Consider the following 141042-nt stretch of genomic DNA (forward strand, 5'->3'; position numbering starts at 1 on the left):
TGTACGGTTAATTCTATAGCTCAATATCCAATCCAACCGGAGTCACCACTGTGACCTGTACGGTGCTATTCTGCACATAAATCGGAACTACCTAAAGTAGTATGTACGATAAGAATTGTGTAAGAATACGCTCTAGTGCTTCTCTCATCAACAACTGTATAATAATCTAAGATCACCTATAAGTTGGAACCACCTCTAATGGTCTGTACAACATGTCGGAACCCTCTAATGGTCTGTACGACATGCACCTATTTGGATCCAAGGTGAGCGTGTGGTGCGGGGTGAATAATATAAGCACTAACACCAAGGGTGCAGGTTATGAGCTCTAAACACAATTCACATCATCAATACACCATATGAACAACATAAAACTCACTTGATACTCACCTGTGCGTCCACAACACCATTTCACATATATGCATCAAATACCAATTCATATATTTCATATAATATGCATGCATGGCATTTTAAAACATACTTTCATTTAAATTCAATTTCTGGGAAAAATCAATAGTATATAAGTAAATACAGAAAATACTGCCCATTCACTGGTAAGTCGAAGGGTCGTAACCCCCGTGACGCCCTTGATTACGCTCGTCCTCGGGATAGGTATCACTTATATGCGAAACAACTATAAAAAGTTATTTTAAAGCATACAACCAACAATACGTAATAACTTCTCATACGATGCTCAAATTGGGTATATGAATATACCACAGTGACCTACTCGACGTCACGGACGTCGAGGTATTTTTAGAAAAAAATTTCGATGCTGCACGCACCCCCACGCGCCAGGAGGGGCACAGACCCACGCGCCCCCACGCACGTCATCTTCTTCCTCCAGTCGCCGGACTGGTTTCGCCGGCGCCGGAAAACTGGAGATTTTTCAATCTCCTTGTTCTCCGTCAATTCTCAACCATTTCTTACGCATTTTATATCAAAATGAAGCCCTAAGCATGTAGAATCACGTTATACTACTTTAAGGCTAAAAAACATACGAAATCTCACCGAAGAAAATCCAAGAAAACCAGCCAACTTCGAACCCTACGATCCTGACGTCCAAAACCTTCAAACTAAGTACCCCGAGCTTCCTTGGGACCTCACTAAGCTCCCGTGAGCTTCAAATTCCCTGAGAATCAACATTTCACATGTGCATGAACAGTGACATCAAACTGAGGTTCGGATTTCACGTGATTTCGAGGGTTTCCAGTTCTAAAAATAGTACCATTCAACTCAGGAGGTTGCAAGGATGAAGAAACTCACCTTTTTGACGTCGATCCGTGAAGATTTGAGGGTTTGGTGCCTTGTCCGTACGGTTTCGAGAGGAAGATAGAGAGGAACTGAGAGGGAAGAGAGAGAGAGAGCACGGGGAGGTGCTTGTCCCGTGTGTGTGTGTGTGGTCCACCCAAAACAAACCATACTTTAATTCCCTAACCACACAAATTGTAAACAACTTTTAATCCACTTAAAATTTTCCAAGAATTTAGGAGAGTGTACATTTATTCAAATAACATGTCACATGTACCTTAATAGCCTTTAAGGGCAATTCCGTCATTTCACATCCACGATAAATAAATTTCGGGACGGGCTGTGACAATCTCCCTTCCTTATAGAATTGCGTACTCGAAATTCATACAACACTCAATCCACTAATATTCATAAAATAACCTTGGATACATCTCTCTCATTCGATCTTCCGTCTCCCAAGTAGCTTCTTCCACTGAGTGGTTCATCCACAATACTTTTACCAAGTTCACTGTCTTATTCCTTAGAACCTTATCTTTCCAATCCAAGATAGTCACTGGTTCCTCATCATACGTCAAATCCGGATTAATCTCCAAAGGTTGAAGAGGAATCACATGTGAAAGATCTGAAATATAATGTCGAAGCATCGAGACATGAAACACATTATGCACCTTAGATAACTCCGGGGGCAACTCCAACCTATAAGCAACTTCACCAATCCTTTCAATGATCTCATAAGGTCCTATGTACCTAGGACTTAGCTTGCCTTTCTTTCCGAACCGCACTACACCTCTCCAAGGTGACAATTTCAAAAATACCAAATTACCCACATCATAAACTCGATCAGTAGCATGTCTATCTGCATAACTTTCCCATTTTTTGTGTCATACGTTTGTATTTTTAATTTGCACCCATTTTTTTATATGTGCCAGTTTTCTTTTTAGTTTTAATTTGTAACCATTTAATTTTTTCTGTGCCAATATTTTTATACTTTTCATTCGTAAATTGTACCCATAATTTTTTTAACCTTTTATTTGTACCCATAATTTATTTATAACGTACCCATTTTTCATACAAAAAATGTACAACTTTGTTATATATATGTAAAATTTACCAATTTTTTATGTAAATGTACCAATTTTCTTAATGTAAAATCTATTCATTTTTTCTATTTATAATGTGACTATATTTTATAACTAAATGTACCCTTTTTCAATTTATAATGTACCAATATTTAAAAATAAAAATAAAACATTTAATTTTGATAAAATATAAAATTTGATCAGATTTCACACCAATTCGAGGAAACAAAATTTAAAATCCCTATTTGGTATTCATCTTTGCATGATTTTAGGAAAGATTTAATAATTTTTTTATTAATTTTTTTTTAAGGAAAGTGTTATTCGCACTCCAAAAATCTCATTCTACACTCCTCACAAGTATATTTTTCTTTTCTAATATAAGTTTGGAGTGTAAAATGAGATTTTTGGAGTGCTAATAACAATTCTCTTTTTTAATTAATACAGATATTTAACATTTTGTCCTTCAATAAAAGTATTCAAACTAATAAAGTTCCAAACTTTCGACAAAAAATGTAAATAAAGTTTCAATCTAAGATTTTAGTCAATCAGAGATCGAAATCAAAGTTTCCCTAAAATAAATTTCTTCAACATTTTAGTTTCATTAGCCAACATGAATTATGTAATTATCCGTGTACTATGCAAGGCTCCCTTTGGATATTTGAAAATAAGTATTTTTTTTTATTCGAACGATAGCGTTAGTAAGTTAAATGTTAGATTAACCACCGGAGTTTGAACACACGTCATCATTTAAATGAAAATAAGAATTTGTATTTTACAATAAGGTTAAATTTTCTAAAAATTAAAAAAAAAATATTCGACTGAATGCATTTGTTTATAATTGGATGGTGTACATATGGAATTAGTGAATTTAAATGACTAGCTATATGAATAATTCGAAATCCAGTTGTTTTATCCATATTCCCTCTTATTCAAACCCTAGCATATATTAATATATTAATATGGATTAAGCAAACAAGTTATTAACCTTTTAAATCATTACATTTGAAATCACTCTCCATCCAAATCGGTCGTAATTAAGAATGCTTGTGACTATATATGATATAGTTTATGTAAGATTCACCTGGGAGGCAGAAACTTCTCCTCTTGTACTCTTGTACGTGCACTGCATCTAACCAAACCATTTTTTTATTTTCTGGAACTTCTGCAGTGGTAAGAAAATCCTTTTGGTATTTCAACACTGAAGCAAGGTCAACCCTATGTACGCGTTTGATTATCTATAGTGTTATCGGACTAAGTCAAAGTCGAGCATTATGTTTTTTTTTTTTTCCAGAAAAATTCTGCAGATGATCAGACTTGACTCCAATACTTTAAGAAAAACGACTTCAGTAATCCAAGCTTAATGCATGCATGTATATTCAATTAAACTCAGTAATTAATTTGTTTAAACGATGGTGATACTTTGCGCGTTTGATTGTGGGGAAACTTGACTCCAACTCTTCTAATTCTTATGAACACCAGTCAGTGCTGATGAAATTTAGTCTTGAGCCGAAGTCTTTTTATTTTTTTAAGAAAAACTAATGAAAACGACTTGAACACTTTGAGTTTTAACAATAAGGACAAAATAGAAGGTCAAGTGAATAGTACCAGAATTGACTTTTTAGTGTAAAAATATGATTTTTCGTTGAAATAAACAGTACCAAGAGCTTTTCGTTAAAGTTTTCTTTTTTTCTATCCATAATGTCCTAACCTAATTTTCTAGTCAGTTGGGCTAGGTCAGGAAATGCTTACATGGATCCAGGCTACAAAATCCAGATGACAATTGGGGGCTTTGAGTTTCTTGGCCTAAGGCCATTCCTTGTTTCTTTCCTTAATTTGTTGGGCCATTGATCTTTACCCAAACTTTGATTAGTTAATCAATTTATTGATGAATTGAATAGAAGCGGTGAATAGCTAACTAGTTAGTAACTTAATATGGTGCTAACTAATTTTTGGGCCTGCACCACAAAGTAATTTCATTGATTTGAATCGTTCATTTTTGAGGTCCTTATTCATAAATCATTCTTGCAAAAATTAACTCAAAGCAAAAATCTTTACCCCCTTAACTTAATCATTATCATGAACATTTCATGGTTTATCAACAATATTATGTTCATCTACTTCTAAACTCCCAATTAGCGAACTAAACTTCTTCCGATTTTAGTTAAAGTTTGTAAGGATGATCTTTTAGTTATAACCAAGGTATTAAATATCGGTAATATCGGAAATATCGGTAGTCCGAAAACACGGAAATATCGATGGAAATATCGGTAAAATATCGATATCGATAAAAATTACATGGAAACCACGGAAATTGTAAGAAAAACTTGGAAATTTTAATTGAAACTTTGCAAGATGTTTATTTAGTCAATTATCTATTAGTTTATCACAAAAATTGGAAGGAAATGCATTGCATGATGGATTTAACTGATTTAAATTGATTATATAGCGAGCTGGCAAACATTGTGAGTGTAAAAAATATGTAGTAATTAATGAAAAAAGTTTAAAGACACCACAATCATTATATACAATGAATTAGTACAATATTTTACACTTTATATATTGCATTTTTTTTTCTCTCAGATAACACACACAGACTGACACATAGCCTGGATATTTTGAAAGCAGGTTTGGATTTTTTTTTTCTTCTCTCGGATAACACACACACACCCCACTTCTACACACACACACTTCAAAGTGCACCCCACTTCTACACACACACACGCACAGACACACTGTAACAACCCAACCCCAAATTTTTATATATTTTCGTGGTTCCCCAAATAATTATGAAATTATCGTTTTAGTCCTCTATCTTAACCAAATCTGGACCATTCATCTTGATTTCCAAATTCTCTCAAGCTACCACATGGCAGCACCCTAGCACCCTCACGTATCTCTCTCTCTCCCCACCCCGTGACCTCTTTCTCCTTCTTTCTTCTCTGCACTCACTCTCCCTCTCTCGAAGACCCTCACTCTTTCACCCTTTGACCCACACCCGAGAGCACCCACGCACACCCTTCGTGGTACTCCGTCGACGGCATCGTCATCACCTTTTACACGCCGTCGTCTCTCTCTCTCTCTTTCTCTCTCTCCCGTCGCTGCGCAACTCGACGAAACCCCAAGAACCTCCGGCGAGTTCTTCATGGGTTATGGTTAGGTAAGCCTCGAACCTCTCTTTCCGTGTTGGTTTGTTGCTTGGATGTGATTATTGAGGTTATTCTGTCCTTTTTACCAAGGAATTAGCACGGAATCAGCCCGGGAATAGGCGCACCCATCTCCGGCGAGACCGTGGGTGTCGAGAGGTTTTCCGACCACCACGGGTCGTTTCACGGCAAATGGAAGGTATAAACACACTCCTCTCGTCTCGTGCTTTTGTTTGATACCTAGATCGGGGTCTAGAACCCTTGTTTGTGGTTGGCCGGAGCTGTAGAAGCTCCAGCGTTCTTCTCCGAGTAGCAAGGTTTAAAAAATATCGCGATATTTCCAAAATATCGCGATATTTTACCAAAAACCATTTGGATACCTATTTAAATATCCATTACCTGAAAAACCGATAATATCGGCGATATTTCGTCGATATTATCGATATTTTCTTCTATGGTTATAACCTTAAAAATGGTTGATTCAGATTACGAAAAATATTGTAAAATATGCCTAAACAAATGATTACCTCTGTATTAACTTACTAACCGGTAGGTCAACAACCACTTTAGGACTAGGAGAAAGAATGATAACACATACGTTAGTTAATCCAGTTGCCCATGATAGTGTGAATGTCTTCCTACTCTCAAGTTTGAATCTTGTTTTTTTTTCCTTGTCCATGATAGTGTGAATGTCTTCCTACTCTCAAGTTTGAATCTTGTTTTTTTTTCCTTGTCTTTAACTTACCGATGTACTCACCACACTGGTGAAAGTACTCATCTTCCACCTCTTGTGTACTAAGAAAAGATTACCATGATGTGCAAGACATGAAAGACATTTGAATACTTCATTATGGCCCATTTCTTTCCATTTACTTGTTAATTCTCAATATACATAGAAGTACTTGTACCAATATAAACACATAAAAATGATAATATTGGCATGGACCGTGGACTGTAGGCTTGAGCAATTGCTCTTGCTAGCTTTCCTTTGTATCGACATGTTATAAGCCAACACAGATTGTTTTGTTTTTCTATTTTGATCGTAGCACAACGTTTTAAAGTGAGTAAAATGGATCATGCAATGTCAAGATCAATATCTCTATTCGGCAACAGTATAATTAGAGTAGAAAAAAGAAATACTCAACTTCTTAAGCATTCAATAATTATACTTAGTGTCACAAAAGGAAGCTAAAACAGAAAGGAAATGCTAAAAGACAATCAAACTTGTCAAATTCTTATTAATTATTTGCCCCACCTAATGTGCTCAGAGTAAAAAACCTCCCCAATCAAATTAAATGGACGGCCATTTACTTGCCACCATGTCAAACACTCAAACCATAAGTCTCAACCACACCAACCAACTCAATTAAATTGAGAACCCATTAATCTCCTCCCTTCCCAAAAACAAATAAGTATTATATAACTTGTAACCCTAAACTTGTCTCCCGTGCTGAAAAGGTCCTAAAGCAAATGTAGTTAAAATGGTCATTTTGGTTCCGATTCTTAATCAATCTAATTGTTAAATTGAAATCTTATTTGTTTAAATATTTTGATCGAAATCTTTAGCTTCATTTAAGAGATTTAACTCATGCATTTATGAATTTAATGTCCCACAAATTATGAAATTTAAAAAAATTCAAATAATATTTTAAAATATAATAAATAGTTAAAAAGCAATTTTAGAGTAATATTTTTCTTCACAAAAATTAAAAAAAAAAAAGTAATTTACCCACATAATTATTAACATATTTTAAAAAATAACTATTAATATATTTTAATACATAAAATAAATACATATAATTAGCATGGGTACATTTAGCAAAATAAAAAATGGGTACAAATACAAACAAAAGTTTAAAAAATATGGGCATAAAAATGAATTAATATATGGGTACAAATTAAAGCTGAAAAGAAAATTGGTATGACTTAAAAAATGCTTGCAAAATAAAAATGGGTACAAACTAAATATAAAAATATATGATAAAAAATTTAGCCATAAATATAAATATATAAAATGTAATGTTTCTAACACTAAATGAATATATTTAGAAGAAAAAAATATTTTATTATTGACATAATTAATGACATTTAATAAAATCTAAGGATTTTGATCAAAAATTGAAAATGAATAAGGTTTTAATCAATGGAGTAAGAAAAGTAGGAATGGGCACCTAATTTTTCCTAGTTAAAAGGTTCTCACAATAATTAACAATCAATTCAAAATTAATTGGCAATAGGTGAACAGGTTCAAGTCTTGTTAACATTTAATGCAAGACTTATCTTTTATTTTTCTATATGCTCCTCGTGCCTGTAATAAGGTTGTGCATATGGTGGCATCTTATGTCGTGTGTATGGGGGTAGTCATTCTTGGGATGGTTTTGAACCAGAGTTGTTGTTTAACACTATGACTTTTGATGTAAACATTTCGATTTGTATTTAATTGTAATCCAACCCTTGGCAAAAAAAAAATATATATATATATTCTCAACACATCTCTTCATATGGCGCATCACAATCCAAAGACATAAACAACAATCAATTGTCTCTAAGAATTTAGTGTAGGACGTGTTTACTTACTAAATCAATAAAGTCATAAATTTGAAGGATTCCTATTAAGAAAACATGCAGTCAGAGTTGCCTTATCTCTACTAGAAATCTGATGAACAATTACACCTAAACTACAGGTTATGTTACCTATTGTGTGTTTTAATTGCACGAAACACTAAACTCACCACAAGCATATATGTCTTGAATCAAATCCTATAATTAATTTGAGTTAGAATATGAGTATCCAACCGAGAATAAAAAAAATCAACTAATCTAAAAACAAAATATTGAGTCACTAACATAACATATAAATTATCTATGTGACAAAAGTTTTCAACTTTTTTGGATTGCCTTTAGTATTTTTACAAAGGAAAACTAATGAAAATGACTTAAAAACTTTGAGTTTTAACGATAATGACAAAATAAAGGGTAAAGTAAATAGTACTAGAATTGATTTTAAGTGTAAAAATATGATTTTTCGTTAAAATAAACAGTACCAGAAGATTTTCGTTAAAATTTTATTTTTACAATGATTTGATAAATAAACTCCACATGGTACACTCTAGTTAAGAGAGAGAAAACAAGATAAGCATAAAACACCCCCACACACACACCCTCGTACGTAACTCCAAAAAGTCTGAAGTTCCAACCGACCACTCGTTGTCCGGTAAATGAACAAGACACCAATGCTGGCCTCCAACACCCTAAACTCCCAAATGAAAACAGATTGTCTCTGTATCCCTTCTTGCTCTTTCCTTGTTTTGACCAAAACCTTAACCCCAATAATTATCCCATCTTAGACAAGCCCGTTTAGGCGTTTCTTTTTGTTGTTGATAACGAACATAATGATGAAAAACGTTTCGAAGTCAAAACCCAAGTTTCTGCACTGTTTCCGACCGGTGGACGTGGACATGGTGCTCCAGACCAAAGCTTCCCGGAGGAGACAGGTCCGGACTATTGAATCCAGGGAGGACAAGAAGGCGGCTCCGCTGACGAAAACAATGTCTCTGGACAGAGGGTGTTCTTCTCCGGCAGATTCTGAGAACTCGAATATGCCTCCGCATCCGAACAAAACTTTTTCCAAGGCGGTGAAAGCCGTAGTGTTCGAAACAATCTTGGTCAATGTTCCGAAATTCTCAATCTTTGATGGATTATAGATTTTGGGTTGTTTTTGTTTTTCGATTTTAACCATGGTTTTGTTTTTGGTATTTTGCAGGCTAAGAGAGATCGTGATCGGAAAGTTTGCCGGCAGGACTCGTTCGGATCAAAGCGGTGTTTTTCGTTCAGAAATGAGGCGTCCCTGAATTTGGGAGGCGATGAGTCGGTGAAAGTAATTGAAGAAACAAAGCCAAATTCTGAGATGTCGTTACATTCTCGTTCTTCCAGTTCATCATTATCCGCATTATCTTCTTCGAGTTCGGTTTCGGAATCCGAAAGGTTGTCCAAAACTCTCTCGGACCCGACGAAACAGAGCCTCGGGAATCCTAACAACCCCGCCGCGAAACCGAAGAACACGAAAGTGGGGTCCTACTGTTTCAACTCTGGAACATATTTTCTTCTCATCAGCCTTGCAGTGACGGTATTTTGGGGCAAGGCGATTGCAATCCTTGTCTCATCAATTTGGATCTACTTTTTTCCGTGGCAGAGTTCGAGTACAATCTCGCCGGAATATGTGAGGAGGTGGTCGGAGGCGGAGTGTAAGGATAATAACAAGAGGGTACTTATGGAAGGGTTTATTGATAGGAAGAACCACCACCACCGCCACCAGACAGAGAGGGGGCATTAAGTTTTTGACGTGAAAATTCTCTGTTTCGTGTTTGATGCAGCTTTTGTGGTTGGAAAGGACATCAAGGTTTTAATTGTGTAGGTTCCTTGTGGTACATTGAGGAGAAAACACAGAACATTCTGTATTTACATTTACTTCTATGTTTTGCTTGTTTTCTTGAGACTTGTGAGTTTTATGTGGTTAAGTTATATATATAATGCATGCTAGCCATGCCACAGAAAATTGGAAGCGGTATTCGTGTCGAAGAAAATCTTGGTTGTAACTTGTAACCAGTGATATATAAAAAAATACGAATTTATATTTAGTACGCAATCAATGAATTTCTCTTGCTTTACTTTCACTCCCTCTTGTCGCGTATTTATTGACCGCAATGTAAGAGTGTCTCACCCATTGGATTACATGCTTTGTGAGAGGTGTGCTTATGAGATTTGGCACACCTTATCATGATATGGTCATTTTGGATTTTGATTTAAGGAGTAAAACTTAATAAGAACTAGTGCATAAACTAATAAATATGAGAAATTTTAGTAGGATTTTCTGATATTATGATAGATCTCATATCAGAAATGAACATGGAATCAAAATACATGAAATCTCGTATTTTTTGTGAGAGTTGTCTGATGGGAAATTGAAAACGTGTGTATGTGTTAAATTGTTGGAAATCTTGGTTGTAACAGAAGATATATCAAAAGACATGGACTGTTTTTACTCTGCTTGTATGTCCTTGCTCGTGAGTGTCTCATTCATCATGTAATATATCTCTAGTGATAAGGCATAATCACTCCTAGTTTTTCTTTCAACCTCCCTATAGTGTCACTAGTCATTATTTAATCAAATTTTATAAACATCCAATGCTTGTAAAATTTGGCACACCATATCATGATGTGGTAGTTCTGACAATGTAGATTTTAGTCGTAAAATTTTGGTTGGTGCTATTTACAAACTTATTTTTATTTCCCACGTACCTTTTGTTAATTTTTGTTCTTTAACATTTTTCAATTTATTCGATCCAACTACGTGCCAAAAGTTAAAAAAAATGTATCTGAATAGCACACCTCTAAAATTTTGTAAGAACGTGCACATAAACTGCAATTGATGCTGATGCACATTGCACATCTTTATTTATTTATTTTTTTATTTTTGACATCTTTATTTATTTATTAAAGACAACCTTTTTTCCTCCTAATTTCACCACATTGTTTATTGAGGAAGTTCCAAAGCATCTTAGAAATCAATGCATTATCTGTTTTTGTTCAATGGGCTGGTGCTTTGGGCATATAATGTGCTTAAATGAAGGTTCTACAAGGCACTAAGCATTAGTCGGGTGGCGGGTTGGTTCTTAGCATCTAAGCGAGATTAGGTGGACTAGGTGGGGGCATAGGTGGACTAGGTGGGGTCTTAGATGGACTAGGTGGGGGTTAAGGTAGACTAGGCAGATTTAAGTAAATTTATTATGAGTTGTATAAATAAGTATCTTCTTATAATTCAAAAAGACACAATTTCATTAGGATACATAAACTATAAAATAGAATGCAATTATTGATTATAAAGTATTGGAATATAATGAAAACATGGGAATCAAACATATAATGTGTGTTCATCTAAGTATTTAACAAGTTTCTTATAACTTATTGGGAAAAATAAAATACAAAATGAAAGTTATATACTCTCTATCTAAGAGAAAGTCGCAACCTAGGCGGGTCTGGGCTGACTAGGCGGGGCCTTAAGCGGTTGAGGCAAACCCATAAGAGGTTGAGGCGGCCGTCTAAGCAGGTCTAGGAGCTCTTTCTTAATTTTCAAACGCCTAGGATTAATCAAGACGGTGGTCAGTCGCCTAACGCCTAGGCTACTCTAGGCAAGAATTTTTAGAATAGTGGTTGTGGAGCCAAAAAATATTCCCAAAAATTTTGGAGTTGTTACGCGGATTTTTTGACAAGAAAGACAAGATTACCCTTGTTAGATGGACGAGGCACACCCGAATTCCCACGCACGTGCAACAATCAATAACGACTCAAGATTCCCTCCATCCAAGAAATAGTCAAAGGTGATTATTATAGAATTTATTCAAACCACTCATCATTCCCTCATTGATTTCATTCAATAAGGTAACTCCTAAAATCCCTTATTCAATTTAGAATAATTACCATAGTAATTTCAAAATATTATTTCATATAATATCTTGAATTACTCCACTCAAATTCATTATATATGGTTGGCCACTCCCAACCCTAATGGCCGGCCATCATCCTATAAATATCCCACTTATCCTACTAAAATGTTAAACCATTTGTTACCCACAAACTTCTAAAAATACTATCTTCTCATAATATTAACTTTGGAATCGAAGATTCTTTGGCCAAACTCCCACCCCCTCCTCCTAATTCATCATGGGCATGCATGAGGCTTTAGTCTTAATCGAAGGTGTTATTATTTTACCGGTGCATTTTTATCAAAGAAAAAGACGACTAAAATTTACATGCACAGTGACTTAAACAGACCTAAATTTTATCATTTTTGGCAACATTTCACACGTGGTTACATGTCCTTTTTTGTTACTACTTTCTACAGTTTGTCCCTTGGCTCCAAACCCTTCTGGATTTAAACCACGCCATTGATACTGATCTTATCAATAATATCGAAAGATCTCAAAATTTAAATAGCATTAAAAGGAGGGGTCCAATTCTTTACTAACCTACCAAAATCCATGAAGATGGTTAGATTTAGAAACTTCCTTTGTCATAAGATTACTGAGCCTGTCATAATATTATTCTTCAATATATTAAATGGGTTGTTTGCCACGTGGATTGCAGGTGGTTGAAGTAATTGTTACCTGTGAAGGGTTTCAGAGCATTTTTAAATGAGATGTAAAATTTTAAACATAAATTTATGGCAGTTTGATATCATTTAAGTTTTACTTGCCGCTCGATATGTCAAATTAAATTATTATTTTATTAAATTAAATTATTATACTAATTTTTTTAAAACAATAATAAATTAATAAAATGAATTTAATGATCGATAAATTTTTTTAAGCTGTATTTCGGTATTAAGGGTGATAGCTGTTAATCCATGTCATCCCACATTAGACTTGGTTTTTCGATTGGAAAACGTTGCTGCTGCTTTTTTTAACTGTTATTACTGATTTAGACATTTTGACATCTCGTTTAGAGATATTCTAGTGTTGAAGTAAAATGAAAGATCACTTTTTTATACTTTATGTTTTGATAAGTGATGTATACAACAAATTTAGACATTTCGACGTCTCATTTGGAGATATTCTAATGTTAAAGTAAAATAAAAGATCACCTTTTTACTATACTTTATGTGATAAGTAATGTATACAACAAATTCAACATTCGATCAAATAAATTCATTAACTTTATTTTATCAATAATATGGTTCAAATTCAGTTTTAACGAGAATCGAACTTAAGACCTCTCACTTACTAGTGAAGAGGAATAATTAGACCTTAGTTTAAGTGGCTGATCTAACCGAATTATATAACTTATCAATAGTAGAGAATGAGAGATTCTTAAGCGTCACCAATTGTATAGTTATATGTGCTTAGTTTTTCTCATCAAGCAAATTATATGATAAGATAATACACAGAATTATATACAATTAGTGATATAATCAGATTTTTTTTTAGAATAAGGTAGGTACCATATATGATTTTCTGAGAAGAAGTATTGGTTTTTTCCTTCCTCCTCTTTCTTTAATTAAATCAAATCCAAACAAAAAGGTTTGTCTTTTGCTCTTTTTCTCTACTTTGATTAATAAAAGATCAAGTGGCTAGGCAGGTATTTACTTAAAAGTTTTTCTGTCTTTCAAGGGTAAAAGGAAGATCAGAAAGAAAGGGACAGGGTACTCTGCTTTATCAACTTATTCATTGCAAAAGCTAGAGAAAAAGAAAAGTGTTGGGCCATTCACTTAATAAAAACCCCATAAATCACACATATTCCTTTTTTTTGCATCCAACAATTTTGAAGAGGAATTTTCATGTTATAAGTACACTGTTATGACGATGAGAGTAAGTTTTGGCGAAACATAAAAATTATTTTTTGATGATCGAAAGATCAAGAGTTTGAGTCGTAGAAGCAGAATCTTTGCAAAGTAAGAGTACGACTGCGTACGATAGATATTCCTCCAAACCCCCACCTGATCCTCACAAAACGAAGAATCTTGTTGACTTGGGGCCACTCACAGGTATACCTTTATGATGATGTTCTATATTATTAATATATGTAGGGCAAAACTAACATATGTTCGTTTATTATTAGCACGAAATATCACTGTATTAATATAACTGTAACATACAAATCATTCTCAAACTTAATTGGCCATTAAGGCACTGCAACTCTGCCTTCTGGCAGTTTCTTAACACCCATACAAGTCACAAGGAATGACTGGATCTAAGTACAGACCATAAAAAGAGGGCACCAACGACAATAATGATGATACAAAAAGGTACCCAACTCTTCGTTTCGCAGCCTTGGAATTTCACATGTTTCCTGATATTAGTTAAAGGTTTTTGTATCAAAAGCAAGCTATGATGCCGAACTCTCTCTCGTGGGAAGAGATTCTTAGTTATCTTCGGTTTCATATCTCCTTTAATTATTTCGTCATGGGATCAACAAGTTACATGATAAGAAAGATAGATACGAAGAGACATACAACAAAGTACATGATCGAAAAGATAAAAAAGGAGCATCACTAAATCACTTTCACTTTGTTATCAACCAAACTAAGGCACAGAAGTACAGGAGTACATTTCCTTTCCTTTACCCTTTACAGATCTTTATCCATTTACAAATCTTCTTCCCTTTGCAAATCTTCGCTATCCAGGCAAACTCAAATTCACAAAACCAGAAATAGATGGTATTATTCGTATGTAACTATTTATAATGTGCTTTTCGAGAACTGAAGAAGTTGTAATCTGGCTGCCTGTTGGAAACCATGACGTGATCCTTGTAAACGCAGCCTCTACCAAAACGTAATGCATTATCGTCCAACGTTCTGAGCATTTCTTTGAGAATTTCTACACTGTTAGAAGTAGATTCGTTTGAAGAATGTACGGAAGGTGTTTTGGGTTCAAACCAGCATTCACCCTACAAGAAGAATATCCACAATAAGTTTTATATGCAGAATAAAACTGACTCTGTCCAAAACAAGAGTGAGTAGAGAGCCTCATACTAGGACTTGCTCAAAACTCGTGATATCATTATTACAGCATATAGTGTTTCCCGACACTTCCAAACTGTCACGGAGCGAGGTTTTATAATTGCTTCCAACCCTTTCAGTGATTAAGTGTTGCACAGAAAGAGTGATCTTGACTGAAATCAAAAGACAAAGAGTATTGATTTCTTACATGTGCGTTGTACCTTTGCAATCCTAACACAGGGCAGAAGATGCGACTTGCGTACTTATTGGCAGGATCAACTGAAATAGTCCTCCGTACAAAATGTCCAAGTGAATGGTAAGTCAAGAATGTAGCACGTAAGTTCCCTTCTGGAATTCGATATATAGGATACCAGGCCACCGAAAACCTGAAAGCCACATTAACCCAACATTCTTAAACATGCTAAGAATCAGTAGCAAACCACATAAATTGAATAGCAAAGTTGATTCTCACCAAGATGCAGGATGTAAATCGTGCAAATTCAGACAATCTAACTTTGACGGGTCACCAAATATGTGATGATTAGAAGTTCCAACATCAGTTAGCTCCAAAATTCTGCAATCAATTAGAAATCAGGTACATCAAAACTAGTAACCAGTGACATGTATCTCAAAATCAAAATTACTAACATGCAAATACGAGAAGTGAGGAATACTCAGAAGTCCAAAACAAGACATTAAATTAGGAACCAATGTAGTTGAAATAATCATTTGGGGTTCTTTTTGCACTTTCATCATTGTTTCAAACATGGATCAACCATATTGCATCATTGTTCGATTTTTTTCATGGTCCATTTCAATATCTATTTGGAAGTTTCTATCCCTCATTCTCGAGTAAAAAACTAGGTTCCACAGCAATTTAATAATGTGTAAAGAAACCGAACAGCTAGAGAAGTAAACAAATATTGTTAACAATCAATCCAATTTTGATTACTATTTCTAGAAACTTTTCCGCTGCAAGATGAATAGAACAATAAGAAGACGAGAGTGGCAAGAACATACTTATTGTAGAAAGGCAAGATATCCTAGTATAAGAGTGGCAAGAACATACTTATTGTAGAAAGGCTTTCGCTGATATGGCTGCTCAGACTCAAAAAATTCAAATATGAGCTCTGAATCAGGTGAACAATCTAGAGTCAAGGGGACACTTCCATAATGTTTCTCTGTCCCTGCCTGAAGATGGTTGAGCTCAGCCGCTTTTGAAGAATGTGTTGCATTCAATGTTTTGGAACAAGAGTTTTGGGGTTGAAACAATTGAACAGCGGAAAGGTAAGGAACAAAATAGGCATGGAATGGCATTGAACTATTGAGGTTTTTTGAATCATCTGCCTTGACATCCAATCCGTAGTTCCCTGGTTTCTCATACCAGTTCCAAACAGTGCGAAGTGATAAATTCGGTATCTGGTGCTTGCACAGGAAACCATGAGACATCTGATCATCCAAGCAAATAGAACATTTTTTATGTATATATGAAGATGCAATAACAGGAGCAGCACAGTGGATGAATCTTTCAAACTCCGCAAGTGGACATCCCATTGTAAGCTGAACAAGCTCAGATGCTAATTGCATTCTGTAAGAAGCATTTAGACCTTCCACTGCCATTTGTGAGCCAATCAGGAACTCGTCGGTGGCCCTTGGTCTTCTACCATTTGCTTCATAACTGTTACTTTCAATGTTCTGATTCTCTATTTCAGCAGCAGGCTTATAGAATTTTGGGCACTGATAAGACTCTGAAGGCAATTGATGGCTAGATATTGAGGCTGTGCATCTTGTATCAGATGAAGGGAAAGGAATTTGACCTCCTTCCTGATGGTTATCACTCAACTCCTTACTTAAAACTGGTAAGCTAAGGTTTAAAGCATTGCAAGTTCCAGCAGAGCCAATCTCATCATTTCGCCTGGACTCTTTTGTACCAACAGGTTTCCACTGATGAGAACTTGGTCCAGAATTAGCAGCTTTCCTAAACTTTTGATCACTGTGATATCTGAACTGAGAGTATGGCATACTGTCCAAAGAAGCATACGAACACCTACCAAAGTTATGCTCCATGATTGGATTCTTCCCGAGTTTGTATGGTCGAAAACCATGACTGGGAACATGATGAGCATGGTAAAACGTTCTTCTTGCAGTGTCTCTAGTCTGGTAATGGTACATACCAAAAGGAACCTGTGAATACTCTTTTTTCCCATTGAAATTCTCACGCCTATACAAATTAATTGATGTTGCACAATCATTTTCCGCGCCTTGAAATTTACTTGGTTGTGAGACACATCTATGAAAACTCCCATTCAACCTCTGCTGAGAAAAAACCCACTGTGATGATTCATCCCCTACAAATGCTCTTGGCGGAATTCTCCGATGCATAGATGACTGTTCGTGTCCCATCCCCTTAAACCCATAAGCAGCATTGTTGCTAGGCAACAACCCATCTCCAGAAAATGAATCATGCTCAACCCATACCTGATTCTGCGGCGGATGAACATGTTTTACTCCATATCTGTAACCTAGTTCCTTCACCCAATTCTTTCGTGCTTCCCGCTTCATCTTCCAATAGTGACTTAAACATCTGTTTTCCTTTCCATTTTTACCGCAGGCTCTCCCGGTTCCAGTCTCGGTACCTTCAGAAACACCTCCTTTCGAATCTTTAACTTCAACCTCAAGAAAACTACTACTGCTTGCATCATCAAACCCACAATTGCTCATCTTTGAAGAATTACAAGAATCCCGCACACCAACTGACGATAAATCCTGGGTCTGGTCCGAAACCCCATCACAAATATTTCCTTTCTTCTTATTCTTTTTCTTCTTCTTCTTCTTCTTCTTCTTCTTCTCAGAAATCATCCCATCAGGAACGTCCGTACATAAAGGTACAGGATTAGGTTCAAAATTTCCCCCCTTCTGGTCCACCATCATTTCTCTTTCATAATCTTTAGAGGGAAAACACACAAAAAGAAGAAAAGGGTTTACTTCAATTTCAAGAAACTAGCACACAGAAATTCGATCTCAATCGAAGAAACCCAGAAAACCCAAATCTTAATGTTGTCTAATTGTGAAGAAAAATCCAATCTTTTGCAGAAAAAATCACAGAAAGTAAACCGAGAAATGCAACAAGAGCTACGGAATATTGAAGGGAAACTATTTTCTTGTAAATTAAATTGGTATGGAAAAAAGGAAATAAAAGAAAAAAGTTGCAGAGAAAGTACCTGAGAGAGAAAGCAGAGGGCGCGCGACGGGAAGTGGACAAGGAATTTGAAAGGCAAAAATTAGTTGGGTTTTTGGTGGGGGTTTAACGGTTCGTTATGCTTTAAGCGCCGCTTGCTTGCTTCTGTTATGGTGTGATGAGGGTGTACCACTGTTCATTCAGTGAGCCTTTGGATGTTTGCCACGTGGATGGTCATTTTATTATTATTATTTTTTTTCTTTGTTTGAGTAATGAATTCATCTCACAACTTTCTATTTGAGTAATATTAGAAAGATTAAATTTTTTAAACTAAATAATGTGATTGTAGATGATTGAATTATTAATTAAGTATCGATTAACGTGCTTATTTCTTATTAATGACACATCATTTGATTTGCAATTTGATTTAAAATTTGGTCTCCCTATTACTTTTTACATTTACAACCTTGTATTTGTAAGAAAAGGAGGGTAGGGTAGACTTTGGAGTTTAGGGTTGTGAAATATGGGAATTTGGGGGTGATTTGGGACTTATTTTGTGCTAATGAGTGCGATTAAGGTTTCAATTTTTGCTTCAGCATTTAACACATATATTTATGTCAAAAGATGGTGCAGCCTAATTGAGAAGGTAAAAATTTGGGCGGGATACTTGGGTAAGATGGTCAAGGTACCCTCCATTTTCTGTCCACGTCGGCGAGAATGCATGATTTGCACATATCAAAATGCCATTTAACGCTCTTGTTTGGGAGAAGTTATCACATCACTTTTATGGTTCAAGTAAAATTGTTCGAAAAAGAAAAATAAAGTTTTCCAAATTAACAGTCCATCACTTATGCATATAAAGCTTTAATTAATCAAACAGAAACAAAATTTATCTTGATAATTTGGATAATAATCCAATAACATACCTAATCAGAAGCTATCTATTACACACACACACACACACTAATAGACACAATTACTCGAGGATCAAACCAAATGACCACATAGAAAAGGCACATCAAAATGCTCACTGATGCTCTTCGGATCCCTTGGAGATGGTTGAAGATGGGGTGCTCTTGGTCTGAGAGGAAGCAGTCGATGTGTTATTGCTCCGCGGGCGCGAACTCTGGCTCGAGGATGACTCAGTGAAGAAAACTATCTGCTCCTGGTCGTCTCCAAGCAATTGAAGAGCTCTCGGAATTGGTGGCAAGTTGACATCGGAAACTGCCTCGAGGATTTGCACCACCTGCCCCATTGATGGCCTCTGAGCTTCATCATCTTGGACACACCAACATGAAACTCTACAAACCCTAGTGAGCTCTTCTACGTCGGCATTGCCATCGAGACTCGGATCCAATAGGCTCAACACATCGCTTTCTGGAGTACTAATCTGGCTAGCAGCATAAGCTGGGAAGAATCTAACTTTCCCATCTTCAGATTGCTCCGAATTTCTTCTCCCTGAAACGAATTCAAACAGCATCATTCCGTAGCTGTACACATCCGCTTTCACTGTGATCGGCACGCCTGAAATCCACTCTGGCGCAAGATAGCCTCTTGTCCCTCTCATGGTTGTCAGGACCCTGCTAAACTCTCTTCCAACAAGCTTTGCAAGGCCAAAGTCTGCCACTTTCGGACAAAGTTCAGCGTCTAAGAGGATGTTTTCTGGCTTTATGTCACAATGTATGATGCAATCTCTGCACTTCTCGTGAAGATAAGCCAACCCTCTTGCTGTCCCAAGTGCAATTTGGTACCTTGTTTTCCAATCCAAGAGCCCCGGGCCCTTATCATTGAAAAGGTGAGAGTCCAAAGATCCGTTTGGCATGTAATCATACACCAACATCCTTTTAGAACCTTCGGAGCAGAACCCACGAAGGCGGACAAGATTGACATGCTGGATTGTCCCAATTGTGCTCACTTCTGTTCTGAATTGCTTCTCCCCTTGGCTAACACTTTCAAGCTTCTTCACTGCTATGACAGACGAATCGGGCAATGTCCCTTTGAAAACAGAACCAAAACCTCCTCCCCCCAATTTTTCAGAGAAGTTCTTCGTTGCATCTTGCATATCTCTGTACCCGAATGCCACCAACGAACCCTCTACTGCTTTTCCCAATCCTTTCACTCGCTTTCTCCGTCTCAAGATTGCAAACACAATAAGGCCTAAAAGAACTGCTACACCGGCAGTTGAGCCTGCCACAACACCAACAATCAATCCCTTGTTACTTTTCGAACTCTTAAACTCAGATGCTGCAAGTTTGAGGTATAAAGTTCTTCCCTGGTCGTCACTTGACTTTAGTTGTTGCAAATCCAAAAGCTCTCCTTTCCAAAACGAACATCCACTTCTGTTGTAAGCATAAGCAGTGCAAGAGCAGTTTCTAAGGCAGAACGATTCACATTCCGCAAAACTCCCAACCTCCACAGACTGTTCATTTTCAGGCAATGACATGCTAGGAAGTTCAAGAAACTGGTCTGGCTTCCCGTTAGCACTAGTAGCATTTTCACAATAAAGACGAGTTTTTCTCGAACACCCACCAGAGTAGTCCATCAAATCCCAATCTCTCTTCGACTTGGGCTCGAAACCGTTCAAGCAATTACAGGCGAGGTTGCTTTCCTCATTGCAACTTCCGAATGCGCCACACAAATCATAAACTTCGCATTGCTTTCTCGGTTGAGACCAAAACAAATTCCATTGCCTGGAGGTATCCAACCATGTAAGCTGTTGAATCTGCCCCGAAGTATACATCACGAAACGAGATATTCTCTTAGGATCATAAACAGAATAGGTGAAATAACTTTCGGTTTCGTTCGTAAAGTAGCTGAAGTTGTATATATAATTGAGCCTCATTTCCGGAACCAAGCTGAAAATCCTTGATTTTGGATCCCATGATCCACTAGTCCAATACTGTCTAGACCTATTCCACAGTATGAGATACGCATTGCTTCCGTTGGGGTCTAACTCGAGCGAGAAAAGACCCGGTGCAGGATCCTCCGAACTCTTCCATGAAGTAAGAATTTGGGTTTGTTTGGTAACAGTGTTAAACCCAATCCTACCTCCTGGAAGCCATGTGTGAGCTGGATGATCAAAGCTTTGCCATAACGCCTCCGACGTAATATTACCAGACCCCGATCTCAAGACCAGGTTTCCGGTATCCAAAAGACGTGCAGTGGTGGCGGAGGAGGAGGTTAAATTCGTTGACCAAATGGGGGTTTTGGACTCGTTGAAGAGGACTAAATTACCATCTGAAATCCTCAAAACCGAAGAAAATCTGTCGGAAACTGGTTTTTCTCTGTTTGCCACCCAAACTATGGTTCTCTCGGATACCACTTGTTTGGTGTACCACATGCCTATGTAGAAGTTTGAAGAATTACCTGGATTGAAGAAACCGAGCTCGAAAATCCCAGCGGCGGAGACAATGGTTTGGTCGCCGGAGAGAGATTGGTTTGCGGTGATGGAGTCGGCTGCAAGGGAGACATGGGTTTTGAGATAGCAGAAGAAAAGAACTGAAAGCACCAATCTTTGCTTGGTTTTGGCATCCATGGCTGCTCAGAAAAATTTGCAGACAAAGTTGAGAGAGAGATTTCTAAGCCAAATAGCTTTAAATCGTTTCAGTGGCCAAAAGTCATGATCGTGTGGCTAAAAGTCAAAGGTGAGTTTCTTTGGTTTTTTTTTCCACAAATCCCACTGAGGATCCATTTGTTTTTCTGCAAGTAAAGTTTTGTCAGATTTGGAGAAGCTAAGGTCAAGCGGTCAAGCAACCAAACAATGGAGGGATTGGACCACATAAACCATGTTACTATGTGAACAGAGTTTGATCATATGTGTAACTTTGTCAGCCGCAATTGACTTGACTAGGTCTATTCCACAGTATGAACAGAGTTTGACTAGGTCTATTTGTTTTACAAATTTTTCAGAAGATAAAAACTTTATAAGAATATTGAACTATTAATCAACTTATTAAATAATTATCTAGAAGCTACTGTGTGAGAAAAATTATCAAATCAAATATTCGAATGCAAAAATTACTACGGGATGGTTCAATGGTTGTAGCCAAATTTCAGATCCATATTATCTATAGCATATTCTAGGTTCGATTTCTGTTGTTAATGAATTGCACATTAGTGATTAAAAGGAATCTAAAATATCTCTGCGTGTTTTTCTCATTCCTAAATAATGAATTATCCTGATGAAATCATTGGCCGGTCCCTTTTTTAATAAATATTCAAATGCAAAGATTGGTCATAGGTATGTGTCAGACTAGCAAAAATATTAGTGTCAAAAAAATGATGGATTGTTTAGTTGAGAATTTACTCCAATAATGGTCAATTTGTATTACATTTCTTTAATCATATAAATGTTTTGTGAATCACGTTATAAAGAACAAAATTTGTAAAGATGTTAATATTTTGTATGTAAGATAACGATAACACATCAATAAATTTCGCACTTAGCATGTAATATACTACTATAATAAATAATTTATGATTAATATCGTATTATATTCCGTCGTCTAATAAATAACATACGTCGTGGCATAGAAAATAATTAAGGTGGTAATATATAAAATACAAGCACGCTTTACATACGTTTGAACAAATTTTTATACCAACAACAACAATTCATGGGTCATAACCGTTTCCACCATCTAACCAACATAAGATGAACAATTAAGAAATTGGACTGATCGGTCACGAATAAGGTAAAATTCTCAACTAACCTCCTTCAAATATGAAGAAATGAATAACAGTAATTCGTCAGCTGTTGTCCTCATTCTGTAAAAAAAAAAGAGAAATCGAATTGAACCCCACTAATGTTTGTCTGTTATTGTGGTGCGGTGTTGAAAAAGCTACACAAATCACTTTCTTTGATTGATTTTTGTTTCAATGCTAATTTCTGTTGTTGTAACCTTTCTTCCAGGGCAAATATTTTTACATTCAAATTAAAGGTCTCTGTAACTGTGAGGCTGGCGGTTCGGCAGATTCAATCGTCACGGGGTCCACACGGAAGCAATCTCAGCCGTTCAATCCGTTGTCTGTTGTTTGTGTGATAAATGTTCAAACCTACCTCGGTTGGGATGATCATATACTCGAGACGAAAGGTCCAAACATTCAACGAACGGATGATCAGCCTTGCGTATGATTTGGTTGGAAGTTTCCATCTTGACCGCTGGTCTAGTCTTTTTTCTGCGTTAGGCCATCTCCAACCGAATAGTCAAAGGGGTCAGAATGTCGAAAATAACCCGAAAATCGTCTCCAATTGAGAGTTAAGCTAGAGGACTCGTGGGTTCCACGAAATTTGAAAGGGCTAAAGGGCTGGCCCATTCCATCTAGCCCCAGGTTCGCCAAAATTTTTGCTTAAAACTGTCGGATTTCATGTCGAATATAACTGATAGGAATAAGAGCAATAGTGTTGATTATAACCGACACGAATAGTAGGCCAAAAATTTGAATCCAATGGCTAGTTACCGTTGGATTCAATTTCTTTTTTATTTTAATTTTTTTTGGGCCAAATTTTTTTTTAATGAATTTAAATTTTTTTTTTCCTATCAATACCTAAGACATTCCTACACTATTTCTCACATAATTTTCACCATTTTTGAATTTAAGTTGTTGTAGTTTTTAAATTTAAATAATAAATTATGTTTGATCCTTTAACCCTCGGTTGGAGACCGTTTTTTGTGACAGGGCTAAAACGAGCCCTATGACCTTTGGGCCCTCGATTGGAGATGAAGACAAATATAGTCTTGTGATGTTCATTAAAATATTAATATCTTGGAGGGCCAGAGGACTAAAACGAACCCTCTGGCTAGTCATCTGTTGGAGATGGCCTTATGTCCTTGCTGGCTCTGTTGGCAGCTCAACGCCAAGTTTCCCACTTCATTGGGAGATTTTGTCGTGTAATTAGTTGTATATTGGTTCTGTTTTTAATTTCTCGTTTGCACTATTCAAATGAATAGTGTTTGGGTCTGAATTTTATTTTATTTATGGCCATACCATTGCTTTAAAGAATGGTCTTTGTGGGTTTGGGCTCCGGGTGGGGTTTGTTTTGGTTGGCTACAATTGTTTTTGGCGGATGGGGATGGGGTTTAGGCACTGAATCACCGACATAGAGCAGGGCGTGAGCTGCAGATTGTTTAATTCATCAGCAGTTTTTTGTTTTGCCTGGTGGAAAAGTTCAGTCTTGGTGCATCCTCTGACTAATTTAAAAGGAGTATGATTCTCTCTTTTCTTATTCTCATTCTCTTCCATCTCCTCCTCTCACATATTGTTTTTTATCTTATTGTCTTTATAAAAAAATCAATATAAGACGTTGACGTAGTTAAACCATAATCATTCAAATAGGCGGGGAGGAAAGAGAGATTATGAGGGGAGAGAATCCTCTTCCAATTTAAAAATGGTTTCTTGATTGTTTAGTTTGTTGAACAACATCATTTCCTACTTTCTAAAGCTCATTTTCTTTATTTTAGCTCAGACCGACCCACTCCACTCTCTCTGTTTTTGTGATTCTGGGTTCCGTTCTGCCATTTTTGCTTATGAAGAAACCTAATTGCAGGTTTCTTTTCCATTTCCAAGCTTCTGTTATGCTTTGTGCTGCTGTATTTTTTGTTGTTAATGAGGCTCGATTGAAATATGCATCAATTTGATTGAAATATGAATCAACTTGATTGATTATGCTGCTGTATTCTCTCTCTGCATTTTTTTCTTTTTCTCTTTTTAATGAGGCTTTATGCTGCTGTACCAAAATGATGAAATATTCATTTTTAATGATAGTTTTATAATTGTGTATGTTTTACTTCGGGGTTTTAATTTGATCAGTGTGATTTTTTGTGATTAGGATTTAGGACCTTGGTAACTTGGTTGTTAGGAATTTGTGTGTTTACCTCCTGATCAGTATTCAAATTTAATTCATCAAGTCCCTTTCTTAAGAGGGATCTATTTTGATAAGAAACAAGACCTTACAACTGTTGCATTCTTCGGTTTCTTGATTGTAAAGTCTTTGTACCATGTCACATATATATTAATAGATGCTTAGGTAATTGTACGAGAAGTTATGCATGCATTCTTTTGACAATCCTTTCCCAGAACCTGATATGAGTCTAACTCTGCTTTGGTCATAGCTCAACATGGAAACGTTATGGAATATCTTCTTTATAAGCGTTTCTAGGCTCTAGCCTCCTCTTTTTGAGCAGAACAAAGCATGTTCTACTTGAGCTCAAATCAAACAAAGAGAGGGAAAATCAAAATATACCATAAATAAAAAAAAAACTTAATTTATTAAGATGTATGGAGGAAAGGTTTTAGTCATTTAAAATTGGGTTAAATTAACGATGTTATATAGTGATACTAATTTGATGCTTGCGTGCATGGTGATGCGAGAGGTTCATTTTTCCTGTACTGCAGGCACCGTTTGGACCGCAAGGAGCATAAAAATCACATCGACTAACAGGCATGCTCCACCCTGAAAACCATGTACTATGTCATCTGTCCACTTAAGTAGATCAATCCGCCCAGTTGGATTCACCTTAAGCCTCAATTTTATTGAACTACCTGAGACACCATAAGAAACATACTCCTCATCATCGTCAAACTTGTAAGCAACGGTATAAGCGTTTCCATTTGATGATGGATCATTTTCGCCAGAAAAATCAAATCCTCCCTCTTTCTGCTTCGAAATCTTTGTTGCATAAGGTTTAGTACATAACAAAAACATGTGCAGTATAACACTTACCGTGTGCCAACAATCTTGTTGGTATTTGCATTAGTTTGACACTTTGATTCATCCCAAAAATCTTCCTGTCTCTGTTTAAAATAGATATACATTATATCAAAATCAAGGATCTACAGTTTCTGATATGGAAAGGAAGAGTTGAATGTCATAGTCTTATTCTTGAGGTTTACATAATTAATTTTGACGTTCACAAAACGAAATATGAACCTCTATCGACCTCCTGGCAAACTAACAGTGAGTTCATTGTTCGAAAAACTGGCAGGTGTTTGAGGAGAACAACCAACAGCACCGGCACCCCTATGAATTGAGAATGCAGGTTCTTTGGAGGGTGGAAGTGATGTAGCTTCATTGCTCTGCAGCATACGAATTACCGAAGACATTGTTGGTCGATCAGCTGGAGCTTCTTGAACACACAAAAACCCTACATGGATACACCTCAAAGCTTCATCACGCTGGCACGTTTCCCTTAACAATTCATCAATAACCTCGATTCCTCTTCCTTCATTCCATAACTTCCACGCCTAAGGGAAATAACATGTATATAAACTCATCAGTCTGCAAGGCTTAAAAAAAGGAGAGATATAAACTAGGATTTCTAGTACTTACCCATCCAGCTAGTGTGAGCGGATCTTCAAAACGATGAAAAGCAGAATTCCGCTTTCCGCTCACAATCTCTAAGAGTAATACTCCAAAGCTAAACAAATCCAATTTCTCTGAAAAATGGCCATAGAGGGCATATTCAGGCGACATGTAACCGCTACATGAATGGTAGAGAAATCAGCAATAAGGACTGCAAAAGGTTTACAATTATATATGAAGGAAACATTGTAACTTACTATGTCCCAACAACCCTGTTTGTATTTGCCTCAGTTTGATCCATTCCGAAAATTTTTGCCATCCCGAAGTCTGAAATTTTGGGTTTCATTTTTCCATCCAGCAGAACGTTGCTTGCTTTTAGGTCCCTGTGAATGATTTTCAATCTAGAATACTTGTGGATATAAAGTACTCCTTGAGCAACACCTTCTATAATTCGAAAACGTGCACCCCAATCCAGTTTTGTCTTTTCTGATGAATCTGATTGCACAAACCGTAATGAAGAATGATTTTAATGTTGCAAAAAGGTAATAAAATGTGATGCTCTGGAAGTCAACAATATGAAAGAATTAATGGTAGAAGTGATGAGCATATACCAAACAAAAATCTGTCCAAACTTCGATTGGGCATGTATTCGTAGATCAATATCATTTCCTCATCCTCAACACAGCAGCCCAAAAGCCTAACAAGATTGGTATGTTGGAGCTTCGCTATAAGATTTAACTCATTCATGAACTCCTCATGTCCTTGCCCTGACTTCTTTGACAACCTTTTTATGGCTACTTCTTCATTTTCAATCAAAATACCCTGTAGAGGATGAAAAATTCCAGAAGAAAGGAACCCCTAAACTCTAACAATGAAACTTTATTTGGGACATCTATAAGAAATATTCAGAAGAAATGATGAAGAACTAGTAATGTGCTAGCATGTAGTGCACACAGTGGAAGAGTCACCTTATAAACAGGACCAAATCCTCCCACTCCGAGTTTATTAGCTTCAGAGAAGTTGTTTGTAGCAGCTACTATACTCCTTAACCTAAAGAGCGGTAGTTCTGTATTATTTTTTCGACTTGCAGCACCCACATTACCTTTAGTCTCACCATACTTCCTCCTATGCTCCCTGTTAAAAATTATTATCTGTTTGGGTCACTCTTCTCTGTGTGCCTTCACAAGTGTGTGTGTGTGCGCGCGTGCAAGAGAGAGACAAAGAGACAGACAGAGTGGTAGCAGTACCTTCTCTTTCCGGAAGATTTCTTCCATAAGAAGTAGCCAGAAACCATTGTAAGCAATCCTGCTGTTGCTGAGACTAAGGCAATTACAAGGGTCCGCTTATCACTAGGATGCTTATCGGCACGATCCTTACCACCTGCAAAGGAAAGAAAAATATCAGGCCAACCAAATGATTGCTCCAATTACAAGGGACTAAGGGAGGGGTTATAACCGCAACGAACCCTCTACTGCTTTTCCCAATCCTTTCACTCGCTTTCTCCGTCTCAAGATTGCAAACACAATAAGGCCTAAAAGAACTGGTACAAAGGCAGTTGAGCCTGCCACAACGCCAACAATCAATCCCTTGTTACTTTTCCAACTCTTAAACTCAGATGCTGCAAGTTTGATGTATAAAGTTCTTCCCTGGTCGTCACTTGATGCTAGTTGTTGCAAATCCAAAAGCTCTCCTTTCCAAACCGAACATCCACTTCTGTCGTAAGCATAAGCAGTGCAAGAGCAGTTTCTAAGGCAGAACAATTCACATTCCGCAATACTCCCAACCTCCACAGACTGTTTATTTACAGGCAATGACATGCTAGGAAGTTCAAGAAACCGGTCTGGCTTCCCGTTAGCACTAGTAGCATTTTCACAATACAGACGGGTTTTTCTCGAACACCCACCAGAGTAGTCCTTCAAATCCCAATCTCTCTTCAACTTGGGCTCAAAACCGTTCAAGCAATTACAGGCGAGGTTGCTTACCTCATTGCAACTTCCGAATGCGCCACACAAATGATAAACTTCGCATTGCTTTCTCGGTTGAGACCAAAACAAATTCCATTGCCCGGAAGTCTCCAACAATGTATGCTGTCGAATCTGCCCCGAAGTAAACATCACGAAACGAGATATTCTACTAGGATCATAAAGAGAATAGGTGAAATAACTTTCCGTTTCGTTGGTAAAATAGCTGAAGTTGTATATATAATTGAGCCTCATTTCCGGAACCAACCTGAAAGTCTTTGATTTTGCATCCCATGATCCACTAGTCCAATACTGTATAGACCTATTCCACAGTATGAGATACGCATTGCTTCCGTTGGGGTCTAACTCGAGCGAGAAAAGACCCGGTGCAGGATCCTCCGAACTCTTCCATGAAGTAAGAATTTGGGTTTGTTTGGTAACAGCGTTAAACCCAATCCTACCTCCTGGAAGCCATGTGTGAGCTGGATGATCAAAGCTTTGCCATAACGGCTCCGACGTACTATTACCAGACCCCGATATCAAGACGAGGTTTCCGCTATCCAAAAGACGTGCAGTGGTGGCGGAGGAGGAGGTTAAATTCGTTGACCAAATGGGGGTTTTGGACTCGTTGAAGAGGACTAAATTACCATCTGAAATCCTCAAAACCGAAGAAAATCTATCGGAAACTGGTTTTTCTCTGTTTGCCACCCAAACTATGGTTTTCTGACTATCGGATACTACTTGTCCGGAGTACCACATGCCTATGTAGAAGTTTGAAGAATAACCAGGATTGAAGAAACCGAGCTCTAAAATCCCAGCGGCGGAGGCAAGGGTTTGGTAGCCGGAGAGAGATTGGCTTGCGGTGATGGAGTCTACTGCAAGGGAGACATGGGTTTTGAGATAGCAGAAGAAAAGAACTGAAAGCACCAATCTTTGCTTGGTTTTGGCATCCATGGCTGCTCAGAAAAATTTGCACACAAAGTTGAGAGAGAGATTTCTAAGCCAAATAGTTTTAAATCGTTTCAGTGGCCAAATCGTGTGGCTAAAAGTCAAAGGTGAGTTTCTTTGGGTTTTTTTTCCACAAATCCCACTGAGGATCCATTTGTTTTTCGGACTTGGATTGTCAGCCCTCCCATTTCAGTGCCCTCCTCGTGCCCTCATGTTTGTGTGGTCACGGTTAAGCCACGTCAACATTTTATATTACTATTTCTTTTTATTTTATTATTTTTATAAAAATATTTAAATAATTTAATTTTAATTTATTAATATTTAATTAATATTTTTATCCAATTGGACAAAAGAGTAGGTTCCATTCCAAGCCACGTAGCATTTAACAAAAAAATTAATAGACAAACTGACAGAGGTCTGACATTGCAACAAATTCGTAAGATGAGGTATGACATTGTAATTTTTAAAACATGAGGTATGAGATTGTGGTTCGACCTATAGTTGAGGTAGTTTTGTGTAATTTACCCTAAAAGCTATTTTATCCAATTTTTCGTCAATTTAAGTCACTTGACATACCTTAGAGTGTAATACCATCATTCTCTCGCCTATAAGCCCTTAACATTTCATATAGGTTGCGAACCTAACGTCTAATTTACCCTCTAAAGTTAACTTCATACATTATTTCTTTACGAAAAATTGACAATCTACCCTCCAATGTGTATCACATGTCAGTAACGTAACTTAAATTGACGGAAGATTGAATATAGTAGCTTTGTATATAATATTAGGGATGTAATTGGTATATTTTTATAATTTAAGGATTGATTTTTCTGAAAAAAATCATTTAGAGACCTAATTTTTACTCATGTGATAATTGAGAAACTAAATTGACAATTCAACCTATAAATTAAGAATGTTAGAAATTTAGTGTAGAATAAAAATTGAACCAACCAACCCAAACTAAAAATCTTGGTAAATCGAAATGAATTAAAATGGTCTTTATGTGGTTACTTAAAAATATCATTAACGGCAATGGACGTTTGGTCAATGGTTCAATCCTTGACCGAACGAAATCGGGTCTTGTCCACCCATATTTATGAGCATCCTGAGAAACTTGGTTGAAATTTCCTCAAAATTTCAGTTTAGGAAAGTTACCTCATTACAGACTTAATTCAATCTGTTGAGATTTCCTTATTTATTTCAATTCGATATTTCCGTCAATGTCCATATTAATAAAGAGTGATATTATTCTTACCTCAATGTCTTATCTTCTTACCCATCTTTTAATGAATTTTTTAATTATAAATTTGTTCATTTACAAAAAGACTGATAAGGACATTAATTATCTTGTTTTGCTTAATTTAAAAAATAAATAAAAAAACAGGTTAGGCATGGGAAACAATTTGTCTACCTTAAACCCTAACTCATATTTTCATCTCATTTCATTCAGAGAATGTAAAAAAATAGCAATGGACTTAAAAGATGACGCTTATATGGAAGAGGTAGAAGATTATGTTTCCATTGAAAAGGTAGAAGAATAATTTGTGTGTAGGTCATTTGAATTTATCAATCATATTTTTAAATTTTTCGTCGAATTCTTTTGAATTTGGATATCCATTTGAATTTGCAGACCTTAGTGGTTTTCATTAACATATTATTTGTTATACTTTTTAAGAGACAATTTTATAATTTCATATGTACGTATATGTTAAATGTTATTTTGGGAATAATTGTGGGTGGGAAAATAGCATTTTAATTTTTTAACTTTTTAAGGTGTGAGATTATAACGTGGATGAGAAAATAAGACAATGAGATGAGTCTAGTAGCTCTCATAATAAATTGGTTGTGAGAACTTTTTCTGATAAGATTTTCGAATTTTTGAGATTTCTAGGATTTGGAAAAGAAAAGAGGCGCACTAAAACCCTAGCGATTGAAGTCTGTCCTTGGTAGCTCTCTGTGATTCAAATTCCTCATCCAACATAGCTCGTACAGTAAGGTAATTACATCCATGTATGAACCTGTGTTTACTAAAATTTAGTGCTATTCGTATTTCAATCATTAATTTAGGGATTCATTTTCAACGTTTAAGTATTAATCTCAAGGACCAAGAATTCTCAATGAAATTTCCTTGTTTTGAAGCATAATTCTAAATGATTTCGTCGATCCACACATTTTTGTTATTTGGTATTCACTTCTAAGTAATTTCCTAGATCTGCAACTTACCTTGATATTTTTGTTTTTGGTGAGTAGATACAACTTTGTTAAGATGTTGTGTTTGATATACATTTTACTCAAACAAATTTGAATAACTTATCACCACTTATGTCGATATTTATTTATCTCCATAACCATGATAGTTAAGACAAGGGATTTGGATCCTCTCCTGAGCTAATGGAGAAGATCCTCCTGACCAAGTGTTATGGACCGTTGGATTTTCATCAAACGGCTATAATTATTATAACTTTAAAAGGACTCACCTGTTTGTAGCCGTTGGATAAAAATCCAACGGCCCACAACACTTGGTCAGGAGGATCCTCTCCATTAGCTAAGGAGAGGATCCAAATCCGGAAGTTCAATGTTTAATTAATAGGTCTTTTGTAGATTTTTTGTTAGAAAAGGCCCAGTTTCAAAGATTTTTAGCTAGATTTGGGGGTTAGAAAAGAAGGGCACCAAATGAAACAAAATTGGTGATGGAAGGGTGTGGATTGGTGAAGTTTGGTTTGTTTAAGGCGTCAAACAATGGAAAGAACCAATCTTGTTGGTTTGATTTATCATTTAATTATGACTCAAACATTAGTTCAATTCAACTAAACCACTCATAAGCAGGGACGTTTCTGAGATTTTGGGGGCTCTGTGTAGAAATTATATAGGGGCTCTTTTGCTCATGATTACATTATCTCACAAAAGCATACTAAACCAATAAAATGATCATATATTAGTATCATAATTAAAAGAAATTTTGTAACTAAAATGATGTCATCAATCTACAAAATCATTAGTGGACATGTAAAAGAAGTCATGAAACAAAACATAAAGATGAAAAAAAAGTAGAAACTAGAAACACTAATCCAAATTGCAAAAACAATAATTATGGTAATACCTAAATTAAAGGCGGCCTTTAATCTTCAGTAAAAAATTATATTAAGGCCTTAATCTATGTATCTCTCTTCATTCTCTCTACCCAAACAAGAAACAAAATAATCAAATCTAGATTCTAGATTTGATTAATGTAATAATATATTAACCGCCACTTAGTACTACGGCCTAGTGGTATTTTTTCTTATAAGTGAGAGGTCTTAGATTTGATTCTCGCGAAAAGTGAATTCGAATCGTATTATTGCTAGGTCATTGTGAGGCTTAACCTGTCACATCTCGGCCCAGGATGGGCCCCCACCACATCCGGGCCCGCTCCACCACCGTAGCACGATATTGTCCACTTTGGGCCCCGACTACGCCTTCACGGTTTTGTTTTTGGGAACTCACACAAGAACTTCCCAGTGGGTCACCCATCATGGGAGTGATCTCGTGCGCTACTCGCTTAACTTCGGAGTTCCCATGAAACCCGAAGCCAGTGAGCTCCCAAAAAGCCTCGTTTTAGGTAGGGATGAGAATATACATTTAAGGATCACTCCCCTAGACGATGTGGGATGTTACAATCCACCCCCTAGGGGCCCAACGTCCTCGTCGGCACACTTCCAGCCAGGGATTGGCTCTGATACCAAATTGTCACATCCCGGCCCAGGCCCCCACCACATCCCGGCCCGGGCCCCCACCACATCCCGGGCCCCCACCACATCTCGGGCCTGCTCCACCACCGTAGCACGATATTGACCGTTTTGGGCCCCGACTACGCTCTCACGGTTTTGTTTCTGGGAACTCACACGAGAACTTCCCAGTGGGTCACCCATAATGGGAGTGCTATCGCGCGCTACTCGCTTAACTTCGGAGTTCCCATGGAACCCGAAGCCAGAGAGCTCCCAAAAGGCCTCATGCTAGGTAGGGATGAGAATATACATTTAAGGATCACTCCCCTAGGCGATGTGGGATGTTAGATAACCCGCTCGCCCACCCCCATTAGTAAAGATAATATCTTTTGTACCGAAAAAAACATTATCCAAAATATTTTACTATTAATATATTGACATCAAAGTGCATGGGAGATGAGCACAATAACAAATGGTGGCAACAAATAAAGCAAACTGCGCATATCGCAACGAAATCTTTCAAATTATAATTGTTTGTCATAGATACACAGATGATCTATATCCTTATTTTACTAACCGATTCTTTTTATCTAATTTTCAGTACGTAGAGAGTAGACAAGATATGAATATAGACGATAAGAAAGGTGGGGCAATCAGTGAAACAAAGGTGGCCGAGGAGGAGGTTACAGAAAATTCAACACAACCAAAACGCAAAAGCTTCTGGACTGAGTGTGATCAGTGCAGGATACCATTTGAGTATTTCGACAGATATTTCCTTGGTCACCGTTTCAGATGCAACGGCTGCCGAGGAATATTTGTTGCTCTAGAAGTCGATCCGCCATCTACTCAACGTAGCCGTAATACCGGAAAGTGAGTTCGTCGCGGCGGCAGCAGAATTAATTGTTTGGGCTGCTGATATTCAGGAATGCAAGATGCTTCATCGAAACTTAAATTACAATGCGGAGAAACCTTTTGAGCATTTACTCTTGCAGTCAAGGTTAAATAAATTTTCAGCAAGCCTTACATGATGAGGGGATGATAAGACCTGGTTTAAGATTTTAATTTTATTTATGAGACATGATTTAAGATTGAACCAAAAGTGATGAATTGGTTTCTTATTCATTGGTTTACATTATAGTTATACTCAAATATGTTCTTATTGACCTAAAAATAAACCTGTTTACTTATTTTGTCGCACTCCCCAAACTGCCAGACACCAAACCCTAAACGGCTATACCCTTTTGCCTTTGTCTCATTCCCCAAACAAACACCAACCATAAACATCCTTGTTTATTCTAGACCACCACTTCGAAGGTTAGCTTAAAGCCACCAAATTCTCAGAGCCGGTCCTGAAGGGATGTATTCGTGTGACATGCAAATTCCCTGACTAGGACATGAGAGCCTTTCCAGCTATCTCCAGCTTCTAACTGTAATTGACAGGTTTGATAAGAATATGTAGGATAGAAAGGTAAAGGCTGTTCATGTCTTGGTCCTCAAATCAAACACGACTCACATTCACAGCCAAAACTGATCTTGTCAGTTGTCGTACACAGTCCCATGCAGATTTCGAGTCGTTTATCGTGTTATGTAGGAAATTTCTACTTCTAAATTTCACCTCTCTTATACATGCATGCATATGAATTTTGTGCACCTCTTTTTTTAGCTTTTCACACACATTTATTTGTTTTTTAGGTTTCTAATTGAATAAATCAAACGAAAACAACGTACATGATTAAATAAAGGCATGTGAGAGGCTAAGACATATGTCTTTTCATCATTTTTCATAAAAAATAGTTACACAGTAGAATCTCTTAGTCCTATCGATTAAATTATGAAAATCAGGCTTTGTACGTGGCCCTCCTACAAATTCACCAATAAAAAATGAGGTATGCTATCCATACACCATTTTTTACTTCTCTCACACCTCTTATTAATTTTTGCTCTTTGATATTTTTTAATTCATCCGATCCGACGACCGAAAATTAAAAGAGTATGAGAGAAGTAAAAAAGGATTTGTGGATATCACATCCCTAAAAAATAGTCATCCTCTCAAAATGCAATCTCTATTAGCCCTCTTTGACAAAAAAAATTCCTCATTATCCACACAATATTAACACAAATTATCGTTGCAATATTGATAAATTATTGCCACAATATTAAGAGTATTTTCGACAAACGAGCAAGTAGCTATTACACTTTGGAAAGGGATATTTTCCGGATCCTATCCACCAATCCAGGCTTTTGAAATTTAGTCAAATGGCTAAAATTATTATAACTTTTAAAGGGAGCCCCTATTTTTAGCCGTTTGATCAAATTTCAAGGGTCCGAATTGGTGGATTTGGTGGAAGGGGTCTGAAGTGGATCCCTTTCCTTACACTTTGACAGACAGGCTGACTATTTTTGGTTATTGGATATAAAATTTAAAACGTCTATCATGCCTCTTGAGAGATTTTTTTAGTGTGTCTGAAATGCGGAATAGTACATCATGTGTTATTATAAGAGTAGTAAAATATTTATATTAAAAAATAAAATTTCCTTAATAACCGTTAATGTACCATATGTGTTATGAGCACAATTTCCGTTATTTGAGGGCTAATGTCAAAGACTCAAAGCAACGGTTTGTCAAGTTCAATATTTATATTTTCCAATCACCGAAACTATACAATCAATCAATAATATAAACTCACACCAAAGTCTACGCCAAGTACCCGATCGTAATTTCGAACAATGAACCCGCCACCGCCCGTACACATCCAACTCTCCTCCCCGGGCTTTCCGCCAGCCACCACGATCACCCCAACACCTGATGGGACCCACCGGAAGGTCGCGATCGCCGTTGATTTAAGTGAGGAGAGCGCCTTCGCCGTCCGATGGGCCGTCCAGAACTACCTCCGACCCGGGGACACCGTCATCCTCCTCCACGTTCGACCCACCAGCGTCCTCTACGGCGCCGACTGGGGATCCGTTGACCCCAACGACGCCGTCTCCTCCTTCTCTGAGTCGCAGCAGAAATTGGAGGACGACTTCGACGCCTTCACCACTACCAAGGCGGCCGACCTGGCGCAGCCGTTAGTGGAGGCGCAATTTCCGTTCAAAATCCACATAGTGAAGGACCACGACATGAAGGAGCGGCTCTGCTTGGAAGTCGAGAGGCTCCGGCTCAGCGTCGTCATCATGGGCAGCCGCGGCTTCGGCGCCGCCAAGCGAGCCCCCAAGGTCGGCAGGCTCGGCAGCGTCACTGACTACTGTGTTCACCACTGTGTTTGTCCAGTTGTGGTCGTGAGGTATCCTGATGACTCGGACGGGTTGGGCCCTGGCGGCGAACCCGATACCCCGGTGGATCTCCACCCGGTGCCGGAGGAGGATCCGGAGGACTTCAATGAAGGCTCCTCCTCCGACAACGATGATGCGCATGGTAAATTTCGTTTGTCCTCAACTGTAAATTACACTAAATAATCGTAAATTGTAAATTGACCCCTTTTTCTCTTGTCATGTTGCAGAAATCGAATAAATTGAAGGTTGGAGGGCTTACGCAGATTTAAATGGGTTTATGGCTACTCTTGTAATTTCTAGTGTTTTTCACTTTGCATTTTCTCATTGTCAAACCGTGAAAACTAGTGGTGAATTCAATGTGTGTCTCAGTCTGTATAATCACATGCATGTTTGATTTTATAGCTTTACCCTTGTTACGGTAATGGTCATTTACTTTGTTTTTACTCCGACAACCACGGAATCAAACATAAGACTTCGGGTACAAGTGAACACCTTAATCATACACCCGAGCGTCGTTAACCATACGAACTAAATGTCATAATACAGTTGTTAGAATTATTATTATTTTTTTGAAGCATCAAACCACTTGTATTATTCGGCACATAAAAGATCTCTCTAACCATACAGGCAAACGCAAACAGTGATTTCCAGCTATATAGGCAAACACCATTAACTACTTGAGCTACAAACAAGACATCAATGCTTGCAAAAGAAAATTCAACCATTCAATAAAAGGGTGTTCGGAAAGCACACAAAAATATAGAATTTCAAATGTGAGAGAATGCAATCGTAGAAATCCACACACACAAACCAAAAGTTTTGGTCCAAAAAACCAACTACTGCATGAACCGATACAAACTACAAAGCGTGAAATGTAAATCCTCACATAGCTGCCATTGTTCCCTCACTCCGACTCCTGCGCATCGAGAGATCCTGCTTGAGGTTCATAATTCTGCTTCCCAAATCAAGGTAGTGCTGCCGACTATGCGCTGTTGCTTTTGTTCCGCTCGGAGGGAGGTGGCTGTGTCTACCCCGAGACTTTTTCAATGTTGCTACAGATGCACTTGCATGAGCGTGAGTTGATGAAGTCGATGGCTTTTTGGAAGATACACCATGACTAGCCTTCCTCGGAGCCTTGTGATCGGGTCTAAGGGTTCGATCAAACTGGTGGTTACTAATACCTAAGCGAACTGACCGATCTGCAGAATCCTTCAGAGAGCTGGACTTGATTTGCTGCCGGTTGTAGTAAGCCATGTGGGGAAGAAGTCCTTGCAGGTATTTCTTCAATTGGTCATCGCCGACATTCTTCTGAGCTGGGTTTCCTTCCAGACTGATGGCTTGCAAGGAGTTGTAGTTCGCCGCAAGTTGACCAAGACATTTTGCCGTTGAGATTTTGTTGAAGCGCAGATCCAGAACAGTCAGTTTTAGGAGGCGATGAAGACCCTCCACCTCACTGATCTTGTTTCCAGCCAGGTACAATTCCTTTAGAGATGAACAAGAAGCTAGGCCTTCAACATAGACAAAACAGAAAAAAATAAGTTAGGACATGAATTATTCATGATTAATCAACAAGAGAAGCCAGGAAATATTTCAATGTGTATTCGATATATGCAATCTACCATGTCCGATCCTCAAAATCCTGTTGTAGCTCAGGTCCAGTACACGTAGTCTTGTGAGTTCACGCAAACCTTCAATAGTAGAAATACTGTTTTTTGAAAGATTCAGCATATGGAGTCCTCGAGGAAGAGCACCAGCAGTTATCCTTACTGCAGCATGTATGCAAATGGAAAGCTAATTAGAATACAGAATCAATGAATCCCAAGAATAATCACAAACACCATAACACAGAAGCATACAGAAAGGATAATAAATATTTGAATCAAATGGAACAAATGAGTCAGAGAGGAAAACCTATGGAATTTCCTGATAAATTGAGCACCCTGAGATTTACAAAAGCACTAAGGAACGGGATCACTACCAATCCATGATTTGCAAGCTGAGCTGTGGTGGCAGCTGCACTCAAAGAAGATATATATCGCTTAGCAACTTCCATGCCAGGAGTGACCTTACCATCTGCCTTAGCAGTAGTCAAACCGTTTGAGTCATTGGACTCTCTCTTCACCTGATCATTAGATTGGGACAATTCATCCGTTTCTTCCACCGGACTGCTGCTATGCTGAAGATTATTAACCCACTCCTCGATACGCTTATATTTAAAATCCTTGTTTGGCAATTCATCCCAACTTAGAACTGAGGATTCTCCTTGGAGGTTTTTCTCTGTGATTACCTCATCTGCAGCTGGCATTATCCAGTCCTTTGCAAAACTAGAGTAGTTACAGGAATCATAGCCATCATCGATGGAGTTTTCAATATTATCGTTCTCAGCTTTACTTACAACATCATCTCTTTCCTGTTCTTGCTTTACCTGCATTTCAGTCTCATGTACTGAATTCCCTTTCCGCCTCATGCCTAAGACATGCAGGTCCTCGGAAGATCTTGAATGCACTGCTAAACGATTAACAGGAGAACCATCTTCAATAGCTGGAACAGAAGCACTAATGTTTGCAGAAGAACAAGATTTAACAAGCCCTTTTGCAGTACAAGGTGTGAAGTCAGCAGAGTCATCAGCAAACTCTCCAGATGTTGGAGTATCACAGTTTTCATGGCCATCTTTTTCTGATTGTAATGGTTCTCCAATTGAGAAAATTGATTCATTATTGACAATTTCAGAACTTACTTGACCGAGGTCGGAAGCAGGAGTTGTCTGAGATGGTTGAGGTGGGCTTTCTCCTCGGTCCCTACTTCCCTCTGGTACCGCCGATCCATTCCGATCAAGAGAACCATCAGAAGAAACTCCTTGATCAGTCTCGTCCCCAGCGTCATTGTCAGCAGAAGCCCTCCCATCAAGGTATAATTCACTTCCCAGAGACCTACTTTTTATAAGCCGTCCTGCCTGAGTAACCTTCTTGTCATTTTCTTTGATGAAGCTGCTTTCCATATCACCTGCTTTCCAATCAGCCTCAAGAGAAGATACATGCTTCAAACTGCTGTTAATTTGAGAAACTCCTTCTGTCTGTGATGCGTTTACGCTTGATTTTCCAGGCGAATCCTTCAAAGCTTGATTTGGAGAAGAAGCTTGCAATGTTTTATGCATTATTTCGACAGAAGGTTGAAAACTTTTCTGTTTGAAAAAGAAGACTCGGAATCAGAATAAGGAATGAACTATCAAACCAATCTGAATAAATCAGAAGTGCCAATGACCTGATGTGATGATTGTTCTGCTTACCTTAGGTTTGGGGCGATGGACGTTAGCTTGGAAACATGAAAACCTACCCATTGCTGGCAAAATATAAGAGCTAGTGAGCTACATCAACACTCGTGAATTACCTTTGACTACACCGGAAACTATAAACGACAAACTATTGTGCTTATTACTCTCTGGAAGCCTGTATGAACAACCTGACCTTGCTAAGTACAGTGAAAAACTACCATCAAGCTTCCGTTAGGGCAACCACGAATGTCATTAGCCATAATCAAGCGACAAACCCACTGAAACACGGCACAATCTCCAGATGTGTGATGATCTCGATCGCCTTAAAACACAAAGCAAAATCACTCTCTCATTATTACCCCACACCTTTTTAGAGGTGCGAGAGGAAATTGATTTTGCAGTAGCGGCCAGACTGAAATAAAATATCTGTCAAATGGAGAAGAACCCCAACCAGAACATACACCGGAAATGCTGGCCTGATAAAAAGAAAGAAAAAAAATACTGAAACTTAGCACCCCGCGCAGTAATGCACAACATACCATATATAACTCAGTAATTCCAAATAGAGGGGCAGAAAAATACAACTTTCTAAGAATCCATGACAAAAAAACAGATTGAAATCTCCTAATTGCTACTTGAAATGATTACCTCCCATCATTTTCTCTGATACACATTATAGGCTCATTTATGCATAGGATAGGATTAGATGGAATAACTCACAAGATCCAAACTCCAAATTATGTTGAAGTAAGAAAAAATCAAGGTAGCGGTTTCGTTTAGTGGGAATTAGAGGGGATAAGTTATAAGGTGTTGATATCCTACCATTTTGCTAGGATTCGACGGGATGAGTTTCTTTCCTGAGTAATCCATATTCTACCTTCAACTTGAACAGAACTTCTTCATTCTTTTCCTTCAACATGCCTTAAAATCTAATCATATTCAACTCAACATAATTGTTTATGTTAGTGATAAACATCTTTTGTTCCAACATACCCACCAAAAGCAATAAAAAGCTATTGAATATATATCTGTGTGTGTGTAATGTATACATATACATACATATTATGATATTTTCTGAATTCGTTTCCAAAGAAACGGATAAACAATTGCCTAATTCAGATAGCAAGATGGGAAAAGAGAAAAAACCAAACATTGCAGCTGACAAAAACTATTTGTTTCTATTGTTCATGCCCAGAAAGATTAAACTGCATTAAGAAGTCCGAAAACCCGGCAATCAAACACAACCCATTAGAGAAAACAACCCACAAGTCAAAAACAAACAACAAGAACACATTTTTATCATCAAAAAAATCAGAAACCAAGAAAAGGAACGCAAAGAGTATAAATTTCAGAAGCAGAGATCTGACCTCTCCGTAGCCAGATTGTACTGGAAGGCAGCGCTCAACGAGAGGAAGACCCTGCCTTTCTTCTTCCTTCTTCTGCAGCAGCAGCAGAGCCACAAAGTCGCAATTAATTTTTTTTTTTTTTTTTTGTAAGTGTAAATTTATTGGTTTGTATGCATTATTGAGAGCTCCTCTGGCTCTGATTTTATACACCCCAAAAAAAATTATGAAAACAAATTGTTTTTGTTGGTTAATTTCAAGGATTTTGCGTAGAATTTGTGCTTCCGCGTGTTTGTTTGTTAAATAAATGGGAAAATTTTGCGTCCACACACGCAGCGAGGGCGACAGCCGTTGGTGTTTACTCCTCCTTTCATGTGTTTTTAGCATATTATTTTTAAGTTCGAGTATCTATTTGAATTTAATTTTTTAAACTTAAAAATAATTTTTAAATTTTAGATTTTAAAAATTTGTTTGGTATGACTATTTTAAAAAATTGAACTCAAGATTAAATAAAAAATATAGTGTATTCTCTAAAAATACAAAAAGTAAGTTTTTAAAGTTTTTAAACTTAAACTCACTTATTTCTTGTCTTTCCATTCTCCCATCTCACTCCAAATCTCTTTCTCTTTTCTTCTTCCTCTCTCCCCCTTCTCTTTTTTATTTTACTTTTTCCGTCTCTCATCTAATCTGCTCTCTTCATTCTCTTGATTCTTTCTCTCACTCATCTTCCTCTCTATCTCCTCGGATCCTCTCACTTCTTTCTATTTCATCCAATCATTTCTTACTTTATTTCCTCATCTCTCCTCTTTCTCTCGACCCCATTTTTTTGGATCTCTTTGTCCAGTTTAGGTTGTAATATTTAAAATTTTTAAATCACATACTAAACAAGTTTTTGAGTCTTAAAAAAAATTGCTTTCAAGAAAAATTCTTAAAAAATGTTTTGAGAAATTATAAAAAATTTCAAATAGAATACCAAACAAGCCCTTATTTTCTGCAGACGATATTTTATTTAATTTACAAAGAGAAGATTTGTCATAAGAAGAGTATATTGTTATAGTCAACTTAGTTATGACTAGGTATGATAAATTTTTTAATGTTTTCGAAACACAAAGTGATGAATCATATGTCATTATATAAGTGAGGAGAAATTTTATTTTATAAGTGTCATTCCACTTGTATAATAATAATGGTGTATCACTCTATATTCTAACATACTAAAACAAATCTCTCAATTAGCTATGCAGAAAAAATATTATTATTAGCAGTTCAAAAATTTAATTGTGATTGCTTTTATTAAAGTATGTTTTTATTAAGTATGTGGTCCATCAATATTAGAGGGAAAAATTGTTACTGGTACTTTAAAAATTTAACTGCAAATTCCAAACTTTTCATATTTAAAAAAAAAATATGCCAAGTTGGATATCTAAATGAGTTTATTGAAAAGAAAAAAAACGTTACTGCAATATAAAATAGCATCCAAGTTAGACCATCGTTTAACTGGAATTTGATTCCCGTCCTACCTAAATAATAAAAAATTAGTTTGGATATCGCATCATCAAAAAGATATTCTCATATGTTTTTTCTTCGATCACCTATCTCACTTTACATCTTCCAAGCAATTCTCAGTATATGGAACATGATATCTTGTTATTGGTTTCACATTATGAATCGAACCTGAACTTATACTAAACATAACACGTTATTCTAATCTCATAGATATATTATGTGATTATCTTTTGCTTATGTTTTCTAAAGATGATTCTAGCTTTTTCAGAAACATATGTATATTAAATAGATAAAAAAAATTGAGAAATGCGCATGCATTTTTTCGACTTTTCACACATTCTTGTTTAATTTAACTGATGATTTTATTAAAAAATTAACGGCCACAAATAAAAAATGTGTGTAAGAAGTTAAAAACAATGTGCGAAAATCACCTTTCAATGAATAAAGCCACATTGTAATCTCTTATTACATAGAAATAAGTAGATGGAATGGGACATGGAAGGTGATGCTTCCAATTCATTCTTTAATATGAATATATGATATGGTTGTTCTCTCATTTTCGGTAGTTGATCTCGCCGGCCTTAGGTTTATGGTCATTGAATCTTATGTTGCCAGCAGAAATTCAATTGGAATTTGGAATTTTAAACCAAACGGGTGCAATGTGGCAGCTCTTACTTCCGCACAAACAGGTTGGATTAGTGAGGCGGTGGGAGCGGGCGTACAATATATGTGATTCATATACTCATATCTAAATTTTTCTTTGAGTATAGGAGAAATTCTTCAGTGTGCGTGACATCTAAACACTAACACGTGGCATCTATGTTTAATAATGTAATGTCATAAAGAGATAAACTTACCGCATGACAATATGTTATTGAATCAAAATAGGGGTGTGCGAGGGGTGTGCTATCCACACACCTCATTTTACTTCTCACACACCCATTGATAATTTCTGTCCGTTGATCTACTTCAATTCATCCGATCTGACAGCCGAAAATTAAAAAGGTGTGTGAGAAGTAAAATAGGGTGTGTAGATATCACACCCCTCAAAATATTATGTTATTGGTAAACTCATTCTATATATATATATATATATATATATATATATATATATATATATATTTTTTTTTTTTTTTTTTTTTTTTTTTTTTTTTGGTTCAAATATAATCTTCATTGATAAAAGAAATTGTTACAAGAAATAAACTTAAAGAAAATGTGCTAGTAGGCCAAGTGGACAAAGAAGTCCAAGCATAGCACACAATGGCCAATTAGACTCTATATGCTAACACAAGTCGTCTTCGCCACAACCACCATGTACCTCACCAATCTTTTGTTTGGGTTAGCCGATACTCGATCACCACCAACACAACACAAGGGCCATAAAACAAACCGCACATGCAAATAAGTTCCAAATGAAGAACAATCTAATCATTAATCTCACAACAACAAAAATGCACAAATTTTCCTCTAAAAAACTCAGCAAAAGAAATAAGCACTCAACACCAACAACTATATCCACCACTCGAGGGCTAACAAGGGAAAACTTTCAATGCCAACAAAGCAAGAAGACAGGATACCATCAAACCGTTCAAAGAGGCGGCACACAAACCCACACCAGCTGCGAAGCAAATTGGTGCACCTCTACCTAAGTGAGCAACAACTCTCTCTCAAGAAGGTAGCAAACACAGTGGCCAGTATAGACTTCTCAATCAAAAGTAAACATTTAACAAACAATTGGAGGATTTTTGGGTGAAGTAGTGGGAGGGTAGAGGAGAGCTCTTGCGTGATGTACAAAAGAAGTAGATCTACTGCCGACCTCAAGTTAGAACAACAAGCCAACAACTGTGGGTTTACAAAGCTAAGGTTTTTGGAAGGGGTGGAGTTAGAAAAGATGCGATTTTTTAAGATATACTGTGAACACGAAAATTTCCTGAAACGAAAGAAACAAGAACAACGTGCACAAACAAATATTTGTAATTGATGATTTTGGGTTACAATCTCTCTCTATTTTGATCCTCTGATTCGATCTCCGTAAGGTGTTGATTTGTGGATGTTTCGTTGATCCAAAGGCCGTCGAGGCTTGATTTTGGATGAACTGTTGGAAGTTTCTTCAAGGGCCGTGGGCTTGATCTTTGAAGGTGGATTTGAGCGAATCTTCAGGGAGCCGTTGGGGCTTGATCTTGAGGATGAGTGTTTCTTCAAGGGCCGTTGAGGCTTGATCTTGAATAACGGTGATGAGCGGATCTTCAAGGGCTTTTGGGCTTGATCTTGAAGAACAGTGATGAACGGATCTTCAAGGGCTTTTGGGCTTGATCTTGAAGAACGGTGGCTTGTTGATCCAAGGGCCGTCGGGGCTTGATCTTGGATTGGTGGATGATTGTTGATCCAAAGGGCCGTTGGGGCTTAATCTTGGAAGAACGATGAACGAAGAACGAAGAACACTTTCTTCAAGGGCCGTCGGGGCTTGATCTTGAATTGGTGGATGATTGTTGATCCAAAGAGCCGTTTGGGCTTGATCTTAGGATGAACGATGAACGAAGAACGAATAAAGCTTTCTTGATTCTTCGGGAACCTGGATGCTTGAGAGCTTCGGAGTTTCAGAGCTTCAGAGCTTGCTTAATGATTTTGGTTCCTTGAAATGAATGAATTAGCCTTCTATTTATAGAAATTTCCAAGGCCTAATTTTGAATATAATATTCCAGATGAAATAAGTCGTTTCTGCCAGGTGTTGACATGTGTCCTGTTTGATGACTTTTCCAACTTATTTTGATTTTTTGTTTAGACACATGCTACGTGTAAAATTTATGTAATACATGAGCGTTAAAACTTTGATTTATCGGTCAACATTTATTTACCGAAATTTCGATGTCTACATATACGACTAACTCATTCTATACAAGTCATTCTCTTACTCTGCAAAATATCTCCAAAGACCTACAACGCTGTATTTCGACCCCACCCGCTCTTATTCCCATCTAATGAAGTCTTTAGCAAGACTTGGTCCAAGCGTTTGGACTTTGGACCGACTCCAAAATCATAGAGTGAGAAGAACCAAGTATTTTGAACAAAAAACAAACACTAGATATAAAATATTTACTCAGAAAATAATGTCCCTATAAAAAACACATGAGAAATTATCCACAAACCCAAGCAATACAATATATCGAGGCCCACAATAAGCCCAATAAACCGGGCCCAAGTAATAAAGGAAGGTAGCGTTGTTTTAGGCCCATCGTTGTCCTCAACCTCGAGCTCGAGCTCGAGAGAGAGGCTGTCGGCTTTCCGCTATGGCTTCAAAGCTGCTTCCGCTGCGACGCCTCTCGAAGAGGCTTCTCAAACCTCCATCTTCTCCTTCTTCTTCTTCTTCCACCGCCTCCAGGGCGTGCTTGCATATTCTAGAAGCTTCGAAATCTCCACATCTCTCCCAGAACAGCCACGACGGACCTTGTCATTGGATAGCTTCCAGAAGCTTCTGTTCTAGCCCTTTGAATCTCGACGGCGATACTCAAATCCCCACCGCCATCGATTACCAGTAAGTCCCAATTTTCCATCAAAATTTTGTCTTCTGTTTGGTTATTGAGAAACAAGGAAGGAAAGTTTTGATATTTTTCTCTAAGGTGTTGTAGGAAGTATAAATGTTGCTTTAACTAAGTTCAAATATACAAACTTTATGGGGGAAAATGCGCTAAACAGACAATAAGTCGTATATATGTCACGGTTTATCAGCCCTTATGACTGTTAGTGTCCCGCCAGTTCTATTTTTTATTGAAAGATTGTAACCGGTTCTATTTGCGCATATTTTCTGTATTTATTTAAGTTGTTAATCAACTGAGAAACTCCAAGGCTATTGATTTTGTGTTGGAAATGGAGTTTTAGTTGAAATTGTTGTTTGCTTCGAGGCGTAAAAATGAATGTTGCTAATGAGTTGATGTGCATACAGTTCTGTATTGCCGGAGGATGAATTTCACAGGCTAGCAGATTCTACAGTACAAGACCTTCAGGAGAAATTTGAGGTACTTCTTTCGTTCCGTTCCTTTTCATGCCGTGTAATTTGAGTAAAAAACTTGTTACGCATTGTTTTCTTGTTTTGGTTCATAACACATTAAGTATTATCTTTTCATTGATGGTTCTACTTGGACAGGAATATGGAGATTCTGTTCAAGTTGATGACTTTGACATAGACTATGGGGTGAGAATGGCTGATTGCTGTTTGAAATTGATTAAATAATTAGGAAAATAATGATTTTTTGGTAAATAATTGGGTTTGCATTTGGCAGAATGAGGTGCTGACCTTAAAACTTGGGGATCATGGCACCTATGTTTTGAATAAACAAACACCAAACAGACAAATTTGGTTGTCTTCCCCAGTGAGGTATGTTGTCCGCTGTTGCTCTTACTGGTTTCAGGTTTGCTTGTCTGTTTGTGTCTCAACGCTTTTCTGAGTCTATATGTAGGCTTTCAAAATGTCTGTGAGTCTTGTTGATACCTTTGCTTCACACCATTGTTTGGACTGCATGTTATCTAAATGTACAATCTCTGAATGAGTAGTTCTGTAACGTGGGAAACTCTTTCATTGTGTACTATGAAGGAAACTGGATGTATCCTCAACAGTCAACACCAGACGAGCTGATCTGTCACTCTATACCATAGTCTGTCACACTATACCGTAGTGCACACATACATATTGAAATGTTTGAATGAACATATTTTTTATCGTCAGATGATGTATTACTGCATGCCCATGAGTTTGCTTCTGTGTCCATGGCTTCATCATATTTCCTTGACAGCGGAGTTATTTTTCAGCAATGTGCACACACCTTAGCACGTGCTTGTGATCAGAAATTAATCCTTTAAACTTATGAGTGGATTATAATGTACAGAAATTTGAATACGATCTTACAATTTTCCAATGCTGCCGAGGTTCTTAGCAGAAGCAAGAACAGGTACCAAATGATGCACAGGCTTGAATTAAAAAAATTTCCTAGAATGAAAAGTCTCCTACAAGATTTTGGAATGGAAGCTCAAAAAATGAAATTGAAATTAATTATTGTAGGAAATGTAATCTGATTAATGACTAGAACCTCAAATGGTAGCCCCTTCAATTGGAACCTGTGCCCTTCCTTCTCCCACGTGGAAGAATGTCTTGATGCCCTTAAACTCATAAAGGGAAGAGAGTTTGATGGGGCGGAGGGTCTTTATTGTCTACGCATCTTCTATATCAGGAATCCCATCCATTGGAGTACATTTTTATATGTAATCAATCTCAGAAATCCATGTGCTCAGTATTCTGTGGAGATGTGACTCTCGCCAAGTTACCATCATGCATGTGCCCATTATTCTTGGCACGTCGTTGATGTATATCAGGTTTCCAATCTGGTGGCAATTGACATGTCTTTATGGAAGCTAATTACATTCATTGTCGTTTCGAGCCTTGTGTTTACAGAATTGGAATGATTTACTATACTGCCCATCTCTTTCATGTAGAATGTCATGTCAAGTGTGATGTAAACATATTCTCACGTACACACCATCATGACAAGTCCTTGTACTGATATTGTAAAACCATGATACACATTTTCGTGCTTATTCGCCTACTCCTGCATCTATCTTGTGTAAAGTGTTGGACATTCACGGTTGCATTTAATCCTCACTGTTTTGCACGACTTATTAATTTTTCTTTTTTTCTGCTAAATGATTTATGTTCTTGATGCAGTGGTCCTCAGAGATTTGACTGGGATCGGAGTTCTCAAGCGTGGGTTTATAGGAGGACCAAAGCTCATTTATTGAAAATTCTAGAGAGTGAGTTGGAGGAACTGTGTGGTGAACCCATCAGCCTCTCGTAAACCGCCTCAAAAGTTAGGTAATATAGTTTCACTTGGAAATTAATTTGCTGTACTCGTAGTTTTTCTTCCAGAACACATATTTGGGGTCCTCCACAGCTGAATATAATCTTATCTTGACTAGTTATTGTCTGAAAATTTGTTTTTTGTGTGAATAAACAACATGCTTAATGGGAAGGCAAGAACTTCATTTCGTTTCGCCAATTTTCTTCCAATGTAATTGTCTTGTAATTTCCTTTTGTGTTCCTTAGTCTCGCTAGGAAAAATTTCACCGTGCAACTTATGACCTACTTGCAATTTGTCCACTCGACTTTTAATTTGTTATGAGCCCCTGTAATCCTTTAAACCATGCCAATTTGCTCATTTTCTCTTGGTAATCAGAACTATTTATATTATAAATAACTTTGTAAAGATTCTCCGCGAAAAGTTAATAAAACTAAAATCGTTTAGTCAATTGTAATCAATAAATTGACGGTTAGTAATGTTTTTATCGAATCCGTCCATCTGTTTTTATACAGTTCAACGACTAAATGATCTTAGTTTTAAGGAGTTTTTTTTTGTAGAGATGATCTATGTATAGTGACATATAATATAAATTTTGTAGAGATGATCTTTTATATAGTGACTTATATATAACGGTTTTGATTATAAACATGAAGTTCTGTGAATAGTTTACGATGTATTTTAAGTTGGAGTTCCTACTCAATCCTTGAGGAGCCAAGTCTTTTTCATTTAAAAGTCTTGCGGCAAATTGGAATAGAATACTAAAAGTTGCTTTGCAAAAAATCAATTAAAACTAGGGAACTTTAACGAAAAGCTCCCGGTACTGTTCACTTTAACGAAAAACCACATTTTTACACTAAAAAGTCAATCCTGATACTATTCACTTTACCCTTTATTTTGTCCTTATCATTAAAACTCAAAGTTTTCAAGCCCTTTTCATTAGTTGTCCTTTAAAACTAAGGTAATTTAGTCATCAAATTGTTTAAAAACAAATGAACGGTATTGGTAAAAACATTACGAATTGTCTCCGTATTTGCTACAATAGATTGACTAAACGATCTTAGTTTTAATTTATTTTTGCAGAGATAATCTTTACAGTTTGATTCATAGTCTGATTATAAGCACAAAGTTATGTGATTAAAACACTTTGAGTAGCCAAGTATTATTCATACTAATAAGTTAAAAGGCATTGTTAAAAGTAGGGTAGTGTTCTCCACACATTCATGTTTATCTCCCATGCTTCTTGTTAATTTTTGTCATTTGATTTTTTTTCAATTCATTCGATTCGACGATTTAAAATTAAGAGAAATGTGTATGAGGTAAAACAATGGTGGGTTGTACGTCCTTGAGGTACTAGGGCACCTTATACACCCCAACTCTATGGATGAGGGTCATCTTCAGATCTTCTTTGTAGGGATCTGAATGATCAATCAATTGTGTTTGTTTATCATACATTGTGCGATTAGTTTTCGTTAGATATTGTTTATGTTCAAATTTAAATAAAAAGTTCAAAATAATTTCTGGCAGCACGATATATGATGAACGGATACAATTGATTGTTCATTCGGATTCTTACAAAGAGGATCCGGATAGGATTCTAATCCCAACTCTATGATCACAGCCACAAAACTTTAATTCGACTTCTAGGTACAAGTGCTTTTCCGCATTATGCCTGGATAGCACCTGCTGGTTTTATGTATTAAACAAATAATAGATATTTTACAGAAAAATAAAGGGAGTTTTAACGAAAAGTCCGCGGTACTATGCACTTTAACGAAAAACATTAAAGGTCAAACCTAATACTATTTACTTTACCCTTTATTTTGTCCTTATCGTTAAAACTCAAAGTTTTCAAACTCTTTTTCATTAGTTTTCCTAAAAATAAACGTTGTGTAGCGTCTCTTCCGGGTTCCAAGGGATTAAGGATAGAATTAAGATTGAATAATCCTCGGATTGGTACTAAATAAAATATTTTGGTTGACATAAAAGTCTCGATTCCGACTAGAGTTGAGATCAGACGATCCTTCTCAATTATTACTCATTATATGAAAATTTTGACAGAAGCACTTGCTGTGTTTTTTTTTATAAAATACTTCAAGTGTTTTTTCAAGAATTACTTGCATTTTTATTAAAATTTTGACATGCTTATAATAGAAGAACTTTTGGTGGAAGCATAATCATCTCCAATTGGGCAATATATCCATCAACCGTTTATAAAATTTACAAATTTGTACTATCATATCCACCTCAAATAATGACTGAAAGTTTAGGATATAATATCCAGTTGTATACAAGAATATTCCGTTAAAATTAGACAAAAGCATCAGTGCATGAGTTGCACTGATCCATTAGACAACTGATTTTGCATGGTTGAACTATTACAATTTTAATCTAACCTTTTAAACACTTGTGTATTGTAGAAAAACCTAATATTTCAACGAATTTCAACGTGACATGTTTATTTTAGAAAAATAAAAATCCGAATAATTGAGCGGATTACAACGTGTTTATTATGCTTATTTGCCATCAATGTCGCGCTCATAGTGTTTAAGATTACCGGTCCCTATTGATTCATTTAATTTTGGATACCAACTTAGTGGTTGCTATTAAACCATGGCACTATTAAGGTTCTGTCTGCAAGCTAAAAAGGGCAAGCATAATGCAAGTGTACTGATTCAGTACAAAGCTACTTTCGTAAACAGCTTACTTTCTGCGGTTGGTTTGTTCTCTCAAATATCCCCTCTACCAATTTGGGTGGCCAGAAACCAAGTGAAATTTAGATCAATCTCCATCGTTCAAGGTGGGAAAGGAAACAAACATTTCACCAAAAACCATGTGAGAGTAATATTCTCATTGAGGAAGTTTATCTGCAAGTGATCGATTGTACCGGTGGATATGATTTCTCTCGTCAATCAACTGCATCAAGGGTTCGAATTTTTCGCATGCCTCTGCCCTTAGTCTAGTTTTTTAAAGTATAAATATTGTTTGTAATAGATCAAAAAATGGAGGAAGTTTATAGACAACATATTTCAGAAATGTTTATGTTTGTAATTTAGCTGGAACATTGGTTGGCTTCTTACATTACAGAGCACATGTTTTAGTGATTGTTAATCATTAATGAATGTTAATGCCACAATTTGTCAATTGAGAAAACTTTGGATAGGATTGTATGATTAGTTAAATGGTTGTAAACTCTCATAAAGAATTAGATCCACTATATAATTAGGTACCATCAACTCCTTCAATGCATACAAACCCACTATTTGTGAGAGTGACCGAACCAGCTAGCCGATCAGGATACTAAAAATTTCCTACGGTGTACAACTGATAATCGTCCATGCCAGTATCATTTATCCTCCAGTTTAAATAACATTTTACAAAGAATGGGATGAAACACAATCCTTTTGTCACTCCAAGTAAAAAGCCTCATTTGTCACCATCATGGTGTCAAATTTCATCAAGTCATGGTCTGTAGAAAAACCTAAGATAAATAAAAGCACCTACCATGCTTTTGCTTTGGGACTTGGATTGTCTGCCCTCTAATTGTGGTGCCCTTCCCGTGCCCTCCTGTTTTTGTGGTCACGGTTAAGCCACGTCAACATTTTATATTACTATTTCTTTTTGTTTTATTATTTTTATAAAAAAATAATATAAAATATTGACGTGGCTTAACCGTGACCACACAAAACAGGAGGGCACGGGAAGGGCACCGAAATAGGAGGGCAGACAATCCAAGTCCTTTGCTTTGGCTAGCAGCAAACTCGTAGTACAACATCTTCCTGGTGGTTTAGAATTTTCAGGAAAGTACAACTGCAAACCACCACCACACACACACAACCATTCAAACCCTAAAAACTTTAAAACAAATTAATATCCACCACAAGAACCAAACTACTCGATCGAGTTTAGATCGAAATGCTAACAAGACTCTTTCAAAATGATATTTTTTAAGGATTCTCTATCACAGTTTAATGTTAATTTTCGTATTAATATTATAAAATATTATGCAAAAAATATGAATAGCAAAGAGTTTACGGAGAATGTCTTGATGCCCTTAAACTCATGAAAGGAAGAGAGTTTAATGGGGCGGAGGATCTTTATTTTTTACGCATCTTCTATATGGGGAATCCAATCCGTTGGAGCACATGTTTATATGTAATCAATCTCGGAAATCCATGTGCTCAATTTTCAGATGTAGCTCTCGCCAAGTTACCATCATGCATCATGCATGTGCCCATTATTCTTGGCACGTCGTTGATGTATATCAGGTTTCCAATCTGGTGGCCATTGACATGTCCTTATGGAAGCTAATTTACATTCATTGTCATTTCGAGCCTTGTGTTTACAGAATTGGAATGATTTACTATACTGCCCATCTCTTTCATGTAGAATGCCATGTCAAGTGTGATGTACACGTATTCTCACGTACTCACCATCGTGATAAGTCCTTGTACTGATATTGTAAAACCATGATACACATTTTCGTGCTTATTCGCCTACTCCTGCATCTATCTTGTGTAAAGTGTTAGACATTCACGGTTGCGTTTAATCCTCACTGTTTTCACGACTTATTAATTTTTCTTTCGTTCTGCTAAAAGATTTATATTCTTGATGCAGTGGTCCTCAGAGATTTGACTGGGATCGGAGTTCTCAAGCGTGGGTTTATAGGAGGACCAAAGCTCATTTATTGAAAATTCTAGAGAGTGAGTTGGAGGAACTGTGTGGTGAACCCATCAGCCTCTCGTAAACCGCCTCAAAAGTTAGGTAATATAGTTTCACTTGGAAATTAATTCGCTGTACTCGTAGTTTTTCTTCCAGAACACATATTTGGGGTCCTCCACAGTTGAATATAATCTTATCTTGACTAGTTATTGTCTGAAAATTTGTTTTTTGTGTGAATAAACAACATGCTTAATGGGAAGGGAACTTCATTTCGTTTCGCCAATTTTCTTGCAATGCAATTGTCTTCTAATTTCCTTTTGTGTTCTTTGGTCTCGCTGGGAAACATTTCACTGTGCAACTTATGACCTATTTTCAATTTGTCCACTCGACTTTTAATTTGTTATGAGCCCCTCCAATCCTTTAAACCATGCCAATTTGCTCATTTTCTCTTGGTAATCAGAACTTTTTATATTATAAATAATTTTGTAAAGATTCTTTGTGAAAAGTTAATTAAAACTAAAATCGTTTAGTCAATTGTAATCAATTGTAATAAATAAATTGACAGTTAGTAATGTTTTTATCGAATCCGTCCATCTGTTTTTATACAATTCAACGACTAAATGCTCTAGTTTTAGGGAGTTTTTTTTGTAGAGATGATCTATATATGGTGACATATAATATAAATTTTGTAGAGATGATCTTTTATATAGTGACTTATAATATAACAGTTCTGATTATAAGCATGAAGTTCTGTGAATAGTTTACAATGTATTTTAAGTAGGAGTTTCTACTCAATCTTTGAGGACCCAAGTCCTTTTCATTAAAAAGTCTTGCGGCAAATCGGAATAGAATATTAAAAGTCGCAATGCAAAAAATCAATTAAAAGTAAGGTAATTTAGTCATCAAACTATTTAAAAACAAATGAACGGTATTGGTACAAGCATTACGAACCGTCTCTGTATTTGCTATAATAGATTGACTAAACGATCTTAGTTTTAATTTATTTTTGTAGAGATGATATTTACAGTATGATTCATAGTATGAATGGTTCTGATCATAAGAACAAAGTTCTGTGATTAAAACACTAAGAATTTTGAGTAGGAGTTGTTACTCAAATATGAGTAGGAACTCCTACTCAAATATGAGTAGCCAAGTATTATTCATACTAATAAGTTCAATGGCTTTGTTAAAAGTAGGGTAGTGTTCTCCACACATTCATGTTTATCTCCAACACTTCTTGTTAATTTTTGTCATTTGATTTTTTTCAATTCATTCGATTCGATAGTCGAAAATTAAGAGAAGTGTGTATGAGGTAAAACAATGGTGGGTTGTATGTCCTTGAGGTACTAGGGCACTTTATACACCCCAACTCTATGGATGATGATCTTCTTTGGATCTTCTTTGTAGGGATCTGGATAATCAATTAATCGTGTTTGTTTATCGTACATCGTGCGGTCAGTTTTCGTTAAGTACTGTTTGTACTTAAATAAAAAAATTCAAAATAATTTCTGACATCACAATATATGATGAACAGATACAATTGCTTGTTCATTTCGATTCCTACAAAGAGGATACAGATAGGATTCTAATCCCAACTCTATGATCACAGCCACAAAACTTTAATTCGACTTCTAGGTACAAGTGCTTTTCCGCATAGTGCCTGGCTAGCACCTGCTGGTTTTATGTATTAAACAAATAATGGATATTTTACAGAAAAAGAAACGCTGTGTTGTGTCTCTTCCGAGTTGCAAAGGATTAAGGATAGAATTAAGATTGAATAATCCTCGGATTGGTACTAAATAAAATATTTTGGTTGACATAAAAGTCTCGATTCCGACTAGAGTTGAGATCAGATGATCCCTCTCAATTATTTACTCATTATATGACCTAACATACGTCATGTTTGAAACTACTTCTAAAATAATTAAAATATTTTTGAGTTAAAAGAAGCACTTGAAATATTTTTTGGATAGAAGCATTTGCTGTGTGTTTCTTTCATGAAGTACTTCAATTGCTTTTTCAAGAAGTACTTATATTTTTATTAAAAATTTGACATGCTTCTAATAGAAGCACTTTTGGTGGAAGCATAATCATCTCTAATTGGGCAATATATCTATCTACGGTTTATAAAATTTACAAATTTGTACTATTATATCCACCTCCGATAATGACTGAAAGTTGAGGATATAATATCCAGTTGTATACAAGAATATTCCGTTAAAATCAGATAAAAGCACCAGTGCATGAGTTGCACTGATCCATTAGACAATTGATTTTGCTTGGTTGAACTATTACAATTTTAATCCAGCATTTTAAACACTTCTGTATTATAGAAAAACCTAATATTTCAACGAATTTCAACATGACATGTGTATTTTAGAAAAATAACTACCCGAATAATTGAGCAGATTACAATGTGTTTATTATGCTTATTTGCCATCAATGTCACACTCATAGTGTTTAAGATCAACGGTTCCTATTGATCCATTTAATTTTGGATACCAACTTAGTGGTTGCTATTATACCATGGCACTATTAAGTTTCTGTCTGCAAGCTCAAAAGGGCAAGCATAATGCAAGTGTACTGATTCAGTACAAAGCTCCTTTCGTAAACAGCATACTTTCTGCGGTTGGTTTGTTCTCTTAAATATCCCCTCTGCCAATTTGGGTGGCCAGAAACCAAGTGAAAATTTAGATCAACCTCCATCGTTCAAGGTGGGAAAGGAAACAAACATTTCACCCAAAATCATGTGAGAGTAATATTCTAATTGAGGAAGTTTATCTGCAAGTGATCGATTGTATCTGTGGATATGATTTCTCTCGTCAACCAACTGCATCAAGGGTTTGAATTTTCTGAATGCCTCTATCCTTAGTCTAGTTTATGGTAGAAATATTGTTTGTAATAGAAAAAAAAAAGGAGGAAGTTTATAGAAAACATTTTTCAGAAATGTTTATGTTTGTAATTTAGCTAGAACATTGATTGGCTTCTTACATTACAGTTGCCCAAGCACATGTTTAGTGATTGTTAATCATTAATGAATGTAAATTCCACAATCTGTCAATTGAGAAAACCTTTGATATGATTGTCTGATTAGTTAAATAGTTGTGCACTCTCACAAAAAATCGAATCCACTATAGGTACCGTCAACTCCTTCAATGCATACAAGCCCATTCTTTGTGAGAATGACCGAACCAGCTGGCCGATCAGGCTCTCTTACTAAAAATTTCCTTCAATGAATGACTGATAATCGTCCATGCTAGTATCATTTATCCTCCAGTTTAAATAACATTTTACAAAGAATGGGATGAAACACAATCCTTTTGTCACTCCAAGTGCCAGGAACATAAAGCTTCATTTGTCACCATCATGGTGTCATATTTCATCAAGTCATGGTCGGTAGAAAAACCTAAGATAAATAAAAGCACCTACCATGCTTTTGCTTTGGCTAGTAGCAAACTCGTAGTACAATATCTTCCTGGTGGTTTAGAATTTTCAGGAAAGTACAACTGCAAACCACCACCACACACACACAACCATTCAAACCCTAAAAACTTTAAAACAAATTAATATGCACCACAAGAACCAAACTACTCGATCGAGTTCAGATCCTTTGTGCGAAATACCAAAAAAAAAAAAAAAAAAAAACAGTTTTAACAAAACACTCAACGTACTGTTTCCTTTTAACGAAAAATCACATTTTTAACTTTTACTGTCACCATTCATTATACCTTTAAACATGGTTTTCATTAAAAAAGAAGTTTATTTGGACTTTTCGTTAGTTTTTCTAAAAAAAAATGCTAAAGAGACTCCTTTAAAATGAGATTTTTTAAGGATTATTTGTCACAATTTAACGTTAATTTTCGTGTTAACATTATAAAACAGTGTGCCAAAAATATAAATAACAGAGAGTTTACATAGAATCTCATTTTGAAAAAGTTTTCTTAACATTTCTCGCATGGTAATTTGCAAAGGTTATTATTATTCTTTCTGAACAATTAACAACCCTTAAAAACGTACCAAAACAAAGTGATTAAGTAAATTAAGAACATATGATTGGGTGATGAACTTGTGGTGTCTGCTGAGAGCCTCTCTCAACCACAACCTGGTTACGTGGGAGATTTATTCGTATTATTTTATGATAATCTCTGATTAATGATTTGATGGCCGACCATGGACCTTACATTAATCAACAAATAAAGATAACGGATAAGATGCTAATCTCATGTTCTTCGTTAATCAACTTTGTTTAAGGTCTTAAGCTAGATATTTGTTGAGAGAAAAGAATAAACAAACATACACAGATATCCAAACCAATGTTAACCACTATGATTAGAACAAATTAAAGTAAAGTACGTAACCTTCGACCTACTAACAAATAAAGTTATGACATGGGATGGGAGGGTGTCTTATACTCTCATGCTTAAGCAATATTGTTGCTAAAACCCACCATCTTGTAAAAACCAGTCAATATCAACTCCCCTTCTCTCCTATTTTACAGGAGAATAGAAACTGTGGTAGTTTAGAGTTGTTTGATTAGAGTAGCTTCGTATCATGTGAGTTAGATAAATATGACATGTCCCAAATTTTTGTAGAACTTGTCTTAGAGTGATGTAATTTGGTTGCTCCTACATAAGGGTGCATGAAAATGTCTAGGATATTAATCAAAGGTTGAGAATTTGGAGAACAGCTGCTACGCCTTGGCTGTTGGTGCATATGATACCTACGACACGATTGATCAAAATTTGCTTGATTGTCAATATGCACAAAAAATTAGAATTTGATAATGATATGATACAAACATTTGAACGGTTAAATTTAACTGATCGTAATTTCAACACCAATAATATATCGACGGTGAGAATTCTCCAACACGTGTGGTGCTTGTGACGTGCGGGAGGTTATCATGGGTCATGACACAACGTTGGCTTTAAATCACAACACAATGTGTTCAAAGGACAAACAAATCACAGCACAAAGAAGTCCCAATCTAGTGTGTTGAACGATGACTTGATGTATGGACTAGGGTTTACTTGCGTGCCACAGAAATTGGCCATGGCATTTTCTGACAACTGCCACGACCCTTCACGCCACCTTCAATCCATCAACTCCACTCCTCTGAGGACTCGGTCGTTTCATCTCCACCACACATCATGTGCTCCCTTCTACTGGCGCCGTGCTATTTTATCACAATAAATGCTCGTTTGGTATTGCTGTGTTTTGAAAAAAAAAAACTGTTTCTGTTGTGTTATGAGAATAAATACATTTTTGTTGCTTTACGTTTTCAGTTTTTTTCACAAAAAATTATGAAAAAAGCTGTGTTGAAGTGTTTACCAAACACCTTTTTGAACTAAGTTTTTTTTTTATACCCACTTTTTTTTTAAATCATCTCAATAACAAACCAGTACTAAAATCTATAGACCTGGCTTCTCTGCCCTCTCACTTCCCATACACCCCCATCCCCTCCTATTTATACGGTGACGATTAAGTCACATTAACATTTTCTATTACTATTATTTTTTTGTCTTATTATCTCTTTAAAAAAATCAATATAAAATATTGATATGCCTTAATCATAACCGCACAAAATAAAAAAAAGATAAGAGTATGAAAAGTGGAAAGGTAGAGAAGCCGGGTCCAAAATCTATTCCTTCCAGAAACACGTCTAAATAAATTCACCGTCAAAATATTCTAGTAAGTTATGTTATCAGATTATTAATACAGACCATCCGTGTTCGAGCCGGATCGTCCACGAACAAAGATTTACTCGATTAATAATTCGGATTAACGGCCGGACTAAAATCATCCAACCCTACTTAAAAAGGGAAAACATAATAAGGTACTTCAATACAAGAAAGAGAAAGAAAAAGGAAATGGCTAATCTTGCAAATTACAGAAGGATGTGCTATCCACACACTCAATTTTACTTCTCACACGTCCCTTAATACTTTCAGTCCGTTGATCTTCTTCAATTCATCTGATCTGACGACCAAAAATTAAAAAGGTATATGAGAAGTAATCACACCCCATTACAAAATAGTATTTTTACAAAATAATGGCACGACGTAAACATGAAGAATCGGAAATTTAAATTAGTAAAATAAAAAGAAAAAATTTAAACAAATTGCGTGACTAATACGAAATTAACTACGGATCTAATCAGGAACCGCTGAGTTGAGACTGTTGTAAGTAAAAAGAATTATCCATCATCCCCACATCAGACGGCTACAAGCCTCCAAAGCGTAAAAATCGACGGCTTCAGATCCTTCATTAAATTTTACGGATTGTCTTGCCGGCGAAATCTCCTCGTGGACTCAATAACGGGCGAGGACAGGGAACCCGGCCGGTTTAGATCGATCCTCCGGTCTTTTCGAGGTCTCGATGAGTCAACCGAAGTCGCTCCGTCGTCGGGTTCGGTCCGACCCGCTCGAGCTGCCTTAGCCGAGCCACACCTCCGGTGAGGACATGAACGGTCGAGGTCGTCGACCTGTGATGTAAAACGCACGAATCTTAGCAGTTGAAAAATGAAAGACGATTCTGAAATCAACGGAAACAGAGAAGTAACGTACCTGAGAGCGAAGATCCGACGCGGTTTCTCTGAATCGCTTCAACGAAACGGCGGTGGCGTCTTCGGAACTATCTCCATCGCCATTGTTGGACGCAGTCGCAGACTGCTCGCTGCTCGATGCGCTCGAAGTCGGCGGAGGCGGCGTCGCCGTCGAAGACAACGGCACCACCTGATTATCTCCGCCCTCATCATCATCGGCGTCATCGTCGTCCTCAATCTCATCGTTGTCGGAATCGAATTCATCATCATTACCGTCCTGGCTCACCTCCTCCTCCTCCTCGTCTCTGCTTCCGTCTCGTACAACGCAGCTCTCGCAAACCGAAAAAGTGTGGCCGAGCTTTTCGCCGGAGGCATTCCACGGCGTCGGCGATTGGCACCCGTGGCAGAGGAGGCTCCTGGAGTGGCGAGCCACCAGAAAATTGGCGCCGTGGACCTTGGCGTCGCAGTCCCAGCACAGCATCGCCTGGTCCGATTCGCAGAAGATTCTAGCGGGAAGCCGGCAGAGCTCGCAGTTCTTCATCTCTCTCTTGATTGCAAAGGACGCAGAGTCCGCCTTCAGTTTCTGGAAATTTCTTTTCTCGCAGCTTCTTTGTGTTTTCTCGGAAAAAATTATTCTCTCTCTTCTGCAAGTTCGGGATGGGATGGGATGGGAAAGAAGGGAAAAGAAAAGAATTGGCCACTTGCAGTTATTTATAGCAACAACCCTGCTTTTTTATTTCATTTACGATTTTACCATTCTTGAACATGTTTTTGACACATCAACTACTTAAATAATTTAATTTCAAGAGCAACCACTTTGCTACTCATGATTAAATAGGAACTCTTATTTAATTAGTACAAGGTTTTATGTTTATAATCACATCTGTTTGTATTATGAATCACTGTATAAAGATTATTTTTTGTAAAAGATAAATTAAAATTAAGGTCGTTAAGTCAATTATTTTAACAAATACATAGACGGTTAGCAATGCTCATTGTTCTAAAAATTCCCGCCTAGGCCTTGTCTAGGCGCTAGGCGGTTGACCATCATCCCGATTAATGCCTAGGCGTTTGAAAATTAAAAATTGACGTCTAGACATGCTAAGATGCCTGCCTAGACCTTCTAGGCACCCGCCTAGGTTGTGACTCATTTAGACAGAAAATAGATAAATTTCATTTTGTATTTTTTTTTTCAATAAACGGTAAGAAATTTGTTGAATACTTAAATAAATACACATTATATGCATATGTTTCCCATATTTTTATTATGTTCTAATACTTCACAATATATATGTTATTCTATTTTGTAGTTTATAATGAAATTATATATATTTTAAGTATAAATTGACATTTATTTACACGAAATAATAATAGATTTACTTAAATCTGCCTAGTCTGCCTAGGCGCTACGCCTCAGCTCCTCGTATGACTAACGCCTAGTCTTTTTTAGAACCTTGGTAATGCTTTTACCAAAAGACATTAAATTTAATTGATATTTTGCAGATACGATCTTTATATAGTGATTTATAATATAAAATGTTCTATAGAGCAATAAATATAACAATCTATTTTTGTACTACTTTTGCCCGTACCTGTTATTTGTAGTTGATTGCATATATTACGGTTTAATAGTATTTCTCTTTATTTGTATTGAGATATTTTAAATTCGATTCTCACTAAATACGAGTTTAAACAATATTATTACTAATTCATTCTAATGCTAAGACCATACGTAGGTAATATCATATTTTAAAGAAAGAAATTTTTTTACTGACGATGAAATCGGACCAAGTAACAAAGGGCACGGAGGTCATTTCCAAGTAGAAAACGGTGCAGAAATTCTTTGGGTGGCGTGTGAGGATAGCACCAAAATAGTCCAAGGGTTTCAAAGGGAGGAGGACCAAAGACGGAGGCTGTGGTGCTCCGCGGCGCCAGGTGTCGGCTCGTCAGGGAACAAAAGCTATGTGTGGTCTATATATCGAGAAATTTTTAGTTACCACGGAAACACGAGTGGTACATTCTGTGTTTTTATGTAAGTAGTGATAAATTTTATTTTTTAAATTATTAACTTTTTATCACACATATCCTACTATTTGTAAAACAACATATGATATATGATTCTGTGTGACGATTACATTGAAAAAACTATCGTATATATCTAGGGGCCTTCAGTCTATTGCCTCCTTGGTTGGTGGTGCAGACTTGCGAGGATATTTTTAAAAATCTGGCGGAAAATGTCGTCCAGGTGGCATATTTCAGTGCAAGGGAGATTGTAATGTGGCTTACGTGGCGGAATTTGAGCCAACGGACCACGTGGGTCTGCACCTGCAAACGGATTTGATCATCAATTACGTGTACTGTGGGCCCGGGCTCGTTCGATTTTCAGCCTTGCATTTCGCGGCTCCGAATCTTGTTCTCCAATTCCTGGAGTCTTGAGTCTTCCCATACGCGTTTATTAAATATTTTAATATTAAAATAATAATATAGAAAGATGTTTTTTATTTATATTTTTATTTTGTAATAAACAAAAATAGAAATCAACTATAAATAAGCTGCCCACTATCTTTGAAAATAAATTATTTAAAACTTCGGGAAAAAAATAACAAAAACGAGGGAGCACACACAGTCTTTATACTAGTCTTTTGGTAATTGTGTTTGCTGCTACGTGGCTCTTTCTCAGCCGTTGGTCTAAGGTCCATCAATTTCTTATCGGATGCCCCCAAAGGGACGTCCATCTAGTAACTAATGAGTAACGGTTTTCAAGTGTGTGTGCTTACAAATCACAAGTGACTTAGCTAGTAAAAAAATGCTGGGCCAAGCCCAAAGCCCAAAGCAGATTTGCACACTTCCTTTTCCCAAAACAACTGGACGGCGTTATCTGCGGCAACCAAATCTCAATGCTAAACCCAGAGTTCCACCGGTAAATACTTTCAGTTTTTTCTTCTTCTTTTTTTTCTTTAGAAAAGGGGAACACATGGTGGCTTGCCACGATAGGTCATCATTCTAGATGTCGGAAAGACTGATAGAGATATTTTAGTTTTTCCTTATCTAACATCATGCGATTCACCAGCATCAATAATCGAATCCAGCACCAATAAATACTTCCATTTCACTAACGCCATTTTGAAACTGTGAATTACCCTATTGATGATCAATGATTGAAAATGTTCTCAGCCTAGATCCCTAATTTCCTTTTCAGAGTTAAATTGGTGCGCACAGTTGAAAGCAGAGTACTACATTTATCATCAATTTATATCATTTTTTGTATCTTCTCTCTAATAGAGATAAGGTCCAACAACATATGTGGGTCTCATCTCTATTAGAAAAATGATACAAATAAATTGTAAGAACATCATTTTCGATAAATAAATGAAATAAATCGATTATGTAACTGTTAATCGAATTGCATACTAAGCGGGGTTAATGTCAGCCATATGTAGGTCTATTATGTACTTCTACGCTTAAACGTAAATGTATTATGCTCTAATAAGTTATAGTATTTGGTCAAATTTGCATCAAAGGACCTCAATTAAAAACCTAGATGGTAGCCAAACATCATTAATCAAGTTTATAAACACGGTGATTAAGAATCCAATATCAAAGGGCAATCGCAAAATAGGCAAAATTGGAAAACTAAATCATCATATTAGGGTTTCTTCATGCCCTTGCAAAGGTGTTTAGTTATGCATATCATAATAATAACAATAAAGGTCAACGATGGTGTGCTCCTAAGCTCTTTCTTAATTGACAAAAAAAAAAAAAAAGACCTCTCTTTCTTTTGGACGAATTTATGCTTATGGTGACATGTAGAGAGCTTAATTAGAACACTTTATTTATAATAGAAAAACTCTAAAAAGTCGGCTAAAAACTCTCATAAAAAGAAACAAAATCGACCACAAACAAGGAAAGAATTCTTCTTGACTTGATAAACACATCACACTTTGCATCCCAAATTGGGGCCTTTCCACTATCTAGAAAATTCTGTAAAAATACAAAACTTGGAGACCAATCTCTTAGATTACCAAGCATATATGGCACGACATTTGAAAAATCGGAGAAGCCTTTAAATCTTCATTCTCCCACAACTGCATAGTTCTGTTGAGAATTTAACTTTCACGGGATTGATTTGCAAAATTGAAACGTTTGGGTCCGTTAAAAAAATATGAAATTTGGACACAACAATCCTTCACATCTTAGCTTCCTTCTTGAGTTGGCCTTGCATCAAACACCTTCAGAAAGTTGATTTATCATAAAAAACGTCCCAAGTTCGCAAATTGGCTGAAAGTAAAATAATAATAATAATAATAATAATAATAATAATAATAATAATAATAAGGCTCTTTTAAGAACCATTCTTTAATAAAATCTAGAGATAATTGACATGACAATACATGAAATAATGCGCTTATCATACAGGAAAATGGCTTGTGGAACTGAAGTAGCAGTGTTAAAGAAAGCTAAATAAATACTGATGACAAAGATCATGATCGGAAGAACAAGCTGCATGCATGGTAACATGGTTTGCAAATCGCACGCTATCTCCCGTTTCTTGGCGTATGCAATACTGCTGCTGTTTTGCCCTGCTAGGGATACACTAACATATGAGAATCCAATCAGCGCTGGATCAGAAACTTCTGTTTCAGCCAAAGGAAAATTTGAACTTGGATTCTTTACCCCCTTCAGCTTCACCTACAGGAAGCGCTGGCGCTGGTAGCAGATATATATGTTGGCATATGGAACCGCAAGATGAGTCCGAGGACAGTGGTATCTGGTATGGGTTGCCAACAGAGAAAGAAACTCTCTTACAATTAATATATTGTCTCTGTGGCATTACCAATATATATATTTGTCGTGGACGTAAATAATACATCATTCGTCCATTATATAGTTGTCATGGGATTGCACTACATGACATTGCATGATCTTAGATAAATAATGCGTAGTAAAATAGTTATTAAATTGGCTAAATTTTTTGTTCAGAAAACTTATCCTCCACTCGAGAATCGTTTTATGATTTACCCCTCTTGTCCTAATGCCACTTTGTACTAAAATAAAAGATGTTAAATTCGATAACATGTTTACTTACTTGAAATGAAAGAAGCTATGAATAAGGAAAATCACGAAATAGCAGTTGGAGTAACCACATACTCTCTCTCTCATCAATCATATCTTTACTTATTCAGGTATTATATTATGAATTATATAATGTCGGCATACATATTCCAAAAACAATTTCAGATCTCATCATCATTCAAAGTACGTAAACTTGCTAAATCCAATGCTGGCCAAATACTTCCAATTCTCATATATCAGATCAACCTCTCAATTCTCACGGATTTCAGGTTAGGTTTTACATGTGGCTGTAGCTGCCGCTGACTGGTTGCGCTGCGACCGTTGTCATTGGCAATTTCAGAGCACTTGGATTGTCTTCAGGAATGAGAGCATCCTCAAATTAAAAAAAAAGAAAAAAAGAAAAAAAAACCCTCTAGTAAGTTTCTCTCTCTTTTCCCAAAATTAAAGGTTTTGGATGAATTCCAAAAGCTTGACCTTTTTGTGGCATAATTGATTAAATTAGGTTCCATTATAAAATCAATTGATAATATAGGGAGTAGCTTAAGATCATATAAGTCTATAGCTAAGTTGACAACTCACCGATGTGGGACAAATTGTCTCTCACATTTCAACTCTCAACACGCTTCGCACGTGTAGCTGATTTTCAAGCCTACACGTGGACAACAAGTGGGTGATGCGTGAGCACGTGTGACCCTTAGACTTTCACACGTAGGACAATCTGCTCTTATACCATGATGAAATTGAAGTTCCACCATAAAATCAATTGGTAATATGAAGAGTAACTCAAGACTATATAAGCACATATGCAAATTTATCCCTCATTGATGTGGAACAAACTGTCTCTCACGTTTCAATTTTCAACACGTTCTCACACGTGTAACTAGACGTAAACAAGAAAATAATGCAGGTTGATTTTGGTCTTCATGGGTCTCTATCATCATATTATTATTAAAGTATAATTGGGAGAAAAACCAAAAAGTGGCAATTGTTTGTTTCCATAAAAAATTCTTAGGTCCGGGCATCGAATACTCCAACCAGTAGCGAGGTCAGTGGACAAAATTTATAAAGGTAAAAAGTTCTAGAAATATGTTGACAATCATTTGAGGTCCAAGTACATGGTGTGCAGAGAAATTAGACAATATTTCATTCAACTAAATGACTTCGCTTTATGGAAACTATCCAAATTATTCGGATCTTTACTAACCGGAATGTTCAAATAAGGATTTGGACTATCCGAAATATTCGAATGAGGATTTAGATTAACCGGAATATTTGAAGTTGGATATAAACACAATTTCTTATAATATAATTCCATTATAAGATTGTATGATGAGTAAAGTTTTAAAAGACATAAAGTTCTGACATATAATATATATAAAAAATTGATAGACTTTCCTTAATATTTTGGTGAATATGATAGTATGAGAAAAATGTTCAATGATTACAAGTTTGTAGTACTTTATGGATTTTTTTTTGAAACTCGTATATTATTTATAGTGAATTTTAAGAGGAATAATTATGTCCAACATATGACCTAAAACTTTAAAATAACCAAGCTGAAAAATGAATATAGTGCGCACAGTAGCAACGCCAACAACCTTCATTCAAGCATTTCGTTGAACACTTTTCATACATGTTTACAGTAGCGGATTCAGGAAATAATATTATGAGGGTTAGTAAGAATAGTGCGCGTAGCGCGCAATTTTTTATTTTTTTACCATAAATAGCATGTGTATCGCCATTTCATCGAGTCTTGGTAGACCTAAAGTCATTTGGAAAAACATATTGCACACCTGTTAATGTATGCAAGGGGCACCACCCAAGGTATCCATGGACATTCACCGAGTCGTGGTAAACCTGAAGTCAGTTGGAGGGCATGTATGAAGGTAACTTTAATCTTCAAAAGAGCAGCACCCAAGGTATCCATGAATATTTACTGAAGTTCGGAAGGTCAGCACCCAAAGTATCCATGAATGTCTACCAAAGTTCGGGGGGTTAGTTGACCCCTGCCCCTCAATGCATCAACCACTGCATGTTTTGAAGGGTGGATTCCCGATTTTCATGGGGATTTCGGACGACCGTTGGGCAACCGCCCCTCTTTGCTCTAGTATAGCTTCGCCCTTGACTCGAATGTATTAATATTTAAATTTAAATTTTTATATTTTTAAATAAAAACGATTCAAACATCAAGAACATCGAATACTTCAAATCACTCGAAAAAAATTCCTTCTTTTTCTATTTCATACATAGAAACCCGCGTAAGCCCATGTCTTGAATTCTTCCTCACAAAAGGAGGTAGAAAAAGTGTGGGTAAGGGGGCCAAAAGAAAAAGAAGAAGATGACATGAGTGGAGATTAAACAATATCTTTCTTACCCTCCTTTCTTGACTTTGGTTTTGCTTTCCCAATAATTCAATCTGGTCTCTCTGATTAAGAGCCACTCAAATTATATTTTACTGTAGCAATGTGCTCTCAGTTACAGCAAAAACATTGTATTTTGGAGATACTTACTTATATCGGGATGTTGTTGTGCCGGATTGTCGATATTCTAAGAAAATCTTTTGTTGTTAAGGCGTTTTAACTTTCTCATATGGCAGGACGTGATTGTCTCAAATACAGCCAAAATAATATCCAGTGCATGGAGAAATTTTTAATTGTGACAGGAATAAAAGTGGTACACTACGTATTTTAATAGAAGTGGTGGGAAATTTCATTTTTTAAGTTATTAACTTTTTAGTACACATATCCTACAATTTGTAAAATAAACGTGATGTACCATCCCATCTACCTGTCATATTGAAAAATCTCTCCATTGCATGGAAGTCTCCTTAGAAATTTTCACTCAAATCAACCAATAAGTTATTGGAACACTGCTCACAGCTTGCAAAGGTAACATGTAGCTATCTAGGGGTACTTTTGAGAATATGGAGAACAGCATCAGGACATGTGAATATCTAGAGCCAGACACTAATTAACTTAAATCATTAGTTTTTCCACCGTATGCCTCCTAGAATTATGACAAATGTTCTAGTTTAGGTACTTGTATCATGGTGATCCAAAGCAAGATCAGGAAGTTAATCATCATTAGCTGGTCTGCTAATCACATGTTCTTCTGTATGTTCTTTCTCTACTCTTTCTTGTTATGCACTTGTTTTCTGTGTTGCATTGCTAAAGATACCATGACACTTGGCAGCTTGATTAGTGATGATCAAGGTGATACTATAGTTTCATCAGGAGAGAAATTCGAACTCGGGTTTTTTACTCCTAATGGAAGCTCTCAGAGTAGAAGATATGTTGGAATATGGTACCATGGATCGAATCCGAAAACCGTTGTGTGGGTTGCCAATAGGGACAAGCCGCTTTCAGATGCTCATGGTGCTTTTGGTATTGCAGAAGACGGAAACCTTAAGGTTTTGGATGCCGGCGGTAAAATGTACTGGTCTACAAGTCTTGAGAGATCATCTTCAGACAGGGCTGCTAAGCTCATGGACTCCGGGAATCTTGTTGTTGTGAGCAATGAAGATCAAGGGCGAATTCTTTGGCAGAGTTTTGAAAATCCAACCGACACATTTCTTCCTGGCATGAAAATGAATGAAAATTTAGTACTTACTTCATGGACAAGTAATGTTGATCCTGCAACTGGGAATTTCACATTTCAGCAGGATCGAGAGGGAACAAACCAATTTGTTATCTGGAAAAGATCGGTGAGGTACTGGAAAAGCGAAGTTTCCGGAAATTTCATTAGTTCAGATGAGATGTCTCCTGCAGTTCTTTACATGCTATCAAATTTCACCTCTACCCCGGTCCGTAATGACTTTTTGCCACATCTAACGTCATCTCTGTACAATGCAACGAGACTAGTTATGAGTTCTTCGGGCCAAATTCGGTATCTGTTGTGGGATCATGAGAAGGTTTGGTCTTTGATCTGGTCAGATCCTAGAGATGGTTGCAGCCTGTATAATACATGCGGTAATTTTGGGAGTTGCAATAGCCAAAATGGTTTGGTTTGCAGGTGCTTACCTGGTTTTAAGCCTACTTCGCCGGATAATTGGAACAACGGAGATTATTCAGCTGGTTGTGTCAGGAAATCAACAATTTGCGGCAACAATGCTGTGAGCGACGCGTTCTTGAGTTTAAAGATGATGAAGGTGGGAAACCCCGATTCGCAATTTAATGCCAAAAGTGAGATGGAATGCAAAATAGAGTGCCTTAACAACTGCCAGTGCCAAGCTTATTCATACGAGGAGGTTGACATTGCACGAAGGGGTGGGAGTAATGGTTCTACATGCTGGATTTGGTCAGAGGATGTTAGAAATCTTCAGGAGGAGTATGACAGCGGCCAGAACCTCCAGGTTCGTGTGGCAGTTTCAGATATAGGTACGATGATTCTTCTTATACAAAAATCCTAGAATTGCTATATGTTCATGTAGCAGTTCCAAATGTTCTTTGGTAGACAATCATGCAAGCCAAACATTTGCTCTGTTTTTAAATTTCAATGAATTATACTTTTGCAGAATCAACAACGAGGAATTGCGACACTTGTGGTACAAACCTGATCCCGTACCCCCTGAGCACTGGACCAAAATGTGGTGATCTTACATACTATAGTTTCAAATGCAACACCGCCACGGGCCAGGTTAGCTTTGAGGCACCCAGTGGCACCTACAAAGTCACAAGCATCAATCCGGATACACAAAAATTTGTCATCCAAGCCAAAAATGCAGATAACTGCAGAAATCAAAATTTCCTACAGCTCAATCAATCGTCTCCCTTTCATGTGATCAACAAGTGCAATGCTGAATTGTCTGAATTCAGTTCTGATTTCTCATTTAAAGGAAGACATGAGGTTGAAATTTCTTGGGATCCGCCATTGGAACCACTTTGTTCTTCATCTACAGACTGCAGGGACTGGCCCCGGTCTACTTGTAACACTACCAAAGAGGGGACGAAAAGGTGCCTCTGCACCGCGGACTATAAATGGGATAGCTTGACTTTGAATTGTACTCAAGGTAACATACTTACACAATGTATGATTGCAAATTTTTTAATTTGAGAAGATAGTGATTGCCTTTTCTTGTCTATTTTTCGCAGAAGTTGGTGACGGTAAGAAAACTGGCGAGCGACGAAAAAAGACCGTGGCTCTAATAGTTGTAGTAACTTTTGTAAGTGTAGCTGTTCTGGCTATTCTCTCAAGTACCTTCGTTTATGCTTACTTATGGAGAAGAAGATGGGTCAAGCGACAAGGTAACTAGAATATATCCACCACATGATTTACGTTATTTACAGCTTCATTAGTATGAATTTTCGGATTTTGATGGAGTTAAGTGTTTGGATTCAGAAGGCAGGGAAATCGTTCAAAAGAATTCGGTGCTTCACTTTTATGACAGTGGGAGAAAAGTTAAAAGTTTTATCGAATCAGGCCGATTTAAAGATGATGATACAGAAGGCTTTGATGTACCATTTTTTGATTTGGAAAGTATACTGGTTGCTACAGATTACTTCTCCAATGCGAACAAACTTGGACAAGGCGGCTTTGGCCCTGTTTACAAGGTACCATCCCTTTATTAGATACATGTCACGGTTTAAATCAACTGGTTTTTGGTAAACACTGGACTTTATCTGGATTGTACTACCAGGGTAAGCTTCCTGGGGGACAAGAAATCGCGGTCAAGAGGCTCTCAAGCTGTTCGGGACAAGGCTTAGAGGAATTCAAGAATGAGGTTTTGTTGATTGCCAAACTCCAACATCGAAACCTGGTTCAACTTTTGGGCTATTGTGTCGAGGGAGAAGAAAAGATGTTAGTCTATGAATATATGGCTAACAAAAGCTTGGACTCATTCATATTTGGTTAGCCTCTAATTTTATTTCTTGAATTTTTCTTTTGCAAATCCCTATCTACACTGATTGACCGAAACTAACATGTAATGCTTCTTGGATGGAAAATAATACCATGCAAAGATCGAAAACTATGTGTGTCATTAAACTGGGATATGCGCTTCAATATCATTTTGGGAATTGCCCGGGGTCTGCTTTATCTTCACCAAGATTCTAGGTTAAGGATTATTCATAGAGACCTGAAAACCAGCAACATTCTTCTGGGCGAGGAGATGAATCCCAAAATCTCTGACTTTGGTTTGGCTAGGATCTTCGGAGGCAACGAAACTTCAGCAAACACCAACAGAGTAGTTGGAACATAGTAAGTTCAAGTATGTGCTATTTAACCTTTTCATCACAAGTATATGAGTTCACTAAATCAATTTATATTTCTTGTATTGCAGTGGCTATATGTCTCCAGAGTATGCATTAGATGGGTTATTTTCAGTAAAATCCGATGTTTTCAGCTTCGGTGTAGTTGTAATTGAGGTCATCAGTGGGAAAAGGAACACCGGGTTTTTTCAGCAGGAAAAATCTTTGAGTCTTCTAGGCTATGTGAGTGCTTGAAACATTTCATACACCAAATCGTATATTATCATCCTCAAAATATTACGCCTTACATTTTGTTAATTGATACACCAGGCATGGCACTTGTGGAAAGAAGAGAAGGCATTGGATTTACTCGAGCAGACACTGCGTCAAAGCTGCAACCAGGACGAGTACTTAAAATGTGTCAACGTAGGGCTCTTATGTGTACAAGAAGACCCGGGTGATCGCCCAACCATGTCACAAGTAGTTTTCATGCTAGGCAGTGAAACTGCAACGATTCCAATCCCTAAACAACCCGCCTTTATTGTTAGGCGGTGCCCTTCTAGAAGTAGCCCGCCTTCTTCCTCAAGCAAACCAGAAACATTTTCTAACAATGAGTTAACCATCACTTTAGAAGATGGTCGGTAGCCAAAGCAGTTTCTGTGCGCCTTCTCTTTATCTTACGTTGTTATCATGTTATGACGAGTGCATCAACATTGACTTTCATGATGTTTTTCTTTTTGCCATCTTCAATGTATTCTTTGCTTATAATCCGGTTATGTGTATGTTGTCTGTGCTGTAATATCTACACATTACAGCAATCTATTGTAACTTTTGGAGCTCCCAAACATTTGGTGATCTCAGATGTGTTGATATAAATAGCAGTCTCATTATTTCAATGTGGAATTAGGAGGTAGAAGGGAGGCATTATCCTTTCTCCGTCTAAGAAAATTTAGTACCCGGAAAATATATTGGTACAAACCAGACCCTGGTTTCTCCCGTGGTGACCTTTTCGTTAGGCTTCTTCTTCAGTCCTGAAAATTCTACCAAACACCTCCTTGGTTTATGGTACAACAAAATCCCAAAGGCACGGATGGTATGGGTTGCTAACAGAGAATTCCCACTTAATTCACTGAGATTTTTCATGCTCCGCGGTGATGGGAATCTCGTGGTGTTGGATTCCATGGTGGGACTAGAGAATAGTGAATGCCACAACTGGTTCACTGATGAACACTGGATATCTTGTTCTGAGATTCGGAGAAGACACTCTGTGGCAGAGCTTTGATTATCCCTTCGATACATATTTGCGCAGCATGAAGCTTAATGATATGAGCTGCCACAAACAACTTGTCTGAAGCTAATAAACTCAGGGAGGGAGGATTTGGCTCCATTTACAAGGTGAGAGTTCCGCTGTGTTCTTGATAATAAATACAATAATTTATGTTGTAAGTTTCTTAAATACTTTCCCTGTACGTTTGATTGTCAAGGAATATTTCTCTTTGCCTGGGATTTTTTGACCTCTACAGGGGATTTTGCCGGAAAATGAAGAAGTAGCGATAAAAATGCTGTCAAAGAAGTCAGAACAAGGACATGAGGAGTTCATGAATGAATAAAAGCTTATAGCCAAGCTCCAGCACTCTAATCTTGTTAGGCTCCTGCGTTGCCGGAAAACTACGTGGTACTGGAAATGATCTTGATCTACTAGTACATACCCAATCAAAGTTTAGACAAAAAATTTCGGTATATATGCTCACCACTTCTAACATTGATTGTTTCATACGGTTGATTTCTAAGACATCACATTTGATTTCCTTTGTTCATTCTACTTCATGTTTTGTCCAATCAGATGCATCTGAAAAATCGAAATGGGATTGGGGCAAACGCTTTCGAATTATAGAAGGCGTTACTCAAGGAGTACTTTATATCCACAAGTTTTCTGGATTGAAGATCATTCACAGGGACCTAAAAGCAAGTAATATACTGTTGGATGGAGCAATGAACCCCAAAATTTCAGACTTTGGAATGGCGAGGATGTTGGGATGAACTAAACCGAAGCAGACACCAATAGGGTTGTTGGTACATAGTAAGTACAAAGAGCAAATGTTATCATTCATGTGAAACCTTGTGCAAATGTTTCTGTTGCTCACTTCTACCACCATTTCATGCAGTAACTACATGTTATCAGAGTGCGGAGAGTGTTGTTGTTGGAGATTGTAAGTGGAAAGAAAGATGTTGATGTTGGTCGCTTTGGACCGTTCACTAACTCTTGCTAGATGGGTAAGTACTAAAGTTTTCTTGCTCTTTACTTCCAGTGCAAGTAGCTAAATGGTCATGTCAGACTGATGGGTTTGAAACTTCATTAGGCATGGAAGTTATAGAAAGAAGGCAGAGTAATGGGGGTGTTAGATGAATCGGTAAGGGAAACATGCCGGCCTAATGAAGCTTTAAGGTGTATCCATGTGGGGCTTTTGTGTGTGCAAGAGTATCCATTTGATCGATCAACAATGTCCTTATAGGAATTTCAGTGATGTTAGCTATTCCTCCAATGTAGACACCACCTGTCACGCTCCGATCTTGACATACGTCCAGGATCGACAAGTGACATCACCAAATACCCGCATCTCAAACATATCCCGCCTCCAGGATATGACAATTTACAACTCGAGAATCGATTTGCATAGCAATTTTTCGTATACTTTATGGCTGCCTCTAACCTCCTCTTTAGACTGCCTACGAACCCTAAACAGGGATCAAGCTCACTATTCCCCACACTCGAGCATTCGTCACATAAACCACTAGGTCTCGACATAATGCCATAAATCAGGCATGCAACAACTCATGGAACATTCAACGAAATACATTAATAATCTCTAGCCACATAGGTCAACGAGTCTAATCATAATGACAACCATCATAACCAACATCACTTCATAATCATAACAATCCATAACACATACAATACATCAAAATGCGGGGGTAGAGCGACACATTTCGGTTGAGGCCTACATTTCTGAAACTGAAATCAAATCCAAGGAACCAACAAGTCAAATGATGCAATTTCGGACCACTCAATGAAATCCATCAACATCGGGTTCCGGACCTCTCAACGGAACCAAGACACCAAAAGGGATTCCGGACCACTCAACGGAATCCAAACCTATACGATTTCGGACCACTCAACGGAATCGCGGAATAGAAGGGATTTCAGATCTCTCAACAGAATCCGAATGGATACGATTCCGGACCACTCAAAGGAATAGCGAAGTACAATGCATATCGAATCACGCAACGAAATCCAAGCTGGATACGATTCCGGACCACTCAATGGAATTACAGATCACGAGGGATTTCAGACCTCTTAATAGAATCCAGACGGAGCAGGGAACCAGACCACTCAGCGGAACCCTAGCGAATACTCAATTCCGGATCACTCAACGGAACTGAGCGGAAGGCCAAGGAACATATCAATGGCTTGAAGAAACCAAACGTGAATCAAGTGCTCAAGATACAAAAGATCAATGAAACAAGAAATGGAACAATGATACAATGGGAAACAAGTCTCGAAGCAACAAACCCTATGACAATGGGTTAAATGGTCCACTACTAGCCCTCACATTTCGTCACATCATGCCAATCATACAACACAAACCACATTTCAAGCATGCACGTTAAATCACATTTCATAAATGTTCCCAATGCGCAATCGAAACATACTTAATAAACAAGTGTAATATAATACGATGCCACTAGTACACGAATCAAGTCACACGTTAATCAAGAAGTCACGTCATCAGGATGCCCATCATGCTCCATGAAGTCTCAACTGCACTCTAAGATAATCGATACGCTAGAAGAGCTCAACTACTTGGCTAAAAAGCCAACCGTCGATCAAGGTCGAGAGTAGGGTGCACAACCCTAGAAATCTAAAACGGAAGATTCGCCTATCAGATTTCTGATCCGTAACTTCCCAAAGTCCACATTATGCTTCTAGAACAACATACCAAAATTTCATTACAATCCAATGGTTGGATCTTCGCTAATCGCTAAAATTAAGTGGCGGTCAACGTTAAGTTTCACAAACTTCAAAATTTAATTTGGGAAGATCCGTACGTCAAATTCCCGATCCGTAAGTTCCTAATGTCCTCAAATATTACATACTATCACATATTAGAGTTTAGTATCGATCCAACGGTCGGATAATCAATTCAAATAATAATCCAGTGATGCACCATAATGAAACTAGGTTTACAATAATCAAATCACATCATACGGATATCAAATCTGAGATCAAGATATCAATTTAGCATAAAATAAAATCGGCGGCCCACTGACCACGCGCCGCCGCAGGTGGCGGTCGGCCACTCCGACTAGCCGAAAAATTCAACTATTTTTAAAAATTACCAAATTTTACAGAAAAGTAGATCTTAGTGAGGGAAGAAAGTTTCATACCTGGGGCCAAGTCCAATTTGGCCAGGAAATACCTCAAATTGCCCACGAACCGTTGGAAACCCTTGATTTCGGGTGTTCTTGATTCGATTCCAAAACAACTCCACGCCCCAACCAATGCATGGGATTTGTTCCTGAGGTTGAGGGGAGTCTATTGGTGGTAGTGGTTGAAGGAAATTGCTTTAGGTTATGGAGAATCAAAGCCAAACCTGTCGCACCCCCCATATGATTTCTCTTCAAATCACTCCAATTTCGTCAGTTTTTCGAGTGGGAATAGGATAGAGAATGAATGGGTTCGAAGTAAAGATGATTTTGACACCTGTCCCGTCGTCAACGGTGGCCGGAATCGAAAATTATGGACTAGTCGGGTCAAAATTACAACCGGGTCGAAAGGGGATCCAGTTCCCCTCATTCTCCCCTCTCTCCTTTCCCCTCCTTGCTTCTGTTTTTCATTGGTCCTTCTCCCCCATCCTTTCTCTCCTTCCTCTTCTTTTCTTTTCATCTCAGCCGTCCATGTCACAATCTGACCATTCCAGAAAATCTATAACCTTTTAATGATGGCCAAATTTACTAAAATATCCCTAACTTTAAACTTTAATAACTCTTTCGTTATAACTCCGTTTCATGAACGGTTTGCGCCTATGTGTTCGTGAGATCGAGCTCTATTTGAAAATATAAATTGTGACCTCGAATGGTCTATGAATTTTAAATAATTAATTTCCAAACTTCAAGCCTCGTAACTACTTTAATAAAAATCTAAATTCAAACAAATTAAAATAAATGCTCGAACAATAATACAAAATCTCAATAATTCAAATACGTAAATCATAACAGTGAATTCCTACCATTACTTTACCAGAACTCTGATAGCGATTCAATGTGGGGAGGGGTCCAGTTCAAATTTCTCTTCTCGTAGCTAAAAAATAACATGATTATTAATCTACGCTGCTAACACAAACAATTATGTAGTTACCCATTTTTGAGAAAGTTGTGTGAATGCAAAAGCTTGTGATCTAATATGATGATGTATGATTTGACCAAAAGGAATGGAAATAATTTTGCTCAACCTCTTAGGTGGTGGTAAGCTCACCACCTTATTAATTGCCATTAAATGTGTGTGAATTTTGAAATTTGTGTAATAGATAGATTAAATCTAACTCATCTAACTATAACTTTTAAACAAATAAACCTACACATTATTTTCGATAAAACGACGAAATGTAAGAAATTTTCTCTGTGATAATCAAATGATTATTTGATAGAAACCTAACATTCAACCTTGACTCGTATGCTCAAGAATACAATCACCACACAGTTTATTTCTCATCTGAATTCATACAATACGTTTCCATCTCATAAAGCTGACATCACCAGCTGACACATCTGTTAATGGCACTTTAACAACTTGTTAGTTAATAGAAGACAACTGTACAGGATGCCACATGGCACAATATCCTAACATTATTCGATTTCCCAAACAATCAACAGCGATCCGACCTTAGCTCAGTTGGTAGAGCGGAGGACTGTAGTGGGTAATATTCTCTCAGCCATCCTTAGGTCGCTGGTTCGAATCCGGCAGGTCGGATGTAACTTTTGGCACGTATGACTTCTTTTTCTTTCAATTTAAGAAAATATTTCTCGTACCATCCAAATCTGCAGAACAAATCCAATTACCCTTTTTTCTTTTGGTGTCAAATTTTCCAATTTTCCTGATCATTGCATCAACATGCCTACTCCAGCAACGTTTCAACAAAAACTCGCGTTCGTCGCGGCCATGGTCGTTCAAGTTGCAGTGTGTACATGTCCAAAGTTCATGCCGTCTCCTATGACTTTGTTACGTTTCCGTATCTCTCTTTGACAGAAAAAAGAAGAGAGGACGCTTGTTTCTTTTTCGAATACTTTTCTGATGTTGCACCATTTTACCAGATGTAGCAGTTAATAATTGTGAGGATCGCTTCTGAAGCCTAACAATCAGATCCACGTGCTCCACTTCACACCTTTTGCGGTGTACATGTGTTAGCCTTAACGATTTTGCTTGCAATTTAGCATTGGTTTTTTTTTGTTTTGGTCTTTATGTCCCAGAAATAGAATAGGCACGTCGTCTGTTTGTTTCAACATTTTGGCAATGGGGGGAAATGCATTGTATATTTGACATTGGAAGAAATTAAGATCCAACACGCTTCTTCTGCTATTGGGTCCAATTTTCCCTCGGTAATGTGGAAGAAGGTCATATGATCCTTCATATTTTGGACCTACTAAATGACCAAATTAAGATCGAACGCACTTATTTCTGTTATTGCTCGCTTAGACCTACTCCAACCCTTATGTTAGCACCTAAGACGGTATTATGCTTCTCCCATCTGTCTCTCTGTAGCAGAATAGGGTGGATCCTTTGTGTTTTTATGTTTCTCCCATCTGTTTGTACAAGCCTAGACACCTTGGCGCTAGAAGAATCTGTCGGCGCAGACCAGACCTTGATTTCTTACAGGGGAACATTTGCATTAGGCTTCTTCAGTCCTGAAAATTCTAAGAATTTCTTCCTTGGAATATGGTACAACACAATCCCAAAGAACCTGAAAGTATGGGTTGCCAACAGAGGATCCCCTCTTGATTCTCCGGGTGTTTTGACGCTTAGCGCTGATGGAAATCTTGTGGTGTAGATGGAATGACTAGAAAACTAGTTGTCTGGTCGTCTAATGCATCAATACCAGCTTCTGCAATGAATGCCACAACTGCTGTACTGATCGATAGTGGAAACCTTCAACTAATATTTGAACAAGACATTTTGTGGCAGAGCTTCGATCATCCCTCTGACACATTGTTGCCTAGTATGAAGCTTAGCCTGAACAAAATAACAGGTCAACAAGCGTGTCTTACATCCTGGGCAGCACTTGATGATCCACAACGCGGATTGTTCAGCGTAGGCATTGATCCGAAACTTCCCAGGCAGCTAATTAACTGGAAGGGAAATGCTACGTATTGGAGAAGTGCTAATTTGCTTTTGCAAGGATGCAAACCCATTCTTTAGAAATCAAAGTGGAGAATTCTTTTACGTTGCTCACAATTTCGATGCTAATAAGATTGATTTTACTTTTGGTGCGTCAGATAGCTCTGTAAAAATTAGGGCCGTTTTGAGTCCAACAGGTCAGTTCAATCTGCTGCTGTGGAATGATAAAAGTAGGAGATGGCTTGAAGTGTGGAGAGAGCCTCTTAATAAACGTGACTTTTATGCTGAATGCGGTCCATATAGCACCTGTGATAATAACGGTGATACCCTCTCGTCACAATGCAAGTGTTCGAAAGGTTTTAGGACAGAATTACATAAACAATGGGCTATGGGGGACTGGCCCGGTGGTTGTGTTCGGGAAAAGGCCTTGAGATGTGATAAAGGGGAAGGGTTTGAGAAGTTTGAGGAGATGAAATGTTGGGGAAAAACTTAGAGTACACAACTTTAACACAAGTGTTGGAGAGACAATACAAGTAAACAAATTACTTGTATTACACATACAAAATATTACAACACTCAAAAGGACACAAAGACACTTTAGAAACAATGACACTCACTCACTTTCTAGAGACAAACTCTAGATCACTCACACTCCTACAAGACTATTCTTACTTCTCACTCTCACTTGGTTGCCTACTTGGCTACTTTCTTGTTGGTTGGTTACTTGGTTACTTGGTTGATACAAATGGTGTGGATGCCTTCTCCTTTTATAGGCATGGATGGAACCTTGGAGAAGCATGGAAACATCATGCTAGAGTTATCTAGATAATTCTACTAACTTCCCAAGTTAGAATTATCTACACTAATCTTGCATGTTGGTGGAAACCTCACCATTCTTCTAAAATCTTCCACCAACTTAAGGAACAACCTTCTTTGCTAGAGTTTTCTAGCATATTCCCATTATAGAATCTTCTAGAGAAAACCATGCATGTTTGAATTAGAATAATCTAGTTCCTTTGTACTGACTGATCTTAATGGGCTGGTGTTGATCTTTAACACTCCCCTTCAACACCAGCTCATTCTTTTCTTCTCGTTGAGTCGACACGTTATCTTGAACACCCATTTGCATGATATGGGTTTCAAATCTCTTGGCCTTGCCACTGGATCCCAAGTTTGATATTTCTTTAACGTAGCATCCTCTTTTCCCAGCTATGTGCCACTCAGAAGTCTGTGATTCTTCTTTACGCATCTCAGCTTCACTTGTTTCTTCTACTATGCCTGCGTTGGCGCATTTGGGATTTGACTTCGGTATTCCCATTGACCTTCTTAGTTGTGATCGTGGAGTTGGTACTTCCACTTCACTAGGTCTAACTTCTCCTGGTGGTTGATACACACCCACTTGCCAAGGACTCTTAGGTACTTCTTGCTTGACATCGTCACCATCAAGCAATTCCTCAAGCTCATCTAGACTCAATTGGATTTTGGCAGATTTGTCTCCAATTTTCTCCTGCAATGTATTTTCAACCTCTCTCGAGTCAGGCATCACCTCATTGAGCACCATGAAGAAGATGATTCAGCGTCCCATTCTTCCTTCATAGCTAGATATGCTACGGCGTCCCAATCATCTTCACTTTTCTTCTCTGAGTTGGCGACGTTACTATCCACGGGCTTTTTGAACCAACAATCCTTTGCCATGTGGCCCTTCTTTCCACAATTGTAACACTTGCCCTCAAACCTTTTATTATTCTGGGACTGACCATGGTTGCCGTGATACTTTGAAGCTCCCCCTGGTCGAGAACTCTCTCATCCTTGATGACCTTTTCCCTTGTCATCATTTCTTTTAGATCCACCACCAGCATGCTGCTTAAAGTTGCCTTTACTTTTGGTGTAGAGTGCTTCCTCCTCACCTCTTGACGAGACCCCTCCCATTTGCTTTGCCAAAGCTTCTTGATCGGCAAGCAAATTCTCAAACTCAACAAGTGATGGTTGGGTCGGCCATCCTTGTACAGCGGAAACGAAGCCTCTTTATTCCGGTCTCAATCCATGGATAATTATTCTTTTTATCTTGGATTCTACAATGGTAGCACTAGGATCTAACTCAGAAATTTCACGGCAAATAGACTTTACCTTGTGGAAATATTCGGCAATCATCATGTCTCGTTGGGCCATCGATAACAGCTCGTTCTTGAGAAGTTAGAGTCTTGTATCATTCCTTTTTGAAAAGAGTGTGGCGAAGGTGTCCCACGCTTCTTTTGGTGTCTTGGCCTTCCGTATGTGCTCTAACATGTCATCTTCAACTGTGGTTTTTAAGGCAAATATGGCCTTACCTGCCTTGATCTTCCATTTCCTCAAAATGCCACTAGTGTCTTCTTTCGGCTACGTAACTTCATTACTGCCGACGACATCCCAAAGATCTTGGCCTTATAGGTAAGACTCCATACACGTCGCCCATGTGTTATAATTTTTGTTGTTCAACTTCTTGATTCCTCAAACAACTTGAAGATCTCCCATCGTGTCGGCAGAACTTCGATAAACCGAACAAGCTTAACGAATAATCTTGCGAAGTACAAAACTTCTCACGATTCTCAAAAACTTCACTAGAGATGGTCCCTGATAGTACCACTCTGATACCAATTGTTGGGGAAAAACTTAGAGTACATAACTCTAACACAAGTGTTGGAGAGACAATACAAGGAAACAAATTACTTGTATTACACATACAAAATATTACAACACTCAAAAGGACACAAAGACACTTTAAAAGCAATGACACTCACTCACTTTCTAGAGACAAACTCTAGATCACTCACACTCCTACAAGACTATTCTTACTTATCACTCTCACTTGGTTGCCTACTTGGCTACTTTCTTGTTGGTTGGTTACTTGGTTACTTGGTTGATACAAATGGTGTGGATGCCTTCTCCTTTTATAGGCATGGATGGAACCTTGGAGAAGCATGGAAACATCATGCTAGAGTTATCTAGATAATTCTACTAACTTCCCAAGCTAGAATTATCTACACTAATCTTGCATGTTGGTGGAAACCTCACCATTCTTTTAGAATCTTCCACCAACTTAAGGAACAACCTTCTTTGCTAGAGTTTTCTAGCATATTCCCATTATATAATCTTCTAGAGAAAACCATGCATGTTTGAACTAGAATAATCTTGCTCCTTTGTATCGACTGATCTTAATGGGCTGGTGTTGATCTTTAACATGAAACTGCCGGATCATGCTATTATTTTAGAAAATATGAGAACGAGTGAGTGTGAATCTGAATGCCTACGGAACTGCTCTTGCACATCTTATGCCTATTCAAATGTGATAGAAGGAGGTACTGTAAAATGCTTGACACGGCTTGATGACTTGACGGATCTTGTAGAGAATCATGGGCTTGGGCAAACCATATATATTCATGTTCACCGCTCTGATCAAGGCATGTCAGTTTAGTTTCTTTTGCTGTTTTCTGTGTCAATTTGTATTCTTAGCAGACAAGAGACAACAAAATTCAACAAGAAAATGATCATTAGTTGGAGCCTTTTTTGTTAGTTGCAGGCGGTAAGGGTCATGTTGATAAGCTGTCCCTTGTAATCCCAACAGTCTCTTGCTTACGATAATTTTTGGCTATTTATTGTGGAAGAAAACATTGAGAAAAGAAGGTAGTGCTACCACACGCACGCACACACCACCCTCTCTCTCTCTCTCTCTCTCTCTCTCTCTCTCTCTCTCTCTCTCTCTTTTCTGCAGGCACCAATTTGCACACAAACGAATGGTGCTATAACAATTAGACTCAAACAGGGAGCGTAGGAAGGAGCGTAAGCGAGGCTATAAGAAATTTTAGCCTTGGAGGTGGAAAGAATGACCCCGAACTACCACTCTTTAGGTTAAGGAGTATAGTAGCTGCTACAAACAACTTCTCTGAAGCTAATAAACTTGGAGAGGGAGGATTTGGTCCTGTTTATAAGGTGACCCTTCCACTGTGTGCACTACATACTAGCACATTAATAGTTCTTCATCATTTCCACCAACAATGTCTTCGGTAATTCGTATGCTGCAGAGCAATGAAGCTACATCACTTCCACCATCCAAAGAACCTGCATTCTCAATACATAGGGGTGCCGGTGCTGTTGGTTGTTCTTCTCTAACACCTGCCAGTTTTTCGAACAATGAACTCACTGTTAGTTTGCCAGAAGGTCAATAGAGGTTCATATTTCGTTTTGTGAACGTCAAAATTAACTATGTAAACCTCAAGAATAAAACTATGACATTCAACTCTTCCTTTCCATATCAGAAACTGTAGATCCTTGATTTTGTTATAATGAATATCTATTTTAAACAGAGACGGGAAGATTTTTGGGATGAATCAATCAGAGTATCAAACTGATGCAAATACTAACAAGATTGTTGACACACGGTAAGTGTTATACTGCACATGTTTTAGTTATGTACTAAACCTTATGCAACAAAGATTTCGAAGCAGACAGAGGGAGGATTTGATTTTTCTGGCGAAAATGATCCATCATCAAATGGAAACGCTTATACCGTTGCTTACAAGTTTGACGATGATGAGTATGTTTCTTATGGTGTCTCAGGCAGTTCAATAAAATTAAGGCTTAAGGTGAATCCAACTGGGCGGATTGATCTACTTAAGTGGACAGATGACATAGTACATGGCAGGGTGGAGCATGCCTGTTAGTCAATGTGATTTTTATGCTCCTTGCGGTCCAAACGGTGCCTGCAGTACAGGAAAAATGAACCTCTCGCATCACCATGCTAGTGTTTGATAGGTTTTAGGCCAAAATTTCAAGAACAATGGAATATGGGGGATTGGTCCGGTGGTTGTGTTCCAGAAAAGGTACCGGTGTGCGAACGGAGAAGTGTTCTCAAAGTTGGAGGATGTGAAACTACCAGATCATGGTATTATGCTAGAAAATAAAGTTATGAGCGAGTGTAAATCTGAATGCCTCCATAACCGCTCTTGCACAGCTTATGCATATGTAAGTGCGAGAACGAAACAGATATGGTACGGTGACTTGATGGATCTTGTAGACAATCAACTTGTCGGGCAACGAGATATTTATATTCGTGTTCATGGCTCCCAACTAAGTTTGTTTGATCAGGAGGTAAACACATAAATTCCTAATCAACCAAGTTACCTAGGTCCTAAATCCTAATCACAAAAAATCACACTGATCAAATTAAAACACCGAATTAAAACATACCCAATTATAAAACTATCATTAAAAATGAATATTTCATCATTTTGGTATAGCAGCATAGAGCCTAGGGATGGGCAAATACCCATCGGTTATGGGTAACCGCGGTTATCAGTCCATTTAAATTTCAAGATTACGGTTATGGGTAACCGTTTAGATAAATAAACGGTTATGGGTATAACCGTTTACCTGCGAAATTTAAATGGGCGGTTATGAGTATTAACCGCGGTTATAAACGGGTAACCATTTACCCATTTATTTTATATATGTAAAATTAACACAAACCATGTTCCCTATCGGACAAAACTTAGATCAATGCCATTGATTATAGTGCATGATTTCTATAACTAATATAATATAGTTTTCCTTAATCACTTTAAATTTCATGGTCCATTATATATATTATGTTAATATTTTACATTTCGAGTCAAATAACTCAAGAATACTGTCTTTTAACAGTTTTCGTAACCCAAGAATACTTAGCAAATTTTATATTACCTTCATTGCTAACAGTTAAAAATATCGTCTGTAAACTATTATTTTAATTATTGGAATGATATACGGACTTAAAAAATTAAAATGCAGAAATGTATGATGAATGTACCTATAACAATGTTTAATTGTTAGAAAAACAAAATTATGACAATTTTTTCTTTTTTAATTTTCAAGTTATTAAAAAAACAAGTAGACGGGTGAAAAAGGAGTAAATGGTAAAAAAGAAAGGATAAACGGGTTTAAAAATGATAAATGGGTAAACGGGTACTAAACGGTTACGGTTAAATGGGTACACGGTTATGGGTATAGTTAACCATTTATAAACGGTTATGGGTATAAGAATAACCGTTTAGACAATTACCCAACGGGTAAACGGTTATGCGGGTATGAGAATAAACGGTTATGGATAAATAACCGCGGTTACCCGCCTGCCATAACTGTTGCTCATCCCTAATTGAGCCTCATTAAAAAGAGAAAAAGAAAAAATGCAGAGAGAGAATACAGCAGCATAATCAATCAAGTTGATGCATATTTCAATCAAATTGATGCATAATTCAATCGAGCCTCATTAACAACAGAAAATACAGCAGCGCAAAGCATAACAGAAGCTTGGAAATGGAAAAGAAACCTGCAATTAGGTTTCTTCAGAAGCAAAAATGGCAGAACGGAACCCAGAATCAGAGATAGAGAGAGAGAGTGGAGTGAGTCGGTCTGATCTAAAATAATGAAAATGAGCTTTAGAAAGGAGGAAAGGATTGTAGAATGAGTCTCACATTGACGAGGACCTTGCATGGGCTTATTGCCAATTGGTTTTATGGTGTATACTCAACTTTTTTTATGGTATCAGAGCAGGTTGTTTCTCATGTGAAAGCCCAAAGGTCACACGTGCTCACACGTCACCTAGTTGTTGTCCACGTGTAAGCTAGAAAATCAGTCACACGTGCAGGAACGTGTTGAGATTGGATGATGTGAGGAAAAGTTTGTTTCACATCGGTGAGGGACATGCCTTGCTATGAGCTTATATGGTCTTGAGCTACTTTTCATGTGGCCAATTGGTTTTATGATAGAACTCCAATTTCATCATGATATTAGAGCAGGTTGTCCCACGTGTGAAGCCAAACGGCCACATGTGCTCCACGCCATCCCGTTGTATTGTCTATGTGTTAGGCTCGAAAATTCGTCACACGTGAGGGGGCGTGTTGATAATAAGTCTTCCATTGATGGGAGAAGGGATGAGATGAGAGATCTTGCATGGGCTTATAAAAGATTGGACTACTCCCCTTGCATGGGCTTATAGAAGGTTGGACTATTCCTTATATTGCCAATTAATTTTATGATGGAAACTTATCTTTCTTCCAGGATGTTGTTCAACAATCAAGAAATCATTTTAAAGTTGAGTCAGAGGATACACCAAGACTGGACTTTTCCACTAGGCAAAACAATAAACTGCTGATGAATTAAACAATCTGCAGGCCACCCCCTGCTCTCTGTCGGTGATTTGGTGCCCAAACTCCATCCCCATCCGCCAAAAACAATTGTAGCCAACCAAAACAAACCCCACCCGGAGCCCAAACCCACAAAGGCCATTCTTTAAAGCAATGGTATGGCCGTAAATAAAATGAAATTCGGACCCAAACACTATTCATTTGAACAGTGCAATTTGAGATCCCTCTCTAGACTAAAGAAAGTAATGATGTTCATTCGCAGTAGGGTGTGTACTTTCACTAGTTGTGCTGACAAATTATTGTTGATCACTTCTTCTTCTTCTCCTTCTCCCTCCGGCTCTCTGTAGGTGAATGGGGTGGATCCTTTGTGTTTTTATGTTTCTCCCATCTGTTTGTACAAGCCTAGACACCTTGATACCAGAAGAATCTCTCAGCGCAGACCAGACCTTGATTTCTTCTAGTGGAACATTTGCATTAGGGTTCTTCAGTCCTGAAAATTCTAAGAAATTCTTTCTTGGAATATGGTACAACCAAATCCCAAAGAACCCGAAAGTATGGGTTGCCAACAGAGGATCCCCTCTAGATTCTCCGGGTGTTTTGATGTTTAGCGCTGATGGAAATCTTGTGGTGTTAGATGGGATGACTAGAAAACAAGTCTGGTCGTCTAATGCATCGATACCAGCTTCTGCAATGAATGCCACAACTGCTGTATTGATGGATAGTGGAAACCTTCGACTAATATTTGTACAAGACGTTTTGTGGCAGAGCTTCCATCATCCCTCTGACACATTATTGCCCGGTATGAAGCTTAGCCTGAACAAAATAACAGGCCAACAATCGCGTCTTACTTCCTGGGCAGCACTAGATGATCCACAACCCGGAATGTTCAGCGCAGGCATTGATCCGAAAGTTCCCCTGCAGCTAATTATTTGGAAGGGAAATGCTACATATTGGAGAAGTGCTGTTCAGTTTGGCAAGGAGGTTAAAAGATACTTTAGAAATCAAAGTGGAGGGTTCCTTTCTTACAATTTCGATGCTAATGAGATTGATCTTACTTTTGGTGTGTCAGATAGCTCTCTAAAACTGAGGGTCGTTTTGAGCCCAGCAGGTGAGTTAAATCTGCAGCTGTGGACTGAATCTGATACAATTAAGACATGGTTTAAAGCATGGGAAGAACCTATTAATAAATGTGATTTTTATGCTGCATGCGGTCCATATGGAGCCTGTGATAAAAACAGTGATCTCCTCTCGTCACAATGCAAGTGTTTGAAAGGTTTTAGGACCGAATTACATAAACAATCGGCTCAGGGGGACTGGCCCGGTGGTTGTGTTCGGGAAAAGGCATTGACATGTGATAAAGGGGAAGGGTTTGAGAAGTTTGAGAAAATGAAACTGCCGGATCATGCTATTATTTTAGGAAATATGAGTACGAGAGAGTGTGAATCTGAATGCCTACGGAACTGCTCTTGCACAGCTTATGCCTATTCAAATGTGATAAAAGGAGGTACTGTAAAATGCTTGACATGGCTTGATGACTTGACGGATCTTGTAGAGAATCATTGGCTTGGGCAAACCATGTATATTCGTGTTCACCGCTCTGATCAAGGTATGTTAGTTTAGTTTCTTTTGCTGTTTTCTGTGTCAATTTATATTCTTAGCAGACAGGAGAGAACAAAATTTAGCCAGAAAATGATCATTAGTTGGAGCCTTTTTTGTTAGTTGCAGGCGGTAAGGGTCATGTTGATAAGCTGTTCCTTGTAATCCCAATAGTCTCAACAACAGCAGGATTGCTTACAATAATTTTTGGCTATTTATTGTGGAAAAAAACATTGAGAGATGAAGGTAGTACTACCACACGCCACCGTCTCTCTCTCTCTCTCTCTCTCTCTCTCTCTCTCTCTCTCTCTCTCTCTCTCTCTCTCATGTGGGCTACACACAAACGAATGGTGCTATAACAATTAGACTCAAACAGGGAGCGTAGGAAGGAGCATAAGCGAGGCTATAAGAAATTTTAGCCTTAGAGGTGGAAAGAATGACCCCGAACTACCACTCTTCAGTTTAAGGAGTTTAGCAGCTGCTACAAATAACTTCTCTGAAGCTAATAAACTCGGAGAGGGAGGATTTGGTCCTGTTTATAAGGTGACCCTTCCACCGTGTGCACTGCATGCTAGCACATTAATAGTTGTTCATCATTTCTTTTGAATATTTCTTATCGATGTCCCAAATTAAGTTTCATCGTTAAGGAGTATAGCGGTTCCTTTATTCTGGAATTTTCCATCCTCTACAGGGGATTTTGATTGCAAATGAAGAAGTAGCCATAAAAAGGTTGTCAAAGAAGTCAGGGCAAGGGCATCAGGAGTTCATGAATGAGTTAAAGCTTATAGCCAAGCTCCAACATACCAATCTTGTTAGGCTGTTGGGTTGCTGTATTGAAGACGAGGAAATGATATTGATCTATGAATACATGCCCAATCGAAGTTTGGACAAATTTTTGTTTGGTATATGCTCTCCACTTCTACCAATATTCTTTCATATTGTCGACTTCCAGAGCATCACATTTTATTGCCTTTTTGCAACATTAAAATCTTTCTTCTTTACGGTTTGTGCAATCAGATTCATCTGAAAGGACAAAACTGGATTGGCGTACACGCTTTCGAATTATAGAAGGTGTGGCTCAAGGAGTTCTTTATATCCACAAATATTCTAGATTGAAAATTATTCACAGGGACCTAAAAGCAAGCAACGTTCTGTTGGATGAAACAATGAAACCCAAAATTTCAGACTTTGGGATGGCAAAAATTTTCGGGATGGATCAAACTGAGGCAAATACAAACAGGGTTGTTGGGACATAGTAAGTTACAATGTTTCCTTCATATGTAAACCTTATGCAGTCTTTAATGTTGACTTCTCTACCATTCTTGCAGCGGTTATATGTCTCCCGAGTATGCCCTCTATGGCCATTTTTCAGAAAAATTGGATGTGTTTAGCTTTGGAGTGTTACTCTTAGAGATTGTGAGTGGAAAGCGGAATTCTGCTTTTCATCGTTTTGAAGATCCGCTTACACTTGCTGGATGGGTAAGTACTAGAACTCCTAGTTTATGTCCCTCCTCTTTTTAAGCCCTGCAAGACTGATGCGTTTATATACATGTTATTTTCCTTAGGCATGGAGGTTATGGAAAGAAGGAAGAGAAATCGAGGTTATTGATGAATTGTTAAGGGAAACGTGCCAGCTTGATGAAGATTTGAGGTGTATCCATGTAGGGCTATTGTGTGTTCAAGAAGCTCCAGCAGATCGACCATCAATGTCTTCGGTAATTTGTATGTTGCACAACAATGAAGCTACATCACTTCCACCCTTCAAAGAGCCTGCTTTCTCAATACATAAGAGTGCCTGTGCTGTTGGTTCTTCTCCTCAATCATCTGCCAGGTTTTCGAACAATGAACTCACTGTTAGTTTGCCAGAAGGTCGATAGAGGTTCAGTCATGTTTCGTTTTGTGAACGTCAAAATTAAATATGTAAACCTTAAGAAAAGCACTATCACATTCAACTCTTCTTTTCCATATCAGAAATTGTAGATCCTTGAGTTTGCCATGATGTATATCTGTTTTAAACAAAGACGGAAGATGGTAGATCCCGCATCGTCCAGGGGAGTGGATCATCTATGCCTTAAATGTACATGCCCACCTCCAAATAGCACGAGGCATTTTTAGAGCTTACTGGCTTCCGGTTCCATAGGAACTCCGAAGTTAAACAAGAATGGGCCAGAGCATTCCCATGATGGGTGACCCACATGGAAGTTCTGCTCGAGTGCATTCCTAGAAACAAAACCGTGAGGGCGTGGTCGGAGCCCAAAGCGGACAATATCGTGCTATGGCGGAGGCGGGGCCCGGGAAGTATTTTTATATTAGCGGTGAGAAATTTTATTTTTTAAATTATTAACTTTTTAACACACATATCTTATTATTTCTATAATTACATGTGATGTACCACTCCGTATACCGATCATCCTGAAAAATCTCTCTTATTAATCCTCCAATAGTCAAACAAATGAGATTTGAAAAAGATTTGCCGTTTTAAATACATGAATCTACATATAAAGTCATTTGATCCAAATGGTCTTTAGCGCGTGACTTGACCCTTAAATAGTTGACTTTGAATAATCCAAGTCTTTCTTTATTTTTCCATGAACTTGGAAGCTCTAATACCAAACTGGACTTGTTTGCAGATTTGTTTTGTGCAGCCATGGGTACCAAAACCAAGCAAAGTTTGGTGCTTTCAGCTATTTTTTATGCCTATTTCTCAAGCTCCATGTTTCCAGTGCAACTGACTCCGTCACTGCAAACCAATCTCTCTCCGGTGATCAAACCATTGTCTCTGCAGGTGGGATTTTTGAGCTCGGTTTCTTCGAATTAGGTGGCCGCTACTACATCAGTACATGGTACTACAACCAAGTGGTATCTGCGAGTACCATAGTTTGGGTGGCGAATAGGGAGCAACCGGTCTTCGATAAATTTTCTTCAGTGTTGAGGATCTTAGACGGTAATTTACTTCCCTCCAATGAGTCAAAAACTCCAGTTTGGTCCACAAATGTGACCTCCAACAACTTCTCTTCAGTAAAAGCAGTTCTATTGGATAGTGGGAATCTTGCATTCTTTGATGAATCTATTTCATCCTCAGAGCCTTTATGGCAAAGCTTTGATCATCCGACTCATACATGGTTACCCGGAGGTAAAATTGGATTCAACAAAATTACCAAACAAACCCAAATTCTCACTTCATGGAAGAATTCCGAGGATACTTCACCAGGTCTTTTCTCTCTTGAGATGAACCGAGATTAGACCTGGTATTCATGTTGTGTTTTCCGTGTTTGTATCATTTTTGTGTCATACCCGATATCTTAATGAGTCGTGTCGTGTAATACTTGTTAAAATAAACGGGTAAAATAACCGACCCTAAATCGACACGATAATATTAACAGGTAATATGACCCGACCTATTACCCGTTAAGGAAAATATATTTTAAACCAATAAATAATCAAATGAAAAACATAATACTAAATAAGTGTGTGTGTGTGTGTGTGAAGGATGGCGAATGATGATGTTTTCACTGTGGATTCAAGCTGCTTCTGCTGAATTGATGGATGAATAGTAAAAAGTGATTTTACTATTCATAAATAGTGTCTTGTCGGAATGATTGCTGCTACTGCTGATGCTGCTTTCATTGTGAAAATCACATGGCTTCTACTGTAGGATTTACATGGGTAAAACTTAAAAATGATTACAAATCATTACATTTTGAATTTTACTAATCAAACGAGTCTTGGGCATCCTGGTAATCTGCCCACTTGGCTGGTTGAGACAAAGCGTTTGAAGATTCTAAACTTGGCTCTTCATCATCATTGCGCAGCAAAGCTGCTTCTGCTATAAGCTTATCTGCCATTTTCATGAGCTGTGAGGATTTCTCTTTCTTTTTCGAACTTGATGTTTTGGAGGATCTGGATAATTTAGATTTTCCTTTGAGGGAGGATGAAGGACTAATGTTTGATAAGGATTGGGTATTTTTTGGAATTTCTGGCAATGCCTTTGTTGTTGGTGGTGGAGATACCATTGGACCATGTTCAATCAGAAATTCTGATGAGACTAAACTGATAATTTTTCCGTAATCGAATTTATGCCACCATTTAACCCACCGAGCTCTGTAAACTTGACCTGTTTCAATCTCGTAATTCCATTTCATGATCCAAGGGACCTTGTATTTTGCCATAAACAATGAAAGAAGAGTGATTCTATCGTCGAAACGGCTTCGGTCAAACTGCTTTTGGAAACCAAATTAAAGAATTTGCATGAGATCTTCAGGTAGTAAGCTGGCTGTTGGGCCATAGGCTGACCACCAATTGGGAAGCCATGCTGGAAAGTTTAACCTGAAACTTTTGTAAAATGTGATGAACCAAAAATGACTAAAGTCAGATGTTTGGTGTAAAAATATATTGGTCCATGCTTGAATGTAGTCAAAATAACTATTTTGTTGTTTGGAATGAGATGATTTGGGGTGTGAAGTTGTTTGGTGTGATAAAGGGGGAGTCTCCATTCCTGTTCACTAAGAAATCTTCTGATATGGAAAGAATGGTAAAGGATTTTGTTTTGATGAGTGGTGCTATAAATGGGTTTGATAGCAATGCTTTCGGTCTCACTGAGAATTGCTTGATAATATTTGAGAGTTTTGAAAGATTCAGTTGGGATATGATGGAAATTTGGGGGTAGATAATTGTTTTGGCTATTTTTTCTGGGGATTGTTTTTTGTCAATATGACTTGGTATGTTGAAAAGGTATTTCATTGGGTTTTTCTTGACGTAGGGAGATGTTTTAGCAAAGTTAGGTGTTTTTGGGGTTGAAGGTGATGGCATGGATGAATATAGGTCATAAGGACTAGCTAAGGCCGTTTGGTAATTTGGATGGAATTGTCCTACAATTGATTCTAAGGGAGTAAATCTGTTGGTAATGGCTAGGGCCGATGATGAGGAATCGAGAATAGATTCCTGTTTTACTGGTGGTGGAGGTGGAAGAGTGGCTGGAAGCCTTCTCTGGCTACTGCTGTTTCCTGACATTCTTCCCCGGCATAAATTCTCTTGTTAAAAACTCTGGGATGCAATTATGGCTGGCTTTAATGTACTCAATTTTAAAATAAAAAATATTTAGTATGACTTGCCATCATGCAAAAATCTGTTTAGATGTAATGTTTTGAATATCTTTTTGTAAAACATGTTTTGCAGATTTGCAATCGACACGAACTAAAAATTTTTGATTTAATAAATCATTTTGAAATTTGCTAATGCATAATACAATAGATAATATTTCTTTCTTAATAGTACTATAATTAGTTTGTACAGGATTCCAAACTCTTGAATGGAAACGAACAATTTGTGTTTGTGCAGGATTCCAAACTCCTGAATGGAAACGAACAATTTGTTTAGGAGATTCGGAAGAAGTTTTTTTCTTGAGGATACCTCCATAATTGATATCAGATGCATCAGTTTCAACTATCTTAAAAGAGTTGGGAGTTGGAATGCTAAGACAGGGCAATGTCTTAACGTGAGTTTTGATTTGTTTGACAATGGAAGTATGAATGGTAGACCATGCTGGAGGATTATCTTTGAGACGATCAAACAATGGTTTACACTGCTGACGAAGATGATGATAGAATTCTGAAATATAGTTTAATGATCCAAGGAATCTTTGCAACTGGGTTTTGTCTATAATCTGATCTGGGAATTTATTAGCAAATTGAATGACTCGATCAATAGGTTGAATAGTAGATTGGTGGATGTTGTATCCTAAAAATTAAACATTAGTCCAAAACAGTTTGATCTTAGATGCAGAAACAACTAATTCATTGGACTTAATAATTCTAGCAAACAAATGTAAATGTTTCTAGTGTTCGTCTATTGACTTTGAATAAATAAGCACATCATCAATATAAACAATTGAGAAATAGCTATATCGATTAAAAATTTCATTCATAATATTTTGAAATTCACTTGGTGCATTCTTTAGGCTGAAAGACATTACATTCCATTCATAATATCCAAAAGGAGTTACAAAAGTTGTTTTGTATTTATCATTTTCATGAATTTGAATTTGCCAAAAAACCTGATTTCATATCAAATTTTGAAAAAATAACTGCTTGAGAAAGTCTCTTTATCAAATCTCTTTTGTTGGGGATTGGATACCGAATCCATTCCAAAACTTCATTCAAAGGTTTGTAGTTAATAACTAATCTGGGAGTTCCTCTTTCTAATTCTGCATTCTTTTGAATATAAAATATAGGGCACGACCATAGTGACTTGCTTTTCCTAATGATTCCTTTATTAAGAAGTTCTTGGATCTCTGTTTTGCAAAATTTCATAACTTCTTGACTCATTTGGATTGGTCTGGCCTTAGTAGGGATTTTGGATTCATTAAACTCCTTAATGTAAGGAAGTTTAACAATGTGTTGTGTACGATGCTAAAAGGCATTGGGAATGTCAGAACAGACTTCATTAATAAGTTTCTTTTGAAAATTATTAATAGTTTCTAACAAAGACTTATTTGTTAGCTGTTCTTCAATTCTTTTGTGATTAATTTCTTCTTTTAAGAAATTAATGTGTTGTGACTTATTAGTAATCATACTAATAGTTTTTGAAATATTATTTTTCTGTAAATGTATTAGTTTTTTGAGATCTATTTCCAGGCAGAACTCAAATGTAACCTTTTGTCCTACGACTCTGGTGGTAATCCTATTGTGATGAACCTTAAAAAGATATATGAGTGCCAAAAAGGGGAGACCTAATATGACTGGATCTAAAATATTTTATTATTAAAACAAATGGAGTTCTAAAACAAATATTCTTTTGACAAACATGTGCTTTAGATATTTCATATTTTAATTGCATTGGCGACTGGTTTGCAACACTAAGTATTTCTGTTGACTTATGAAAATACTTAGTAGGTATTAACCCTCTTGAATATAATTCAAGTCTGCACCTGAGTTTATTAAAGCAATTGTTTCTAAGTGAAAATCTTCAATTATTATTTTAATTTTAGAATACCATTTCTGGATTCTTATCTTGTATAAAAGACTCAAGACTAGGTCTTGTGTGGAATGTTTACTCAACTGAGTACTTGAAGAGGAACTGCTACTGCATTCTTCTTCGTCAAGTATGACCTGTGATTGGATTTCACTAAGACAAGTGCGGACTTCTAGATTTTCGGACTTTAGAAACCTAATTTCGTCTTTGATTTTATTGACTTCTCTTTGGAGGTCTTTAATTGTGATTTCTTTCTTAGACTTATTAAACCTTTCCAGGGTTGTGCTAAGAGAGATTTTTGGAATTGATTGAGTGTGGCTAGTGCTAGGTTCTTCTGAAGAAACTAATTTATTTAGTTTCTAAGTTTTAAGTTCAGGGTCATCGACTTTACTTATTAATTCGATTAGAAGATCCTCTTGGTCTTCTTGTTTATTAAAGACTGAGGCATTGTTTTTGCAGCAAGCATCGGTGCATCTAACCTTGATGTCTGGAGATGAGCTATTGCTCGATGAATCGTTATCAGAAGAGGATAATTTCAAATCATCTTCTGGTTGACTATGGTACGTGTCTTTTAATTCCAAAACTTGGATTAACTGAAGTTTCTCTTCCTAAGAGATCTTCAATTGATTGATAGTTTTCTTAACTCGACATTTGTTGGCGTAATGACCAAATTTGCCACATTTGTAGCATTTACCCTTCTGGCTTTGGTCTTTGGTTTGAAATTTCTTGGTAGATTTCTTTTTCCATTTGGAATGTTTGGGTTTTTCATAAAATTTATTTCTTTCGAAATTCTTATTTTTGCATTTGTTATATTTGGGATGTATTTGGTTGGATACCTGTTGTAGGTGTCTGACCTTTTCTTCTTATTGGAAGGAGCAATAGGAGGTAATCCATATTGTTCACAGAACGTGCTTAATTCGTATTTAGCTATAAATTTATCTTTATTAACTTGTTTTGAAATTTTCATATCTATACACATTTTCAAGCCTTCATTCTGGATAATATTAATTATATTTCCATAGATAAGGGTATGATATGGTATGATACCATCTTCATTTAATAAAACATTTCTGATTTTATGTGCAAAAAGATTTAGTAATCCATTTATAAATTTTTCTTTCCAAAATGGTTTATTACTGTCTTATATGAGCATGACTTTAGACATGAATACATCTTTGTACCATCTAAAGTCGCTTAGAGTTGGACATCTTAGATTGCTGAGTTGATCATGGATCCTAGAGGTGACATTGCTGGGTGTTCATATGAAATGTTCTATAATTGTGGAAAGCAACGTATTAACTGCGTCAGGGACGCCTTGTCCAATGTGTTCATAAAAAATGGGTATTCCCTCTTTATCTCTTTTAACAACATTTATTATTTCATTTCTGGACTGTTCAATGAGATGTTTCTCCCACCAGGAATGAAGCATTCCTGTAAATTCAGTGACCAAAAGGTCGACAACTTGTGGTTGGCTGAGATTATGATTGGTAATATAACTATTAGCAACCATAGAGATATGTTGGAGTTTATTTAGGAGTTCTTGTTCTGATAAGCCATCAATATTCTATTCATAGAGTTTATCAGAAGAGACAGAAAATTGATTTTGAATATTTCTTTCTTCAAATTGAAGATTAGGAGGAGTAGGCCTGGGATACCAATTCTTGGTAAGAGATTTTGGATTGACTCGTTTATTGATGACTCTTTTGAGTTCCAGATTTTGAAAAGTTGTTCAACTTTTTGAATAGAATCTGAATCACTTTCTAACTCAGATGATGATGAAGATATTTCTGATTGAGTTTTAGTAGGATGTTTTAAAACATGAGCTGTTTTTCCTTTTTTAATTCAAGTAACAACTGATCAATCGTTTGACTTGTAAGAGATTTTGGATTGACTCGTTTATTGATGACTCTTTTGAGTTCCAGATTTTGAAAAGTTGTTCAACTTTTTGAATAGAATCTGAATCACTTTCTAACTCAGATGATGATGAAGATATTTCTGATTGAGTTTCAGTAGGATGTTTTAAAACATGAGCTGTTTTTTCCTTTTTTAGTTCAAGTAACAACTGATCAATCGTTTGACTTGTAGAAGTTGAGGTTGTTTTCAAGGCTACTGCCTTTGAAAAAGATTCTGGGAAATTAACCAAGGATTTTTCTCTGATTATGGGTTTTGGCTGAGAGAGTTTGTCGATTTTAGTTTCAATTTTATCTAATTGTTTTCCAATTGTATGGAGACTTTGATTAGTGAAATTATTTTGTTCAATGACTGGTTTAACTCCTAAATCTTCCTTAGGGACTTTGAAAGGAGTTGCTGGAATTTGGGTATTACCCTTTGTGATTAGAATTGTTTCTTGTGGAGGATGGCTAAAAGAGACAATAGTCTTGTCTTCTTTGAGCCAATTTTCTTTAGTTATTACTTCCAATTTCTTTTCAGACTCATAGTACTTTTCAACATAATCGAAGAAAAATACTTCAAATCTGTGGGTTTCCATGAATTCATTCCATTTTTTTATAAATTTCTAATATTTCTTCTTGGGTGTATTTGTTTCAGAAAATATTTCTTCGTGGAATGTTTTCTTTAGCTTCAATATCAGCATTAAGCCTTTTGCGGTTTTTTTTTTAAATGGTTTGTTTAGAACTAAAAGTTGATGATTAATCTGACCTGCGTCAAAATCAGATTCTGTAGGAGAAGTTTGTTTTCCTTGATCTTGGGTTAGGGGTTGATAAACCGGATGTGTAACCTGGGAGGTTGTTTCTACTGATTTTAACTTGATATTAATCAAATCATTGATTAATTCTTGTTGAGTGACAGATGAACTAGTGTCTATTGCTTTTAATTTCCTATTGGCTAATGAATTGATTAACTCTTGATCTTGACCCATCGTATCGGTTGGTATGGATCTAGAAAAAAAGAATTTCTGTTAGGAGCAAATGATTTATGTGAGTGGACAGACTCACAAGATCCTTTGGCTGGACGATCAAAATTAATTTTGACAGTCCCGTCAAAGTATTGTTCTATGTTGTCTAGATTAACTAAACTGTTTTGGATAGCTACTGGCTTACTCTTATTAATCAAACACCAATATGAAGGTTGACTGATATATGACCACCTAATGGTTCTGGAAACTTTAATATTTGCATTTTCTTGATTGGTTTGAATTAAAAGTGTATGATCTCTAGGGCTTTTAGTTAAAGCCTGTAAATTCATACTTGTGCCAATGACTTTGTAATAGACTCTATAAATTAATGTCAAGGGCTGTGTTCCTTCAAGGACTTGATATCCTGAAATTTTGATGTTTAATGTGAGTGCTTTCAGCATATGGGGGTCTGAATGGCTTATGGTAAGATCTAGAAAGCAATCAAAATGGATAGATCCATTATATAAACTAGACTCGATCATTCCAATGATACTATCACTAAAATTCGTTAATCTAGCATCTCGGAGACATAACAAAATAGAGGTGTTAAGTCCTCTACGTGTTAAGGGTTTTACGGCTATCTAGACTAAGCCAATGTGAATGTAGTTATGACCATCTTTTCTATGGGATTTGATTTGTTCAGGTGAAAACAATTGGCAAGTCTCATGTTCTTTACTAAGAGCATAAGCTTTTTCAACTGTCTTGACATAGTGTTCACTTCTAAATGAGGCTACTGACCATTTCTTTTGTAAATATTTTTACTTGAAACCTTGGGGATATTCCAATCTCCAAAGTCAATACTGTCATCAGTTTGAAAATCAAGTTTTTGTTCTTCATTAACAATATCAGGAATAATGCCTAAACTGGACCTAGAGCTAGTGCTGGCCATTGAATTAGATCTAAATAATCTACTCATAAAGTTCACAAATCAAACAAACAAAATACAGAAAACTTATGCTGATTCACCTTCTTCGTGCGTTAGCTAAACTCCTTCCCCGCTCATGCGATCCGCTCATGCCTCTCATGGGTCTTATTGTTTGGAACACGCCTTAATGTTTGGTTGGGGAATTTAAAAAAAAAAAAAAGACTATGAGGACCAACATATAAGATAAGCTGTAAATTGAGGGTTGGAATATGAACCTAACTTGCAGATTATAAAGATGTTAATGCAATTACCACTCACTTGGCTCTGATACCAAATGAGGACAGAAGCTTACAAGCAGATTTCCAATGATGGAATGTTTGATGAGGGCAATAAGAATGGGAACAATAATGATCATATTGATAAGACGAACATGGAATTGGATTATTATCATCAGATCCATAACAAATTTGGAACCAACTATGATAAACAAATAAAAAGAATTGAATGAAAGATTGATCGGTATTTACCTTGAATTTGAGATACTCAATGAATTGACTGTGAGTAAGAATTTTATGTTATTCAAAGTCAGTGATTATGAAAATATTTTTCATAATGAAAATAATGAATTAAAATTAATGATGCAGATATATTTTGAAAATAAGTTTATTGAACTTTGAAATGTAGACTTACAATTTTGCCTACTGGCAATTACAGATGATGAAGATGATGGAGCTCGCAGGCATCCTTCTTTGAAATATAAAATACAAGTATTTAATAATTTTGGTGATTTTGGGATGGAGCTTAATAGTGACTTCTGTTCTTTAGAGAATTCGTAGAGAGTCTCAACTATGTTGACGAAAGTCCCCTTCTACTGAGAATGAATTCTTCTTTTATGGGAAGAGGCTTGATGATTGAGGTCGGAAATCCCGCTGCTTTCTGTCTTCTGCATGTGCCAAAGGGTGTAAAGGATGGCAAATGATGATGTTATATATATATATATATATATATATATATATATATATATATATAGACATACTATATCGTCACATCCAAAACATAAAAACGCATTTTTCTTTTAAGTATATATTTACATACCCAAAATAAGAGCATAATAAAAAAAAATTAGAACATTTGGACTCGTGAGGACAATATGAAATTGGTGGTGACTTCGATTTGGACGGTGTTGGTCAGGATGACAATGCACCATGTGTGCACAGTGAGAAGGGAGAGAGACTGCATGAGGAAGAAAGGGAGAGAGAGAGTAGAGAGAGAAAAATCAGAAAATTGGTGGAAATAACCCATTTATATGTGGATATTTTAGTAATTTCAATTTTGTGTATGGTGTGCATGGCTTGTGCATGACCCATTTGTCCTATTTTGTCTCAAGATTAAGAAGTTGTCCCATTTTAGGATGTTTCCCTAAGATTTAATAGCTAGATTTGACTTGTAGATTCTCATATTTTTGTCTTTGACCAACGTATAGCAGAATGTGGTAATTAATTCATTGAACTGTCTCTTTACATTGAACTGTTTGACAATGTGCAGAAGCCATGGCTGTTTTACATTGCCAAGTTCAAGGTTGGTCGATCGAACATGTCTTCCTCCCTTTGCAAGGACATAATCAACTTCAAGCAACGGAACATACATTGATAAAGTTGGCGGTCGCCTCGGCTCATCTTGTTCCTATACTGATAGCCCACCATATACTATTCTTCCCCTCGTCGTCTTCCTCCCTTTGCAAGGACATAATCAACTTCAGGCAACGGAACATACATTGACAAATTTGGCGGTCGCCTCAGCTCATCTGGTCCCAATACTGACAGCCCACCAAATAATACTCTTCCCCTCATCGTTTCACTGCATATTTCTTCCTTTTCTCTTTCACGTTTTGCTCAGAATACACGTGTATCTTGATCATTGTAATAATTAGGAATAGCGAAACAAAGAAATTAGACTGGCTAAAAGATATATATATACATATACATATATATATATATTTTATATATATTATGCATTTGATTCCTGGAGAAAAAGAAATTAGGTATTACTGATATATTTATTTAGTATGCTTTTCCAACTAAGGGTGGACGGGGCAGAAAATTGTACAACCCGACTGGACCAGTTCTCCATCACATGAAAACGCAAATCCTGTCTTAAACTCTTTTTTATTGAATAATATGCTTTATTAAACATCATAGAATAGTACATAAAAAATCTATTTAAAATTTAAACATGAATATCAAGAACTAAATCAGCATCTTAATTAAAACATATGTGGCCTGATTAATATAACAAGGTTTAACAAAATGTCGTAAAAATACCAGCACAGTACGCTAGTGATGCAGGTGTCCATAAAAAATAAAAAATAATAAAAAAATCAGTTGGGACAAAACATTGAGACGGCTACGAAAAAAGAGCGTCACACATGCTTGAAGTTCAATATAAAATGATTGTTGCATTAGTCTACACCACTTTCATCATCTTCGCAATAATGAGACCAAGTAACAACTTCGTCAAGGTTAACTCCAAAACTACATGTTTGTACCGATAGATATACCAAAATATTTAAATGTATTAATGTACCTAAATGAAGAACATACAAAATTGTTATCGGAATATATATTATAAAACATTTAGTTGCCTAAATGTAGACATTAAAATATAGGGGTTTTTGAACTTTAATCCTTCAAGAAGATTAAAATTTAAAAAAAACCTAGTGTTAGATTAAATATTGATTTTAGTCCCTAATGTGTCCTTAATTCAAAATAATTAATGTGCATTTTATTTAATGTCTCCCATTAAATATTTAAATTTATTAATACACAAATTTTAATTTATTTTTTGACCAAAAAAGAGTTTTTTAATTTATTAATTTTATTTAACATTCTTCAAATTTGAAAGACTTAATTAATGTACCTAAATGTTAGTACCGAAATGTATGTACCTAAATATATGCACCGAAATGTATTAATATTAAATTAATGTACCTAAATGTGTGTACCGAAATGTATGCATTGAAATGTTAGTACCGAAAATGTATTATATTGAATTAATGTACCTAAATGTTTGTATCGAAATGTATGTACCGAAATGTGTGTACCTAAATGTATGCACCGAAATGTATTATAATGAATTTAATATACCTAAATGAAGAAAATAAAGTACATCGAAATATATTGTATAACAAAAATTAGTTTATCTAAATGTTCACAACAAAATATATTACGATGAATGAAATGAAAATAAAAATTATAATGAAATAAAATTAATACATTAAAAATTAGAAAGAAAAAGATAAATAATTAAAAAATCAAAATATAATTAATAAATGAGGTTATTAATGTATCAAGGGACTAAAATTAGATTTTGATGTTACTCATGGTTTTAATCAAAAAGTCATCTTTGCCAAGGATTAAAATGAAGTTAAAATATATTATGATGAATGAAATAAAAATTAAATTTAAATGTAATTAATACATTAAAATAAAAATAAAAAGATAAAATAAAACATCAAAATACAACTAATAAATGATATGATTAAATGTGCTAGAGACTAAAATTGGATTTTAATCTTACATATGGTTATAATCTAAAACTCTTCTTTTTTAGGGATTAAAATGAAGTTTTCTATAAAACCTACGACAAAAAAAAAAAAAAAAAAAAAAAAGAAAAAGAAAACAAATTAGTAGGCGTAATAGTTGAGATATATAATATTGACAAATACTGAAACTAAGGTAGTGAAACAAAGAGCAAAAATAAAGCCCTTAAACATAATATTTATGAAAAACACCTAAAAATTTAGTTTAACATACAAATAGCGTGAAAATCAAAACAAAATTAGCATATACTTATTTGGGACGGTTAAAAATCAAACTGCTAAACCATCGGCAACCCTTGGTTAAAGAGCACATTACTTGTTGCTTGTTTTATAACTGCGTCTTTATTAAGTAATAACCTTCTTACAATAAACCACAGCAAGTGGCCAAATGGTAGAGGTGTAGACAGCAACTCCCCAATAAACAAAGAAATGTGGGAGGTCTTAGTTCGATACTTTCAGCTGGTACGTATAACTGTGGTTTGTCATCAGTTGTTTCTTTAAAAAATAAAAAACCTTACAATAATAAAATTGACTTGGTCTGAATATTATAATTACTATAAAGAGGCTTTTACTGTATTTAATAGTCATGGCATATGGTATTAAAGGTCCCTTACATGTTAACACTTGCATCTAGATGAGTTAAACACCTAAAAATCCTTTAAATTCTATGGAATTTGTTGATAAATCACACAAAACTCTAATTTCATGAAATTAAAAAATCGAAATTTATAGTATCAATTGAAAGATGAAAACTCAAGTTAAGCATGAAACCTACTATAACTTGCACCAATGATTTCACGTGCTCCCACATCACATGTATAATATTGTCCACGTATAATGAATAAAAAGAAGTCACAAATGAAGGGGCATGTTCAAAATATGAAGGCCTAGCATAAAGAACTAAAAATATATGGGGATCTTCACCAACTACAAATTGATATCGAGTTAGATATTCATATTCTAGCATGTTCCCAACGACCTTTTAAACCACTACGGAAAGTGTGGTGTGGGATAACTCAAGTGATATGTTAGCACATTATTACATTCTACCTATGTACATATATTTTTTTTTATAACAAAATGTTGTTATTAAGGGGATACTTTACTAAAACACATGAAAATATTTTATGCAAAAATACATGCCAGATGTTTTTTTTCAAAAAACATTACTATAAAGCACTTTTAAGTTTTTTTTTTTTTTTTTTTTTTTTTGCCAAACATAATTAAAATTGCTTTTGGTTGTCAAAAACATTTTGTCATTCCAAAAACAAGCCCAAACAGTTGCTTAAAGAACAAAGAATAAAGGAAGGAAAGTGATATTCACAATTCATTTTTACCTTCCACACACCCTTGTTAATTTTTTTGCTATTGACTTTTTCAAATCATTTGGTCCAACCATCGAAAATGAAGAGAGGAATGTGAGAAGTAAAAATGGAGTGTAAATAGCACTACCTTAAAAGAAATCTTAAATGTAAGACGCCAGCGTGGCATATACCTAACGAAAAACGTGGCAAGTGCTCATTGATTTGGTGGGTATAAAAAAATGAGCAGCTATGTTGTAGCCACACTGTCTGAGAATCTGAGACTTGAGGCAACGAACTCCTCTTCTGCTTTGATCGAACCTCAAGGTACAAACCCTGTCCTTGTTTCTTCCTCACTCTCTCACAATGTCGCTGCTCATTGCTGGTCTTCTGAAATTAATAGTGGTGTTGTCTCTCATGCTGCTGCCATTTTCTTTTTGTACGGCAAGCAAACACAACAACTTATTAGTACCAGGCCATTCTATCATTGCAAGACAAACTTTGATTTCTTCCTCCGGAAACTTTGCACTTGGTTTCTTCCGTCCTGCAAAGTCCACCAAATATTTCCTTGGTATTTGGTACAATGCAATGCCAAACCCTCCAATTGTGTGGGTTGCAAACAGAGACTCTCCGCTCAATTCTCCGGGGGTCCTCATGCTGAGAAGTGATGGAAATTTGGTTGTGCTGGAAAATGAAGCCATCATCTGGTCATCAAATGCATCAGTTCCAGCTTCTGCAATGAGTTCGACAATTGGGTTGCTAATGGATTCCGGAAACTTTGTTCTCCAATTAGGAGAAGAGTTGGATAAAAACCCTTTGTGGCAGAGCTTTGATCATCCCTCAGATACATTGCTGCCCGGCATGAAGATTAGCCTCAACAAAAGGACAGGCCAGCAAAGGCGCCTTACATCCTGGTCCGCAGTTGATGATCCAAAACCCGGGAATTTCTCTGCTGGCATTTATCCCAAAGTGCCTGCCCAGATTGTAGTCTGGAAGGAGAACATTGGTGATCATCCCTACTGGAGAACTGCTGTCTACAATATGAACGGCCACAAGTCAAAATCAATTGTCATTAGAAATCTCAGTGGAACTTTCTTGTTCCTTTCTTACAATTTTGATCTTCATGATCATCATGACAATGATAATGATGAGATTTATTTTAATTATAGCTCCCCGGATATTAGCTCGGTGAAAATGAGGTCTGTGTTGGACCCGAATGGGCTGCTTGTCCTGCTGCTGTGGCAGGATGAGAGTGAGAAATGGAGTGAACTGTGGAGGGAGCCAGTCGATAAATGCGATTTTTATGCTCCTTGTGGTCCTTATGCTGCTTGTACTAGAAATGAAACCGTGTCACCATGTAAGTGTGTGACCGGTTTTGTACCTAAATTTGAACAACAATGGGATATGGGGGATTGGACTGGTGGGTGTGTTAGGGAGAAGGGGTTAAAATGCAATCGAAACAGAGAAGGGTTTTCCAAGTTGGAGAAGCTGAAACTACCGGATCATGCTGTTCTGGTTGGAGATAAAAAGAGTAGGACTGAGTGTGAAGCTGAATGCCTTCAAAACCGCTCTTGCACAGCTTATGTTTACGCAAATGTGGCACAGGAAATTAGTTCTATGAGATGTATAACATGGTACGGTGACTTGGTGGATCTTGTTGAGAATCACACTCTCGGGCAAGACATTTATATTCGTGTTCATGAGGATGACTGCAATGATTGTGACGGTATGTTCAAAATTTTGGTTTCATTAAAACAAGCAAAGTCATTTATTTTGGCTCCAAGGTTACCAAAATTAATTTTTTGGAGCCTTCATTTTTGTTGTTCAACTTGATCATTTCCTTTTCACCGCAGGTTGTAAGGGTCATGTTGAAATTTTCTTGAAGCAACGATCAGATGTAATTGCCATTGCAATTGTCTCAGCAATCGTAGGAATTCTTGCAACCATTTTTGGATATCTATTATGGAAGAAAACTGTGAGAAATGAAGGGAAAGCTGGAGGTGGAAGGAACGATACTGATCAACTGCCACCTTTCAGCTTAAAGAGTATATTAGCTGCTACAAACAACTTCTCTGATACTAATAAAATCGGAGAGGGAGGATTTGGCCCTGTTTATAAGGTGACGACCCATCCATGCCAGTGCATTGTTCTTGATAAATAAGATAATTTATCTTCCCTGTTAAAAAATAAAGATTTTATTTTCTTCTTTCATAAAAAAATCCATACTTCTTCCGCTGCAGGGGACTTTGCCTGAAAATCAAGAAGTAGCCATTAAAAGGCTGTCAAAGAAGTCAGGGCAAGGACATCGAGAATTCATAAATGAGTTAGAGCTTATAGCCAAGCTCCAACATACCAATCTTGTTAGGCTGTTGGGTTTCTGCAATGAAGAGGAGGAAATGATATTGATCTACGAGTACCTGCCGAATCGAAGTTTGGACAAATTTTTGTTCGGTATAGATATGCTCATCACTCTTGAGATTCTTTGTATTTGTTGATTTCCTGGGTATCAAATTTGATTAATTAATTTTTTGCAAGATCTTTTACCAAGTGTATTCACACAAGCTCTCTATAATGCAATTCAATATGTTCATTCAGATCCATCTGAAAAGACAAAATTGGATTGGGGGAAACGCTTTCAAATCATAGAAGGTATTGCTCAAGGAGTACTTTATATCCACAAGTACTCCAGATTGAAAATCATCCATAGGGACCTCAAAGCAAGTAATATACTGTTGGATGAAGCAATGAACCCTAAAATTTCAGACTTTGGAATGGCGAAGATTTTCAGGATGAATCAAATCGAAGCAAATACCAACAGGATTGTTGGAACATAGTAAGTATATTTTGTAGACCATCTAATTTCATTCACTTACTAAACCTTAAGCAATTAACCTTTGTTATTATTGCTCACTTCTCTACCTTTAATTCATTCAGCGGCTACATGTCCCCTGAGTATGCATTCTTTGGCCAATTCTCTGAGAAATTGGATGTATTCAGCTTTGGAGTGTTGTTGTTAGAGATTGTAAGTGGAAAGAGGAACTCTTCATTTTATCGTTTTGATCCTTCTTTAACTCTTGCTGGTTGGGTAAGTTTAAGAAATTTGATCATTGTGCACTGGGTACGACATTTTTATATATATATATATGCAGTCCTTTTGTTTTAATTTTAAGCCTTGCAAATTTGCAATTAAATTAAGTGAATGATTGATGCGTTTTACATGTCATTGTTTAAAATCCCAGGCATGGGAATTATGCAAAGAAGGTAGAGGAATGGAGGTGATTGATGAATCAGTAAGGGAAACATGCTGGTCGGATGAAGCTCTAAGGTGCCTCCATGTAGGGTTTTTGTGTGTTCAAGAAGCTCCAGATGATCGACCAACAATGTCTTCGGTAATTTGCATGCTGACTAATGAAGCTACATCACTTCCAGCCTCCAAAGAACCTGCTTTCACAACACATAAGAATTCCATTGCTGCTGGTTCTTATCCTCGAGCATCTACCAGCTTTTCCAACAATGCAATCACCATTAGTTTGATAGTAGGTAGATAGACTGAAAAGGAACGATACAGTGAGAAGTACTGGCATCCAAACTTTTGATGTTCAAGAACTCCACACACCGAAAGTTGTGTTGGATAAAATATAAAGAAACCAAATGGTTTGCATCCTTAGATGAGATGATTTTTAAGAAAACTAATGAAAAAGGCTTAAAAACTTTGAGTTTTAACGATAAGGACAAAATAAAGGGTAAAGTGAATAATACCAGGTTTGACTTTTTAGTGTAAAAATGTGGTTTTTCGTTAAAGTGAATAGTGTCGTGGGTTTTACGTTAAAACTCCTATGATTTTTTTATCCAACCCTGGAGGTAGATTTTAATTTCAGTAAGATGTAGGGTTCATTGAGAGTGAGTGATTATGTAGAAGTGGTTCTTTTTAGTGATTTCATTATTTTAAAAGTTAACTAATTAACGCCACTACGGATTCTCTTGTTTTAGGAAAGAAAAAGAAAATCAGTTCTATAAAATCACTTGAAATGATTTTAGTTAATTATTATTTGAAGCTATTTTTAATTTTTGCTAAACACTTAAAAAGTATAGGTAATATCGTTTGTTAAAAAAAAAAAAAGATGTGATTATATATCGCCCTCCCATAACCCTTCTGAAACGGGTATTACGAATTGGTATATTCAGGTACGTGCATATATATATATATGTATATGTATATGTAATGTAATTATGGTATATTATTTGTAAGTACATTACAAATGCACTTATAACAACAATATACAAAATAATGTAATTGTGAACACAGAAAATTCCTGAAACGAAAGAGACAAGAACAACGTGCACAAACAAATATTTGTATTTGAAAATTTTGGGTTACAATCTCTCTTCTATTTGATCCTCTGATTCAATCTCCGTAAGGTGTTGATTTGTGGATGTGCGATTGATCCAAAGGGCCGTTGGGCTTGATCTAAGGATGAACGTTCTTCCAGGGCCTGTGGACTTGATCTTGAAGGTGGATTTGAACGGATCTTCAAAGGGGCTTTTGGGCTTGATCTTTTGAAGAACAGTGATGAACGGATCTCCAAGGGCTTTTGGGCTTGATCTTGAAGAACGGTTGGACGTGTGGATTTGTTGATGTTTGTTGATCCAAGGGAGCCGTCGGGGCTTGATCTTGAATTGGTGGAAGTTCTTCGAGGGGCCGTCGGAGCTTGATCTTGAAGGTGGATGATTGTTGATCCAAGGGGCCGTCGGGGCTTGATCTTGGAAGAATGATGAACGAAGAACGAAGAACACTTTCTTCAAGGGGCGTCGGGGCTTGATCTTGAAGGAGGATTTGATGGAGAATGAAAAGGGCTTTCTTAATCCTTCGGGATTTGCTTGAGAGCTTCGGAGTTTCAGAGCTTCAGAGCTTCAGAGCTTCAAGGTGTAATATCAATTGGTTCATCCTTCTCTAAATGAATGAATTAGCCTTCTATTTATAAAAATTTCCAAGGCCTAATTTTGAATATAATATCCCAGATGAAATAAGTCGTTTCTGCCAGGTGTTGACACGTGTCCTATTTGATGACTTTTCCAACTCATTCAATTTTCGTTGAGTCACACGCTACGTGTAAAATTTATGTAATACATGAGCGTTGACACTTTGATTTATCGGTCAACATTTATTTACCGAAATTTCGATGTCTACAAATGCCCCCACTTCAAGGCACGTCGTATACATGTGCTTGTCACGTGTAGGAGATGCGTTTTGAAGTCCCTTATTGTAGATGTCGATCCAAGGGCCGTCGAGGCTTAATCTTGAATTGGGCTGGAGATTTCTTCAAGGGCCGTTGAGGCTTGTTCTTGAACTTTTGTTTGAAATTTCTTCAAGGGCCGTTGAGGCTTGTTCTTGAACTTTTGTTTGAAATTTCTTCAAGGGCCGTTGAGGCTTGATCTTGAAGGTTGAAATTGGACCACAAGGAGTTTCATGTGGTAGATGATCTTTGGCTTGGGTAGTGGATGAATCGGCACGTATTTGTTTTTGCGCTTTGTTGACTTTCCACAGCTTTGATCTTGAACTGGGAAGGAGGATTTTCTGGATTCCTCCAATTGTTGATTTTCCACAAGTTATTCTTGAACTAGGTTTTGATTCAAGAGTGGTAGACACTTGATCTTGAATCGGACTTGTGATTTCCTCAAAGGCCAGGCTTGATCTTGAATTTGGCTGGAAACTTCTTCAAGGGCCGTTGAGGCTTGATTCTTAAAGGTTGACTCGAACACATGGCAAGCAGGCACGAGGTGAAGGTGACGACTTGTTGCTTTGTTTAATCTTTCTAATTCACACCTGAGCAGTTTGGTCAGCGGTATGATCTTCGAGATTGATGGGCTCTTCTTCCAGTTGGTGACTTGATCTTTAAGGATTTGATTCAAGGGTGGTGAATCGGTACGTGCAGCCCACAACGCCTAGTAAGCCGACCCAAGAATTTGAGGGTCAAAACGAATTCACCGTCCATAATGATTGCAACCCTGATGATATGAGATACTTTTGATTTTGAAGAAGTAGCGGATGAATAAGCACGTGCTTGGTTGCACTTGTCTCCACATGCTTCAAGGTATCATTTTCATTTCCTTTATCTGTTCCTCAGGCAGATGTGGCGTCTTCTCAAGTTCTTCATCTCAGACTCTTTCTGCTGAGTTGACTGTGCATGCTGTATTCTTCTCTGCTTGTTTCTTCAGGCAGATGTGGCATCTTCTCGAGTTCTTCATCTCAGACTCTTTCTGCTGAGTTGACTGTGCATGCTGCATTCTTCTCTGCTTGTTTCTTCAGGCAGATGTGGCAGCTTCTCGAGTTCCTCAGTTCAGACTCCTTCTGCTGAGTTGACTGTGTAGACCGCATTCTTCTCTGCTTGTTCCTTCTGCACCTTGTCTCCACATGCTGCAATGTATCATTTTCACTTGCCTTATCTGTTCTCGAGGCAGATGTGGCAGCTTCTTTGGAAGTACAGCAGCAATGGGAGACGAGTACTCGAGAGCAGTGCTAGGTAGGCAATCAGGGAAGGGTTCCAAGCAGTCGGTTCCTTACCCGAGTTTGAGTGGAGGTTCCGGCATATTGTTTTCTTTATCCTTGTCTTTGTAAGTAAGAACAATGACAAAGGAAAGGACAGGGAGAACGCATGATATGAGATACTCTTGCTTTCTACCCTGGTGATATGAGATACTTTTGCTTTGGAGTCATTGGCTTGCAAGGTACCCCAAGGAATAAGGAACACTGGGTGACTCGAGAGGCTTTGTTGGGAAGGCATTATCAGAGATGAAGAAATGTTCTGTATGTCTGCCTCGCTATGTAGGGTGAAGGTGGACAGTTATAGGAAGTTCTTTAATACCTGTAGAGGTACTATTCTTTCATTCGTGTCGGCAACCGTTGGATGATTGAACAGTAAACTTCACGTGCTTTCTCCTTCACCCAAAAATCTTCGACAAATTGTCCGTGATTTGCGCAAAGTTGAGTGTGTATATGACAGGTGTTGACGCGACTGAAAAGACTGGCGCCTTTTCGATATCTGGGATCGGCGCTTCGACAAATTACCCGTGATTTCCGCAAAGTTGAGTTTGCGTGTGACGGGTGCCGACGCGTCTGGAAAAGCAAGATGCTTCTCCGATTTCCGAGCTTGCCTCTTCGATTTTTGAATGGCCTCTTCAAATTCTGAGCTCGCCTCTTCGATCTCTGAAATCCCGTCGAGTGCTGATTTTTTTTATAGAGGCATGCAGTTCGTTTCAAAGCACACTTGAATTTTCGCTTGTGAAAACTCCCTTCTTGCACTTCTAAGATCTTGATTTGTCCGTTTTCTTCTTCCTTCAATACTTTGAAAATGTCTGGACCCTCCGACCGTCGTTTTGACTTGAATCTTGGTGAAGAGGCAATCCCTTCTTCTCCAGACAACATATGACGCCCATCCTTCATATCCCCTACTGGTCCTCTTACCGTTGGGGATTCGGTGGTGAAGAATGATATGATCGCTGCGATGGTGGCCCGAAACCTTGTCACTTCCAGAGATAACAGACTACTTTCCAAACGGTCTGATGAGTTGGCTGTTAAGGATTCTCTGGCTCTTAGTGTGCAGTGTGCAGGTTCTGTGTCTAATATGGCCCAACGCCTATTTGCTCGAACCCGTCAAGTTGAATCATTGGCGGCTGAAGTGATGAGTCTCAAACAGGAGATTAGAGGGCTCAAGTAGGAGAATAAACAGTTGCATAAGCTCGCACATAGCTATGCGACAAACATGAAGAGGAAGATTGACCAGATGCAGGAATCTGATGGTCAGATTTTACTTGATCATCAGAGGTTTGTGGGTTTGTTCTAGCAGCATTTGCCTTCGTCTTCTAGGGCTGTACCGCGTAATGAAGCTACAAATGATCAACCTTCGATGCCTACTCCTCCTGGGGTTCCGCCGAGTGATAAGGCGCAATCTGATCAATGAAGGCCCCCTTATGTTTGCTGCTTGCACATTTGTATTTTTTTTTTTTGTAGAATGCAATTTTATGTAATTTTTCCAGAGAAATAAATAAAAATGGATTTTATTTCTCTCAATGCAAAATTTATTATTATTATTATTTTTTTTTCTTTTCCTTTTGGTGCTGGATGCACCCACCACTTCCTTTTTTATTTTTTTTATTTTTATATATATATATTTTTTTTTTCTTTATTATTTATTTATTTATTTTACGTCTGCTTTCGGTGTCACTACCTTTCTTTAAAAAATTTTCTTTCTGCACATAGTGCCCATGCACCACCAGAGACTTTTGATCTACCATGGGGCTGTTCCCCATCTTTGATCCACCATCCCCTTTTTTATTATATATTTTTTTATATAAATTTGGATGATGGGTTGAGGAATTTGCAGGGAAGGACGAAGGCGGACGGAGAGTTGTAGTCGAGACTTTATGACCGGCTAGTCGTTTGACGGCGGTTATTGAAGTTCTTCGCCGTTGATGTTTGCCACTGCCCCTACACAACCATTGCACCACCACCGCATTCTTGCTACCTTGCACCGCCGCCATTGCACAGCCGCTGTACTGCCTGCCTGGGCGCTTCCTACCAGACCACAAAGCGCTGCCACAAAACCCTCGAAGTCCACCTCCATGAAGGGACTCGCCAAGCCGTTTGCCGTTTACAGTGGAGTCAGAGACCGTGTCATCAAACTTGAGCTCCTGTGAGCTGTCGGACGTGGTGTCGCAGCTCACCCAACCTCCAGGGTCTCAACCTTTCCAGGTGCTTCAGCTACAGAAGCTATCTTATCTTCCAGTCGCTTCAAGCAAACTAGCTCTCCCAATCAGGGTGTACATGAAGTAGCAGATGTCTAACCAACAGATCAATCCCCAGGAGAGTGAGTTTCAACAACAGATGCAATTTGCAGCTTCTGGTTTCCTAATCAGCAATTGATTAGCAACAACGATTTTGAGTCAGTTATCAAACTCCATCAGTACAGCCTCCATTTGGGATTTTGCAGCCTGTACTTCTGGCTAAACCTGAATGAAGAGATGCAGTGGACACGACCGTGAAGTAGAAGATGCCGGCGGCGGCGGCGGAGAGGAAGATGATGGCAGCAACGAGGCCGAAGAGCCAGCAGAAGCAGCAGCGGCATGAACTTCGGCGAGGGTTCTGGCGAGTGTAATTCTTGTAGCGGGTTGCGTTCTCTGGCGGCGGGACACGGTAGACTTTGGTCCTAAAGTCTGAAGGCCAGAAATTCCTATCCCCCAATGATTTTAAAGGAAACCCACTACCACCATCACTTCCTCGACTACCATATCGATCAAAACCAACTGAAACTCCTGAATTCGGACCTCGAACAAGATTTTTTTTTTTTACCTGAAACCCACATCCGAATCCAGAACCTTTTGAGGTTGACTCATATGGGTCACTCAAATTTGGATCAGAGTCAGCTAAATACCTGAAACTTTCATCATTTCTGACCCGAAACCCACATCCATATTCAATAGTGATGCGGTTTTCCAGATCTGGGTTGGACCTGGATGAGTGGAAGCGCGCTCTTTCTCAGTCCAAAAGCGCATCCGGTGCTTCTCCATCTTGTGACGGCACTGTATGGCGGTCTTGGGGGGAGAGAGTGCGAAGGAATTATGGGGATGAGATTCGATTGGGCGTTGAGGGAGAGAAGGTGACGGTTCTATCCCTCGATCCTTAGCCACCGTCGGCAAACCAGAGAGCAACGTTTCCGGTCGCCGGACCCGAGGGACTGGAATATACAGGCCAAACACTCGTCGGGAAAATCGAAGATGAAATCGGATGCCACGTCGTCGACGATCTCAGATCGTTTCTCGTCGGGCTGCAGCATCAGGGATATCACGACCGTTGCTTTGGACTTGAATCAATGGTTGTGGTTGTTGCTGTCACGGCAGCTTGAATTTATGGCCGCCGAGGATGACTGGCCCATTCACTGGTCCTTCACTTCCATGGTGATGTAAAGGTTGCTGGGTATGGGTGCGAGGAAGGAGGACGCCAAGGGTCGAAGACCGCATCGGTGAAGATGAGATTGAGCTCGCGGATGCTGCTAACGGATCTGTAGTTGCTAGTTTTCGACGAATCGCCGCACTGGAGAAGCTTGTCAACATCAGCGGCAGAGACGAAGGGGATGAAGTTGTCGGAGTAGAGGATCAGTGAGCGGGGAAGAGTCGATGTTGAGATGCAGGTCACGGAATGAAGTGGAAGGATGAGGGATTTAGGACTTGGTGTGTAACAGGTGGGCCTGGTTATTGGGCTGTGTTCCTTAGCTGAGGCTTGTGCGGATGGGAAAGAGAATCGGGCCTGTGAAATGAAGGGAGGCCTGGGCTGTGACTCCCTTTCTGTTGATGGAGACGAGGCTGAGGCCTAATTCCTTTTTTATGTTTTTTTTTTCTTTTTTTGCAGATACTGTATTCCTTTTTTTTTTAATACATAATAACATATGCATTTATTTATTTATTCTTTTGTAATAAAATCGACTTTCTTTAATAAAACTTTTTTTTTTTTAATTTTGATATGACTGAACTCGAAATTGAATCTTCGAGCCACCTACGTACCCTTCCAAAGAAGAGATCAAGTCATAACGTAGTTCAAATACATACATATATTTTTTTTTTTTGGTATTTTCTTTTGGTGCCGTTTGCAGTTTCAACTCGTGCAGACAAGGAGTGTTGGTGACGTTTGCAGTTTCAACTCGTGCAGACAAGGAGCATTTGGTGCCGTGTTGCAGTTTCAGCTCGTGCAGGCAAGGAGCGTTGGTGTCGTTCGCAGTTTCAACTCGTGCAGACAAGGAGCATTGGTGTCGTTCGCAGTTTCAACTCGTGCAGACAAGGAGCGTTGGTGTCGTTCGCAGTTTCAACTCGTGCAGACAAGGAGCATTTGTGCCATACAGTTTAGGCTCATGCAGGCGAGGAGCTTTGTGTCCTGCAGTTTAGGCTCTTGTGGACAAGGAGCTTTGGTTCGTGCAGTTTAGGCTCGTGCGAACAAGGAGCTTAGTGCCATGCAGTTTAGGCTTGTGCAGGCGAGGAGCCTCGTGTCCTACAGTTTAGGCTCGTGCGGACAAGGAGCTTTGTGAATTTGTCAAACGATCCGTGATAGTTGTTCCTCGCAATTTTCATAGCAAGGAGTCTTGTCCGAGTGATTGAAGAAGTCTTCAGGAAAGAAATCACGCATCGTGATGGGGATGGACGATCTATGTGTCGAAATTTCATCATCTTCAACACGTTCACGTTGCTTTGAAGGTTGACAAGAGCTGCTTTGCCCTCTTTCCGATTGGCGGACTTGTGGAGGAGACATATGCTTCTTGTGCAATTTCTTAAGAGTGACTTGAGTCTATCCTTCAACTTTGCTTGTCTTGGAGGATGCCCCCAGCGGTTGAAGTGAAAACTTTGAGTCGGAAGAGCCAAAAGTGATGGTGGTATAGTTTGATTTCACCACATCGTCAAGATCTAGCTCGATGATTCCTTTCTGAGCCAGCTTCATGATGAGATCTTTCAACACAAAGCACTTTTCTGTCGGATGACTGATGAAGCGGTGGAATTTACAATATCTTAGACTGTCGGTACGATTCATCTCTTCCGGCCGTCTGCACTCAGGCAAACTGATCACCTTCTTGTCCAACAGGTCATCCAACATGGCAATCACATCAGAGTCGGGGAATGGATAGGTCTTCTCCTCAAGCTCCTTCAAAGTGCGTCTACGCATCTCTTGATCACGAAAAGCTTCGGTTTGAATCGCATTGCCTCGTGTAGGGATTTTGACGGGAGCTGTGTTGACCGTCATTGCTTCCTTGGTGGGTTTCCACGCAATCTTCTCCAACTTTGGCCCAAGAACTTTGTCGTTCTTGTAGTCGGCGATCGGTTCTTTCTTCCCATGATGGGTGATGCTCAACTCCATGTCATGGGCGCGAGTGGCCAATTCCTCGAAAGTCCGTGGTTTAATGCCTTGAAGGATGTATTGCAAACCCTATTGCATGCCTTGGATGCACATCTCGATTGAAGAGGTTTCCGAGAGCCTGTCTTTACAGTCGATGCTTAGAGTGCGCCATCTGTTGATGTAGTCAATGACTGGATCGTTCTTCCACTGCTTTGTGCTCGTTAGCTCTAGCATGCTCACAGTGCGACGTGTGCTGTAGAAGCGGTTGAGGAATTTCCGCTGCTTCCAGCTGTTGATGGACTCAGGCTCTAGGTCTGTGTACCACTCAAAGGTGTTTCCTTTCAGCGAGCGCACAAACTGCTTGGCGAGGTAATCCCCTTCGGTCCCTGCGTTGTTGCAAGTTTCAACAAAGTGGGCAACGTGCTGTTTCGGGTTTCCTTTTCCATCGAACTGCATGAACTTTGGTGGTTGATAACCCCTTGGCATCTTCAGGGCATCAATCTTCTTGGAGTAGGGCTTTGAGTAGAATAATGAGGTATGTGAGCTCCCTTCGTACTGTGCCTTGATGATGTTGGTGATCATCTCCTGCAACTGCTGGATAGAAAGAGATCCCATGAGTGCCGCTGCTTGGTCTGGCTCCGGCTTCACATCGTTTTTCTCCACCTGAGGCTCATCTTCTTCGTCATCTCTTCTCTTTAGTGGATCATTCTCTGGGTCGGGGTTCTCGTCGTCCTGTGGCTTCAGTCGGCTGACGAGTGCAGCGATTTGCAAGTCTTTTTCTTCAACAATCCGTGTTAGCCTTGCGATCACTTCATTCATTTGAGCCAGTTGTTCTTAGATGGAGGTAACGCCGATGGTCATAACTTGTGCAACCAATAAACGTGACTTTCCTTTAGACATCCAAGATGCTGACGAAGAACGTCGTTGGCTGTTTTGGGATGTCATCTTGTGTGCCTCAGCAGCATGCTTCGGTGCCCCCAGCAAGGTTAGGTTAATGACAGACTCACACCTTTGATGCTCCCCTTGCTCTTTTAGCGGCACCAACTTTGAAGTGGCATGTTGAGGAGCAGTTGTGGCGCCAATGGATTGTCCGTTTGCGGCGGAAGTGCTTAGGATCCTTCCCTCAGTGGTTGCGAGAACGGTTTGTCCCTTGCTTGATGCCATTGACTTTGAGGTGTGTTTGGATTCCTTGAACGGAGAAAGAGATGAGAGGTAGAGATTGTCCCACTGGGCGTGCCAATTTGTGAACACAGAAAATTCCTGAAACGAAAGAGACAAGAACAACGTGCACAAACAAATATTTGTATTTGAAAATTTTGGGTTACAATCTCTCTTCTATTTGATCCTCTGATTCAATCTCCGTAAGGTGTTGATTTGTGGATGTGCGATTGATCCAAAGGGCCGTTGGGCTTGATCTAAGGATGAACGTTCTTCCAGGGCATGTGGACTTGATCTTGAAGGTGGATTTGAACGGATCTTCAAAGGGGCTTTTGGGCTTGATCTTTTGAAGAACAGTGATGAACGGATCTCCAAGGGCTTTTGGGCTTGATCTTGAAGAACGGTTGGACGTGTGGATTTGAACGGATCTTCAAAGGGGCTTTTGGGCTTGATCTTTTGAAGAACAGTGATGAACGGATCTCCAAGGGCTTTTGGGCTTGATCTTGAAGAACGGTTGGACGTGTGGATTTGTTGATGTTTGTTGATCTAAGGGAGCCGTCGGGGCTTGATCTTGAATTTGGTGGAAGTTCTTCGAGGGGCCGTCGGAGCTTGATCTTGAAGGTGGATGATTGTTGATCCAAGGGGCCGTCAGGGCTTGATCTTGGAAGAATGATGAACGAAGAACGAAGAACACTTTCTTCAAGGGGCGTCGGGGCTTGATCTTGAAGGAGGATTTGATGGAGAATGAAAAGGGCTTTCTTAATCCTTCGGGATTTGCTTGAGAGCTTCGGAGTTTCAGAGCTTCAGAGCTTCAAGGTGTAATATCAATTGGTTCCTCCTTCTCTAAATGAATGAATTAGCCTTCTATTTATAGAAATTTCCAAGGCCTAATTTTGAATATAATATCCCAGATGAAATAAGTCGTTTCTGCCAGGTGTTGACACGTGTCCTGTTTGATGACTTTTCCAACTCATTTCAATTTTCGTTGAGTCACACGCTACGTGTAAAATTTATGTAATACATGAGCGTTGACACTTTGATTTATCGGTCAACATTTATTTACCGAAATTTCGATGTCTACAGTAATAACCAACAATAACAACAAAATCTTATCTCACTAAGTCGAGTCGGCTGTATGAATATTATAAGCCACTGTGCTTGGTTTTGTGTCAAACCTTTCGTTGGAATTTTAGAATTTTAACTATCAATGAGGAAATGAGTACTCATTGAGTTGATTCTCAGAGAAAGGATGAAGACTTTTAATTTGTTAACCAATGACTGGTTTTCCAAATTTTCTAAAAAAAGGTAACGCCAACAACTATTGATACTAAAGGGTTTTTTAGCCAAAATGGTCCATGAGATTTGCATAACTCCTTACTTTGGTCCATAAAATTTGAAATCAATAGAATTGGTCCCTGAGTTTGTTCACAATCAATCATTTTAGTTCTTGGGTGAAAAATTATGTTGAATAAGGATCAAAATGACAAAAATTAACCTCAATTTAATAAATAATAGGCCAAAATGATTTGACAAAAATTGAGGATATTTTTGTCATTTTATCCTTATTTTATGGAGAATTTTCATGGAATGACCAAAATGATTGATTGTGGACAAACTCAGGAACCAATTCTATTGATTTCAAATCTTAAGAACCAAAGTAAGAAGTTATGCAAATCTCATTAGCCATTTTAGCTAAAAAAACCATATTGAAAAGAAAAAAAAAAACTTAACAATGTCTAAATGAGCACGGTCATGTGTGGTTTGATTTTATTTTCAAATCCACATCGAACCAATGAAACATTACAGTTGTTGTACTAGCACAACCCAACTAGTTCAACTTATTTCGTAACCGGCTTGTTTTAGTTATTTTCCTTAGTAAGCAATTAGGAAATATTCAGTTACTCAAAAAAAAAAAAAAAAGGAAATATTCAGTTACATACATCAAGGGGAGTACTTCACATTACCAGAAATTACCATTTACTTAACGAAATAAAAACTTTGGTGGGGCAAAAGTGGTGAACATTTTGGTTATTTTTTTTTCCCTAGACTTTAGACGGCGAAAACGTTTGACGGGCAAAGTAACCTTTGTCGGACAAAGTTTTCATGTCAAGAAAAAAAAATTGGAACGTATTATGACATATTTTGCCCGACAGAATAATGGTTCGTATGTTGGTAAGCATAACTTGGCTCGACGAACCATTTTGTCGGGAAAACCTAATTAATTAAATATTTCGTTGGTCACTTCTCCCTTTCCTTGGTGACTTAGGGTTTAAGGTTTAGAGTTCGTCGAGAAAAATGTAACATTTTATCAGGCGAAGTGAGGGACAAGGTTGGGCGACGGAAGGGTAAAGAGATCTGGATCTAGATCTATCTCTATAGTTGCTGATGAACGGGGTTTGGCAACTGAAAGGCTGCCTTGAAATTTTATGGTTGTTCAACTATTGCTGTAAGTTTCCATAAATTTGAAGTTCTGGAACTACATATACATTATCCTTCTTGTCTGCAAACTTTTTGTGTAGTCATGAGTACCATAGCAAAGCAAAGGTTGGTGCTTTTAGTTCTTTATTTATGCCTCCTATATCTCAAAGTCTATCCTTCCCTTGCGGTTCACACCATCAATGAAAATCAATCTCTCTGTCGCGATCAAACGGTTGCCTCTGCAGGCGGGATTTTTGAGCTGGGTTTTTTTCAGTCCAGGTGATTCTTCAAAATTCTATGTAGGCATATGGTACTCCAAACAAGTAGCATATGAGAGGACTATTTGTGGATGCAAATTTCTGCCTTCTTCTTCTTGGACAAAATTATACCTACAAAACAATTAACACCTTAGGTCAAGGCCAAGAGCCTCACGCATCCACAATGAATGGAGGGGGGGCTTTGGCCGAAGAACCTCCGATGCCAAAGTTAGAATTTAGAGAGAAAAATATTTAGAGAGTTTTTGGGAGTTTTGCAAGAGTATGAAACTAGGTTTTGATGAAAATGGGAGCCAATATATAGGGCATAAGGTGTAACTTATGGTTTAATGTGTGATTTAATTAATCCATTAATTAGTTAATCAACACATTTTTGGAATAAATATTTTGGGGGTTATGTAATTTATACCTTGTGGAAAATATAGGATTAGGATGGATGAAATAACTTTGAATTTGTTACTTATTTTGGGCACTTTTGATTTGGTTGAATGATGATTGCCCTTTGCTCGCGCGTAGGAATCTCGTTGTACCTCAAGGGTATTTTTGTCCTCTTTTGTCCAAAAATTCACGTGACGCCTTATGATTATTTTTTGCTCCACAAATGCCCCCACACCTGTTGGGCTACTCATAGGAAAGGGCAGCAGGTGTAGAGATCATCTTGCTTTCGGAAACGTAGGATTACTTTCTATTTTGATGTAGATTCTCTCTTTAATAGGAAATTAGGTCCTTCTAGGAAAATGAAATAAATTTCTCTCAAAGCCTATTTAAGTCCACCTTAAGTGGGTTATTAAATCAACTTTGGAGAGCGATTTATTCTACCCTACAAGAGAGAGAGAGCTTAAAGGATATTTGCTCCCTCTCCTCTAGCAATCTTCTACATCTTGCCCGTGCAAATGATCGTCCTTCGTTGATTTCTTCATCTTCTCCGTGCCGTACCGATGTAAGAAAAATTTAATTTCTTCTTGTGTTCTTCTTGGATAGTGCTATTGTGGGGCAGCAGTCGGGGTGGTGCGGCATGTCAGCTGGCAGAGGCTAGGAGTCGGCTCGGCATGGGCCGAGGAGGTGTCGTGGCAAAGGCCACTGCTTGGGCTGTTTAGCTTGGCTAGAGCCAAGGACAGCTTGTGCGGCAGGGGCCGTGGATTGAAGTGCTGGGATGTAGTGCTAGACGGGCTGCATGGCTCATGTCTTTTTGGGCTCTTGGTCCTGACACGGGCTAGGCCAGTGATTGAAGGAAAGGAGAAAGTCACGGGCCTCATGAGCTGCTGGAATGCTAGGCATGCAGGCCTCCTGCCTGCTGGAATGCTAGGTTGAGCTCCCCTGTTGAGTACTGTGAATGGCTTTGGCTGCTTAGTTCTCTTCGCCGGGAGAAAGGTTGACTGCTCCCGAAAGATGAGGTAAAGAGGATCAAGGCGGATGCATTGTCTCGTCTAATCGTTGTCGTGGAGCCTACTATGAATGAAGTTGGAAAGAAGATATCTTCCCCGCCTGCTCAAGAGATGCTGGTCGAGAAAAATTGAAGACTTCCTCCGCTACTCATGAGGGTCTGCCTGCTACCGATATGCTTGTAATTGACATAACTTCTTTCATTGGGAAGAAAAAAAATGAGGCTGCTAGATCTGAGCCTGTGGCGCCTGCCATGTCGAGAATGGCTAGTACGATTGCTGATAGGATTGCTTAGCATAAAGGTCTTGTTATGCCCCCAGTGCTGAAGTCTATACCAAGATGTCTGTTGGGAGCTAAGTCCGGTTCACCTTTGGAGAGGCTAGCTACTATGAATAGCGATAAGGTGGACTTTGTTGCTAAAGTGGCGCCAAGGCCCACTCATTTTGCTGCTGAGACTGATTCGCCTGCTAGGAAGGAAGAGACTGCTCGCGTGGGCAGCTGTGAGAAATCCATTAAACCTGCTTTTAGGGAGGCTATTGAGATCTGTGTGCTTTTGAAACGAGATCTTCTTGAAGACATGGACGTTTGTGTTAAGTTTGTTGATGGCGGTAGAAAGGTTGTTTGCCCAAGTTCCTTTGCGAAGCATACGACCCAATATAGAAGGTCTACTTTGCTTGCTATGATGCATATATAGCAAGGCTGCCAAGGAGGTGGCAAAGACTATGGCAGCTGAAGCTTATTCCTCAGCTGAAGAGATCAAGAGGTTGGATTTTGAGCTTGTTGCTTTGAAAAGGTCTAATATTTCTGCCCTCACTTTTCTGCAGCTTGAGACCGTTCGCCAAGATATTGTTGACTTTGAGACTAAGCTTGACGCGATCCAAGTTAAGAATGAAAGTGCAGAGAAGGAGATTAGATGTTACATACCTCAGATTCAAGATCTTGAGTTTGCAATTTCTGAGCTTTGTTTCGCTGCTTATGCAAAGGATGAAGAGTTGATTGCTGCTTATAATCAAGTGATTCACTTCAAGAAGGTCGTTGATAGGCTTGAACCCTAAGTGTTGGAACTTCAAGGTGTACTGAAGATCAACGAAAGTTTGAAGAAGGAAGTGGATGAGCTGCAGCACGTCCGTGTTGGTTTACTTAAGAAGAATAAGCAGCTGAAGGGTGAGAAGGATGTGCTTGAGGTTTCGAGACCTTCTCTATTTCTCCGGAAGACTTACTTGTTTTTACTTTTGAGCTTCCATTGATGAAGTAGTCGGAGAAGTTAGTGCTCAGGCTGGGGCAGTCGGGGGAGAAGTGCAGGATGATGCCACTGCTAAAAGTGTCACAGCTGTTGAAGGTGTGGCGACCGAGTAGTCATGGGATGTCCAAGCTGCTGTAGTCTTCTAGGTAGCCTTTAGGATTTTATATGCTTTTCCTTGTAGCTCTTGTTTTGCTTGAACTTCTTCGACATTTGCTAATTGTTTATAAACATGCTTATTTCGCTTTCTTCATCTTCGCTTCTTTTGTTCATGCCCTAACCTTTAGACTTGATAGACCAATGACAGACATGCTACTTTTTTATAAGCAGATAAGCTCGCGTAGCCTATGTAGACGTAAATGTTGGTGTAGAACTTTGCCAAGTTGTTAACATAGGTTGGCAGCCGAATGCCTTACTTACAGAAGTAGACAAGTGCGCGTAACCACTAGGATGTTAACCTTGGCTTTCTCCAATTCCGTAGGTTGCGTAGCAAGTATGACAACACTTTAGGACTTGGGGTATGTTGTTCTGTGCTTGGCAGAGGTGAAGCTTATCGACTACGTAGCATGTCGGCAGTGGATAAAACTTCGTATATGCGCGCTAGCTTGTTTAACCTTTCACAAGAATGTGCGGTTGTATAAGTCTAGCGCGGCTTTACTGCTCGAAGGGCAAGCCGTAGGCAGTCTTCCGGAAATCGTAGGCTACCTTAGTGCACTTGGTAGCAGCTTTAGGGTTCTAGGGCAGCCGTCTGTAGGGCATACTGCATAATATGCCCCCTCTTTCTCTAGGGCCCGGTTCCCTACGGATTAGGCCAAGAGACCAAAAATCCTTCAGTTAGCTAAGCCTTGAAAAAGACCATTGTGGCTACTTCTAGGAATCCCGGCGCAAGCCATCGTGCATCTAGCTATATTAGGGTAGCCAGGCTCATCCACGTCTGGATATTCGGAGTGTAAAGTTTATCTTTTCGTCTTGGAGAGCTGACCCATATGGGTGTTGGGGAATTGGTTTACCCTCTTGCACTAGAGAGCATGGTTGGTCCTTCGGGGGCTGCAATTCCTGTGATGAGTCCCTAAGAAGGGTGCAGTCTTCTTTTGAAGTGCCAGAGTGATCAGTTGTTGCAAGCATGCAGCCGAGCCAAGTTATGATTACTTTTGAATTCCTCATTGAAAAACGAGTGAAACAAATGAGAACTTAGCTGTAAGGTAAGAATTGCATAACAACTGGATAGTCATCGGCTTGTGAGGTGGTGCCCGTCGAGCTTTATGAGTCTTCGGGCTTTGATGTAGTGGGAGGTCACACATGGTACTTCTTCATATTGTAGGCCCTCCACCACTTTTCAATCTTTTTTTATCGTTTCATGGTGGCGAGGGTGTAATTACTCTTGTCGCCTACTCTGCTGATCTTGTACAGACCTTCCCAGATGAGATCCATTTTTTTTTAGCCTTCTTCGCGGGCAATGATGAAGGCTTTTCTTAGGACTAGAACTCCAGGCTGGAACTGCCGGATCTTGGCTCTTTTGTTGTAGCTGGAGAGGAATTGTTGCTGGTAAGCTGCGATGCGGGTGATAGTCTGCTTGCACTTCTCCTCTGCCAGATTTAAGCTTGTGGCCATCTCCTTTCGGTTACTCGTCTTTTGGTGGTGCGATATGCCCATAGACATCCAGGGAGTTCGTCTGGCCATTTTCTTTTCTTACTGGTAGGGGATTTCTTATGGCAGTCGAGGATCATCTTAGTGGATGCTTTGGCCGGCCTATTGCCTTGAGAATATCTTGGCTTAGACATGTGCTGCTTGATGCCATATTTTTGGAAGAACTTCGCCAAATCTTTGCCTACGAATTACGGACCGTTGTCAGTGACAATGGATTAAAGGATGCCAAATCGGCAAATGATGTTCCTCCATATGAAGTGCTTTATGTCCGTCTGAATCGTGGTCGTCATGGGCTTTGCTTCTACCTATTTGGTGAAGTAGTCGGTTGCCACGATCATCTTGCCTTTGCCCCCAGTAGTTCAGCTGGTGATTAACTGGGAATCAGAATGAATTGAAAGCTTTTTTACCACAAAGTCTTTTGTCATTTGAAGGCCTGCTAGTGGGACTTCGTACTCTGCTTCATTGTTGGATGCTTTGAAACCTAGAATGATCGCCTGCTCGGGCATCGAACCACCTGGGGTGACAAGGGCCACGTCTACTCTCGACATGCAAATGCCAGAAGTCTCCATTGGGTGGAGCATGCGCGGCTAGACTGTGCTCGGCTACTTTCGGGGCATCGTTGGGCCGCTCTGTTGCGTCACTGAGCAAGGGTCGGCTAGGGCCGTGTGGTGCGCAGCAGGAGGTGGTACTCAACTGCCGGTACATGTTGCTCTTATGTAGAATCTTTTAAGGTGACGAGGACAAAACTTGCTTCCGAGTATGCCCTACTAGTGTTCGTCTACCTTTGGTGTGTCTTTTGGGCCGAGTTGTTGCATTCGTTAGAAAACTTTACATCCGCCAGGGTCTACACCTTTATCGTCGCGTGTATGGATTGGGCGGAATAGTGCGTCATGAAGATGCCTGCATGCGTCTGAAGATAAAACTTGACCTTTCAAGTTGCAACAACTATCGCCAAAGTTAGCTTTTGAATTTTTGGTAGCATCGAGAAAAGCTTTTGAACTGTGGAATATAGGTAGTCGGCCCCCCATTTCTTCTTGTATGATGGTAGAGCTTATTGCTGCTTCAGATACCGTCAAACATGCGAATAAGCCCTTCACTACTTCCAGTTTGGATAATAGAAGTGTCTCTCCGGGTCTTGATCCCTTTTAAAAGACGTGAAATGAGGCATGTTGAACTCGCGTGGAGGTTCAGCCTGCTCGATCTCGTCCATGAATGGTGACATGCTTATGTTGGTCATGTTCTATCGTAATGCCTCGTCAGTGACTTCGTTGCGTTGGAAATTGCGCAATCGCTTGGTCAATAGTCTCTCTACTTCTTTCTGAATTTGCCTTTGTTGAGGTAGTGGAGCTCTCAGCTGCCCCCAACCGTGACTTATTGGTCTAAGATGCTTTTCCATGTGTTTGACTCGTCTATGCCGCGGATCCAGTGCATGTAGCAATTTCCTAAGAGGGGAGCGAGTTCTTTGCAGGCTGCCGGTTGAACTTAAGCCATATTGGGTGACTGTTTTTCTCCGTCCTTCGTGCTGCCTACTCAGATATGAGGTGAATAATGCTCATTGCGAGCTTAGCCACGAATTAACACTTCGCTTGGAAGGTTGCTCATGTTGACTATCAGAGTGTGACCCCAACCGTGAATGTATGTTCGTCCGTGGGCCTAATCGAGAGTGCACGCTCCTCCGCGCGCTAAGACGGGAGTATACATTATCTCGAGGGCCCAGTCGGAAGTGTACACTGCCCGAACGCTTGGTTCGTAGTTGGTCGAGTGGCTGCTTGCTGGAACGCTGCTGGAGAGGTTCTTCGTCTACCCTTGTCCTACTTCGGGAAAACTTGTCTGGGGCACGTTGCATCTTGGTGCACTGCAAGAGCTGGTTCACCAAAATCGTTTGCTGTGCAAGGGCGCTTGTCAACTCTATGACTTGTTAAGACAAGTGTTGTTCGCCACTTGGATTGGAAGAGCTTGGAAGGAATGTGCCTCATTGGGGCAGTGGAAGGGTGGTAGACTCCGAGCGCGAGATTTGAGTTGGGAAATGTCAAATCCGTGAAAATATATGGTGAGAATACCCCCGGCTCGATGGTAGGTCCGAATGGTTGAGATAGTCTTGGGGCGACTTGGGCTGCTTGGAAAACCATGGGAGCAGATTGGGCTGCAGAAGCAGACTAGGCCACGAGAGCAGACTGGGTCACAAGAATGGGTTGCTCGTTGGGAGCAGGTTGCTCGGCGGGAACAGGCTGTGCCATGGGAGTGGGCTGCTCGACGGGAGCAAGCTGCTCAGTGCGTGATGCATGCGAATGCGAGGCTTGGGTTCGGGCCCGTGCAAGCTTGGATGGCACGGCTTGGGCCATGGTGGAACCTCGTAGTGGTGGTACCACTCCGCCTATGACCACATTTAGCCTCGTGGATCACCGCAGTCCCATTTCTTGAGTATTAGAATTTTCACTTGTGGAATTTTTTAAATTTCTAGCCATTATATTTTTCTTATACGTTTTATCAAAGAACCCTTGCAAATAAAAAATTCTAATAATAAGAACGTATGAAAAAAATATTCAAATGGACTAGAAAATAGAGAAAAACCTTTGTGCGCGAGAGTCTTCTACAAGTATGGATCTCAACTCTTAATGAAAGCACCAATTTGTGGATGCAAATTTCTGCCTTCTTCTTCTTGGACAAAATTGCACCTACAAAACAATTAACACCTTAGGTCAAGGTCAAGAGCCTCACGCGCCCACGATGAATGGAGAGAGCTTTGGCCGAAGAACCTCCAATGTCAAAGTTAGAATTTAGAGAGAAAAGTATTTAGAGAGTTTTTGGAAGTTTTGTAAGAGTATGGAACTAGGTTTTGGTGAAAATGGGGGCCAATATATAAGACATAGGGTGTAACTTATGGTTTAATGTGTGATTTAATGGATTAATTAGGCAATTAATCCATTAATTGGTTAATCAACACATTTTTGAAATAAATATTTTGGAGGTTATGTAATTTATACCTTGTGGAAAATATAGGATTAAGATGAATGAAATAACTTTGAATTTGTTACCTATTTTGGACACTTTTGATTTGGTTGAATGATAATTGCCTGCAACTCGCACGTAGGAATCCCGTTGTACCTCAAGGGTATTTTTGTCCTCTTTTGTCCAAAAATTCACGTGTCGTCTTGTGATTATTTTTGGCTCCACACTATTGTCTGAGGAGCAATTGGGAACAACCAGTGTCTGATAAATTTTCTTTAGTCTTGAGGATCTCAGATCGTAATCTAGTTCTATTTAGTGAATCCAAAACTTCAATTTGGTCGGCAAATTGGACCTCCTCCAGCACCTCCGCTTCTATACACTCACTGCTTTTGGATAGCGGTAACTTTGTGTTATTAAAAGCTGGGTCTACATCTGAGTTTTTGTGGCAAAGTTTTGATTTTCCAACCCATACATGGCTACCAGGAAGTAGACTTGGATTCAGCATTGTTTCCCAACAAACCCAAATTCTCACTTCATGGAAGAGTTACGAGGATCCTGCACCAGGTCTTTTCTCTCTTAACCCGGGGAGCACTGCAAATCATATGCTGTGGAATAGGTCTACACAATATTGGACCAGCGGTTTATGGAACGAAAGTTCTAATTCTTTTAGCTTGGTTCCTGAAATGAGGCTTAGTTATGTATACAATTTCAGCTATGGCTCGAACAAAAATGAAGGTTATTTCACATATTCTCTTTATGATCCTAAGAGAATAGCTCGATTTGTGTTGTCTACCTCAGGACAAGTCAGCAGCTAACATGGTTGGCGAATTCCAATGGAATTTGGTTTCGCTTCGACCACAAAAACAATGCTGAGTTTATGCTGCATGTGGGGAGTTCGGCATATGCAATGAGGAGTCCTTGCTCTAAAACTACAAAGAAAAATACAAAGATCTGTATTCAAAAAGACCCAAAACTTTGCAGGAAACGATGCGTCCTCCGAGTAAAAAAAATCTACCACCACCGAACCAAAAAACAGAAACAACTTGCAACCATCATTTCCCAGCAACAAACAACCCCTTAATCACCAACTGCAGAGAGATGAAAGGGCTGAGAAACAAAATTCCAGAAAGAGGAAACAGATGAATACAAAAAACACACCCTTTGTTATCCTGCATCTCTTCCATAATTAGCAAAGCTAAACAAAACCCCAAATTAATTTCAAAAAAATTAATAGAGGACATTCCACCCCGATGATATCCTGCATCTCTTCCATATACCATCTGTGCATCTGAGACCAAATAAAAACCTCTAAATTCAAATTAACCACCCATGAAAAGCCACAATACAAACTGGGTTAAAAAATTCGCCCAAATAAAGATTTAATTTTTTATACTTTGGAATCTAAGAAAATCAAACTTACAGTTCGAAACAAAAGAAAACTAAAAAGATGAAAAACCTTACACTGATTCGGTGTTGACTGAGGAAACGAAAAGGTGAGAACGACAGAAAAAGGGACGACTGAAGGCGAGATTCGAAAGAGAAAAACCGGGAGCTTTGAAGACGATAGAGAAGCTGAAATGGGTATGGGAAACCAAACAAAAAGCAGTGTGGATATAGACTGAGGAAACTGTGGGGAGAAGAAATAAGGAAGATAGAACCCAACGAAGGGCATAACCGACTTTTCACTGCACAAATGAGGTAATAAAAAGGAAACTAAGCTGAATCAAAGGACATTTTTGCCATTTTATTGTTAATGAACAGTAACCAAATGTTTGGGTTTTAGTATATATAGATATAAATATATGAGTCGCACATGTTTTCAGTCATTTTAAACCTTATTCAATAACTGTCGTTGCTTACTTCGCTACTTACTGATAATATTCACGTGCAGCGGCTTGTAGACACGCTATGGCCATTTTTTTGAGAAATTAGATGTATTTAGTTTTGGAGTGTTGATGTTGGAGATAGTAAGTGGAAAAAAAAAAACACTTTGAATGCGGTCCTTAACTACCAATGTTCTTTGATTGAAACTTTGGTGGTTTTTAACTTTTGATTGAAGTCCCTCACATTAATGTAATAATGTATTTTTATGTAGGTTATTATATTTTTAAATTAAAAATAAAATTTGTAATTATTTATATTAATAAGATTTTAAATGAAACCCATATTTTATGGGATTAAAAATATTAAAGATGAATTATACTCTCCAATATATTTTGTGTGTGTGTATATGTATATGTGTGTGTGTGTGTGTGTATGGGTACGTTCATCAAAACTAATCAAAAAATTATTGTACCAAAGCATGGGTATATTTTTCAAAAGCACAAAAAAAATAAGCCTTAATAACATTATTAAATTTCTTCTATTAAACTTGACATGGATACATTCTCAAATCAATGAAAATAGAATGTATCCATATAAGTTAAAAAATGGATTAGAGAAAAGATTGAATGAAATTTTATATAAAAAAAATGGGTACATTTTAAATTAAAAAAGGGTACATTTTTAACAAATTGGTATATTTAAGAATGGATACATATAAGCTTAAAAAATTGAAATTTTTTTATAAAAATTTAATGGGTACAAACTTATTCTAATTTTATTTATTTTTATTTGGGAAATGTTTGAATTGAAAATTAATTAAGAGTTTAATAAGGGTGTGAGTATTAAAACTCTAAATCAATTACTTTTTTTTTATATAAAAATTATGTAACTTACATGTAATTCATTAATATATTAATGATAGGGACTTTGATCAAAATCTAAAAATTGATAAGGTCTTAGTTAATGGACATTAGAAACTAGGGACCGGAAACTAATTTTTCCAAAAAAAAAATGCTTTTGAACACTCATCAACTCTTGCTGGATGGGTCAGTATTAAAGTTCTAACTATTGAATTCTTTTAGATCGACGTGCCGGGGGGTCTCACTCTAATGACACCGATACTATCCCAAACTTTACCACCTGCCCAATGCTTCAGATGTGGAGTTTTACCATAAAAGGCTTTGGTATTAGTTAGAGTGAGATAATTATATTTAAAGTCATTGCTTTTCTTTACCCCCACCGATGTGAGGCTGCTAACATAAAGTCATTGCTTTTCTTTACCCCCACCGATGTAGGACTGCTAACATGCTCCCTTAAGTGTAACTCCATTTAGTGGTTCACACTTGTAAATCCACACATCGGTAATTGAAACTCAGAGGTCGGCTCCAATGGAGTCCAAATTTGTTTTCAATTTTTTTCAGGAAGTGACTCTTAAGAACTTAGGATATAGTTATGCGAGACTGATGACTATATAATTTATGTGGTTAAACTTATATAGGCATGGGAATTATGGAAAGAAGGTAGAGGAATGGAAGTGATAGATGAATCAGTAAGGGATATGTGCGCCTGATGAAGCTCTGAGGTGTATCAATGTAGGGTTTTTATGTGTTGAAGAAGCTCCAGATGATCGACCAACAATGTCCTCAGTAATTCATATGCTTGCCAATGAAGCTACATCTCTGCCACCATCCAAAGCGCCTGCTTTTTCAACGAATAAAAATTCCAATAGTGAAGTTGTTGGTTCTTCTTCTCAAGTATCTGTCAGTTTTTCTAATAATGCAGTCACCATTAGTTTGGCAGAAGTTCGATAAAGCTTCGACAATGTTACCTTTCCTAAACACATTTTAACATTTGGATTTATAACGAAAAATAATAACACTGTGATCAGAGTAAAATCAAATGCACAAGAATTTGGCGATGTCTGTTAGGTACCGTTTGGTATGTGGGACGGGACGGAACAGAGTGGGACGAGGCGTTCCGTCCCACGTTTGGTGGGCCTAAAACGGGTGGAACGCGCTGTTCCACAGGACGAATTTTAGGTGAATTTTCGTTCCACCTCACCCCCTTGGAACGACTCGTTCCACGTCCATGGAACACAAAATTATAACCTCTCCGTCTCCTTCTTCTTCCTCCTTGTTTCCATCCGAGGGCATCTTTGCTCCCTCTCCGTTCCGTCCCGTCCTGTCCCGTCCCGTTCCGTCCCATTCCGTTCCGTCCCGTTCCGTCTGCATACCAAACGATACCTTATATAACTTAAAAGAACTTCCTTCTTTGAATTTCACAATTCTTATCTGCAGATGTCCTAGCTTCAAGGCTTCATTTACAACTATTATTATTTTGGCAAATGAGCGTGCTTCACAACTTATGTTGGTCTGATTCAGGTGCGTTCAACGGTAAAACACGTATTCCTCATGCCTCAGTTATTTGTCTAGGCTTCTTTTTAGCGTCGATTCTTAAATCTTTTACACATTGTAGAGCAATATGAATATGAACACGTTGTAGATCAGTTAATATGTTAGAAGAAACTGTGAGTGCGAGATCGGATGCAATGAGGTTAGCAGTCACCAAGTACGTCATTGTTAATTAATTGATCTCATAATCTCTCACAAAGGGATGCCAGACAAATCTAATAAAGCAAAATGTCGGATAAAAAAAAAAGGAACAAGAAAATTTGGTTGGTGGAGATAATGGGATTCTCATTCACACATTACCAACTGTTTATCCCACCCAACCGTTAGAACTTTAGTGGCCCACCAAGAAAGCTCAAGCCCCATCCCCTTTAAAAGATGGGATTTTCCAAATGGATTTGTGTTCATATAGAGGGATAGTCAATTAAATCTTTTAGCGGAAAACTTTGGATCGAATTCTAATCTCTGTCTTCTACACATACGTACATCACGAGATTACACCACAAAAAGGAGTATTCTATGGACGCTCTATAGAACTTGAAGGTCGTCAAGTTAGCTATATGTTTGAGTTCGCCTCCTCGAGTCCTTGGTCGATAGTGATAACCCTAGAGGATGACCTAGTGTGTTCTTCTCCCTTCTCTGAAGCTCTCGTAGACGTTATGCAGCTAATTCTCACATAACTAGATGGTGTAGTTTTGAGCTATCTTCTCTAAGCTCTTTATGTCAATTCAATTAGGCTCAGTTGCTTACCTAAAAACTTTAGTAGTGAAAGTTGAATAAATAGATTTGTAAACCTAAGGAAGAGTGAATTGGTATATACGTGCAAGCAATCCCGTTATTTAGGCCCCGTTTGGGATTGAGGTGATTTAAAAAAAAACCACTGTGAAAAAAAGCTGAGGGTCATTTTTGTGTTTGGTAAACTGAAAAAAAATGGCTTATTTTGGAAGCTGCTGTGAGAATAAGCTGAAAATCAAAGGAAAAGCTGAAGCTGCTATTTGCTGCTTTGAAAAAAAGCCAGTTTTTTCAAAGCACACGGAGCTACAGTGCTCCTTTAATGAAAAGACACACTATCATCCTGATTTTTTTTCCAAAAGCACTTTCACAAAAAAGTTTACCAAACACTCTACTGGCTTTATTTCACAGCCGCTTATTCTCACAGCACAGCCGCTTATTCTCACAGCAGCTTTTTTTCAAAGCACAGCAATACCAAACCAGCCCTTAGACTGCTAGAAGCTTTGTATGAGCAGTGAATAACGAGATGGGGAGGCTTCCCATGGTCTGAACTGGAAGAAGAAATGACGACTGTGACAGGCCAAAAATGTGAAAGTATGTGGAAAGTCATACCCACGTATAAGACACATATACACCAAAGAGCAATGGGCTATTCAGCATTTTTATTTTTATTTTTTTCATTTTTGCTTTTTATTTCAATTATTGTTTTCTTGCAAAAACGGCAAACTGTGTACAAATTATACACGAGAACTGTTGAATATAATATATTGAGGTATGGTGAAGTTACAATTTTATATTTGTTAAAATAATAGTTGGTATAAGTGCTAGAATCAACCTTGTCCTTCTTTACCCAAAAAATGGGTAGTACATGAATTCTCTAAGGTCTCGTTTGGTACGCTGTATAAAGCATCGGATTGGACTAATAGTACGGAGCCGGGTGTTTGGCATCTATATGTATTAAATAATCACCAGATTAAATAGTCCAGACCCACCTATTTTATACAATTAATGTACACCCACTTAGTTATACACTCTGAAACCATTGTATTATTTAGTCAGGTAGAAAACACTCTTGCTCGCTTGCTCTCTCCGTTCCTTTCATCGCTCTCTCCCGTCCCTCTCACGTCACTTGCTCAAGAATCTTAGGTTCTTTTTCTTGCCTCTTTGTTCTCCCCTCCTATTTTTCTTGCAATTTTCCGCGGCGGTTGCTAGTGGAACTATTGCACATAATTGGCGACGGGGCAGAGTGGGAGAATTGCTTGACGTCGCGCTGGGCTTCTTTCTTGAGAGCCTTATAGAGGAGCTCATCCTCGTCCAGGTTGTCACCGTTACTCGACATTGTTGGGGATCTTGTCCCCCTCTCTCTCTCAACTCAATTTTACAATTTTAGATTCCGAATTTCTGAAAAATCCAGAAAAATTGTGAATGTAGAAGGATCTGAACTTGTTTTCCACCAGAAAATTGCGGTCCAATTATATCACATAACTATATATTTGTTAAGAGTTGTTCCACATCGGTGAGGGACAATGTTGGCTATGTGCTTATATGATATTGGGCTACTTCTCATATTGCCAATTGGTTTTATGGTGGAACCCCAATTTCATCATGGTATCAGAGCGGGTTGTCCTCGTGTGAAGCCAAACGGCCATACGCGCTCCACGTCACCCAGTTGTTATCCACGTGTAGACTTGAAAATCCACCATACATGCGAGGGCATATTGAGAGTTGTTTCACATCGGTGAGGGACAATATTTGCTATATGCTTATATGATCTTGGGCTACTTCTCATATTGCCAATTGGTTTTATGGTGGAACCCAATTTCATCAATATTTACATCGGTTATGGTTGGTATTTTGTTCAAATTGTTTACGACTAGAAAATTGAGAGATTTCATCTAGGTTTTTGGATTAAATAGTAATTGAATTTTTGTTATGAGGTAATTAAACTCAAAATTGTGCAAGCTTTCATCTAGGATTTTGAAGGAAATTGAAGGTGGTGATGAATTGATGATAGATTTAAAATTAGGTTTTCTTGGAAAATATTTCAAATCGGAAAAGATGATAGGTTTTGCTGGGAATTGATAATGGGATTTGATAAGAATCGATAATAGGATTTCAAAATTATGAAAGGCTTCATCTGGGCAATTTCATATGGGAAAGATGATGGAGAGAAGAAGATGATGAGTTGGGTTTTTACTTTCTCGTTCTTATTAGTACAGTACCAAATACAGTATAAATAATACGATAATTAGTCTGATGTTATACCAAATGCTGGACTAATTTAGTCAGTGTTATCCAATGACTATTTATCCTATTTGACTGAAATAGTCAGTACAGTCCAAATTGCCAAACGAGGCCTAATAGATTGACAAAAGGAAATGATGTAATCACGATCTCATTTTTATGAGGACTTCCATGGCACGTTATAACTATGTTAACGTGACATTACATGTCAATAATGTAAAAAAATGTAGAAATTTTTATTCTTTTGACATTTTATTATTAATATAGAACATGACATATTCACAATAACAATATATAGTGTCATGTAAGTCGATCTCTATTTTCACACATTACCTTTCAATATTTTATACTTATGCTGATAAAAAGTTGCACAACAAAGTGTGTTGAGCAACCTTCTAAACTAAGCAAAGGAGGATGAGATTCTTAATGCCAACGTGCGACCATTTCTTATATGTGAAACAAATCAAAGCCTACTTCAATGGAAGACATTTCATATCTATAAGTAACACTTTTTGGCACGTAAATATTCTTATTTCTAAAGAGTAATGCAGAAGAGTTCCTATATTTTCCGGGAAAGAGAACGACCGACCTAAGCCCAACCAGAAAAGAGGCTTTTTTGAGCCTTTGACCGACTTTTCATCTTCATTTCATGTGAACATGTTCAAAACTATTTATGTAAACCAACTTCCATCCAATGTGGTGAAAGTCAAAAGGCAGTCTCATAATCTGAAGTCTTAAGGCATCTTAAAGTGACAATAATATCCTTCATCACAAGTCATGAAAGTCATATTGGATGTAACTACCAAAGGAAACTACCCATGTCCATCGTTTGAATGCTCTTCCATGTCCGTAGAAATGTGATCGACATATTTTAACCGAGCACATTTAATTATTATTTCTGTAAAAATTCTATCTAATTATTTATTATTTAGTCAACTCAAACAAGTTAATGATTTATATGTTAATATTTTTATAATGAACCGTCCAATATTCTGATATATATAAATAAGAAAAAGATATGTATTTTGATTGATTAATTTTTATCCAATTCCAGATACGATAACAATGGCCCTAAATTTTCTTCAAAAGAATAAAAAAAAAATGAAACAATGCCCCTAATAGGTGGGAGAGAAGACACCAACTTTATAAAATGACATAATTAGCCTTGACAAGTTTCTGAGAAATAGAGGAGGCAACCGCTGGCCCCTGCAGCTGTATAGAATCAAAGCCGACCAGCAATTAATCCACTGTTCCATTTCTGTCATCCGAAGGGAGACCACAACCCTCCTCTTTCCAAGAACCCCGTTCCAGTTTCCGCCCTCCTTACCTTTTCTTCCATAATATAAATCCTCCACACCCCTTCCATGTTTTCCTCACACAACCAGAAACCAACATCTAATTTCTCTCTCCAAAACCCAATACATATATCAGAGAAAGAGATTATCATTTTAAATCCCACAAGATCATCAATCATCACCTATGGCAGGAGTTGGAAAGAGGGCTGCTGACGATTTCGAAGACCTGCTGCCGCAGATGGCGGATAAGCTCGGCGGCGAGGGGCTGATAAAGGAGCTGTGTAACGGGTTTCAGCTGCTGATGGACAAGGACAAAGGGGTCATTACGCTGGAGAGCTTGAGGAGGAATTCTGCCTTGCTGGGTCTGCAGAACTTGAGAGAAGACGAGCTTGTGAGCATGGTGAGGGAAGGTGACATGGACGGTGATGGCGCTCTGAACCAGATGGAGTTTTGCGTTTTGATGTTTAGACTGAGTCCTGAGCTGATGGAAGAGTCTTGGATTTGGCTTGAGCAAGCCATGCAAGAGGAGATTAGCGATAAAAATAAGAGACCCTAATTTCTTGATCCGTTGTTTTGATTTGTAAGTAGAATATTATTGGTAGTGAATTTAATCAAGGAAGAGTTTTACTTTTCCTTGGATTATATTCATGGTTTTTTTTTTTTTGGTCAATATATGCATGGTTATTTCTTCATGGTTTTACTTTCAACGTTCTTCGTCCTGAAATAGTCAAATTTGAAAAATACATAGAAATAACAGGCACCTTCTTTTAGTTGTAATTCTTGGACGTGGTGTGTATGTGTGTGTGTGTATATATATATGTGTGCGCGTGTAGGCGCGCGCCCGTGTGTGTATACACATACATCGATTTCTTTTACAAAGAATTTATAGGGATCTTGAAACCATACGTATTAAAGTTAAGTCCAAGTATAACTTCTTTATAAAGATATGTATATACATGCGTAATTATATTTCGGAAAATTGGTTGGAATAGCATTGTTGCAAAATGAACAATCTAAATAGCACTCTTCCTAAACTCTAATCTGCACTAGTTCTCTTTTGAAGAAAATACTCATTAAAAAAAATTTATGGCATCCAATATGGCATTGTTATGGCCTCGATATTCAGTCAAAATGCTATAAATCTGCTTATGGCAAATTATCAACAGCATATCAATGACATATATATGAACGTTATATGAACATCAGATTGATGGCATATATATGTACAACATATCGCATATTGAAATCAATATTGACATCTCCAAGCAACACAATATCTTCTATGAAAACTTGTTCATGTTCAATAAATTCCTGCCCAAAATTCAGAAGATAAGATTAAATCAATATAATCATGAGGTGCAGCCACATGAAATCGATCTCTTTTCCAAATTTCCCCAACACCTGTACTCTGCTTTTTATATGCTTCTATGACACCTCTAGGGCAGACTAATAAAAATAAATAAATACACTTACAATAATTTGAGTACCACAATAATATATTACGCAATAGTGTTTTAAGTATACAAAAAAAAAAAATCTCTAAACGTGATTACTGATGAGTAGTAAGATAAAGAAACTTCCATTTATGATTAAAAACATATTTTTTGTCAGCTGTACATCCGAAGGAATTATATATTAGCCAGCACATGCATAATAAAATATAATTTAAAGTTTCATTCAGTGAATCGAATATATGTGAAGGCACTCCATCAATCTTAAACACTCTTTAGAGTGAATATTTTAGTTTTCTAAAGATATCTCACAACAGTTCTTTAAATTTATAGCCGTTGTCACATGTCAAATTGGATATATTGTCACATTACATGCACCAAGATCCAGAACTAATTGCTTAGAAAATTAGGAGGAACGTCGAACCTATCCACAACCAAACAACCCTCCATGTACTGAGTAAATTTTAAAACATTTCTTACGATTTCAAAGTCTTAATTCGAAAAAAGTTGAGGTTCCATTATAAATTAATTAGTAATATATATATATATATAGTAGTCCAATTTATTTATAAACCCATACAAAGATCCTTCTTTCATCAATGTGAGATTTATTTTCAACACGTCTCCTGTGAAATCCCATCCCCGGAATTTCACTATTCATTACATATCTCTTTTTTACAAACGACTGGGTACATGCATATTGAAAATTGGAACTTGGAAACAGAAAGATTTTACAAAACAAGTATTAATCATTTTATTCAAAGTAGAGGGCAAAGATAATATCACTAAATATAAAATATTATTGATAGAATGAAAAAAAAGGCTTTTTTTATTAGCACCTCAAAAAATGTTGAATACACCCCACATTAAAATTTAATATTAAATAACTTATTTTCCCAACTATGCAATGACAATTTTGACCTTATTAGTTTTTAAAAAATAAAATAAAAATATCTAAATACACCCCAAATCACTTTTAACGTATTATTTATCTTCTCAACTATTAAAACCATCCCACTCTGCATTGTTGAACAAAACTCTAACCAATGAAACTACAAACATGTTGATTGAGAAAAATTGCTTTTGACGAATGGAACGCGAAATCGATGTTTCGGAAGCTTCACATGAGGTAAGACTTCATATTTTTCATTGTTTTAGTGATTTCGACGACATCGATAATTATTTAATATTGTGTTTGTTGCGTTATTTAAACTTCTATATTTATATTCATCTTTTAGGGATCACAAGGATCCCTGCGGCTGTTCATCAGTTTCTTTGCTGATAGGGTTTTGTTGATTTTTGGGCTTTATTTTTCTCTGAGAAACTCTATAATCTGGTTACTGGCATGAAATATTTATTCTAAAAGTAAACCATATATGAAGTTCATTGGATATTAGTCAGTATAATGCCAGAAATTAAGTTGTCACAAGGTTGACTCTTCCCAATTTATGTACTTTATGAAAATTTTGTATGAGTAGCATTTGTGAAATACAATTATCCCATGGTTATGGTGTCAAGGGAACTATGAAATCTTGGGTGGGGATGAAGGGGGTGATAAACCAGTCTCTTCTCTGGTTCATGCGACAGGTTCCAACTCCAACAAGGATAAGGAGATTCAATCCAACTCTGACTAGGACATTCATTCCTATTCCCACATGGACACACGAGCAGCAGCCTAGTCCAAGATTGATTAGTAGTTCTTTTCCTATATTGATTGTAATTATGTTTTCTGTATCCTACTACACTATTACTTTGTAACCCTATATATATATATATATATATATGTATATATCTATCAATAATAATTGGCTCACTCATTCATTGAGTTGAGATTCATAAATAACATCTTTCAGGGGAGGCCAGACCCTTATGGCCTTAACTATGTTTCATCGGTGGTGTGTGATAGCTGTCCATCTTTTCAGTTGTCATGAGGACCGAGCAAGAAAGAGAGACATATCTCATGAAAGTTTATTGTCTTTCATGAAAATTGTGAGAAACTTAGAGTTTTTGTTGATTTTCACTTTCATTTTTTTAGGTGTGATAGTTCTTTATTATGGATAATGAATAATTATGTTTTTGATATTATAGTCACAGAGTAACCCTTGATTACTATACAGACTTATAGCTTAATTTTACACAATCCAGCCGCCCCTACACATCAATATACGAGACAGTTCCTTGAGGCAATAAAGCAATACATTACTATTGCGATTGATGTCCTTAGAGATGGTAATTGTGGATATAGTCATAGCTGAGGCAATGGGATTTGGTCAAGATTCATGGCCAAGGGTACGTAAGGACCTATTGGCGGAAGTACGTGGTTGCCCATTCCTATATGAGCATGCTTTTGGTTGGAAAAAGAGGCGTGCTAAGATTGACCAAGCACTTGACTATTTTGAAGATTCATATGCATCGGAACTCTACCGGATGAGCATGCTAGATACGGGCCATCTTATAGCTTCATGTTATCGTGTAGTGGTGATTTTTTTTATCCTGTTTGCAATGCCTCTCATTCCTACCTTTATATGTATTAGGAGATGATGACCCCACTAATCTTCCTGAGATTGCAATTGGTTTAGTCAATGACAATCACTTTATATAGGTACTAAGAGTTGACTTACTTTTTTTGCAACATTGAACGTTGTTTTTGAAAATTAATTGACTCCTTTTATTTTGTACAGCTACGTTTGGCACCAAGACATCCCATGCCACCGGTTGCACAAAATTGGCATATTTTTGCGGTAAATAACGCTCGACACCTTTACGCCAACTACCAAGATCGTGTGGAACAATTTAAGCTATTACCAGGTCTAAATAATGTATCCACCACCGAAACGATGTGTCTTGATTGTGACTAATTTATGTTTTACAAATTGAACTGAAATATATTGATTGCTAGGCGAGAGTACATTTGTAAAAACAAGGTTTATTTTTTAATGGTATCTAGTGGGCATGCAAAGCAACCTTGAAAAATATTTGAGCTAATTCCACATGCCATAAAGGGTTGCACAAATAAACCTTCATCTGCAACAAAATGGCAACATCAGTTTTACTGTTCTACTTCTAAAACATAACACTTATCAACCAACCATAAAGGGCTGCACAAATAAACCGTCATTTAAATTGTGTAAAGTTTGCAACACATCCACCTTTCCATCTAACTTAAGCTTCCTTGTAACAGAATGGCCCTACATAACCAACACAATCATCTTAATTCCGATAATAAGTTCATAATTAATTCTTTGTGATACCTTTCGTAATGCTTACTTATAAGACATGAGAAAGAGATTGAATTACTAACAGCCACAAAATGATCTATGGAAGAATAACAAAAACCACAGATTGAGAAAATAAAATGGGCAGAAATGAATATATTATGAAACAATAGCATACAATCCAATCCCATTAAACTTGAACAAGATAGTAACATGAGATTAATCCCTCAAGCAACACAATAAGCAAACCCACTCCATACACTTGCCCCATATTTGACTGTAAGAAAACGGAAAAGGGTGACTCTGAGTGTTCGGTACAAAAGGTCGGTAACCCTTCTGCATCAATTTCTTGTGGAGGAATATAAGGAGTATATTGAGGAATGTGGGGTGTATAGAAGGTGTGGGGTGTATGTACAAAATATAAGGTGTATATTGAGAATGTGGGGTGTGAGGGTATTATAGGAAAATATGTGAGGTGTATCAAGTATGTGAGGTTTATTAAACAATTTGTGGAATGTTAATATAATAAGCAAAAAAAAAAAGAAAAGAAAGAGGAGGAGGCTTCTGGAAGGCAGGAGAGGGAATGGGGGAATCGTGCGATAAGGTGCCAAGAAGTGGAAAAAATTGAAGGGGGAGGAAAAATTAGGGAAAGTTCAACGGCACAGGGAATCCTCCGCCTCGTCAAGGTGCTTTCTTTGTCCATTTGATTATTCAATTCATGAATCCCTCACTTACCCGTCTTTGATTCAACTGTATCCGAACTTTTTTCAGAAATATTTCTTGTTATTTTGTTGATTTGGGTAATTGGGTATTTGCGGATGTGGTGAGTTTAGTTTGATTCTGGTGAACAAATGGTGGTTGCACGCCAGTTAGTGAATCTCTTAGTTTGTACTTTATGCCCTCTAGTTGATAGTTTGAAATTTGAACGTTTGACACTTTTTGACTTCGAATTAGTTTAATGGGTGTTTATTGAAGTCTTAGTTTGGTGTTGTACTGGCATTGCTCACCAGGATTTGGCAGATTGTGTTTATTTAGGATTGGAAGGCTGGTACTATGTGTGCACAGGCTTATGGTATTCTGCTATAAGAGTGCATAATGCTTGTTGGATCTCTTAACATGTGGTACAATGTAGCTAGACGATATTAGCTCTATTGATTAACCTTAAGGTTATTGCTTTTGCGCAATTGTTATTTTCTCCCTCGTATGAACACACATATGGGCAGTGAATTGTTTGCATTGTGTTTATATACATATGGGAAAAATAATGGCAAGCAAATGTGTCTGATTGTCTGCATTGGCATTTGCTTCTATTATTGATAGCAAAAAGGGGTTGTAAAATGTTATTCCGCATATCTCAGCTGTTAGTTGAACTCTTTCATATGCATCTTTCATATAAAAAAAATTTCAACACTGGTTTTCAACAACCTTCTGGATATCAAAACTTTGCTCAACCCTCCTTTCAGTCACAGTCTCAGTTTCAGAATTCTGGATCTCCAATGGCTTCGGGACAATTTTTTCAACCATTGCTTGTTTGTCAAATATGTGATAAAAAGGGCCATGTTGCTTTGAACTGCTTTCAGAATGGCTGCCAAATCTGCCACAGAAAAGGACACACAGCTGCCACTTGCTTTGACAGGAACAATACTGGATCTATGCCTGTGCCTACTTTCTCCTCATCTCCTATGATGTTTCCGCAGCATTCTTATCCTCAGACTTCTTCACAGTTGCAGCCACATCTTCAATCTCCAACTTCATTTTCCTCTCAAGTGCAGCATTCCACTATGAGGTTGTCATCACAGTATCATAATGGAGTGATGTCTCCCAATAATTCGCAGGCTGCTTTTACTGCACGCACTAATTTCTCACCATCAGCTCCTACACATGAATATTGGTTGCTGGATTCGGGAGCAACTAATCATATGACATCCGATTTGTCCAATCTGCAAGCTGCTACTCCATATGCTTCATCAGAAACTGTGACTGGTGCTAATGGTGAAGGTTTACAAATTTCACATATTGGTCAAGCTAGTTTATCCACTCATTCTCATACACTTGAGTTAAATTCTGTGTTACATGTTCCACAATTGTCACAACACTTACTGTCTATGTATCAATTATGCAAAGACAACAATTGTAGGTGTGTTGTTGATGAGTTTTCTGTGTGTATACAGGACAAGGTCACCAACAAGGTTCTCTATCAAGGACTGAGTAATCAAGCTGTCTATCCTCTTCCACTTCTCAAACCACCAAAGACATATCCTGCAGCCTTTCTTAGACAGAAAATAAATGATTCTCTTTGGCATTGCCGATTGGGTCATCCCACCAATTCTGTTATACAAGTAGCTCTTAGTAAGTCAGCTATTAATTCCTCTTGTAACTCCACAT

General features: G+C 37.8%; 14 protein-coding genes, 2 long non-coding RNA genes and 1 other non-coding gene across 28 annotated transcripts; 11 read left to right on the plus strand and 6 right to left on the minus strand.

Moving 5' to 3' along the window:
• The first annotated feature begins 8611 nt into the window (after positions 1 to 8611).
• Positions 8612 to 10115, plus strand: LOC103404762 (uncharacterized). The gene is made up of 2 exons (XM_008343718.4): positions 8612 to 9135; positions 9234 to 10115. Exons 1-2 carry the CDS (start codon positions 8863 to 8865, stop codon positions 9801 to 9803), a joined length of 843 nt encoding a protein of 280 aa, XP_008341940.1. The 5' UTR covers positions 8612 to 8862; the 3' UTR covers positions 9804 to 10115.
• A 4393-nt stretch (positions 10116 to 14508) lies between these two features.
• Positions 14509 to 18291, minus strand: LOC103404763 (uncharacterized). Of its 2 annotated transcripts, XM_008343719.4 has the most exons (5): positions 18185 to 18291; positions 16033 to 17908; positions 15436 to 15537; positions 15172 to 15349; positions 14509 to 14911 (listed from the first exon to the last, which is right to left on the minus strand). In XM_008343719.4, the coding sequence occupies exons 2-5, from the start codon at positions 17892 to 17894 to the stop codon at positions 14699 to 14701; spliced, it is 2355 nt and encodes a 784-aa protein (XP_008341941.3). In that variant the 5' UTR covers positions 17895 to 17908; positions 18185 to 18291; the 3' UTR covers positions 14509 to 14698. The 2 variants fall into 2 exon arrangements, 1 of the variants encoding a protein (XP_008341941.3); XR_011578331.1 differs by lacking the exon at positions 14509 to 14911 and having other exon boundaries at positions 15310 to 15349; positions 15984 to 17908.
• Positions 18292 to 18989: 698 nt separating this feature from the next.
• On the minus strand, positions 18990 to 21920 carry LOC103404764 (G-type lectin S-receptor-like serine/threonine-protein kinase At2g19130). Its single transcript, XM_008343720.4, has one exon. It carries the CDS (start codon positions 21674 to 21676, stop codon positions 19169 to 19171), a length of 2508 nt encoding a protein of 835 aa, XP_008341942.3. The 5' UTR covers positions 21677 to 21920; the 3' UTR covers positions 18990 to 19168.
• A 4014-nt stretch (positions 21921 to 25934) lies between these two features.
• LOC139193831 (receptor-like serine/threonine-protein kinase SD1-8) lies at positions 25935 to 29436 on the minus strand. 2 transcript variants are annotated; one of them, XM_070817558.1, is made up of 7 exons: positions 27909 to 29436; positions 27691 to 27823; positions 27412 to 27577; positions 27055 to 27265; positions 26701 to 26938; positions 26471 to 26621; positions 25935 to 26385 (listed from the first exon to the last, which is right to left on the minus strand). In XM_070817558.1, the coding sequence occupies exons 1-7, from the start codon at positions 29356 to 29358 to the stop codon at positions 26074 to 26076; spliced, it is 2661 nt and encodes an 886-aa protein (XP_070673659.1). In that variant the 5' UTR covers positions 29359 to 29436; the 3' UTR covers positions 25935 to 26073. The 2 variants fall into 2 exon arrangements, 1 of the variants encoding a protein (XP_070673659.1); XR_011578332.1 differs by having other exon boundaries at positions 26350 to 26385; positions 26471 to 26577.
• A 6193-nt stretch (positions 29437 to 35629) lies between these two features.
• On the plus strand, positions 35630 to 36730 carry LOC103404766 (universal stress protein PHOS32-like). The gene is made up of 2 exons (XM_008343724.4): positions 35630 to 36471; positions 36557 to 36730. The coding sequence occupies exons 1-2, from the start codon at positions 35784 to 35786 to the stop codon at positions 36565 to 36567; spliced, it is 699 nt and encodes a 232-aa protein (XP_008341946.1). The 5' UTR covers positions 35630 to 35783; the 3' UTR covers positions 36568 to 36730.
• A 299-nt stretch (positions 36731 to 37029) lies between these two features.
• Positions 37030 to 41308, minus strand: LOC103404765 (uncharacterized). 5 transcript variants are annotated; one of them, XM_070817560.1, is made up of 7 exons: positions 40968 to 41148; positions 40423 to 40529; positions 39794 to 40076; positions 39616 to 39668; positions 38241 to 39510; positions 37949 to 38095; positions 37030 to 37837 (listed from the first exon to the last, which is right to left on the minus strand). In XM_070817560.1, exons 4-7 carry the CDS (start codon positions 39664 to 39666, stop codon positions 37212 to 37214), a joined length of 2094 nt encoding a protein of 697 aa, XP_070673661.1. In that variant the 5' UTR covers positions 39667 to 39668; positions 39794 to 40076; positions 40423 to 40529; positions 40968 to 41148; the 3' UTR covers positions 37030 to 37211. The 5 variants fall into 5 exon arrangements, with proteins under 5 accessions (XP_070673661.1, XP_028953243.2, XP_008341944.3 ...); XM_029097410.2 differs by lacking the exon at positions 40423 to 40529 and having other exon boundaries at positions 40968 to 41187; XM_008343722.4 differs by having other exon boundaries at positions 39616 to 40076.
• A 4256-nt stretch (positions 41309 to 45564) lies between these two features.
• LOC103425927 (frataxin, mitochondrial) lies at positions 45565 to 48493 on the plus strand. Its single transcript, XM_029097722.2, has 5 exons — positions 45565 to 45981; positions 46390 to 46462; positions 46591 to 46638; positions 46727 to 46821; positions 48163 to 48493. Exons 1-5 carry the CDS (start codon positions 45737 to 45739, stop codon positions 48290 to 48292), a joined length of 591 nt encoding a protein of 196 aa, XP_028953555.2. The 5' UTR covers positions 45565 to 45736; the 3' UTR covers positions 48293 to 48493.
• A 3799-nt stretch (positions 48494 to 52292) lies between these two features.
• LOC139193832 (uncharacterized) lies at positions 52293 to 53224 on the plus strand. Its single transcript, XR_011578333.1, has 2 exons — positions 52293 to 52560; positions 52910 to 53224. It is a non-coding gene; the product is annotated as an uncharacterized lncRNA (long non-coding RNA).
• A 5489-nt stretch (positions 53225 to 58713) lies between these two features.
• LOC103425928 (zinc finger protein CONSTANS-LIKE 4-like) lies at positions 58714 to 60310 on the minus strand. Its single transcript, XM_008364025.4, has 2 exons — positions 59521 to 60310; positions 58714 to 59438 (listed from the first exon to the last, which is right to left on the minus strand). The coding sequence occupies exons 1-2, from the start codon at positions 60037 to 60039 to the stop codon at positions 59229 to 59231; spliced, it is 729 nt and encodes a 242-aa protein (XP_008362247.1). The 5' UTR covers positions 60040 to 60310; the 3' UTR covers positions 58714 to 59228.
• Positions 60311 to 67410: 7100 nt separating this feature from the next.
• LOC103404768 (G-type lectin S-receptor-like serine/threonine-protein kinase At4g03230) lies at positions 67411 to 71652 on the plus strand. Of its 4 annotated transcripts, none has more exons than XM_029096985.2 (9): positions 67459 to 67684; positions 67764 to 68947; positions 69085 to 69579; positions 69662 to 69814; positions 69909 to 70120; positions 70207 to 70417; positions 70529 to 70766; positions 70849 to 70999; positions 71087 to 71652. In XM_029096985.2, exons 2-9 carry the CDS (start codon positions 68002 to 68004, stop codon positions 71399 to 71401), a joined length of 2721 nt encoding a protein of 906 aa, XP_028952818.2. In that variant the 5' UTR covers positions 67459 to 67684; positions 67764 to 68001; the 3' UTR covers positions 71402 to 71652. The 4 variants fall into 4 exon arrangements, with proteins under 4 accessions (XP_008341948.3, XP_028952818.2, XP_028952817.2 ...); XM_070817561.1 differs by having other exon boundaries at positions 67566 to 67684; positions 69912 to 70120; XM_008343726.4 differs by having other exon boundaries at positions 67411 to 68947.
• A 5039-nt stretch (positions 71653 to 76691) lies between these two features.
• On the plus strand, positions 76692 to 76784 carry TRNAY-GUA (transfer RNA tyrosine (anticodon GUA)). The gene is made up of 2 exons: positions 76692 to 76728; positions 76749 to 76784. It is a non-coding gene; the product is annotated as a tRNA-Tyr (tRNA).
• Positions 76785 to 77864: 1080 nt separating this feature from the next.
• Positions 77865 to 78639, plus strand: LOC139193314 (S-locus-specific glycoprotein S13-like). The gene is made up of 2 exons (XM_070816300.1): positions 77865 to 78186; positions 78305 to 78639. The coding sequence occupies exons 1-2, from the start codon at positions 77865 to 77867 to the stop codon at positions 78637 to 78639; spliced, it is 657 nt and encodes a 218-aa protein (XP_070672401.1).
• Positions 78640 to 85478: 6839 nt separating this feature from the next.
• LOC103404769 (G-type lectin S-receptor-like serine/threonine-protein kinase At4g27290) lies at positions 85479 to 88919 on the plus strand. 3 transcript variants are annotated; one of them, XM_008343728.4, is made up of 7 exons: positions 85479 to 86909; positions 87029 to 87145; positions 87276 to 87442; positions 87591 to 87801; positions 87917 to 88154; positions 88228 to 88378; positions 88465 to 88919. In XM_008343728.4, exons 1-7 carry the CDS (start codon positions 85655 to 85657, stop codon positions 88774 to 88776), a joined length of 2451 nt encoding a protein of 816 aa, XP_008341950.3. In that variant the 5' UTR covers positions 85479 to 85654; the 3' UTR covers positions 88777 to 88919. The 3 variants fall into 3 exon arrangements, with proteins under 3 accessions (XP_008341950.3, XP_008341949.3, XP_008341951.3); XM_008343727.4 differs by having other exon boundaries at positions 85519 to 86909; positions 87023 to 87145; XM_008343729.4 differs by lacking the exon at positions 87029 to 87145 and having other exon boundaries at positions 85519 to 86909.
• A 255-nt stretch (positions 88920 to 89174) lies between these two features.
• LOC114822413 (G-type lectin S-receptor-like serine/threonine-protein kinase At2g19130) lies at positions 89175 to 90142 on the plus strand. The gene is made up of 2 exons (XM_029096742.1): positions 89175 to 89197; positions 89545 to 90142. Exons 1-2 carry the CDS (start codon positions 89175 to 89177, stop codon positions 90140 to 90142), a joined length of 621 nt encoding a protein of 206 aa, XP_028952575.1.
• A 12770-nt stretch (positions 90143 to 102912) lies between these two features.
• LOC103404907 (G-type lectin S-receptor-like serine/threonine-protein kinase At4g27290) lies at positions 102913 to 106094 on the plus strand. Its single transcript, XM_070816301.1, has 6 exons — positions 102913 to 104272; positions 104400 to 104665; positions 104787 to 104997; positions 105142 to 105379; positions 105481 to 105631; positions 105786 to 106094. Exons 1-6 carry the CDS (start codon positions 102913 to 102915, stop codon positions 106092 to 106094), a joined length of 2535 nt encoding a protein of 844 aa, XP_070672402.1.
• Positions 106095 to 117992: 11898 nt separating this feature from the next.
• LOC103401359 (uncharacterized) lies at positions 117993 to 127108 on the minus strand. Its single transcript, XR_523889.4, has 3 exons — positions 126950 to 127108; positions 125575 to 126776; positions 117993 to 125214 (listed from the first exon to the last, which is right to left on the minus strand). It is a non-coding gene; the product is annotated as an uncharacterized lncRNA (long non-coding RNA).
• Positions 127109 to 133836: 6728 nt separating this feature from the next.
• On the plus strand, positions 133837 to 134683 carry LOC103404771 (calcium-binding protein PBP1-like). The gene has a single exon (XM_008343730.4). It carries the CDS (start codon positions 134176 to 134178, stop codon positions 134545 to 134547), a length of 372 nt encoding a protein of 123 aa, XP_008341952.1. The 5' UTR covers positions 133837 to 134175; the 3' UTR covers positions 134548 to 134683.
• Positions 134684 to 141042: the final 6359 nt, after the last annotated feature.

Source organism: Malus domestica, chromosome 17 (assembly GCF_042453785.1).
Source record: "Malus domestica chromosome 17, GDT2T_hap1".
Classification (NCBI taxonomy): Eukaryota; Viridiplantae; Streptophyta; class Magnoliopsida; order Rosales; family Rosaceae; genus Malus; species Malus domestica.

What these genes read in the sequence shown, in the direction of transcription:
- LOC103404762 (XM_008343718.4), top strand. Translation starts at nt 8,863, where the DNA reads ATGATGAAAAACGTTTCGAAGTCAAAACCCAAGTTTCTGCACTGTTTC. An exon ending in TAGTGTTCGAAACAATCTTG is followed by an intron (nt 9,136 to 9,233) that starts GTCAATGTTCCG and finishes GGTATTTTGCAG; the next exon opens with GCTAAGAGAGATCGTGATCG.
- LOC103404763 (XM_008343719.4), bottom strand. Translation starts at nt 17,894, where the DNA reads ATGATGGTGGACCAGAAGGGGGGAAATTTTGAACCTAATCCTGTACCT. An exon ending in GATTTACATCCTGCATCTTG is followed by an intron (nt 15,350 to 15,435) that starts GTGAGAATCAAC and finishes TGTGGCTTTCAG; the next exon opens with GTTTTCGGTGGCCTGGTATC. An exon ending in TGCAAAGGTACAACGCACAT is followed by an intron (nt 14,912 to 15,171) that starts GTAAGAAATCAA and finishes TTCTTCTTGTAG; the next exon opens with GGTGAATGCTGGTTTGAACC.
- LOC103404764 (XM_008343720.4), bottom strand. Translation starts at nt 21,676, where the DNA reads ATGGATGCCAAAACCAAGCAAAGATTGGTGCTTTCAGTTCTTTTCTTC.
- LOC139193831 (XM_070817558.1), bottom strand. Translation starts at nt 29,358, where the DNA reads ATGGATGCCAAAACCAAGCAAAGATTGGTGCTTTCAGTTCTTTTCTTC. An exon ending in TTTGGACAGATTTTTGTTTG is followed by an intron (nt 26,939 to 27,054) that starts GTATATGCTCAT and finishes TTGTGCAATCAG; the next exon opens with ATTCATCAGAAAAGACAAAA. An exon ending in AACAGGGTTGTTGGGACATA is followed by an intron (nt 26,622 to 26,700) that starts GTAAGTTACAAT and finishes CCATTCATGTAG; the next exon opens with CGGTTACATGTCGCCTGAAT.
- LOC103404766 (XM_008343724.4), top strand. Translation starts at nt 35,784, where the DNA reads ATGAACCCGCCACCGCCCGTACACATCCAACTCTCCTCCCCGGGCTTT.
- LOC103404765 (XM_008343721.4), bottom strand. Translation starts at nt 39,666, where the DNA reads ATGGGTAGGTTTTCATGTTTCCAAGCTAACGTCCATCGCCCCAAACCT. An exon ending in TCCATCGCCCCAAACCTAAG is followed by an intron (nt 39,511 to 39,615) that starts GTAAGCAGAACA and finishes TTTTTCAAACAG; the next exon opens with AAAAGTTTTCAACCTTCTGT. An exon ending in TTTATCAGGAAATTCCATAG is followed by an intron (nt 38,096 to 38,240) that starts GTTTTCCTCTCT and finishes TACATGCTGCAG; the next exon opens with TAAGGATAACTGCTGGTGCT.
- LOC103425927 (XM_029097722.2), top strand. Translation starts at nt 45,737, where the DNA reads ATGGCTTCAAAGCTGCTTCCGCTGCGACGCCTCTCGAAGAGGCTTCTC. An exon ending in CCCACCGCCATCGATTACCA is followed by an intron (nt 45,982 to 46,389) that starts GTAAGTCCCAAT and finishes ATGTGCATACAG; the next exon opens with TTCTGTATTGCCGGAGGATG. An exon ending in ACTTTGACATAGACTATGGG is followed by an intron (nt 46,639 to 46,726) that starts GTGAGAATGGCT and finishes TGCATTTGGCAG; the next exon opens with AATGAGGTGCTGACCTTAAA.
- LOC103425928 (XM_008364025.4), bottom strand. Translation starts at nt 60,039, where the DNA reads ATGAAGAACTGCGAGCTCTGCCGGCTTCCCGCTAGAATCTTCTGCGAA. An exon ending in CGTCGGATCTTCGCTCTCAG is followed by an intron (nt 59,439 to 59,520) that starts GTACGTTACTTC and finishes TTTACATCACAG; the next exon opens with GTCGACGACCTCGACCGTTC.
- LOC103404768 (XM_008343726.4), top strand. Translation starts at nt 67,618, where the DNA reads ATGGTGATCCAAAGCAAGATCAGGAAGTTAATCATCATTAGCTGGTCT. An exon ending in GCTTTGGCCCTGTTTACAAG is followed by an intron (nt 70,121 to 70,206) that starts GTACCATCCCTT and finishes TTGTACTACCAG; the next exon opens with GGTAAGCTTCCTGGGGGACA. An exon ending in CTTTGAGTCTTCTAGGCTAT is followed by an intron (nt 71,000 to 71,086) that starts GTGAGTGCTTGA and finishes TTGATACACCAG; the next exon opens with GCATGGCACTTGTGGAAAGA.
- LOC139193314 (XM_070816300.1), top strand. Translation starts at nt 77,865, where the DNA reads ATGACTAGAAAACTAGTTGTCTGGTCGTCTAATGCATCAATACCAGCT. An exon ending in AAATGCTACGTATTGGAGAA is followed by an intron (nt 78,187 to 78,304) that starts GTGCTAATTTGC and finishes TTGGTGCGTCAG; the next exon opens with ATAGCTCTGTAAAAATTAGG.
- LOC103404769 (XM_008343727.4), top strand. Translation starts at nt 85,655, where the DNA reads ATGGGGTGGATCCTTTGTGTTTTTATGTTTCTCCCATCTGTTTGTACA. An exon ending in TGTTCACCGCTCTGATCAAG is followed by an intron (nt 86,910 to 87,022) that starts GTATGTTAGTTT and finishes CTTTTTTGTTAG; the next exon opens with TTGCAGGCGGTAAGGGTCAT. An exon ending in TTTGGACAAATTTTTGTTTG is followed by an intron (nt 87,802 to 87,916) that starts GTATATGCTCTC and finishes TTGTGCAATCAG; the next exon opens with ATTCATCTGAAAGGACAAAA.
- LOC114822413 (XM_029096742.1), top strand. Translation starts at nt 89,175, where the DNA reads ATGGCGGAGGCGGGGCCCGGGAA. An exon ending in GCGGAGGCGGGGCCCGGGAA is followed by an intron (nt 89,198 to 89,544) that starts GTATTTTTATAT and finishes TGTTTTGTGCAG; the next exon opens with CCATGGGTACCAAAACCAAG.
- LOC103404907 (XM_070816301.1), top strand. Translation starts at nt 102,913, where the DNA reads ATGTCGCTGCTCATTGCTGGTCTTCTGAAATTAATAGTGGTGTTGTCT. An exon ending in TTTGGACAAATTTTTGTTCG is followed by an intron (nt 104,998 to 105,141) that starts GTATAGATATGC and finishes ATGTTCATTCAG; the next exon opens with ATCCATCTGAAAAGACAAAA. An exon ending in CTTTAACTCTTGCTGGTTGG is followed by an intron (nt 105,632 to 105,785) that starts GTAAGTTTAAGA and finishes TTAAAATCCCAG; the next exon opens with GCATGGGAATTATGCAAAGA.
- LOC103404771 (XM_008343730.4), top strand. Translation starts at nt 134,176, where the DNA reads ATGGCAGGAGTTGGAAAGAGGGCTGCTGACGATTTCGAAGACCTGCTG.